The sequence below is a fragment of the Zeus faber genome (genome assembly GCF_960531495.2).
Source record: "Zeus faber genome assembly, chromosome: 6".
Taxonomy (NCBI): domain Eukaryota; kingdom Metazoa; phylum Chordata; class Actinopteri; order Zeiformes; family Zeidae; genus Zeus; species Zeus faber.
In genome coordinates this window covers 31,601,363-31,718,862 of record NC_137201.1, presented here as the reverse complement: position 1 = coordinate 31,718,862, position 117,500 = coordinate 31,601,363, and the positions used below count along the sequence as shown (strand labels likewise).

General features: G+C 45.9%; 3 protein-coding genes across 3 annotated transcripts; 2 read left to right on the top strand and 1 right to left on the bottom strand.

Annotated features, from left to right (window-relative positions):
* Positions 1-3,182: 3,182 nt before the first annotated feature.
* Positions 3,183-84,092, top strand: igf1ra (insulin-like growth factor 1a receptor; the record flags this gene model as incomplete). The annotated part of the gene is made up of 21 exons (XM_080002935.1): positions 3,183-3,282; positions 11,754-12,311; positions 59,272-59,572; positions 60,638-60,774; positions 61,790-61,934; positions 63,989-64,197; positions 64,309-64,435; positions 64,796-65,031; positions 65,954-66,121; positions 66,758-66,965; positions 70,183-70,496; positions 71,325-71,467; positions 72,244-72,409; positions 72,517-72,619; positions 73,094-73,164; positions 73,317-73,546; positions 74,114-74,218; positions 78,488-78,647; positions 78,899-79,028; positions 80,714-80,848; positions 83,501-84,092. 21 exons carry the CDS (start codon positions 3,183-3,185, stop codon positions 84,090-84,092), a joined length of 4,338 nt encoding a protein of 1,445 aa, XP_079859061.1.
* Positions 84,093-92,553: 8,461 nt separating this feature from the next.
* On the top strand, positions 92,554-103,417 carry synm (synemin, intermediate filament protein). The gene is made up of 4 exons (XM_080001675.1): positions 92,554-93,434; positions 95,021-95,145; positions 99,323-99,402; positions 99,556-103,417. Exons 1-4 carry the CDS (start codon positions 92,628-92,630, stop codon positions 101,613-101,615), a joined length of 3,072 nt encoding a protein of 1,023 aa, XP_079857801.1. The 5' UTR covers positions 92,554-92,627; the 3' UTR covers positions 101,616-103,417.
* Positions 103,418-103,556: 139 nt separating this feature from the next.
* On the bottom strand, positions 103,557-115,984 carry ttc23 (tetratricopeptide repeat domain 23). Its single transcript, XM_080001676.1, has 11 exons — positions 115,931-115,984; positions 114,851-115,076; positions 114,471-114,594; positions 113,455-113,611; positions 113,213-113,338; positions 109,646-109,817; positions 109,368-109,473; positions 108,904-109,031; positions 108,517-108,666; positions 105,819-105,901; positions 103,557-105,659 (listed from the first exon to the last, which is right to left on the bottom strand). Exons 2-11 carry the CDS (start codon positions 115,013-115,015, stop codon positions 105,554-105,556), a joined length of 1,317 nt encoding a protein of 438 aa, XP_079857802.1. The 5' UTR covers positions 115,016-115,076; positions 115,931-115,984; the 3' UTR covers positions 103,557-105,553.
* Between the last annotated feature and the right edge of the window lie 1,516 nt (positions 115,985-117,500).

Here is a 117,500-nt window from a genome sequence, read left to right as displayed (position 1 = left end):
AAGAAGACGAGAAAAAATATGAAAACATGAAGCAAAAGAAGAATAAGAAGCAACAAAATAATAATAATAATAATAATAATAATAATAATAATAATTATCATAAGCGTCTCCCATTTAACCCACACCTGGGTTTAAATCAAGACACGCAATCGCTCGTCATCTGGTCACTGTGCGTGGTTTTCCCAGCTCTGCTCAAGTTGCTTCGACGTTCACATGTTGAACATTCGCCCGCACCGCACCGCACCGCACCGCACCGCACAGGGGGAGCGGCGGGTCGCGTCCCCGGCGTGGGGCGGGGGGGGGGGGGCAGCCTCACGGGCGGCGTCAGCGCTGGACGTCGCTGTTTCGCGCGCGACCAGGTCGCTGGACGCAGCGGTTTAAACCTTTTAGTCGCGCGTCTGTCACGTGACTTCGGACGCCCAAGCTTGGCGCGTATAGCGCGAGGACTGCACGCTGCGCAGCCTTTCAATTTCAAAATAAAAGTTCCTGTATGTCCTAGTACTCGATCTAATTTGGGTGTACTCGGGTCACGTGACAAAAGAGCTGTTGGACGTTTGAAATTCATAAAAAAAACCATCTAAAAAGAGGAGCTTTTATTTTGAGAGTGAGGGGCTGTGCAACGTGCAGGGTCTGGGTCTTGCACTATACGTGACGCGACAGAAAAGTTATTGAGCCTCCAAATTGGTGCCTGTTATATTGTTCTTTCTTGCAAAGCTGTCCTTACATTTGGTTTAACGGTGCCATTTTGAACGGGCATGCACGGGCAGTTTCATCTTTTTGTTGAACTGTGCCATTAAAATGTCTTAGAAAGTCTTACATTTTGAATGGGCATGTACTAGTCCACCTATAAAGGCAGGAATCTCTATCCGTATGCATGTATGTCCTTTGTTTATCTCGACATCCCTCCATCCATCTACTTCACACTTTGCGAGTGTATTGCTGGGGACCCGAGGGCGTGCAGAGTTGAATTGAGTGAAATGTGGACACGCAACACGTGTGATATTAATAAACTTAGAATAAACAGCGAACCAGCGGGGGTCAGGGCTGTTCAGGGCTCTGCGCCCGAGTCACAAAGAGTGTCTTTCCCCGGTGTGTGACTTCAACCAGCAGCTTCATCTTCCATTTTGGAACACGGGAACGAATCCTTGACCTTTCGTCAAACCGTGCCATCGAAATGTCTTTCAAAGTCTTACATTTTGAACGGACACGCGCTCGTATGTACAAAACAGGAACTTTTTCTTTGAAATTGAAAGGCTGCGCAACATGCAGCGTGGGTGCTAGTACTATACAGACCTGCTTTGGGTGTCCCGCAGTGAAAAGCTGTTTAAAATAAATAATAATAATAATTGAAATTCAATCTTTTGGATCGGATGAGCGGTTGTCGAGATAATCAAAGGACAAACGGGCATACAGACAGACAAGAGATTCCTAGAATTATAGCGATAACAGATTAGAAGTTAGAGGATTTTCTAAATATCAAAGTCCAATAGCTTTTTATTGTCGTGCGACTAAGTACAGTCACACAAGGTCTAGTATAATGAATATATATATATATATATATATATTTAAAAATACAGGAACTTTTATTTTGAAATTGAAAGGCTGCGCAACATGCAGCCCGAGTCCCAACGCTACACGCGCCTAGTTTGGGCGTCTTACGTCACGTGACGGAACAGCGATCGAAATGTTTAAATCGAGCCCAGTAGCTCGCACCCACCTCCCGAATACGCCACCGAAACAGCGACTTCCAGCGCTGCCGCCCCGTGGAGCTGCGCTCCCCACGCCCCCACCCCCCGGTGAGGTCCGGACGCGCGTCCGTCGCAGACCCGCCAACCCAACCCAACCCGTCCTCCCCGGACTCCACGCCGCGTTTTCGCGGAGGCCCTCGGTCGTCCCCGTGCGTGCGCGTGCGTGCGTGCGCGCGTGCCTCCGTGGGAGAAGCCCCGCTCTTGTTTACAGCAGCGGTTCCACCGTGGACGCCGAGGGCGAGGCGGAGGACTCCTGCGTGTGCTCGTACGGGAGGAAGGCTTCGTGGGGGTTTTTGTTTTGTTTTTTCCTCCCCCTCCCTCCCTCCCTCCCTCCCTCCCTGTTCCCGGGGCTTAAAAAGAAGAAAGAGAAAGGAACAACACGGCTCCCCGGGCGGCGCACGTTGAGACGCTTCCCGATCCCACTCCGCATCCAGCTGGAGACCCGCTCTTCCTGCGTGGCACATTTCTCCCTCCCTCTCCCTCTCTCCCTCTCTCTCGCTCTCTCAGCCGCAGACCCGGTGGACGCGGGCGGGCGGGCGGGCGGAAAGGGGCTGAGACCGGGCTTAGGAACCAGTCCGTGCGCCGGTGGATTTGGGTTGACGATGGCGTGGGGTCGACCAACCTAAAGATTTTCATTCGTTTTTTTTTCCTCAATTATTTATTATTATTATTAATATTATTATTATCCCAGCCACCACCCTCTGCACCGCCGCCGCCGCCACCATCATCATCGTAATCTGGAGTGTGGACGTGTTTTTCTCTCTCTCTCTCTCTCTCAACCCCCTCCCTCCCTCCCTCCCTCCACGAGCGGACTATAACCTATTTTCCACGCACAGCCCCGTTCACACGGAAAACGTTGTGAGCGACATCGGAATTTACCCGGGTCCTGTATTAAAGAGCGGGGCCTTCTTCGCCCCCCTCTCCCTCCTCATCGTCTTGTTTTGTGTGTTTTTGTTGTTGTTTTTTTTTTTTTTTTTTTTTAAATCCGGCGTTTCCAGAGATGGAGCCTGAAGATGTGGATTATTACCCTCATCGATCGAGAGAAACCAGCGGCTTGCGTGACGTGAAATTAATGCGTGCCGGGCAAAAATAGCAAACTGATTCTAGATTATTTTTTATTGTTATTGTTATTATTATTATTATTGTTTTTTTATTATTATTATTATTATTATTATTTGTCTCTTTTTTTTCTCTCGCCCTTGAGGGATTCCTTCCACGCGCTGCCATCAGTTCGGAATCTCTCGCTGTTTTTTACATTTTATTATTGTTTTTTTGCGTGGACTGAATCTCGTGAAACGGACCACTTTCCACCAGCAGCAGCAGCAGCAGCAGAAGACCAGTTTTCCTCTTTTTCTTTTCTTTTATTTTTATTTATATATATTTTTTTATTTCCGAGTGGACAAAAAACCCCAAAAACAAACCAAAAACCCCCACATGGCAGAAGCAGCAGGAATGGGAGCCCACAGACGGAGCTTGTTTTGGGGTCTGACGCTGTCCATCCTGACTACCGTCATATGGTCCACTCGTGGAGAGAGTAAGTATGGAGGGATCGTGTCGTGCGCATGTGATTCTGATCCAAATTGTTGACTGTACACAAAAAAACCCCCCCAAAATACACCCACAGTGTATAATAATAATAATAATAATAATAATGATGATAATAAGAACCTCAAAGTAGAACGCTACAGTGTTCCGTGGAGACGTCGCAGGGAGCACGCCGACCTCCACTCCACCTTTTCGTTGGTGACTTCAGGGAGGGCTGAGCGTGGTCGTCGTTTTTGGGGTGGGATATTTGTCTCCAACGCCAGTGGCGGCAGGTCCCCGTGGACTGAAATGCTGACGGGGGAGGGAGTAAAGAGCCTTGTCAGTTAATGTGTCGGGCCTGCTTATTGTATCTCCGGGAAGAAACAAAAAAAAACCCAATGAAGTGGGGGCAGCTGTGTGGCTGGGGTAGGGTACAGACGTGCACATACGTTTTACTTTGAAACGTGTCGTCAAGGCGTGTGTATGTAGATGTCCTCAAGGAATAACTACCTCGTGTAGAGCTGGACCTCCTGCTGGACGTGGTAAAAGCAGGTTGAGGATCCACGGACCAGAGCTGAAGGTTACTACGACCATGTGGCCATTTTGCATTTCCCTAACCCACTGTGGAGATGGGAGAAATCTCCTCTTTTTTCCTTAAAAAAATAAATAAATCACTTTTTATAAAATTGGTGTTAAATACTGAAAACATGGGAAAAATATATATAGAGTATATCTTTTAATGTAATCATTTTGCTTTGCATATATTTTCCCCCTTCCTTCAAAAAAAATGTTAAACATATTGACTTATATATTGTAGTTAATAGCAATCAGGACTAAATATATCTATTGGGCCCAACTGGCTGAGCAACATGTTGGGTGTCAGTTGTACTTATGCAGGAGGTAGAGGATTATTGTTTTCACGTCACCAGTGGGACATCAACTCTGGGACTACCTTGAATACCATTGAATAAGAAGTAAGAACGCAAACAAAACAGCATAGTGAGTGAGAATATGCAAGCTGTGCTTTATTCCCAGTGTTTCAGAGTTATTTCCTATATGAATTGAATATAACATATGAAGTTATTTCCCAAAATGCTCAGTGAATATGCCCAAAACTCCTTAGCAGAACATCTCAGTCTTCGGTGTCTTTTCGTGAAAATCAGTAGGTCAATCAGACGTAATCAATTAACCTTAATGAAAGTATCTGCTCAGTATTATTTATTTTCCTTTTGAACACAGAAAAAAAATCCACAGGTAAGTTTCGAGTTAACACATTTGGGCAATTGCATTGCCGGCATTTAACAAATTTCCCTGGGGCTACCGGTGAATGAGGGAACTACAATCCGTCTTTCTATGGGTCTCCATTGTGCTTCAGCTGCTCGTTTATTTTTCTCTCCCATTGTCGTTTCCATTGTGATTTTTTATTTTTTTTTCTCTCGTGAACGTCGACCAAAGCAGTGTTTAGCCCCCCCCCCCCCCCCCCCACACACACACACACACACACACACACCCTGGACGCACTCGTTATAGTTCTGTTGCTGATCCAATAAAACATTGGTTCCTGGTGTGGAATGTGTTAAAAGCCTTTGCTTGTGTGCAGTTTAGTGTTTGTCACCACCGTACGCCGTATTAACGAGTCTGGATCTGCCTGGAGTTGGTGTGGGAGGGTGAAGGTACTTTGACATGGGAACGAGGCATGATCCTGACCTCTATTAGCATTCAAATGGGGGGTGGGCGCGTAATTCGGGCCTATTAACCATTGATCTCAGCAGAATTGTGTGCGCAGCATATCTGTGCACCACCACCCTGAGCGAGGCGGAGACCCTCCAACACAAGCGGTGGAGGTGGGGGTGGTGTTCTTCTGGTGTTTATATGTAAGGCTTTTTAAGGTAAAGGAAAAAAAGGGGGGGGGGGCTCCAGAGACAATGTACAATAGTAAAAAAAAGCAAACATGTAAAGGCTCCGCCCCCCCCCCCCCCCCCCCCCCCCACACACACACACACACACACTTTGATCTAGTCCAAAAACATCAGATATTGAGGACACGGTCGGAGCCGCCATTAGGGGTCGATTTGTTTTATCAGGTTTTTTTTCCTCTGTTTTAATAATCTTTCCACCAGTAAAATGTAATTAAGCGCCCTTTTAACCCTCACCACAGTAAACTTTCCAAGCTGTGGGTTTCAAGTACACAGCAAACAAGTCTCCAGGACTCCCAGAGAAAGAGAGGGAGAGAGAGATAGAGAGACTGACTCGGTGTTTGGAAATAGAACGTGCAAAAATACACTCGCCGGGGAAACAGGCATGGGTTTGTTGATTGGAAGACTAGTGAGTTTGTGAACTGTTTTATTGGCTTTTGCTGTTCGTATGGCCAGACGCTCGACCGCCTGGAAGGTTTTGGGCTGACGCTCCCCGATCGCACTTGGGGTCAACAATCGGCAGCATTACTGTTCAGGAGTGAGGTATAAATACGTCGTGGACAACTCTGGGGCCGGGGGACCAGCGCGGGCACACTCTGCGTCGCCTCATTTATGAGGGGACACGTTACTCCTGCAAAGCTAAATGGCAGCGGCACGGCCACAGCAGTGAAGGAAAGTCGAGTCGAGTATGGTCCAAGTGCGTGCGAGCGCGAGCGCGCGCGCGCACACACGCACATCCCTTGTACATTTCGTAAGCGGTCTAAATGCTGAACTACAGAAGTTAATGTGGAGGGCCAAGTGACACAGATGTGACTTTCTCCACTCCATCTTGTGACTAGATCAAGTTGTTTACAACCTCTCCCCACCCCATCGTGTCCAGTAAGTCTTCCTTTCCTGGCTGGACTGTGGTATCCTGGGGATGCTCACTATGGTATCCCAGTATCTGAGCTTGTTTCCCTAGTGTTAAGTGCCAGTGATCATCGTCCTATGGAGTGTGTGTGTGTGTGTGTGTGTGTGTGTGTGTGTGTGTGTGTGTGTGTGTGTGTGTGTGTGTGTGTGTGTGTGTGTGTGTGTGTGTGTGTGTGTGTGTGTGTGTGTGTGAGAGTGTCCGTGCGTGCTCCGGCAGGACCCGCCAAGGCTGTCTGAGTCAGTGGCGTGGCCCTGTGTGCGGATGTGAAAGTGTGTCACCCGGCTAGTTTGTGAGTGCACAGTCAAACGCTGTCCTATGGCCCCGCTGCACTGCCAGCTGAGGTTTACAATGCTTAATTAAACACTTTATTTCAAGTGGTCTGTCACTGGATCTGCTCATATGCAGCCTCTGGCCAACTGCACATACATCATCATATCGCTGTCGGCTTAATAGCCCGTGGGGTGTTGTACAATTTGATGATCAAAGATGATGGCAATTGTTAGCTCCTCAAATCGATGGCGGTAGCTCTGTCAGCGCGAAGCTGTTCATCAAGGATTGGATTCGGTCGCCTATTGAATGGACGTCCCCCGAAGTAAATAATAGTCTCTTACGTCAAGTGTTTTCAGATGTTTACATTTAGTAATTAGGACAATTCCAATCACAACCTTTGGCTATTTGTAACGGCCATCAGCGCAAGGTGCGTGCGGAGTGAAAATCTCTTAAGAAAGCCCAGGCGCTTAAAATATGACAGTAAACAAGTGCAAAAGATGGCAGGCATGTGTGTGTTTACGTACCCCCCTAATCTCCACGTGCAGGCGCACGCGCAAATGCGCACGCACACGCACACGCACACGCACACACACACACACACACACTGATGTATCTTCCTTTCTCAAAGTTGAGCGATAGAATGCGAGAGAGAGAAAGAGAGTCTTTGTCTGAGAGTTGTCATGGAGGGGAGTATAGTGTTACTGTTTGGGGTGTGATATCTGAGCCAGAGTGTTTGAAGTGAGGTCCGCTAAGGGGAAGTGTGCCACCAGATCGCTGGTCAGATGACTTCCAGTATGTGAGGGATTAGGGCCAGTGGAGTCGGCAGGTGTGAGGCGATGCAGCCCGGCTGCCACCGGCTCCTCTGCTCAGAGTTGCACGTGTTTTAATGCCGTTATAGGTGATACATGAATGGCAGGGCAGTGGATACATAGTGGTTTTTTTTTTGTTTTTAGTGGTACATCATTGTCGTAAAATATAACATTATTGTTGTGATACATTATTTCATAGTCTAATGATGAGGAGACGGTATGACCAAAACGCCTCCTGCACAAATCTGAGTGTTGTGAAACACTTGCAAACTGCTCCTTTTCAGTTCACTTCGATGGAGACGACACAAACCTTAACGTGTGTGAGATATGAAGTCAGAAGTATAAGTTATACGTCCTAAAACTTCAGTGATTTCAGCGTGTAATCAGATATTAGATCAGATAATCACCATATAGTTCAACGTGATAAACCACAGGCAGATTGTGTGACGTAAATTCACAGATTGTCATGATAATGACTTGAACTCCCCAGAAGTTCACAAATTCACCAGAACAGGACGTTCACAGAACACAGAATCCAATAATTCAGATGTAACAGTTTCAATTCGCTGTGATAAGTTTATGAGGTTTCGATGTGATTCATTCTCAAACGGTTCTTGAGGATTCCACATTGGACTTCCAGGCCCCCGTAAAACAAACATGTTTTGAAACGCATTGAACATCGTGCAGTCAAAATAATCTTTTTGTGATTCATAACATTGAACTAAATGATTATTCAATTTGACTTCACATCTAATATTTTGATAAACGTTAGGTCACATGTTTTCATCGCCATTAGATCGTGACACATCATGAGGAGATATCGTAACCTTATCAAGGTGCAACACACGTGAAATGATTTTAATGGGATTAAATGGTCTGTGTTAAAAGAGCCTGAAGGATGGGGACGAGTTGAACTAGTTTGTACAGTCAATAATCAAATTAATGTGAAGTTTAACCTTCAAATAAGCTAGTCCCAGCATGGAACTTTGACTGCGGACCGTTGCTTAATAATCACTTTTGACGCATGTTTAAATTGTGTTTTGGTGTGTGACGTTTTGGCAAGTTAGGCACAACCCAAATAGTCAACTCAAATTGTCGTTCGTAAGGATAAGTGTCAACTATTTACCTTCATTTCAATTTAGGTTTGAATAAGATTTGTCTTCATAGTTGATTAAAATAAGGCAGGTTACCGCAGTTGTGTGTTGTGTTTGAAATTGATGTAGGCTATTTAAAAAAATAATAATGTCATATAAATCTATTTGTTTATTTTGTGTGTTATTTTCAGTTTCCATCAACTATGTTTTTTTTTTTTTTGTATTCACCTTCGTATTGAGGCCTTTTGTTTTTACTGGGATCAGGCGCCAACTTGTCGGCCATTACAAAACAGACTTTTTCCGCATCCCTTGTAAATGTGTGTTTGTTTGATGGTTTAGCCACAGAGGAGCAGGGCAGGGGTTATCAATAGTAAACAGGAGCCATCCCATCATGCTCTGGAGATACGCCTGTTTACTCAGTAGTGAGAAGAGCAAAGAGGGACAGCAGGGTCTGGGGGGGGGGGGGGTGTTTCACTCTTTAACGACACTTGCTGAAAAACACATAATGCATCAGCCATTAATGTTGACATTGGCATCTTTTGGGCTCTCAAAAATTGTGTCTATGAAAAAGGTTTTGTATTTTATCTCCATTCAGACGCTATAGCTCCCACCAACGGCGCGTTCAACGGCTGGACGCAGACATGCTTGACGGCGTCGCTGGAGGCAAATGCCTTTTCGATCCCTCAAGGAAACGATTAGAATTCCTGCTACTTAACATACCTCATACGAACAAATGGGAATCACAATACAGAGTCTTTCTTTCCCTCCGACGAACAATGGGTTAATTATTTGACTGCAAAGTCTGTCCATGGTTGTTGTATTTCCATTTCATTTGTGTCTCATTGTGGTCTGTGACTCCACTGGGATGGCCTCAGATAGTGCCCCTCCCCCATTCAGCAGACAGAGCCACCTCCAGCTCCACCTCCACCTCATTTTATTATCAATGCCTCCACCAGGAAGTCAGGCCTGGAGTTTCTCTTCACTGAAGCCCCTTTTCCCACATGGAATCCACAACCTTGCTGGATAAAAAATATCCGGCAAAGGCAGAAGGTAGTCACACATTGGCCTCCTTGACGGAAAGTTCCGTATGGAGTCTTTTCCCACATAGATGACTGTTAGGGATGCGTCACGTAATGGGTTGGGGTCAGTGCGTTATGTCCGCTGGAGATGCGATGGTTTGGACAATCTGTCGGCGGCAAACGTACAATCTGAACCGGCTTTGTTTGTTTCCTGGCTCTCGCAGGCCCCGTCCCCCCGGCGCGGTAACGCTCGCCCGGCGCGATCATTTTCAACCTGTCCTCCGCGGGAACGTTCTCCACCCGTTCTCCGTCTCCCTGTCCACTCGCTCCCTCCCTGCAGCAAGCCGAGCGCTTGTGCCCGATGCCCCCGCACCCCGAGCTGTAAAAGACACGCCGAGGGTCCGAGTCAATCACGTTTCAGAATATAAAGACCTGTCTCCGCAGAGACTGGTAGCTTTTCGGTTTCTCAATTGGCGGCCGAGCGCCGCGGCTCGGATCAGACTCGGCATTTTTCCGAATGTTTTTTTTATCTTCTCGAAAAACAAATCCTTTAAAAAATATTTGTACGAAATAAATATGAGTAAAATCCCACTATTTGTGCTTTATTTGGACTCTGGGAAATTTGGATTAAGAGTGGGGAAATTTACAGAACCGCTTTCATGGAACATCGAAACCGGCTTCTTTTCCCACATGACGCCAATACGGAACATTGCCAATAGATTTACAGCTTTCAGTGCAAGTGGGAAAAGGGCTTAACAAACAAATTAGTCTTTGTATTTGAGTGGCTCCTCCCCCCTCCCTCTTGCTGGCTGCCGGAGAAGCTGGGAGAAAATTCTCAATGAAACAAAGAAGACATGCAGCTCTATGGCTAACAAGTGGTGCCCAGGGGCATTGGTGTCGATTGGAGAAAGCAAATACTATTTTCTACTGAAGTAATCGTTTCCTTTCTAAATTTGGAGCGGTGAAACACCCTGACAGGCCCATATGTGGCCCATTCATCCTGGTAAACAATGAGCCTACTATTTTTGGTCGACGGGTGTGAACAAAGAACTTCAAGAACGGCCTCTTTCTCAGATAGTCAAGTGGATGGTATTCACTTCCAGGGACGTTTTGAGTGTCCGTGCGCGTCCGGTCGACGCAGTTTTCCCGCGTGCAGCGGAGGTCACGTTTGACTCCATGTGACCTCCGCGGCCCTCTGCCGTGTTACAGCGCCAGTCTTTGCTTGTATTGTCATGGAGAGGGATGGTACGGTACGGTAGGGAGGGTGTAGGCGCTCGCGCCGTCCCTCAGACGTGGAAGGCGTTTGGACAAGGATCACGTGGTGTTGCGGGGAACATGGCCGCCCCCTGGGATGCCCCCGTGACGGTGGCGCTCGCGGCGAGGGCGTCCTAAGCCGCTGCTAAGAACATAACAGGTTTAGCCAAGGAGCTCATGTGTCAGGGCATCTCCTCAAGCGATCGCCGTAACCTCCCCGCTCGCGTTTCAAAACATTATGAGGCCAGTGTTTGTAATGACCTGGAGCTCTCTTTGTTTTATGAGTCGTTGACATGGTCCGCCATCACAGGATTTTGTTGTGGTTTACCCACCTGGCTCCCGCGCTATTTCATATCAGAACACTTTACCAACCTGACTGCACTCTCCGCTCCGCTACTTTAGAATACCGCTTCTAGTCTTTTACAGAGAGGATTAGAAGAAAATACAATTTCAAATGAATAATATTTGCGTGTTCATAAGAGGCCCTGAGCGCTGTGGCTCCCTGTATTGTTTTCTGCGTGCGGAGCACAAGCGAGTGGCTTCATTCAAACGCCGCATTCATCCAACGCGGCGATGGAAAAATCCTTGAAGGAAAGAGGCTTGGACTTCCAGAATAGAATAATATAGACGGTGGCTTAAATGTTTACCCTGGACTCAGAAACAATTTTTTCAAACTCTCTTCCGATTGAAAAAACATATTCAGCAGAATTTGCCCCAGCCTGTCTCCCCTTTTATTACAATGAGAAAGGACGCCTGACATGGTTGAGTTGCCTCAGTTGAGTCCATTAACCGAGCAGATGAAAACACGGGGACAAAAGAACGGTTATTGTGAAGCAAAAGCTGCCAAACTCTATCCACACATCACAGAGAGAAGCAAGCTTTGCCCAACGATCCTCAAGAATTAATTTGGAGTGCTGCTTGCTGTATGTTTGCATTCTGTCACAATACAAATAGTACTTTGTTTGCTTCTGTGATCATAGTAATTAGATTAATATCCTCAGGGTAAGCCATTTAGTGTACACGCAAATCTATGAGAAATGCACCCTCTGTCCTTAACTTATGTGTTTTTTTTGGGCAACAAGTTATAGTTATAAATAGTTCCTTATTTGAATTGCTTCATTGAATGATTTGTCAGGTTGAAAATTAAATTATAATTATGAAATTATCTCTCTCTCTCTCTCTCTCTCCCCCCCCCTCTCTCTCATTCAGTCTGTGGCCCCAGTATTGACATTCGTAATGACATCAGCGAGCTCAAGCGCCTGGAGAACTGCACGGTGGTGGAGGGCTACCTGCAGATCCTCCTCATTTCGGACAAGACCAACAGCCTGAACCAGGAGCTGCTGCGCTCCCTCAGCCTGCCCAAACTGACCGTCATCACCGACTTCCTGCTGCTGTTCCGCGTCGCCGGCCTGGACAGCCTCAGCACGCTCTTCCCCAACCTCAGTGTCATCCGCGGGCGCAACCTCTTCTACAACTACGCCCTTGTGATCTTCGAGATGACCAGCTTGAAGGACGTGGGCCTGTACAACCTGAGGAACATCACCCGGGGGGCCATCAGGATCGAGAAGAACCCCGAGCTCTGCTACCTGGACTCGGTGGACTGGTCGCTGATCATGGACGCCGAGTTCAATAACTTTGGGAATAAGCAGCCCAAGGAGTGCGGGGACGTGTGCCCGGGCATCATGGAGGACAACCCTCTCTGTCGGCGGACCATGTTCAAAGACAACTACGACTACCGCTGCTGGACGTCCAACCATTGTCAAAAAGGTAGGGTCCAATCTGTTACCAGGGCACAAGCACAGGGCCCTTTTTTTCCATTTTGCAAGGATATTCAATCGACTTTTTGCCGTTGTTCTCCATTTCATATCAATCTGCCGTTGAAAGCGATCCCCATGCACTGTCGAGGTATAAAAGCATGTGCCTCTGATCTGAGTAGGTGGCTTTCCACCTCGCAAACATTTCAAACTTGTTCTGGTTCTTTACAGATGAACTGCTCCCATCACCTCCGTGTAGTGTTGTTTTGTTTTTTTTCTTTCATTTCCGTCAGGCTAGTTAATTGTCCACGGGTCAGTGCAAACATTTCCTCGCGGTTTATTAGAGAGACCTTGTCCTTAGATCGGGCTATTTGTAGAGTGAGGGATGGCTGCAATATACAGCATGGAGTATTAGAAAAGCATACTCAGTTGAGTTGAAGTCTCTCTGCCAAGAAATGAGCTAGTCTACCTGTCTGGACCATGTCAGTTAAATATTTGCCTTAGGGACTGTTTGCAATTTATGGAAAGGGGTATATGGAGGAACTTTGGGGAGGGTCATTCTTGTTTAATTTGAGCACCGAGGCAGGGCCAGGCATTTTCAAAAACAGTTCAGGATAGGGCCTTGTAATTGCTACGTGCTGGGATATGGATATATCTTAATAGGCTTCTCGGCATTGAGCCCTGCGTAGTCCACCGTCGCTGTTGGGTTTATCATCGGTCATTAGTACAGCACTCACCATTTTAAGGTTCTCAGGAATGCGTCAGTAGAAGCGTTAGAAAGGGAGACAAGTAGGTCAGCCATTTTGGCCCGTGAATTAGGCGGTTTAGCTGGCCTGCGTAATATACCTAAGCCTGTTTATACACAGAGGTTTAAACAAATCAGAGAGCAACAGGGCGATGGTCTTGATGGTTTTTATACTATTTTAGTCCGGTAAAGCATCTATTTAATTACTTTTTGAAAATAATGAGCGCTTTCGTACCGGATGTAGGTCATGTGTGTAAGTTCACTTATTTTCTGTGAAAATGACATCAGAATAACATCGACAACATCCCAAAATCCCCTCACTGATTGTATTACATAACTTACATAACATTAATAAATGATGACATCTTACAAATTACAAAGAATACTGTAATTAGCCCGTTGTTCTCACGAAATACATCATCTTTGAGAACAGATTCAGAATTAAGGTGAACATTGTAAATCGTAGTAGAGACAAAACATATCAGGTTTATAAGCTTGTGATAACAAGATGCATTGTGGGAAAACAGGCCACGCTAGTGAGGTTTTCTTTATTTTCCTTCCTTTTGTATGCTATGGCGCTTGAAAGAGGCTTTCTTTCTTTCTTTCTTTCTTTCTTTCTTTCTTTCTTTCTTTCTTTCCATCAGCTTGGCTTTACTTTTGTTGTCTGAATTGAAAGAATACATGCGTATATTTGCCTGGTGAAGGAGACAAAGTTGACCTTGACTGGAAGGAGGCTACTACAACTTGGTTGTGTGTGTGTGTGTGTATGTGTGTGTATATATATATATATATATATATATATATATAAATGCATATTCGTTTTAACTCCACAATTTTTTTTGATGCATTAATGCACGTTCTGTTATGATGACATAGGGTTTTTTTTTTTTAGGGGGGGAGATCCTTGACACAAAATCTTCTATTTGTGGGTGCGTGTGTGTTCTTTATAATTGAAAAATACTACTGATGATTTCTAATATTGTTTCGTTTGCATGCTGCATTGACACGGACATGTCTTTACAAATATATCCATGACAATACTATACTGTACTTGTACAATAATACAACATACATTCTCTTCGTCTTTCTCACACACACAGGCACAGTAACACCCCCGGCCAAATACAAGACGCTCGTTGGCGGAGAGTACTCAAAATAAGCGGGAAAAATGTGGTCTATATGATAATCCGACTTTTACATATTTGCAAAATATAAGATAATAAGATATAACCTTTCATTCACTGGAGCCTTGAACTCGAACATGATTGACAAACATTTTAAAATGCCTCTTAAAAGTAGTCCTCCTAGCAGTCTACAGATGGATATGCCACGCCTTATGTACGTTGTGTTGTCGTGCCATGGTAGCCAACGCCAAATGTTGTAATAATCCATGAACGGTGCCATCATGCAAGTTTTTCATCCGCACTCTTTTGAAAGTTCGAAATAAGAGATTGGGTTTTTCTTATTTCTTCTTTTCTTTGGCTCAGAGACAGAGAAGGTGGGACATCCGGTGACGCATACTCTGTTCTCACACGCTATTGGTTAAACAGTACCACAGCAGCACCTTTGAGGATTTCTGGACAATGTTTGTCATTGTCATTTTGGTTTTCATTCAAGTCATTTCCTTTCTAATGAACACACATTTGCATAAAGCAAGCATATTTTTCCTCTCCCATGTTGAATATACAGTATATATGAAGGCCTGCAAGCCGAATACATTTACCCTTACACACACACACACACAGTACAACCAGAGGTCAGGGTAAATGCTTCAGGTCTCAAGGCTGAAGATGAAGGCTATGCCAGCCGCCAGGGGAAAAGATGAAGGGTAGCTGCAGTTATAGTGGGACAGATCAAGGGGTTGGTTATGGTTACTGTATATATAAAAGCAGATCAACCCTGTGTTGGATTCAGCAGTTTTTCAATAAATCATAATTCCATACATGTGTGAAATAGGAGATAGACGTGGGAGGAATTGCAATGGCGCTATGGCAACAAAGGTCTTCACTTCCCTTTAGATAACAAGGAATATTGACTGAATCAACTGAGTTGTTATTGTTTGTGAATGATCAAACTACAATTGAAACAGCAGCTTTTTTTTCTCTTACACTTTTAGAAAAGGTATAGTTATGACAGCCAGTGTGAGAGGACAAACAGATGGAAAATCTGAATGGACGATATTCATTTGAAGTATGGATTTCCCCAAGAAACACTGAACAGTAGACGGGCTGGAGGAAGACCACTTGTTTCGGAAGACTTGTAACGGACACGCGTGAGTCAAGTCACCTCTAATCTGCATTTACAGTAAATATTAAAAACGAATGAGGAATCCATTGAGTATACTAGCCAAGTTGTCAGTTCCTCTTGCTCAAAAATGGTTGGCCCTCTGGAATCGGCATTGATTAAAAGTCTCAATTCAGCGTTGTCATGGAAAAAACTAAAAACAAAAGAAAAACTTTGCATGAGTTGCTAAACCTTCTCCCCCGAGACAAACCAAATCCTAGGATGGATGGGGGTCTTCCCTTTTTAATGGCTGGATCCAAAGCTGCCGTTGGAAACGTCTGCATTTTTAGCTGAGGAAGCCAAAAACTCCACCGGTGGCCGGTGGTGACCACAGAAAATGTTCAATCTGGCCTGGATGTGGCTCCTGATTACTTAAGGATGGCACTTCAAATATCTAAAGAGTTGGGTTGGCAATCAAATCTTGGTGGTTATTTTCGTAAAAACTAAAACACCTTCTTACAAAACATCTTACTACACTTTTTTTTTTTTTTTTTTTTTTCTTTTTTTTTGTAAATGACCGAATCGTGATCTGGTCACCAATCGTGTAGATCTTCCTGAAGAGTGATAATGAATTGTAAAGACTCCTATCGCTGAACATTTTGGGCTTGTGGCAGGAAGAGAATTTCCCTTCTCTCCTTCTAGCGCCGTCTTTCTTTGAAGGCTAGATATGTCTACCTCCGACCCCACCCCCCGTTCCCCTCCACCCCTGTGCATAATTGCCTTGTTTTTCCTTCAGTGCAGATGTTCCTTCAAGGGCATGCAGTGGTTTTCTAGTCAATACGGACCAGTCTCCTCTTTAATTACAGCACAGGAGGAGGGAGTGCTGTCTGCCTCGTACACTACCCTCGCCTCTGGGCCTTCCCGGCCCCATGAAACACAACCAGGCTCCCTCCATGTTGTTGTTTGCTCACCAGATGCAGAGGCAGACACTACCATAAAACTTTAAACTCGGGGTCGAGATGAGGCAGATTTTTTCTCCCCTTCAAAGGTGGATATAAATACAATGGAAACTGTTGGTCAGGGTAAGCCAGGTTAATGCTGCACTTGTGGCTTGATGGAATTGAGTGGGAGGGACCGTGTGTGGGGGGTGGAGATTGGAGCAGAGGTCCTGGGTGCTTTTTAGTGGCAGGCAGCGATGCGTGTAGAGGCCCTAAATGAGTATCCATGCGGTAGGAGGGGCGCTGAGGGGAAATGTCAGAGAAATGTCAAGTATACGAGCTCAGTGGCGAGCTCTCGCTAACACACAGGCCCGAAGGGTCGAAAAACACCCCCACCCTTATTTGATTTTATTTTTCAATATCTCCCTATATGGTTTCTTTGTATTCTCCCGGATAGACGGTGTTTTCAGACATCTTTCCACGCTCTCTTTTGCGCCTCCCCTCCTTCCTTCTCCAATGTCCTATTTCATTGTTCTGATGGTGCGTTCTTGTCTCTTTATTCCTCCCTCGCGCTCCTCTGCTGGTCTTATCGGGGCTGTTAACAGCTCCAACCGCCAGCTATCTCCCGACTGTTTGCTTGTTGGAGGCGTTCTCTCATCACTCCGGCGGCCGCCAACCGGCGTGCTTGGCTCAGCCCCGTTCCTGTGACATTTTCCTGTTTGCTTTGAGCTTGTCGGACCCGTGACGGCGCGCTCTCTGGCCGGCTTCAAATAGGCCCCTCAGGTCTCTGGAAGTTCCAGACGTGTCTTCCGCGCCCGGAGCCGAGCCAAGGTCTGACTGGACGGAGGCCCTCGTGGGCAGGCGGGGAGGCAGGGAGGCACATTGTCCTCTCTAAAGCCGGTCTCGGTCTCGGTCTCAGGTTCTTTTACTCGGCGGAGAGGCACGCTCTCACACTCGCCTGTCCTCAGATAGCTTCTCTTTTATGTGGTAGAATATTAACTTACACTCAACCTCTCAGGGATTCTGGTTGAGTCCAGCTCCTTCACCAATATGTGCACGTGTGTTTTATTTTTGGAGCACTATGTTCCAAACGGAATGTTTTTGTTGATATTTCATTTGCATATGACAAAAGTCAACTCTCACCTGGGATAATTATTAAACAAAATGATTGCAGCAGCGGACACGTTCCTTACCGGGTTGACTTTGGCTTCCAAACAAGGTGACTGTAATGGTGGAACATCATTACAGGTTTGAAGAAGTGGGGTATCACCATCACCACTTAATCCGCACGTCTGAGTGAGTGGGGTGACGGTAAGCTGCGAGGTGACAGCTGGAGGAAGGAGACGTACCCTGCTTTGCCGTGCGGAACATGAACCCGGTGTGTCCCTGTACTGAACCCGGCAAAGCCCAAGTATTTAGGAGCCTTGGCAGTTGGCACCGCACTCCTCGGGCCTGGGAGAGCTTTTGCATTTGATAATATGTTTACTCCCTGCATGCCAGAGACTCACTTGATATTACTCCTCGGAGTGCTCTGCACTGAGCTCAGCGTAAGTTTCAGACGGCACCGTAGCAGGGTCAGGCAGGTTCAGAGCGTTGGGCTGTCTGAGCCAATCCTATACTGTAACCTCTCAAGAGGAAAAAGAACAAAACGCAGGAGTTTCAAGTATGGACGTGAACTCGTGTCGTTCGTCAGATCTAGCAGGAAAGCATTTGCTCATAACCTTGTAATTTGGCACAAGAGGGATTTTCTTTACAAAGCAATGCATTTGTCGAAGTACAAAATGGGTTCTACATTTGGTTGATGAGATCAGTGCAGTGACTGTTGTGATCATCTCACTGTATAAGAATTATTGTATGCTGGGGTGGTGGAAACTTTTGATTTATTAACACTTAAGGTACGTGCTGTATACAGTATGGTGAATCGGAATGGAATGAGTCTATCCCTTTAAGTGAGTGTGTATATAAGGTAGAAATTCCTGCTGGCTTAGTCATTGCAGTTCCGAGGGGATAAAGAGGGGGAAAATATGCAGTCCAGCCTGCGTGCTTCCTTGGTGTGTGTTGGGGACAGACAAAGACTGTTTGTGGGAAGTGAGCAGGAGCTACACCAACATTGGACGTTGGTTTGTGACGATATCAACATGGCCGAGGTGGACCCTCGTGTGTCTCCAGCGTTGCCACGGCAGGACTACATCACATAATCATTTGGTGGTTATTTTTCCTCCTTGTTTTTAACCAACTTCATCCTGACTCGTTTCAGGTCACACACGGTTGCTTTTTAATTCTTAATGGCTTCCTCAGGGCTTATCAAAGCGCTGTGGTGAGGCACAGGAAGCCGAGAGGGCTCCGTTTCCAGCGCTTGAAAAGCTAGGTGTTTTCCGGGAGGCAGTGGTCGGGTTGGAGGTGGGCCCAGCCTGCACGGTGACTCAATGCCCATACAGCCTCCTCTTTCACCCTGGGCCGGCACCGCTCTGTCGTGATCTGCTTCATTTTGTACAGGGCTCAGGCAGCGTGCCAGTGTTTGTGCCAAAGAGATGGCACCCGTGCTGATCAGACTTATTCACACATGCTCTCCCACAACCCCGCCAGTAAAGACGGAATAATCAGATCCATCACCTGCCTGGCTCTCTTCACCCTGCCGCATCCTCGAGGGCTGAACGCACTTGTGCAATAAAGGAGAAACTGGGCGTGACAAAACAACAATTGAATCAACCCTGGCCTTATTAAAATGTCGTTCCCCTCATTTATAACTGTTTACGTTCAGCAACCATGCTGAATGCTTTACGATTGAGAAAATGACCACTCATTCATGTTCATCCTCTCTGGCGTCAGATTTTTGGCATCTGTCGTGAGCGTGATAAAACATGCTCATGAGCACATTATATGACTTCACACTCGCAGATATGAACCGCCACTCGCAGGATATAAGTCCTCACGCACAAATTCAACAACCGAGAGTTGTACAGGCAGCTGCGAGCGCAAAACAAAAGCGAGAGGCAAAGAATGGCACCGGAGTTGACAGGACTTTTGACAATTTGGAGGCGGAAACCAGGGGAGGCGCCGGCCGTTTTATGATTGGTCACTTTCAAGGCGATCACGCCCACACGGACCTCCTTGTACCTTGATGACAGCTTCCATTACAGGAAGCCCGGACATTACTCTCAAAAATGGGCCAATATGAAGTGAATTCAATAACCCTCACAAAGTCGCCAATTCTTTTTAAATGTTTTATGTAATGTTTAAATCAAATTTGTTTACTAAACGATTTATAAACTTATAAACAATTTGTGCCAGTAGTCTAAAGTATATAAGTATATATACTTTAGATTCTAAAAAATGAACTTTAAAACTTAACTTTACTGTATTAGTATGGAGGTCCTGAAGGGTGATGATGATCACCGACCCACGATCTTTCCAACTGGAGAGAGTAAGACCAAAAAAAGAAAAATCTCCTTTTTGAAAATGGGAAGCTCATCATATTTTCATGCAATCTTTATGTGTTATACCCAAAGGGAATACCTGCAAAATGTGCATTTTATCAGATTTCAGGGTTTTATTGCCTTTTGCATTTCCACAAATCAGCTTGGCAACATCGCTGCTGGCATACGAGACTAGAAACTGGAAGTTGTGCTGCTTCCTAATCAACTGCTCCCACCAATATTATGCTTTGGACATACTGTACTGCGGCAATTACACTTATCTTTAAATAAATTGTGGTATTACTGTTACAAGAAAACATTCTCAAAAACATGTCCATTAAGACACATGGGATGTAATTAGGTATTCGATGTTTTTCTTTTTTACTTACTACGTCCCCTTGGAAAGCGTTTAATCACAGTAAAAAGCTCCAGCGGAGCGTTTCTCAATTCTAAAACATTCAGACAGCTTGTGCCGCGAACAGGTATAAATGGATGGGAAACAACATTTTAATAAGGCCTGGGTTGAAAATTAGTCAAAAGAAGGGGCCACCTGTGTGCTGGGTCTCCAGCATGCCGAGGCCTCGCTGTACACTGATCTGGCTTCCCTCACACAGGCCTGCTATGCATCACAGCACTAATGCCCGGGTATTAAATAGATTTTGGAGGTGAGTGTAGGGGAACGTAATCAACGTGAGACACAGTGATTCACTTTTGTTTAACCCCGGCTCCGCTGGCACTTGGGTGCGCTGTTAGATCACACTTGTCTTTGTTCTTTCCTTGGAGGAGGGCAGACTATTGATTCTCAAAGTTGCTTCTTCATGGCGCCTTTGAAATAAATAAATTAAAGAAGGTTAGACAAAGCCCCCTTTATGACAGCCCTGCGTGCACCCTCCCTCTTATGTCTTTTTAAACAGCGGTCTGGGGGGGGGAGCAACGTGACAACAGGCCATATAGTTCTATGTAAGCTGAAAGAACGACAGGCAGGATGGGGGTGGGGGTTGTGGAGAAGGGACAGGTTCTTTGCCCTCCCTTCACAGCTCTTCGATGCTTCACACCTCCCGTGAGAAACACTTTTGAGGTAATACCTCAAAAGTCTTATAACGTTGTAGTAACAAATGGTTGTCGAATTTGTTTTTGACCATCGTTTTTTTCTGTGTGTGTGGGCGGTGTTGGGGTGTGGGTGTGGGCGATGTTTGTGTGCATGTCTTTCATTTTGACGGTCTTGGTACATTCCTTCAACACACCTCCTCCTCCCTCCCTCCCACCTTCATTCTCTTTCCCTGTGTTGGCCTCTACCGCATTTTCTTCCCATGTAGGTCACATTCGTAAATGTCATTCTTGGGTAACTTTCAGTAGCCGGTTTTAATACGTTCACACTCCAAACACAGTCTTCTTCACCGGGTACCCAGATCCTGTGCCCTGGAGAAGCTGAGAGGAGGGGGGAAAAAAATCTGTTTGGTTACAAATACTTTTTATGCTCAATTGGTTTTATTGGTTGCCTTTGGAACTTTGCGAGTCATGGGGCACGGGTGGCGAGAGCGCGTTGGGCTGTAATGAAATTATTTTTAGCGCTCACCGTTTAATTTGTTTTGATTCCTTCCCGAAATATATATATATATAATTTTTTTTTTTTTCAAATATTCTGTTTGCATCGCTGAGCGAACGTAGCGCGGCGAGACTCATGAAAAGACATTCGGTGTCAGCTCTTTCTAATTTTCGACGCCTATCGGTGTCTTTCTCGGTTCAGTTGAAATTTGACTGCCAGTCAGCGATGTTCCTTTTTGATGACTTGGATATAGTGTGTTTTTGTCGGTGCACGAACAGCAGGACTTATTGTTTATTGATAGCTGGCCCTGTGAGTTTATCCGACTCCTGTCCTCCGTGGCCTACAAAGCACTCCTCTCAGGCGCTGACAGATTGGCCTCTTTTCCTAGGTTTCCTCTCATAGCCTTGATTGACCAAAATAGGACTTGTTTGACATACTGCAAGCCTTCAAACAGACTGTCTCTCTCTCTCCCTCACACATACACACATTCCATTACCTCTCTCACGTGCCATTTGACATCCCTCCACACTGACAAATTTTCCCCAACATGTGCCCAGTTTGTGTGCATGCCCACTGAGTACTGTGTGTGTGTGTGTGTGTGTGTGTGTGTGTGTGTGTGTGTGTGTGTGTGTGTGTGTGTGTGTGTGTGTGTGTGTGTGTGTGTGTGTGTGTGTGTGTGTGTGTGTGTGTGTGTGTGTGTGTGTGTGTGTCATACAGTAAGCGGCAGCACAGTGTGTGTGTAATGTGTAGCCAGCCTGTCTGATGCCTGTTCAAGCCACCCAGTGCCTCTGGTGATCGGAGGCCCTCTGCCTTCTGGCCGTGCAGCACGGAAGCTGTGACTCATCTTCTGCTCTCAGCACTCATTCATAAATCTGTGTGAATACTATAACTTCCTCTCGCTGCGCCGTGCCCCCTCCGCCCCCCGGCTCTGTGGTAGGTTCCGCTCAGTCCTGCCATAAATGGCAGGAAGGATGAGGCCTATCTCCGCCTGTTAGTGACGCTCTTCACAGAAGTCGGAGAGAGGAGCTTCCACGCACGCTGCCTGCGCATGTCCTTGGCGCCTGAACCGTGCCTCGAGCCGTCGACCCGACCGCCATCCCAGGGCCGACTCCTATACATAGTGCGCGGTATACAGGGATGACGCTACACATTTCCTGGCAGGGCTGGCACTGAGATAATACCAGAGAGATAAAGTGTCGTTCCTCATAAGCTCTCAGAGCACAGGCTAATTCCACAGTGGGGGGAAAAGGATTCCAGACAAAACGGCCCCTTCAAGGAAAAGATTATTTTTTTTTACCTAATCCTTATTTGAGATTATTGGGGGTCAATCTGAGCGATTGGCATCAGAATCATTTAAATTGATCAAGTGTGGAAAGAATTGCTTCAGCTGACTTCTGCGCACCAGGATAATCGTGTCCAAGTTCTGTGGACACTGAGATTGAGAAATAATCAAAAAATATGTCTTTGATTAAGAAATACCGGCATTCCCTTTAAGAAGGGAAGCTGAAAAATTGTTATTCCCTCTCAGTTCTGAATTTGTTTATTATACGTGTGTGTGTGTGTGTTCATCTTTTTCCCCTCTTCTGCGCATGGGTGAAACGTGTATTGTTTTTTTGGCTTGTCTTCTTCCTCGGGGCATGTCAGTATGTGTCAGAACATGATGTTTGAAATTGGAGAGCGTCCAGGCTGGTATATTGTCAATTAAGAAGCCCAGTGTCTGTGAGATGTTGTTTTAAGCTTCCTGGTAGCCGGGGAGGTTGAATGGGGGCAATTCAGCTATTCTTCACCATTTCTGTGACGTACAGCAGCCAAGCTTAAGTTGCGTCATTGTTCTAATGGCTGTGTTATGTGTCCTCACGTATACATGTGCTTGATCTTTTTATGTGAGTAATATCTATAAAATAGATATCAAGCAGGCCAAACTCGCCAGGAGCCCTTTTTACCATCTGTTCTTTGGAGAACAGATCTGCTCTGAGGAGATGAAAGGGAACCATAAAATTACAAAGGAAATCTTATGGTGTTACTCAGCTAATTGAAATGCCACCAATAAACCACAAACCTTGCCTCGGATGTTATCTGAAACATCCCCTGTTCCGCTGTTTGAGGATGCACAATACACGTCATCTAAAAATGTCTTGATCATTCCCCTTTCATTTCATACCAGCTCTCATATAACTGTCAACATCCAGGACCATGTTGGCTGGCCTTGCTTTTCAAATGACTGTCTGTCATTAGGCTGCGCTCCGTCAATGAATAAAGAATGACCTTGACCCTTTCTAGTACCGCCCCTTCCTCTTTTTCGCTCAGCTTGTTTGGGTGGGATCCCCAGGGCCCGGTGCAGTTGTCAGCACCCAGTCTAATGGGCACAGGTGGCCAAGGCTCCTCTGCCTCCTCCGGCCCCTTTGGCCGGATTCTCTTGGCAGCCTTGCAGCTCCTTGGCCAGCCGCCCCAACAGGCCACTCCAAAACAGCAGTCACCAGTTGCTGCTTTGTTAGCATCTGGGTGGCCCGGGACGATGTACGGCCCTCATCTAAAATATGGCCTCACCTATTGAGGAATCCATCAGCGTTGGAAGATGAAAGCACGCCGCACTGCTGAGCCACACTGACAGAATGTGCTGCATTCCTTGTTCTTTGAGCATGGTCGTGAACATGTCTCGCTGCGGATGACTCATGCACGATGACGCGCTGCCGGGGTCATCCTCGCCGCCCTCAGCCACAGCCAAGCGAAGTCAGCACCACGGGGGGTGGGGTGGTCGGGGGGGTCGCAGGACGGAAAGGAACAATAAAGCAGCGCTTGCCGTTTTGGCAAGCAGCAGTGAGACAGTGGCTTGTTACTGTGTCAGATAAATATAGAGGTCTCTGGAGCTCTCCCATCGCAGTTCCATCTCAGCCTGCCGCTCGGAGGGGAGGGAAAGGCCACGTCACCTGGGAGCCCCCACTACCCTCATTCATCCTCACTAAACTGGCTTTGGACTCACAGGAGATTTCAGATTATTGTGACTCTACTGTATAGTGGTATGAGTATACCCCCCCGTTTTCCCCCATCAAACTGCTAGAGGCAAATATGCAGATCCTTGTTGAGACCATTAAGAGATTCATCATCTAGTAGTTTGCCTGTGCGATCGGTCTTGCTCAGGGCTTCACTATTTAAAGATGGGGGTGACTTTTGGTAAGGAAGGACTCAATAACCCCTATCTGTGTGTGTGTGTGTGTGTGTGTGTGTGTGTGTGTGTGTGTGTGTGTGTGTGTGTGTGTGTGTGTGTGTGTGTGTGTGTGTGTGTGTGTGTGTGTGTGTGTGTGTGTCCCGCTCCCTGTTTCTTGCTACAGTGGTTTGGCTCCTCACATCTGCTGCTGATGGAGCAGGGAAGGCGGGTGGATGGGGATAGGGGGGGGGGGAGCAGAGGTGCATTAGCACACCCTTTCATCTGGCCTGTCCTCTCGCGTCTGATGAGAGCGTGTTCTGTTGATAAGCGTCGAGCAGGCCTTTGAAGTCCCAATCCGGGCGAGTCCATCTTCAGTCCGGTTCCACGCCACCCCCTCCCATTAGTGCGTCAATTACGGAGATGAAGCTCTCCGGGCTTGTTTGCACTCGCGCGTGTGTCAGCAGTGGCTTCTCTCTGCGCCCGTCTGATAAACATGACAGGCACTCGCCCACAGCCTGTGTGTCAACACTGCATGGTCTCACACACTTTTGATGAAGCCACACTCATTCACCCATCGTGGCCTTTCCTCCAGACCTCCACACTACGGCCGTTGGATTGTTTCAGCTACCAATCGCTTGTCTTTTGTTTCACCTCTTGAGTTTGCCGTGACGAGACCCTGAGGAAAAGGTACATTACTGAGTAGATCTGAATACTTGGATCGTATTCACTGGGATATAGATTAAAAAATGAAGGTAGAAAAGTTGTGTCTGCTGCACTGTGGTCCATGTTCAAGCCGTCTTCTGGAGGTGGACACAGTTGCAGTGTACACGTAGGTACTGTTGCTACCACTTATCCCCGGCCAGACATGCACTCGCTTGTAAAAGGCTTGTTTTCACATTCCACCCGCCTCCCTGCATGATATATGGTATTATCTTCCTTCCGTATTTGTTTCATTCTTCCCCTCTCTGCCTGTGTGTGGTAATAATACACCTGTGCCTGCTTAGGAGAGACTCCTGCAAGCTCACACCGCTCCGACTTCCTCTCTTTTGTTAAATCAGCTCTGGATGGAGATGCTAAAGGTGTTTATTTGCTGCTTTGCGGGGCCAAGGGGAAGGCCCTACATTGACTGCAGGGGCGTGTCTACGGGCAGGCTGGGGTGGGAGCTGCCCACCCAGAGGAATCATCTGCCTATACAGTGAAAACTCTTCCCTCCCGCTGTCCCCGCGTTTAAATATTTTCCTCTCGTATTTTTTACCTTCATAAAAACAGCAAAACAGATAAAACAGTATGTTTTATTGTGGATGTAGGTGTTGTAGATGAATTGAGTGAAACCAAAAAAGCCCAGTGCGTGACCGGGCGACTCTCTCAGTCACTCTCTTACCCTCCATTCTCAAAATCAAACCTTGTCCTTGTTTTACATCCTCGATTTAGGAAAAGCAACATTTTTGTCCACCCATATGATCCAAATGCAAAACCAGGGATGACGTCCTAGTAACACCTCTGGTTGACTGGTTGGAGGGTGTCCATTATTTCGGGATAACACCCTACAGCACACTGCTACGTGTTTTAGGTTAAACTTCCCAACACCCAAACCGAAGGCTCGTGAACATTTCTTACACAATGTGAGATGGCAAACCACCCCCAGCCCCCCATCCCTACTTATCACCCATTTCCATCCTCTCAAAAGAAAGCCAGCAGGTAGTAAATATATCGTTGCTAGGACCTATTCATTTTAGAAGGCAGCACTTATGCAGACAGTAATAGAGCCTCCTTACCCATGTGATCGGCCCATTTTTTCATATTTCATGTAATTGTGAATTGTGTGTATGTGTTTTTTTTAAATTGTGCAGAACAAATTATCTTTTATGGGTGTGGGGGTGGGGTAAGACAGACTGAATCCAAGTGGCTATTTTAAAGTCCTTAGTATGAGCCAAACATGCTTTTAGCTTTGTTGGACTTACGGCAGATATGTTTTGGCCTAAATGTATTTGAGTTAATTACTGAGTTTTGAAAGCTTGAGTCGAAAGACGTTGTGAATATGTTTTTAGCTCTTTCGCAGTTTTGTGATTAGCTGTTTATCCAGCAAAACAAGGACTGGTTTAACAACAAGTGATGTGTATCTATGCGTTCTGTATGTACACATGCATATTAAATGGGTTTATGTATTTTTGTTTGTGCCCGTGCCCCTTGCAGACACAACGTGGGCGATGAGGCTGTGGTGCATCAGGGAGATTACGGCATTGTGACACAGAGGCTTTTCAGACTGAACGCATCAATTATTCAGCTGCACTTCTGAATACCATCTCACATGTATATGTAGAGGGTGTTTTGTACGGTAGCATTTGTCAAATTTTGTTTATGTCTGAGTCATTGGGAGCGTGTTGAGCTTGCCAGCGAGCCAGTGACCCCTGAACCAAAGACCGCCGGCATTGTGCAAAACAAATGGCTCGTTGTATTCGGTGTTTATCAGTGAAAGTAAGCATGTAGCTGCCATTGCATTTCAGCATTTTCTTTTTTCTTAACTGCAGAATCATTCCATTTTTGCATCTTGGCTGGTTGGCTTTGAACTTTATCCCTTTTTTGGCCTATTATTTTGTATTAAATTAAATCATTTATGTTTATATCTTAGAATAGTCTTATGTTTTTCAATTCTGATTCTACAGTTGTAGGACATTTCTTAGAAATTTTGGGAATAGTCATTTGAAAAATGTGTGTGTGTGTGTGTGTGTGTGTGTGTGTGTGTGTGTGTATACACACACGTAAAGTTTTTATATATATATATATATATATATATATATATATATATAAACATTGCGTCTGTTTCTGTGATTTATTTTTTCATTTTATGTTGCATAGATGATGTATGATCTGCATTGCACAGTCAGATGTGAGCAAATAATAGATAATAATAATAGATAAATCATCAACATGACATTAAAACATCATACACACAATATTTGGACAGATATGTGCTGCTCATTCAACCTTTTTTTCTGAAGTTGCCATTCCAGAAATATAAGAGAAATGTTGGTAGACGGACATCAGAACTGAGTAGGAATAGCAATCAGAATGGATCCCTATAGTGTATCAGTCTCTCTGTGCACTTTGTCAGTCTCAACTTTATGATGAAAGTTAGTGTTTACAGATGGACAGCTTTACTGGAGTTGGATGGTATTACCATTAGACATTGTGAAAGGCCACCGAACCCAATGACCGGTCAGTACTAACCTCATTCTAACCATTTAAGTTTTTTGTGAGTTTTGCAGCACACCTTATAATGACATAAAAATACAATCTTAAAATCATTAAAATACTATATTCAGAATATCTACTGTGATACTATAGGTACAATTCTGTTCCTAGCATGGGTTTTATGCGATTGCCCTGATATTGTATCATAATCGTCATCATATTAACCACATTTATCAACCATTGCATGTTTTTTCCACACGGTGTGACCATGTTCATGGTCATAAAAAGAAATTATGATTTGGAATCACAGATGTGTAGTGCTATTGCATTTCACACACCATGTCATGCAGCCTTTTAATTTGGTTAAATCTTGAACTGGCCACCATAATTGCACGAAGGTTTTGGCCCATGTATAGGAAATATTTCAGACCACCGGGGATACTTTTGTGACTGACCTTTTCAAGTCACTGCCTTTCCTGCCACTTAAACAGGGATTAAGGTCCAATTTATAATCTCTTGGAATTTTTGCTTTTCCTTTATCATTTATTATTTTATCATACCCACGAATTAGGGAATGTTCTGTTTTAATGGGCGTCCTTATTTTATTCCGTTCCCTATTTCCTTCTTTTATTTGCATACATTTTTTTTTGATGGGTTTAATCATAAATCTATGGCTACAATTTTTCTTCGCCAAGGAGAAATCTCAAGTTCTGTTGGTCAAACGTGATATGGTATATTGAAAATATCAGTGATCTCCTATTTTTTTCGTCTTCAGGCTGAACAGCCGCACACTGGCCCGTTGTGCTTTTGCATCGTAGTGCATGTAAATATCAGAGGTGGTTGCCATTTCTCAGCATCTAAGTATGTGCTTGGGCGAGTGTGCTCTTTGGCTCTGCCATGGAGAAAAACACCTCTGCGTTGGGCGCGTCACTTTGTGCCCGCAGGTGTCAGAAATCGCTGCAAATAAGCGTGTGTTTAAACTCTTGGCTCCAGTGCAGTGGGAGGAAGCGGCCTCGTGGGGGCACAGCAAAAAACGATGCAGAGAGACAGAGAGAGAGAGAGAGAGAGAGAGAGAGGGAGAGAGAGAGAGAGAGGGAGAGAGAGGGAGAGAGAGAGCTCTTTGCCATGCTGCAATCCAGCTTGTGGGCTTGGTCACAACACCAGACCAGAAAACACCGTCAGTTCAGTGCTGCCCGTCAGAACGACTAACCAGTGTATTATTTAAAGGCCAAGTATAAACGCTTCCCTCTTATTTTACTAATCATCACCGACCAAACAAGGCTGCTGAAAAAGTTGGAGGAAAGGGAACCGAGCACGAGGAGTAATTACCCCCAAAAACCTTATAACCGTCTGTGGAGAATGGCGAGATATGTCCCTCTAAATTGGCTGTGTGTGTGTGTCTTATGGTCAGTGGTGGTGGGTGACTGCTGATTTGTGTGTGTGTGTGTGTGTGTGTGTGTGTGTGTGTGTGTGTGTGTGTGTGTGTGTGTGTGTGTGTGTGTCTGTCTTATGGTCAGTGGTGGTGGGTGACTGCTGATTGGAGTGTGTGTGTGTGTGTGTGTCTTATGGTCAGTGGTGGTGGGTGACTGCTGATTGGAGTGTGTGTGTGTGTGTGTGTGTCTTATGGTCAGTGGTGGTGGGTGACTGCTGATTGGAGTGTGTGTGTATGCGCCTGTGCCTGAACTATGAAATAAAGCTGCTGTGTGAGTGAGAGAAAGCCAAGCGGCAGAAAAGCATCCCTCTCTGCTCCGCCCCGTGTCTGTAATTGCACCAGAGCCATCGTGCTCGGAAGTGCATTTGTCTGTGACATTCCTTCCCTTTCTCTCTCTCTCTCTCTCTCTCTCTCTCACACCCCCAATCCTTTTCTCCCTCTCTTGTGTTTTTTTGTAAACTAACTGACACACCCATACCAGGAATCTCTGGTGGTTTTACTGACTTGAACGTTCTTGTGTAATTACTTCCCTTTTGACTGAAGCCAAATTAGGCTTTTGATGGATTGATTGAGGATATTGGCAATAGGCCACTGTGGGGACCGGGGAGGTCTGTAGCGATGCTTTTTCACTTTTCAAACAGAGGAGGTCTCGCATGTCTGCCCTTGTGGTCCGTGCTGTCTGTGTGCCTGTGTGTGTTGGGGTGGGGGTTAAAGGAAACAACAAGCGACTGCTCTTGAGTCTGTCGCCTGTTCCCTGCTTCTTGGCAGCAAACGTGATCAGCGAAGAAAAGTACACGCTCTGCCTTTACAATGCAGGCCTTTGTCTCCCGTCGGCATCGGGACCATCGACCGTTTTGGAAATAGTTTCCAGCTTATTAAAACGCTTCCAGACCCTGATTGTTGAACCAGTGAGTTTTGCAGTTAATTGCTTGGCATCCTTCCCCCATCCCTGTACTATATTGGGCACCCTGGGAGCGCAGAGGATTTTTTTTTTTTCCTGATTGGGACTGAAGACACTGGTGTTATCAGCTCTCCAGATGGAGGAGGACAGGGGGATGAAGGGAAAGACCCCCCGCCCCCCTCCCCCTCCCCCCATCTCCCCGTTCTCCGGCCCTTCTTGACTTTGAGGAACTGTAACGGCCACAGGTTAATTCAGCCGTGGCCTCGTTCCTCATCCCCGCACCGTGGCCCAGACTCTGTGTTACCCTGCGTCACTCCACAAAAATGAATCAGCCTTGTTGTGCCAACGGCGTCCTACAGCCGAGGATGAATGGTCTGTGAGCGTAGTTCAGAAGCCTTATCTAAGTCAATTAAATCATAGCATCTATTGGGGAGTGCAACGATTATTTCAGAGTTATTGTGCTCTCTATTAGTATTGGATGGCCAGCATCTGACAGTAGGAGAATGCCGCCCCGATGGCAGGCCTTACACAAACAACCTACGTCCGGTGACTCAGACTACGCCGCTTCACACACAAGTGAGTTGAAGGAGGAGTCAGTCGCGTTGTCTCCGCCTACCCTCTCTGGTGGCGAAAACACTGCTGGGCGATGGGAAACGCGTCACTAACTGCACCGCTTGGGTTTTTCGCAAGCCACCGACACCCGGTTGTTTCTTAGAGACATTTATTAAACAGACATTTATTTAAATGAAAATCTTAGAGAGGCGCACTTTAAGAGGTATGGTGTGTTATTGGATGCAGCACTGTTTATAATTTGTCTGAGCATGGCTTTTAACTGTGTGTCAATTCCATTTTAGAGTGTGTGTGTGTGTGTGTGTGTGTGTGTGTGTGTGTGTGTGTGTGTGTGTGTGTGTGTGTGTGTGTGTGTGTGTGTGTGTGTGTGTGTGTGTGTGTGTGTGTGTGTGTGTGTGTGTGTTATGGCGAGTCTCTCATGGTTTATACTGTACTGGCCACAAGCTTAAAGATCATAAATCTACTAATTGAGTTGTGTAGCGTGTGCCACTTTGTTTAGGCCACGGAATGAAGCGTCTTGACCAGGAACGAACATGAGTGTGTGAATGTTATTGAGACAGAAAAGTGTTTCCAGAGATTTCATTTGGATGTGATTTGGTCTCCGGCTTTTTTCCCCAGGGGAGTATATAGTAGCTCTGAAGACACAAGACATTAGGGGCCACCGTATCCTGGAACCTGGCTAGAGCACTAGGTTCTCTGCTGCTTTGTTAACTGAAAGTATTAGTTGTGTAATAGCTGACCATATTACTTTCTTGCTTAACAAATGAGTTAAAAGTCCCCTCGGCCAAAATACAATTCAACTCAAAATGAAGAAATAGAGGAATCCCTAGTTCAAAATGAAACCTATTATTTGGTTATTTGTATTTATTCATTCCTGCCCTTGTTTTCTAGTCAAGTGAAGTTTGAAGTCGTTATAGTAGCTGTCTGTTGGCTGCACAGACCAGCACAAATCTTTTAAAAGAAAGAGGAATTAATACCAACTGTAGATGTAGATGATGGAAATTTAAGTATTAAAAAAATAATTTTGCTGTTTCTTTCTAAAAAATATAAAAATAATGCTGTAAAACCAATATGGGAGACACCGCCCCTCTCCCAGAAGCTTGAAGCACGGCAATGAAAGTGGGAACATACTTTTAAACAAGGCCTTTGTAGATCTAATATGAGGGAAGATTCAGCAGCTGGACTGCTGATTTCAAATTTGTTCCGAAACTGTTTTTGGTGGACTGCTAAGGTGATATTAGTGAAAGTTTACGCACTTCATACAACGGAACCCTACAACTCATGCTCAAATCCCATTGTCTCACAGAACTGGGGCAAACAGTTCCATAGTGGGTGTGGGGAGCAGCAGCTGATTTTCATTTAAAGCGACACACACACTGAAACTGTTAGGGAGAGGAGGCGTTTTGAGGCATGTTAGAATGGCTAGAATGCATCATCTGAGTGGTATTTTCAGCAAAATACTTCAGGCATGTTTGCGGGACCTCAGAGACCTATATTAACCTGTTGAAGAGGAGTATAATATGGCTCCTTTAAGATTTGCTGAATCAGTGTCCTCACCTGCCTTCCATGATCAATTCTCTCTACACACACACTAATGACCCCATTCAGCCATTTACTTTTGTGGCTGGTTTCCCTGCTGGGCATTCTTGGTGCATTCAGGAGATTCCTTTCTCTATGAGGCAGATAAGGAGAGGGGACACAATGCTGCTGAGGGATGGGAGAAGCCAAATAGGGCTTGTTCAAACCAACAGTCAGACAAAGGGTAGATTTTCTATAAGGCAGGCTAAAAGGCCTGGTATTGACTCCGGCTTGCAGTGTCTACACATTGTCAAACTGTTAGTGTTAATCACTGGATGATGTCATGTCTGCCTCATGAAATTGTCTGTTGTGCTTAATGCCCGGTATACGCATTCGTTAAGGGTTGTGTAAGACGCAGACAGTGCCTTGCTATTAACGCTTTTGTAAGGCACTGTGTGTGTGTGTGTGTGTGTGTGTGTGTGTGTGTGTGTGTGTGTGTGTGTGTGTGTGTGTGTGTGTGTGTGTGTGTGTGTGTGTGTGTGTGTGTGTGTGTGTGTGTGTGTGTGTGAACGCGTGCAAGGGTCAGCTCATTTCGCTGGCTGACCCTCAGAGCGAGAATTCAAGGAATGCCTATTGTTTCTTCATAACTTGTCTTGGCGGATGAACTCTGTCATGAATGAAAGCTGATAAGCTCCCATCCTGTATGTACGTTCTCTTCATCCCAGAAACCTCAATCCATCTACTTCTTTCCAATTCGTCCGCATCCTCCTCCTCCTGACTGGCCTGCTCACCTTCCCAACAACAGCTGTGTTGTGCTGAAACCTCCACTCAGCCTGTGGGCAATGTTGGCCTGTTTACCCGGATAAAAAAGCCTGGATCTGGACAGGGATTATGTAAAAGGCTACTGCCATTGCTGTCGGGACAGTTTATTTCTACTGTTACAAAAGGATAACACCGCTGCCTTTATGTAATTTCACAGACAAAGAGGACACAACCTCTGTCCTCTAAAAACACCATTCCTCAATGCACCACCTCTCAGCTTGTTTAGGCCTGCAGAAGCTCATCTGCCCGGCTTATCCCAGCCTCCATCTGAATGGATTTGGTACATTTAAACAATGTAAACTGGCATACCTTTTAGGTGACTCATTGTTTTTCCATGTGTCATTTTGCCTGTGTGGAAAATTAGAACAAGATCTTTAAGGATTATAGTTAGTTGTTCTTTGACTTTTTTGTACACACCAGAGTGACTTTGTGACTTTGTGACTTTGTGACTTTGTGAATTTTTGACTTTTTGACTTTATGACTTTTTGACTTTGTGATCATGACTTGGTGAGTTTGTGACTTTGAGTTCGTGACTTTTTAATTGTGACTTTGACTTTGTGATTTTGTGACTTTAAGATTGTGACTTTGTTACTTTTTGATTGTGAATTTGACTTTGTGATTGTAAATTTGTGACTTTTTGATTGTGACTTTGTGATCCTGACTTTGTGACTTTGTGACTTTGTGATCCTGACTTTGTGATCCTGACTTTGTGGTTGTGACTTTGTGGTTGTGACTTTTTGATCCTGACTTTGTGGTCATGACTTTAAGATCGTGACTTTGTTACTTTTTGATTGTGACTGTGACTTTTTGATTGCAACTGTGACTTTTTGATTGTGACAGATTTTTTGATTGTGACTTTGACTTTGTGATTGTGAATTTGTGACTTTTTGATTGTGACTTTGTGATCCTGACTTTGTGACTTTGTGACTCTGTGATCCTGACTTTGTGGTTGTGACTTTGTGGTCATGACTTTAAGATCGTGACTTTGTTACTTTTTGATTGTGACTGTGACTTTTTGATTGTGACTGATTTTTTGATTGTGACTTTGACTTTGTGATTGTGAATTTGTGACTTTTTGATTGTGACTTTGTGATCCTGACTTTGTGACTTTGTGATCCTGACTTTGTGGTTGTGACTTTGTGATTGTGACTTTTTGATCGTGACTTTGTGGTCATGACTTTAAGATCGTGACTTTGTGACTTTTTGATTGTGACTGTGACTTTGTGACTTTTTGATCGTGACTTTGTGGTCGTGACTTTGTGAAGTCACACTTTAAAAAAAGTGGTCTGGGTTCACCCAGATTTCTCCATAGTACGTACCCTATATTCCTCAATGTGAAACGCATGGGGAATTTAACTGAGTCATTCGGGTAAGGGGGAAAAAAAGTCTGACGTTAAACAGTCCCCTGAAACATTACCTCTAGTTTGCACAGCTAAGACCTCTATATATCAGGGTATTTTTAGAACAATCTACTTCTACTTATTCCTTTTGAATCTCTCAATGGTAAAGAGCTGACCATGAAAAGTAACTGGTAATTCTGGTGTTTTACCCCAATTGAGAATCACGCAGCTCTGAATTGGAGCATTATGCTTCTTTATGTTCTCTCCTTGAAGCCCTTGTTTTCTGGCTTGTCCTCTAGCTAGGACTATCAGGCTTAGTGTGTAGGCTTGGCCCAAGCCTACATTTAGTGCCTATAGTTTCTATGCAAAGTAGTGTAGTGGGAATTGTTCCAGCTGTATTGCTGTTGTTGCCCTTGGCCTGGTCACCTACATTCTTTTCTAGCCCTAGAGATATACGATCATGTTCTTTGGACATCATGCCATTACAACTGCAACTACTACTCGTGCTCTGATTGGATCAATGCCATGTTGCCTGTCTGTCCACAATCACCCAAGACCACATAGCTTTCCATCCAAAGTAAATAGGAATAAATATAGATTTCACTAGCTCACATGCCACATTTTCCAATCAGAGTGCAAGTGTCTTGTTCTTTCAAAGCTTCGCCTAATGGAATGGAATTTACCCATGTGACGAATGCAATTAGGAATGTTTAATTTCTCCAAATTTTTTTTTTACAAATGTTTATACTATTTAAAACCTTTTGAAGTCTTTTCAGAGTTGACAAGAAGCCTTTCTGTTGTGCCTGTGATCAGAGAAAAACTAGGATGGATGCCTTGGAACCATTTCCCTTGTTTAAATCTTTAACTGGATTATTGGTACCTTCCAGAGAAAGGTCCCATAATGATACAGCACTTAACTGCATAACAAAGAGCACAGTAAGACCCTTCCAGCATAGCTCGCCCGTATTGTCTCAAGCATGTTTTCACGGCCCTTGTTCTTGCGGATGTTGGGGAATTGTTATTATGGCCATGTTGCACTGCCGGACACCTGCTGTGTCTTTGACACCGGTGTGTATTAAAATGCTTTCCTGACATAACCATGAATCTCTTTGAGTAACCTGTCCACGGTCTTCTTCCCTGTGCTGCTTGGGGCACAAGAGAAAGAGACAGAGAGCAAGTGGAAAAAAATGGGGGGACGGGGCGTCGTGTCCCTTCAGTGAGCTGGGAAAGGAGGCCAGGATCCTGTGGGCCCATCCTGACAGCTGCAGCAATCTGAGAGCTGGAGGGGGGAATGGTGTTCACCAGCCAGGGGCTCACCTCCGAGAAGATTGGCGCACACGAGACACACGGCCATGTGTCTGTCTTACAAAGTGGGGTTAAGTGCTTCTATGCCATGTTCCATTATGAGCTTCATTTAGAGCAGAAGACAGAGGGTGCACAGGGACATTTTGCCCATCAGGAGCAGCCATAGCAGTGTGAGCTGTTGCCACATGCGGGCAGATACACACACACAAACACACACACACACACACACACACACACACACACACACACACACACACACACACACACACACACACACACACACTATAATGACCCCTTTGCAATGCATAAATACACATTGGTCCTCCTTGTGCACAACACAGATCCCTGAGCTATCGAAGACAATTAATACAGTCATTCATCTCCAAACACAACCTGGTTAACAGCAGAGGAAATGTAGGCCGTGGAGGGCAAAGAGTGTACGGCGATGAGAGAGAGCTGACAGACTCCATCCCGCTGGGTGAACCTGCTCTCCGTTAACCCCTAATGAGATGAGTGTGGAAGGTGCACACACACTCTCCAGGATACACCGACACACGGCCCCCAGTGACGGCAGCCACAGAGCGTTATTGAAGCAGCGGTTTGCAGGGTGTGATGGGGATTAATTTAACTCTATTGATGTACCCTTGATTAGTATGTTACTCCTGCGCAGCCACAGGATGTTCAAAAATGTAGTCTACGTGTGTTGGTGGAGAACCCCCAGACCTCGGTGAAACTTGATTCAAACTCATATTTAAATCCAATACAACTTTATTTAATTCAATTTAGTTTGGCAAATCTGGGAAGACTACATTGCTTGTGGAAAGAGTAAACGATGCTTGCTTCATAGTCCAAGGTCTTAATGAGTGTTGGTTGGTGCTGCTTTTTTATGTTGTGATTTGAGGGGAATTTGGCCGTTTGTGGAGCGAATGGGGGTGGGAAGTGTTTGGGGAGGGAGTGATGGGGTGTGAGTGTAGCTGGAGTGCGTGTGTGTGTGGAGCTCCTCCCCTCAAGTGGGTGTGTGATGGAGGTGCTCTTCGGGTCTGTCTGTCTTTAGGCAGACAGACAGCTGGTCAAACAGGCTTAGGAGAACAGTGGGCTGGCTCTGACTTAAGCCCATTAGGCCCTTTGCGCTTCCCATGGGTCACCCGCCCGAAGATAAAAACTATTTTGGTGGAAAAAAACAACTGAAGACAACTCTGTGGCCTAGGATGTGTTGCGAGATTCATCTCTTACGTTCCTGTCACTGTAGGTCGTAAGGTTCGACCACTGTTCTCCCCTCACATCGTGGATGGAACACGTCTGCCCGACACGTCTTAAAGTGTCCGCCTGTGTGTGTGTGTGTGTGTGTGTGTGTGTGTGTGTGTGTGTGTGTGTGTTGTCGTGATGAAGTGTAATGGGGGGTACAGTGAGGCCGGGGGCCCCTCGCCCTGCCCCTCCGCCTGTGCTGTTGTGCGGATGTGTCACGTTGCACGTAGGCCTGAGGAATGTTGGGCCCTTCTCGCACCTCCCTCGCGGCAGTTGGCCTTAGAGGGGAGGAGCTGGTAGAAGGAGCCCCAGGAGGGCAAAAGGGCGACACGAGTCTATATGTGTGCGTATGCCTATACCCAGGCTATAGAATGACCCTTTAAAAAACCCCAACATATATTTCACACCGTTTCTCTTCTGCGCCATCCTCCCTCATTACTCTTGACCAAGCCGAATAAGTGACTACATTTGTTGAGTAGAAACAGGATGTCAGCTATTAGCTAATGTAATTCAACGCTTCTCTTAGTCCTTTGTCACCCTTCACCAGACGAAGACACTACACACCACCATGTATTTAGAAGAACAGAAGAAATTGCAGTCTATTCCAAGAAACCTGTTTATTTAATCCGAGGTAACGCCAGTGTATCCCTGACTGTGGAAAAACTTTACTTTTTATTACTGTCCCCTCTGCCATCCATATCACTTCTGGGTAAAAACAAGCCAGCAGCCAGTGGTCAACCAGACAGTGCTATTTTATTTGAACACTGGCTCTGCTGTGGGCACCAGGAATGCCTCAGAGTTATTTGAGAGAAGAGCAGACACATAATTATACCATTACTCTGACAGTCGTGCTTGCTATGAGATACTGGTGTTTCATTTTGCTTGCCCTAATCAAAGCTGATCTCACTTTCTGTTTTGGTGGGCCGCAGCGTGGCCATGACATCCGGGCGATGCTCTCCCCCACCCCCTCGATTAGAAACCAAGTCATTCAGGCATCTGGTCAGGGAGCAGATGTACTGACGTCACACAGGCTGCTTGCGGGCTGACGCTGCTGTTCAATCTTGGGCCATATCAGAAGAACGAGAGGGCCTCGGTTCATGTGGCTGCTTGGCAGCGTGTCCACAATGGCCTCTGTTCAGAACTCACACTCACGTCCCGCAACCACATACAGCACCCATGTTGACGTCTGTGTGTGCACATGTGCCCTGGCTGCTCACACTGTTTCTGACCAACCTGAGTGTCACAACAGTGGATATCTGAGAGTACCCTGTCATATCATCCACTTTAGAAGAGACCCAAGTATAAGATGTCAGATCACTGCAGCTTGATCAACCCTCTATAAACCATTTGGTTTTGCAGCACAGCTCAAAGAGCCTAATTGAGAGTGAATACCAGTAGCTATAAAAGGCTTGCATTCACAAAACCTTTCTTGTATTGTATTTACCTTTGTTATTGAGAAAAGAGCATACAAACAAAGATTCAAAGGGGATTCATGAAACATGCGTAGTCCCTTGATTTTGTGCATCCAATACCAGATGATGAATGCCAATTGTTTATGAGCTGAATGTGTGCTGGTTCATGTTGATATGGAGATACATGATATTTTTGACTGAGAGACAGACGGCCAGCCGCTGGAACTCAACTGTGAGAGGGATTTCAGTGAGGACCTGCCGCCCCCTTGTAGTCTCCATCTATATATCTCAATGATCTGGACCTGGGGATTGATGATGTGTCATTGGATCCTCCAGTGGATCAATGGGCTCCCAGCCCAGTAGATGACTGGCTATAGGCAATCCATCATCAGGGGTCACAACACATTTAGCCTTGTCTCAAAAGCACTCATTGTCATTCAAGTGCCATAGTTATGCAGAGGAGGAGGAGACGAACTGTTATCTATCTGGCCAGGAGCCGTGGGATTCCATCTTTGAGGACTACTGAGGGACGAGGACCTTCATGGCTTATCTTAGTTCCTTCAGCCACCTCCTGAGCTGGGGATGGTAGCTCAGGAGGTAGAGCTGGTGGTCTAGTAATCTAAAGGTTGCTGGTTCGATCCCAGGCTCCTCCTGCTAGCATGCTGTAGTGTCCTTGAGCAAGACACTTAACCCCTAATTGCTCCTGATGGCTGCGTCCGTTGGTGTTTGAATAATTGTAAGTCGCTTTGGATAAAAGCGTCTGCTAAATGACTAAATGTAAATGTAAATGTACTTCATCACAGCGCCCACCCGTGTGTCTTGACCTGAGCCAATCACAGATTTTAGTTAGCAGGAACCTGATGCACTCAGTTTTCTTTCATATTAAACACCTTTTTAATTCTGCTTAATGTGTTTATCCTTATTGATTTAAATGTTATGTAATTTAGACACTTGACAATAAACCTCTGCCATGCTCCATCCACGAGAACTCTACATATAGGTCCAAAATTAATTCCGTTATTACTCTTAACATGATGGCCAGTTGTGGTGCTGGAGCATGTACAGCCTTTTACAAGGTGAACGTGATGTGATATTTGCCCTTGTCATTGTGTGTTTAAGTATCTATCTCTTACACAGCCTCTGACAAGGTCACAATAACGGACTGTCCCTCAGTTAGAGGTTGGGGCCAGGCTGCCACCTTCCAGTACGACTGCTGCCTGTCCTTCTGCTCACATCTGGATCCAATAGGAGCGGCTTCCTCTTCTGAAGGAGGGACACATATAAATAGCCAGGCAGCAGTAACCACACTATGCAGCACAGCCTGTATGTTCGTTTGTTTGTTAGGCCAGCCCTCCTTCGCAATGGCGGCTCAGATATGGTCAAGCATCAAGCATTTGTGCCTTAACCCAACGGCTCAGATGGCAATGGCCTCCAGTCTTTGGAGCTGCGGTGTGGCTGGTGTGCACACACACACACACACACACACACACACACACACACACACACACACACACACACACACACACACACACACACACACACACACACACACACACACACACACACACACACACAAACACACTGAATGCTAAATGGACCCAGCCGTACGGCCCCGTGCACATTTGTGGAAAGTTTCAGTGGAGCAGGGCCAGGCTTGAAACATGGGCAGGTGGAGGGTGGGTGGTGGCGGGTGCATTGGAGATGGCCTGCATGGGCTGGCTGAGGAGGGGAAATGCAATATCCTGGTTACAGCCAAACAACTCTCATATAGGTGCAAATGTGCACCTATATGAGACGCAAAGTACGCCATCCTCACCACTTGCGTGACAATGGTCATATCTCTAGATCACGCTGCACCTTGTCTTTATAGATGAACGTATTTGTAGTTGTAAAAAAGTCAACGTTTAGACAGTGGGCCGCATTGTGTCACTCACATGATATAATGTTGACAGGGAGGGGATCGCTTCAAAGAATCCCGCAGCTCTACTTTTATGTCCTTATCGCAACGTCTTCTGGCGGTGAACGTGTTTTCTTTGTGAACACATGTCAGTCTTGTGTGACACATGTGAGTGTTCCATCACAGATGCTCTGCCCCTGCCCCACCTTCACAAAATTAAAACTCACTCGAGCAAGCGGTGGCTCTGTTGGGCTTGTCTCTACCCACCCAGCCCCCCTACCCGATCCTTCCTACTTCCCATTGCCCCCACTCCGTTTGGGGGCTGTGGCGGCAGGAGGGAGCTGGGGGGAGGGCGGGAGGGAGGGAGAATGGGGTGTTTGCATGGCGGAATAGGGAGGTGAGTGAAGTGGGGGTGGGCAGTCAAGCCTCTTGGTTGACTGAGTTTTAATTTGTCTGCTTACAGCAGAAGACGCTGCAGCGTAGTCGGGCAGAGGGAGGGCAGATGCAGTAGCGCTCATGCACTCATTCACCTCAGTCTAGACCCACACACACACACACACACACACACACAGCCAGTTACTCACACATACAATGACACTTATTGCTGCGCCCTGTGGCTTTGTCTAGCGGTTCTGTTGTCTTTGTTGTGTTTTCCCCCTCGGACCAGAGCCATGTGTGGAGCTCTGCTCTGATTGATCAGTTTATTAGATTCTGTGGCAGGTCGGAATGGAGCTGCTTAGGGACACACACCTTTGGCTTCTCCTTCCCTTCCTTCCGTCTGCCCGCGTCTTTAACGTGGACCAGCTGCTCTGAGCAAATATCACCTTGGAAAAATGTTTGTATATGAGAGAGAGAGAGAGAGAGAGAGAGAGAGAGAGAGAGAGAGAGAGAGAGAGAGAGAGAGAGAGAGAGAGAGAGAGAGAGAGAGAGAGAGAGAGAGAGAGAGAGAGAGAGAGAGGAGAGAGAGAGAGAGAGAGAGAGAGAGAGGAGAGAGAGAGAGAGAGAGAGAGAGAGAGAGAGAGAGTTTATCTTTGTGCTGCTTTGAGTGTGTGTGAAACTTCAGAAACACAGAGGTTGTGCTCCGGGGGATGGAACGTGAGAATGTCCCCGCTCCCCTCTCGCCGGCCTCTTAGGAGGAGCCACCGGCGCTTCGCTCTGCTCTCTGCCTTCCCCTAACCAACACATAGCTTCAGTTTCCCTCCCAGGCCATGAGGGTATCAGGTTTGTTTTGGAGGGAAGGGCGGGGGGGGGGGGTGTAGAGAATAGGAGGGGAGGGGAGGGGAGTAGTGGAGGGGAGGGGAGCTGGCATATGTGGAAAGGCGAATTAGGAGGGCAAATCTTGACTCGGTGCACGACGGAATAAACTGTTTGGGAGACAGAGGAGGGCATGGGAGGAGGAGGGTGAGGAGAGCAAAAAAAAAAAAAAAAGAAGAAAAGAACAAACAACTCCCTCCTGTCCCCTTCCTGTCCCTGAACCCCACATCCATAAATTCCATGCCAGCAGCTAAGAGTTGTGAAGCGGCCATTTTATGAATGAGGGCGGGAAGGAGTTGGGGAGAGACAGAACGGGAGGGAGGGGGAGAGAGGGAGAGAGGTCAGGTTGTGTGTTGTGCATGAGTGTGGGTGGGTGAGACGCGGCTCAGAGGCGCTTGTGGTGGAGTTGGTAATGTGTGTGTGTGTGTGTGTGTGTGTGTGTGTGTGTGTGTGTGTGTGTGTGTGTGTGTCTTTGTGTGTGTGTGTGTTTAGCTTGACTGTTGGGGCTGAGGAGGAGCCTGGGGTAAGCCCACACACATGCACACCGCCTCTTCTCAGGCTTTGTGTGTTTGTGTTTTGTTCGTGCCTCGTCCCGGGCACTGAGCAGTCTGGAACAAAAGCCCAATTTGGGTTGCGCTTCCGCCGATGGGCTGCTCGCTTTGCGGCCGGAGCCGACCGGCGCCGCTCACAGCGAGGCGTTCGGAGAAGCTCACCTCCGCTCAATTAGAGAGACGGAGCAAAGTTTAAGGAAGAGAGCGATCTCCCCTCATTGGATTTGCATTCCGTCCTTTTTTTATTTGTTTTAATTTTATGTCCCCATTGTCTGTTGGCGGTGGGATCGTGTGTTCTACGCCAGTGGTTCTCAAAGCGCCGTCCCGGGGGGGGCCTAAACAAATGCAAAATAGTTTATTTTCACCCAGTCCTACCAGGAAATACAACTCTTCTGTTTGCCTTCCAAGGGGTCCTGGCAGTAAAGTACGTTCACAAATCGTAGTTATGAAATCATTTTCATAAGCCCTATTCTGCGTATTATCAATCCCACATTTGTACGTTGTAGACATTTGGGGAAAGCTGCTTTGGCGCTGACTTGATTTTCCCTGCTCTGATGTCTTCCTTTGTCAATATGAATCCCTAATTATTCATAAAGAGAATGTGTGTGTTTGTCAGAAATGATTGTACATGGCGTTGTTTTCATTGTGTTTGATTTGTATTGCTAAGGAATGCATCCTTGAAAGAACACAGCATCCAAGCAAGTTGGGACAAAGTCTAGGAAGTGGTGTTCGCCGTGGGCTCTGTGTGGGAGCTCTTTGTTTGTCTCTCTTTGTCTGTTTGGGCTCCCTTTTTTTTTTTTTTTTTTTTTTCCATATTGCCAGCGTGAGGTCACAGGGAGTTGAGTCCGTGTTGCCGCTCAGCTGAGGTAGTATATTACACAGATGTCCATGACATGACGGTGTTACTGCCAAGACGTATTGATCCGCCCTCCCGTTGCCGGGCGGGATTCGCCTCCATCTTTGCACCGCCAACAATGGCGGCGTGGCCCTCTCCGAGGAGGCTCCGGGGCGTGCGGCGTGCATTTAATGCGTGATGGGGCCACGGGGCCCTGCGTCAGGGGAGAAGGGTTGAATCTTCATGCATCCTCCACCCACCATTTGTATTTTCCCCTGGCTGTATGGAGCTAACGCAGATAACTCATGGCTGTTGAATAAGCAGACAGATCCTTTCTGGAGATGGCTCCGAGGCTGTGTGTGTTGGAGGGCTTGCTACGTTTTTCACTAGATCTTTCTACATGCCGTTGTACATACATATCTTGTTCCGCGGGAAGGCAGCTCAGATCGCAATCATTTGAGGTGAGCATTTTGTATGATCTTTAAGGTTCACATGTTTGACAGTCATATGCTTCCGTCCAAATGCCAAGAGAATTTCAGGCCGAATTGTGAAAAGTCACACTGAATAGAAAGATTGGGTGCCTTTAAATTAGGTGGGTTGAGGAAAATTAAATGGTCCACCTGAATTTTGTGGTATTTTAACAAGGTATTACAATGTATTACCACACTATTATAGCTCTTACTATGATAGTGACATAGCATGAACTAAAAAGACGGTTCCGTTGTTAATCGCAATCGCAATATGACAAGGTGAAATGTCAGGGTGGTGACAGCCCGAACGTCAGTCCCACACACACACACACAACTCCCTCATGTACGTGCAGCGCCGGGTCGCAGGTGCCATCGACTGGTCAGTCCGTCTTTCAGTCGGCCCTGGTTGTACAATGCTGCAGGTAATGAGAGCTGACACAGAGTGCCGTGGCGGACATGGTACATGCTGTCACTGCAGCCCATGATGCGGGGACGTCCTAGAATGTTGTTTACTCCTCGCCGTGTGCATTCACTCCGTCCGCTCTGACTCCCTGGGAGTGCGGTGAATCAGCAACCGAAGACGCTTTGGTCTTGTGATGAACCCATGCAACTTTCTTTTTTTACTGCCACCGATCCATTAGTTTTTATTCAACAGCGTAGAATAGACCATTATTTTTAGCTGCCATGAGAATACATACAATACATGACATGTATAATACATTTTCCCAACTATATCCATCTAATTAGTTGAAAAATCTTAAATTCATGTCCGTTTTGTTTTATGTGTTTCGTCTGACACATCTGTTATGGCACTTCTATCAATATATCATCTGATGGACATAGCCTATTTTAATCTATTATTGGTGTGATATCCAATATCTGTTTTGGTGCTTCCCGAGTTTGGACCTCTATTTAAATCCATGACAGTATCTGTGTCCAAGTCAAACAAACAGCAACTGATAAGTGAGTACATGATTCTGCTATGAGCTCACCAGCTGTACAGATAATTTGAGGGTTTCTGTGCTGTGTGTTTTTGCCTTCTGGGGAAGGCAGGCAGTCATTAAATGGTTCAGGTGTGCCCGAAGATGCCTAGATGGGGCAGGAATGTCGATGTGGCCCTACGGGCAAAATTTGACTGGGGGGGATTGGTGGAACGTGTCTTCTAAGCAGAGCTGTGTGGCACTGCCGCCGACATTCTGTTGTGCTCGCTCACCCCCTGTCCCTCGCCCTATCATTCCTTCAGGTATCAAAGGGAGAACAGACAAATGTGCACTGTGTGTGATTACTCCCACTCCTTTTCCAGCCATTCCCCCACCCCTCGCCCTCTGAAAGCCCAGGAAAGTACTGCCAGGCCCCGGAGCGGTGGGCTAGTTAGCAGATAGCAGATAGCTGTTGTGGTGCACCAGACTGTACAGGACACACAGAACTCCTCTGAGAGGGGTCAGGGCATTTATAGTAGCTCTAATCAAATTTACCACAAGCCAAAGCAGAGCTTGGAAATTTGGCTCTGGAAAAAGGCCTGAAGTCAGAGCCAGCTCTTTGATGGCTTTCCTTTCAGAGTGCAAGTTAAAGGATATGGTCTCCTGTTTGCTCCGCCGTTTCTGTGTGTGTGTGTGTGTGTGTGTGTGTGTGTGTGTGTGTGTGTGTGTGTGTGTGTGTGTGTGTGTGTGTGTGTGTGTGTGTGTGTGTGTGTGTGTGTGTGTGTGTGTGTGTGTGTGTGTGTGTGTGTGCGCGCACGCGCATGCACATGTGTGTGTGCGCCTGTGTCTATGATTGATGGCTCATTGATTGAGCGGTGCTAGTCCTTCTCCCAGCCAGCTATCTGTCCCCTTGCCGTCTGCATCCACATGGCCCAGCGCCGGCTGTTAGGAAGTGTGTGTGTGTGTGTGTGTGCGCGCAGGAAAGAGGAAATCTCTCATCGAGCAGGTGGGAATCCTCCTTTCAGTCTGCCTCCTTGTTGTGGTCTCATTGTTCACTATTAATGTCTGGATAATATCTAACTCAGAGCAGCACCACATCCAGGCAATATTTAACTGCTTAATGACACTTAGTTAAGATAATATTGTAACGCACCCTGAATTCACATCGACAAAGAGGCCTTTGTGTTTTTGCCACAGCTTACGGTGCAGTAAGGAGCTACATACACTAATATCCCTTTATTATTAGAATCCAGCATGGTAATGTTCTCTGAATCTATTCCAGAGCTCCGGTAGCAGTAGTAGCAGCAGCATGGTGGAACAGTAAATATAGCCCCTGGCATTCCATTTGTTACAGTTTATGGTGTGCAATTTGGCGCCTTTCACACCAATAGCGGTTAGGACATCTATGAAATATTTCGACAAACAAATTACCGCATCTGGGGACGGAGATATTTCTCAAGCAAATACCGAATAGTCTCGTCTTGCGTTGCTGCCCGTGTTGGGTACAGTGCCCCCTTTTTTTCCCCGGTTTCCCACATGCATGTCAGTTCAGCAAAATACTGTCTCTGGATTGGAACAGAAGGACGGCCTGGGAACCTCGCTCCGATTGTTTTGGGTAAGCCAACTCGTTGAGCACGAGTTGGTAAAATAATAACAAGTCTCAAATGTTATGAGCAGCATTTAAAACTGAAAGAAATGTTTGATTTAATTTGGAGAGGAAATGTATTGTTATGACTAAAGTCTCTAGAAAAACAGATTATAAAATTACGCCCTATTCTTCTGCCATATTTTACCTGCAGATTGCTCAGTATCACAGACAAATCAATCACCCACTCCTTAAGAAATGCTATAGACACAGTGTCGCAGGAACAGAGTCAATATGAAACAGATCCAAGCCTCTCAGACATGTGTTTACATTCTCTGGTGAATGTACATAACGTGTCGGCAGTGCAGCCTGCCCCTCTCCAGGGCTGAGGCCCCCTGCTGGCCGGCCGGCGGAGGTGCAGCCCAGGTCCTCCGAGTTGTGTGAGGTCCGTGGCGACAGGAAAACAAAGGGCATATTTTTGGGAGCAGGGTTTTCTGAGTGGGCCACGGTCCAATGTCCCCGCTCCAAATGAGAGAGGGTCTGGGGAACAGAGGAAGAGAAAGAGGGGTGGGGGTGGAATATGGCCCAGCGCTTTTCAAACTGTGTCTTTATGTCTCCCCTGGCTGTGAGCGTGCCACAACATTCCACAATGGAGGCCATTGTTTGTTTGGGGGAGAAAGCGTGGGTATTTTGTTCCAATAATTTCTGGAAGTCTTGTGTTTGACATGGTGGGGGCTTAGCACTTCCTCTGGTCAGGATCGAGCCTTTTCCTCTATGTCACTTTGCTCCGTCGTCTATGCCTCTCCTCTGACATCTCACATTTCCAGCCAATAGCTTTGCAGCTTTGCCGTTTGAAAACATTGTCAGTAACTGCGTTCGTGTACACCTGTGGAAATTGGTAGTGATGGCTTTCCTCACACAAGTTTTCTTTTTCTGTTTTTCTCTGGGTTTTTTTTTCGGGGGGTTGTTTTTGGCTGTGCTGGGTTAATGGTGTGAGACAGTTTACAGACAGGCCTGGGTGGCGTTGGCCGCTGCTGTGCGAGCCAGTGTCCTGCGTTGCGATGCCCATGCCGGGCACAGCCTTGGCCATCTGCCTCCCGCCTCCCCCCTCCCGTCCCCACCCCAACCTGTGCTCCCCGACGGCAGCCCGGTTGATTCCTCCCACATGACATTTCACCTCTCCTACATGGGCCGACACTGACTCCTCCTTAATCCGACTTAGGGCTAATCTGTTGTGCTGCTGCTCGTGGTGGGGGAGGGAGGGATGGGCGCAAGGTTAAATTCTGTCTCAGATGGCCGCAGAGAGGAGGAGAACACACCTCCTTTCATCTGAGTCCCCCCCTGTTCAGACCGAGGCACGCCACTCAGGTGCAGGAATCCTTCCCAATGGTTTTGTGCTCCCAAACTCCAGACGTCTCATTTCATCCCGTTTTACTCCGGCGTGATGTGACATATACTAAATAGAAGAATATGTTTCTTCCGATTTTCCTCTCTCCCGGTGTCCCTGCATGTCTTTCGCTCGTTCTCTCACATTCTCTTGTTCATTTCTCTTTCCTCTCCCTCAATCCCCCTCCCTCCCTCACTCTCTCTCTTGCTTGGAGCATTCTTTCTTCATTATTGGAGACGGTTCACAGTATGTTTGTGAAGTCCAGCTGGTAATTGAGTAAGATGTCTGCTGGTGCAAATGTCAGACGTAGTGTGTCACAATAACGGTTTGTGAAATGTGATGCATAAACGAAACGACACTCCTTGCTTGATTTATGTAGAGCTTGAAAAGTGGAGGACGTGCAGTTTTGCACGTTTGCGCATACATGTGCACTTATTCTGCTTGGTCCGCGCCTGGCCTCCCGAAGACCACACGTTGGACATTAATAGTAGCTTAATGCGAAGGCGCTGGGGGAGTGGGGGGAGGACAGTGTCACATAGAGTGGGCTCTGCAGCCCCTTCGCACATGCCACGTTCTGTGAGTGTCATGCAGGCAGTGTGCACTTTCCACACCAGTGCAACAGGCCAAGTCACACTCCAGCCCAGCAGCCGAGCTCCACCAAGAGACACGGTAACACAACAAGGGTGAGAGACGGAAGAGAACGGAGGTATGACCTCTCAACGTTACACACTGTCATGGCTGTTATGTCCATCGTGGTACTTGTGACTTTGTCTCCTTCTTTCTTTCCTCACTCCTAAATTCTCTCTCTTCCTCTTGCTCTTGTACGAGGGTGGCCATGTGAGCTGCTGAGGTCCCTAAAAGGGGAAAAGAGGCACTGTGGGAGTCAGAGAGACAGGAAAGCAAAGGAGGGTGAGAAGAGGGAGAGACGGAGAGAGGGAGAGGAGCAGTGTAGTAAAGTGGACCGGAACTCTCCTCCCACTCTGAAAAGAGGAGGTGAAACATGGGGAAATAGCAGCATGATGTCACTGGCGGCCAATAGGAAGTGTGGGCTGGGGACTGTTTTAAGGCCTGTCAGCTGTCCTGCTCCATCCACATCATCTGCCTGTTCCTGCTGTTGGTACAGTAAAACCAGACCGGGCTCTTTACCCAGCGTCTGGCCAATGGTCTCCAGTGCCTGGCCCCCATAGCCTGAACGTTGGTCCCCACCCCCAAACCCCTCATTCAACAGTCTCCGTATATATTACATAGTGCTCTCCAAAGTGCCTACCTCTTCAGTATATCTCTCTACAGCGACGCGGTCGCGGAATGAAGTAAAGCAAAGACAAGATGGGGAATCACAGAATGTCAGGACCGCAGTGACTCCCCAGCTTGTCCTCAAACCAGGAATGCATGAGGGAATGTTTTTAATCGTAAAAATCAAATTAGAGTCAAATTCCCGTCAGAGCGTCAGGGTCGAGACTTGGGTGACATAATTCTCAATACCTTCTCAAAGTTGTAAACGGTGACATTTTTTACACTCCTCAGCATAGGCAGTGTGTAGCTGCAGAGCCTTATTTGGTTGCTGTTGTTGGCCAATCACTAATGAGGGTAAGCGGTCGTGAGTTCATTGTTTATTGCAGTGCAATGGCTGCAAAGTGTTAAACCACGGCTTTTTGAGCGCTTGGTAACACGCGCTGGCTGTTTGTCACCTTTCAGGGCCTCGAGGTAAAGGAGTGGCTTTTGGCTATATCGCCACTCCTTATAATGTGTGTTTGTATTCAAGAACACCCTTTGATGTAAACCGGATCACATAAAAACCACAAAGGCTTGAAGTGTCACCAAATATTTCCGGCCGTAAAGTACAGAGAGCGAATGGCAGGCCTATCTTAACGATGAGCAAACATGACTCGGACACCAGCGAGTGGCTTTATTTTCTGCTATTGTGCAACTGTGTAAACCACCTGTGCGCTATTCACCAGATAAGCATGTGCAAAAGCTCACAAAGCAAGCAGCAACTCTTTGTGTTTGTAATGAAATAACGCTGAATGGAAATGAAATTAGGCTTTATGTACAGCAACTCATTTGACACATTCCCCATGTGGTACAATGTGGAACTGCAGCATCTCCGAGACTATTCTCACAAAACCTAAATCCAGTTCAGTTCAGTTAGAGGTGTTTGAGTGGTTACCATATAGAAGGCAGACTGTTTATAAAGAAAGTTAATGAAATTGGTCTTAATTATGTAATAAGTCCTTGTTGTGGCATCTAACAACTGGACTTTTCCCTTGAGTCATACTTTATACTTGACCGCCATAAGTGATGTCAGAGTGCGTCCTTTGAGGCGCTCTGACATCACGGTGTGCCTTTCTGTGTTAAACCCATGTGCACAGGCATTCTCCTCCCTCTCTTTTATGTGTCTCCACGAGGTGCATTTTTCCGATTTGTATGCTGGGCGGAGACAGGGTGAAACTGGTGTGTTTAGAGAGTGTGAAGTTTATGTAATGGTTTGAGTGTGAAAACAATAGCAACACAAACACTCTTTAAGATAAACATGGTGAGGTGAGAGGCTGGTGATGAATTAATTAATAATTAATGGTTAGGGCTGCTCTGGTTGGGATTCCATCGGTCAGTAAAGTGGCAGCCAGGGAGAGACACAGAAACTGCTGATTATTTTCTCGATTAATCGATTATTCTTTTTGTCCATAAAATGTCAGAAAATGCCGAAAAATTTCGACCACTGTTTCCCAAAGCCCAAGGCGATGTCCTCAAATGTCTTGTTTTTGTCCACAACCCAAAGATATTCCATTTAACCATTAAAGGATCATCATAATAGTTGCCAATTAATTTAATAGTTGGCCACTAATCGATTAATTGACTAATCGTTGCATCTCTAGATTTGGAAGTCATGATAATCACAATAAACATTTACATAGGCTAAATATGAACCTTGTCAATTAAAGAAGCACGTTCATACCCACACATTGTGAATAGATGATATTAAGTATAATTTTAAGAGCCCTTCAGTCCAGTAGCTGTCTGCTAAAGTAATTGGAGAGGGCCTCATCTGTGTGAAGCTCTCCAGTTTTACCCTGGTATTAGGTGTCACATTGAGCACGAACCTTTCCAAACATTACAAATGTTGTCTGTGTAATCAATAGTAGGGCCCTTCTTGAAGTCAGTGTGAAATGCAGATGTGTCGTTTTCAGATGGAGACTATTGTGCAAGTAGTGAGAGCGTGCTGGGACGAGGTGCCAGGATGTAGTGTGTGGGCACCATGTGCCCGTGGGACGGAAGCCGGTCTGCTGCAAAACTGCAGATGGCTTTTAACAGAAACACGCCCTGGCTGGAAGAACCAGTACTGTGCCGCTGCTTCCACAGGATAAAACAGGTTTACTTGCAAACTGCAAAGTAAAAGCTGCTGTACAGGTGAAATAATAGTAGCTGTGTTTGTGGCTTCGCTGAGGAATAACAGAATCACTAAGTTTGGTCAGTACAGCTGGTCATTCCTTTCTGGGTAGATTCCTGTGTGGACGGGCCACAACTGGCAATATTAAAGATCCTGAAATCTATTTATAAATACGTTTTATAATTTTTTTTTTACACAAGAGCGGAATGTTTGAAGCAGTACATCACAGGGCTGCCACACATATCAGCAGGCTGTTCTGAGATATAGTTGCAGTACATCCCAAATGACCTTGTTTCAGTGGCGGTGAATTCATTATGGATGAGGAACCAGAAGGTAGTGGCGGAGCGTGTAGGAGGGGATCGCATACAAAGACTAAATGCTAAGAACTCCCCAAACTCCTAGCCAGTCACAGGACAGCCTGCAAGTCAAGCAACCAGCCAACCAGCAAGCTGGGCCGCCAATAAACACACTGAATTTAATGAAGCCGAACTGGGAGCCGAGATATTTTTAGAAGCCATTTTTAGGAGGAGGAAACCCTCGGAAAATAATGAAAAAGAAATATATGTCTTTGTTCCCCCGGAGTAGCCCTTCCCATACTAATGCCTGCTTCACTGCTTAGTTATCTGTGTCTGCAGGCTGAGGTGCACAATAAGTGTTATAGTCACGACCGACTATAACTGATCCCCTTTACTGTCATTTTCATGGTTGTACCGTAAAGACAACCGTATTTGCATTGTCCCCGTGCAAGTACGTTATAAACATTGCATTTGTTTTTCCCCCCAATAAAAATGATCTTTCAGGAATGTCGTATTTGATGTCCCCTCTCAGCACTGATTGTGTAATGGGAATCGCCTTTGCTGTAATAGTGCTTGACTCAGGACACCTCACGGAGTGGATTTGAAAGAAAGAAAGAAGAAACAGTCTTTAATTGTCACACGACACTCCACAACACATGCTTGCACACACACACACATGCACATGCTTGATGGTGGCCGGTGAAATGGCTCCTCTGCTTTTGACCCATCCTGGCTTGTCCTTCCTCCGGGGGCACAGCCAGGAGCAGTGGGCAGCATACGTGGACGCGCCCGGGGACCAGGTGATAAGTGTCCATCGCTGGTCAGACGATGATGGGTGCATGTTTTTGGTGGGGGTCCTTACTGACGTGAGGTGGAGGAAACCCCATGTGAACACGGGGAGAACATGCAAACTCCACACAGAAAGGCTCCTGTTTTTGGAAGATAACCCGCCGGAGCATCTTCCAAAAACAGGAGCCTTGATGAAATGATGCCGTGCCTCGAATTTTGAGGGGAGAGAGAGAGAGAGAGAGAGAGAGAGAGAGAGAGAGAGAGAGAGAGAGAGAGAGGAGAGAGAGAGAGAGAGAGAGAGAGAGAGAGAGAGAGAGAGAGAGAGAGAGAGAGAGAGAGAGAGAGAGAGAGAGAGAGAGAGAGAGAGAGAGAGAGAGAGAGAGCGAGAGCTGTTTTTTAACGAACGCGCCAAGTCATGACAGCCACATACAGCCCCGATGAGTGAGTCCTTTAAAACTCGGAGGGTTTTTTGCATTAATGAGGGAGAATGTCAAGAATGTCTGTCTTTGGGCTACAGATTGTGCTGCCGAGGTCTCTGTCTGGTCTCCCTGAAGAGACGAGGAGACACGCGCAGCTAAACATAGAAGCAAAACCGTTGTCAGCTCGCCTGTACATTTCCATATCCCCCATAACCCTCTACACAACAAAAAAGCGCTACAGTGGAAACCCAATTTGGAAAAGGACCTATACCCAATCCTACCTAGTAAAAGCAAATACTAATGACTAGACTTTACTGTCTCCATTTTGAACGGGTAGGAGGACAGCCTTACAGTGATGTTATAACGTCAGCGTCACATGTGTGCACATGAAAACGCATTGTTTCAAGTGGGAAAGACAAACATTTAGTGTTTTTTTTTGCATACCTGTGCTGTTAGCAGATGCAAAAAACAACAAAACAACAATAAAAGCAGCAGCAGCTGCAGTGTGAGCTCAGGCCTGGGGGTGGAAGGAAGGGGTGTGTGCGTGATGTGTTGTTGTGACTGAACACCGATGAGGGGAAATGCCACGCATGCCTGAACACACAGACCAGCACATAGTTGTGTGAAAAACACAGCACCGGTCTTTAGTGGGCACGGGAGTGGAAGAGACCCAGAAACACTGGGACGGGGAGGAATGGGTTCACACACACACCTTTGTCTGCGGCGCCGAACAGAGATTTAGCCGAGCCCCCCCCCCGAGCCAGGTGTCTGCACGGGAAAACGACATTGTGCTCGACTGCCATGAGAACACCCCCCACCCCCCCTTCCGAGGCAACCTCTTTAATCAGCACAACAGTTCATTTCCCCCAAAAAACATTCACACAGACACACTGTCTGAGAAGGTGAAACGTACAAGATGAAATCAGAAACCTTCCGCAGTTAGGGGGCTCCGCAGCCACGGCAGGACGGGCGGTGCAGGATTGTGTGATGATGCAGTTTGCCTTCGCCTGGGAGCGGAGGAAGCATCCTTCTCCCCCGCTGCCGGGGCTGATGCGTTCTAAACAAGTGTCTGGAGCGATCCACCGGAGGGCTGGCGGGAGGATCGGGTTTTCGGATGTGGACGTGGCACGATGGAACCCCTGAGAGGCGCTCTTGGTGGGGCCTGCTGCCCGCTACTGTACCCTTGTTCTCATACCCCTGGGTGTACTCACGTACCTCTGGGCCTCCTACTGTACCCGTGTTCTGCTGCCCCCGGGTCTGCTCCCGTTCACGGCTCCTGTAACCCGAGCTCTGACTCTGCATACAGAGCTGGACGCTTTGCATCCCCTACAGTGAAGCAGATTACGGAGGTGCAGAGTCCATACTCTTGACTAAATGGAGGTGATGTAGAGACAACCTTATGGAACAGAGGTCTGTTTTATGGAGCAAGCAGAGCCTGTGTGATTGACATATATACAACAGCCATACCCTTAGAAATGGTTCAGAGCACATTATGTATCATCATTATGAATCGCGTCTGTTAAATTCTATAGCATTCAAGGCATTAACTGGTAATATTTTTGGGGGGTGTATATATATATATATATATATATATATATATATATATATATATATATATACACTTGCACATATCAAATTCATTGATTTCATACGTTTAAATCTATACAACAATACTATTATTTTTAGAGCTGAACAACCTTTTTCCCCCCCGTAAGCATCAAGATTCAACGCTGTCAGCATTAGGAAATTCACCAGGGTTGGGTCTGCGGCGTCTTGTTTTGGGAAGCTCTGTCCCCTCAGGTTTTCCCTGAAGGTATGATTACTCAGAGTCTGGTAAAAAGGCATGCTTAATCACTATGGTTACGGCTCCCCCTCCCTACGCCGGCTCCACAGAGGACTTGTTTACCATCTTTGCTCCAGACTCAATAACATGTCAGTCACACTGATTAGAACCTCCTCCGCCCGGCCGTGATTGGCTGGGCAGGAATCTCCCAGTTTACCCCCTGCCACTAAGCCCTCACTCCCCCCCTCCTGGACCCAATGTGTAATGAATGATTTCCCAACTGTCTGTCGCACTTCATATCCATCCTGACGCGAAGAGAATGTAATTATTTATCAGTTTATTTTTTATTTCTACGTCGTTTCGTCGCATAATCGGCGACAGGCTGAGAGAGCACGTCAGCAAAATTCTGCAAATAACTGCATTATTTTGTCCTTTGGTCGCGTTGTGGTAGCGGCAGCGTCCTGGCTGTAAACATGTAACCAGCCTCCCAATGTAAACAGTGTAGTAGTCTACTACGCAGCATGCACTCTGGCTGGAGCGACACGGCACGCATTCAGATGAGGACGGCTGCTGCACTGCAATCCTCTTCCTCTCACGCACACGCCGTTGCCATCCAAAAAAAAAAAAAAAAAAAAAGCAAAAAAAAAAAAAAAGCATACTTGTTTTATTATCCCGCCGCGTGCAACCCCCCCCCCCCTCCCCAGCCGTCTCCCCCCGCCCCACCTCTGCGCAGACGCCGTTGAAATCTTTCCGTCTCCATCGGATCGGAGCTGCTTTTCTTTTTCTATTTTTTTATTTTCTTCCCGGTAGACAGGAGGCAGAGGGGGGAGAGAAGGGGGTGGCGGGGGTATGGGGGGAAGGGCACGGTTTGTTGGACTATGGGTCACATGACCCTGAAGCCCCCCCACGCCCCCACCCCACCCCCCGCAAGGTTGCACGCCCACTGCAAGAAAGGCAAGGCCCGCCTGGTGCACCCCTTTTATTTCCTCTCGTTCCCTCCACTACATCAGCCGACGTGGTGTTTTTCTCAGAGTGACGTCGGCATCCTCGCCCGGCTGTAGTTTTTGGCCTCTCTTTTCTCCTATTATTACTCAATAGTCAAGACTGTACTCCAAATTACCCCCATTTTATCTTATTCATTGATGCAGTAGCTCCTGGAGTAGTAGTAGTTGTTGTTGTTGATGTGCCGGTGCGGGGGTTTAACATTCGTCCCTCACTGATTCCCCTCCTCTGCTGCTTGGAACATTGTAGACATTCCCCACATAGTCTGCAGGACTACAGGACCTACTTTGACGTTTTAAAAGCATGCATCTCGTCTGGAATTGTGCTTTATTGTGTTTTTTTTTGTTTTTTTTTGTTTGTCTTGTTTTTTTTTTGCTTGTCTGGTTTCGTCAGGGGAGATGCACCAGCGGTGTCTTGGCAGGGACTTCTCCAGCGCTGACTATTGTCTGGCGCTGCTATTGATGAGCCGGAGCTCCTCGTGTCGCAGTGCTCCTGCGAGCAGCGGGGGCAGGCTGGGTGCTTGCAGTGTCTATAGCGTGTCTGACCTGGCTGTTTGCTCAGGGAAATAGCCGGCACGGGGTGGGGGGTGGAGGGGTGGGGGCGGTATTGTGTAACTACCGTAGGAGAGGAACGGCATCTCATCTCGGTTTGACTGGGTTGACTCTGCACGGGCCTGTGGGGCTGTAATCCGTGTTTTTATTTCTGTTTTTCTCAGTTCATCTTCTCTGGCGCGACCCCCCCATGCAGCTGCAGCATCGCCGACTCCGCCATTCTGCCGTGTTTACGTTCAGCTCCCCGTGTCGAGTTTGAGACCGTCGCATTTGTGCGCCGGTAGTGCATTTCCAACGCAGCTCATCCACGCAGGCCCGCAGAGGAGATTGTTGACGAGTCACATTCTCAGACTGGTCCCTGGCGAGGTGGTAGTCCCTCTCCCTTGAAGCGGTGGAAACCCACGATGCCACGCATAGCTGTGTGCAGAGTGCAGTCGTGTGAAAATAGGACTGCATTAGGAGCATCTATATATAGAGGATTGTATCCTTGATACCAAGGATTGTTTGGTCACACAGGGAAACCGGGTCGCCTTGTATGGATCGCTAAGGCGGCACTGACACACACAAACGCACACTATTTATCTCGCCGAACGCTTTGCCCTTTTGGAATTCATCTTTATTGAGGAATCTGTTAAAAGCACGCTAAGGGAAGGGACCGTCTTCAGTGAGGCTCGTTAGAGTTTGCTTTGGCTGCCCCCTTTTGGTGGGATTCCAAGGTTTATTATTTCTTTTTGTTTTGTTTTTCTTGCTTTGTTTTTGTTTTTTTAGTTTACTATAGAGCTCACCCTCTGATCTGACCGCTGCCAGCAAACTCATTTAGGTTTCATGTTCCTCATCTCACCGCTGCAGGGACATGACAAGTCACGAGCGCTTTGAGCCGGTTCCAGAATAGTCAGCTACGGTGTTCAGAAGGCGTTATATCCCAAACTTTCAGAATACAACCTGCTGTAGATGGGGAACCATCTCAGATACCATATCTATTTGAAGATTTTCTTATGAAAGAAATCTATCTACATTTAGAGCAGAAGTATATGGTTTTCATTTACTGCATTGGCTCAAAAATGAAAAAGAATGTATTGAGTCTTTTCATCTGTAAATGACTTCTCGGGGAAATGGCACAGACCTTTTCTCTTGCCTTCACCCTGAAGGAATTCAAGGGGGAGTTTCACCGTGATCGTGCTGATTGTGAGAAACAAAAGAAGGCATTTAAGAAACGGCCCAAAGGTGGAATGATCATTTCCCCTCCCCTGCGAGGTGAGGCGTGAGTTGGCACTGTGGGAATGTTAGTCTACTCCGCCGCGTTTCTCCAACTGCACACACGCACATTCTCAACCTACACAGATGTTTTGTTGAAGCGCCATAAAATATTAAAATGGAGATTAGCCCAGGAGCCAGCTACGTTTCCTTGACTGACTCAGAAAAGCAGAGTGACGGCGCTCCGACAACAGGATTGTATTGACAACCAGATGAGGCTCTTACTGCTCCTTTTTCCCTCTCTTTCTCTCCCTGGACCTGAAATATGAAATATGGTAAATTATTAATGAATGTGTTTATTTGGAACGATGATTGAATTACCATCACTTCCTCCGGCGGGCAGCGGCCCCACATAGAGGATTGAGGGATAGGTTGGATGTGCGTCCGTGGGTCTTTGGGGTCGAAAACAGTGAAACTACGTCACAGGTCAAAAGGCGGCAGGTCTCTTGAACACTGCGTGTGCATGGGTGTTGCGCAAAGCGGAATCAGGGCTGCAGCACTCAAGCGTTGCCATAATGGAATTTAATCAATTTTTATTGCACAAGGTATAAAGGAGTTCTTATCGATGGTGCTTTGCCCTCGAGGGACTCGGGCCGCCTGTGCGTTTCTACCCTACAAACTCTTCCTCCCATTATTATTATTATTTTTTAAATAAAAACCACTGTGTGACCACCAGCACTTGAGAGCCGCACACCCAGGTGTCTTTCTGTGGAGTGGGCAGGTATGAAACTAGAACACCGGGGCCTGCGGTGTCTCAGGGGGGGCGAGCGGAGGATGGTTCGCCGCATTAGCTCCCACCGTCCCCGATGTGCACCGCCTCCGCCCGTGTCACATCGGCCCCCTCTTCCATTCCCCAAATCAAAAACAGCCGCCGCTCCCCTGTCATAGCAGCGGTGGCACCGTGAACACTCTCCAAATCACACTGGATTATCATAATTGTAATACCAATTAGATCTAATGCATCTTACGTCTTAATACCTTGAGGAGGATTTGTTACAGACTATTACGGGGCAGATTAAGCGACTCATCAGGTTGTTTTTTTCATCATTAAAATGTCCATCGGGGGCGATCTCCATCAAAGGTGACATGAACTGATGAGCGTTTTGCTTATACTTCAGGATATATCGTGGATGTGGAGGCAGCTGTGGCAGAAAGTCAAGTATTTTTCCATAAACAGCTTGTCGGCCTCAGTGTTTTAACAAAAGGGTGCGTCACGGTCTGGCCCAAGCAGGGAGAATGTATTGTGTGTTATTGATAACACATTGCCATGAGGTTGGGTTCCTCACTGACACTCTGTAAACAAAGAGACAATTTAGTTATTCATGTTGCACAAGCTTAATTTGAAACACCCCGGTGTTCTCTACACAGTCGTTTTGCTGTTGATTTTCTCACGACCCAGACCGACTTAGATCTTTTGTAGAAGCTCCCGCAGCGGTTGAGCTGGTCTCCTCCTGTCTCTTCTTGTCTATCGTTAAAGCAGAATATTGGTAAATGTACAAAATGTTGTTAATATTGTGTGAACAGAACACTTAATTGAAAGTTGTCAATCTTGCTTAAAGACAAGAGATTAAACTGAATTTATCTAAATCCAAAGGTCCAGTCCAAATGTGATTGCTATTATTGTTGTGATTGTAGGGAACTTTGCTTTTTATGATAAAAAAAAAAAAAAAAAAAAAGAATGAATGGGTGTGGACATTAATATGCGATCTGAAATTAGTGACTTTCATTACGGTGAAAAACAATATAATATGCAATGATTTTTCGCAGGCCTTATGCCGTGGCCAGAGAAAATACTCCATGTATCTGTAAACTTCAAACGTAGTGTTGGTCAATAACATTCAAAGTCAAGTCAAGTCAAAGTCATGTTTTATTAAATTGCATGTAACCATAGCAACAATACTAATTAATACAAACACGTCATCTGGTAAGTGGCCATTTTATTCGGAGCATGAGGAAGTGTCCTGATATTGGAAAAAAATGGAAGTGGATGATAATGGAGTTGGAGGCAAAACATGGATGCAATGAGGATTTGAGTCTGTAGGTCCTGAGTGATATGATAACCTGATATATAGCAATGATGCATTACAACATAACATTACAACATAACCCTCTTTTTAAAATGCTCATCTGTAACAGTTCTTGCATAACGCTGCAGAACAAAGCTCCATATTATCAGCCGCAGTTATCTTTTATTATTCAACTGCACACACAGCCCTCCCCTTTCCTCAGTCAACAGCAGTCCATCTGCTGGCGACATACACTCCTTATATCCCCGCTCCTGCCATTCCCATCACAAAAAATGACCTCCTAAATAGTCCATGCATGTGCATGCATTTGTAGCGGGGCAAGCTCTCTGCAGCCTGTCGGGGAAAGCTGGGGCCACACTGGCACGCCACCCCCCCCCCACTGCGACGGAGCACTCTGGCTCCCCAGCCACGCTGGACGATTACCGTTTTACAGCTCGCTAATCCCAAAGCCCGTCTCCCCCTCACCTCCAGCCAACACGGCCCAGTCATGCACACAAACACGCACTTGGCTTTGCAAGCAGAATGTGCCCTCGTCAAGTCATGTATAATCATGAAAGATCTTGCACTTGTCGCCTTGTGTGGTGAAAAAATGTCTCAAATGTACACAAATGTGGTGCTGCATGTTTATACACCCACACACACACACACACACACACACACACACACACACACTGCCGCTGTGCATCATGTACTATGAGCTGCCCCCCCTTGATCATAACACCAGTCTTGTATCAAGGTGTCTTCTGTGTGACCTCTAGGACCGAGGTATTTCAAGGCCTTAAAATAACCTTTCCCCTCCACTTCCTCTCTGGTTGCAGTGTGCCCGGACAGCTGCAAGCACGCCTGCACGGACGGCGGGGAGTGCTGCCACGGCCAGTGCCTGGGAAGCTGCACGGAGCCCAACAATGACATGGCCTGCTCCGCCTGCCTCCACTACTACCACGAGGGCCGCTGTGTGCCCGAGTGCCCCCCGGACACGTACCGCTTCGAGGGCTGGCGCTGCATCACCATGGAGCTGTGTGCGCACCTGCACCTGCCCAGCGACAACGACTTTGTCATCCACGGGGGAGAGTGCATGCCCGACTGCCCCTCCGGCTTCACACGCAATGAGACTAATAGGTAAAGACCGCCCTTCACTTCTAGTTTAGGCGCCAATGGCTTAGAGGTGCCATGTGTAGTTGTGTTTGCAATGCCGTGTCGCCCCCCCCTCCCGTGCCTTAAAATCTCCAAGAATCTTCAATGTGTTTCTCCGCCTGTGAATCAATCTCCCCGTATTGATTCAGTGGGTAATGTCAATATGGGTCAGCCATGTTTTACCTTGATTCACCTTGTCGGTGTGTTTGATGGGAATGGCAGTAGGTGTCTTCTCTTTAATATTCATAGACGGTGCCGTGTTACGGACACTTTTTGGTTCAGTGTGTTCTTTTGCATAATGAGATTCATTTGCATAAAGACTCCTTTACCTGGAGCTTAACTTTACCTGCCCAGGCCATCCAAAGTTTCCTCGCTTTAAGATGGATCTCAGGGTTGACAGAGCCAGAGGCAAGGGGCCATGTTTGGTTATTAATGATCAATGCCAAGACTTTCCAAACTTATTAGGAGGAGTGGAAAGTGCAGCACCGAGTGCCCTGTGTTCACTCCCCACTGCTGGATTTCTTCAGATTAGCATAGCTGGGAGGCTTTCAGTAGGGATTCATCACAATAACAACTTAACCAGCAACCTTTCCTCCACTTGACATTTACCCCATTTGACATTAGCTCAGGATAAGAGAGTGTCTTTGTTTGTGACTCACAGCAACCTATCTCCTGTATTTTGATTTGTCATTTTCCCAATTTTTCCATGTCGAGTCTCGCTGCCGCCGTGCAATTCTTTGGCCACGTAACCCATGTTTTGTCTTGGAGGTCAATGCAGTGAGTCACTTTTCCTGAGAAAAACAGAGTTCAGGCGAGGGCCCATGAAAGATTCAGCTCCCCCGTCTGAAAAGGGACCTTGTATCGCACAGGAGAATGTAATTCCCTGAATCCTTTGGAATGCTCGGGTGTGGCCGGGACGTTTTGGGGTGAGGTGCTGCACGTTAGACTGCGAGGGTCAGATGAGGTCCACTCACTTGCTGAAAAGTTGTTCTTTCTCACGTCACCTCCACTCCCGCTCCCACCCTCCACCCTCCACCCTCCACCATACAGTATGTTATGCAGCGCCTGTCACGGCCTTTGCGACAAGACGTGTCCTTCCTCCACCATCGACTCTGTGGACACCGCTCAGGATCTGATGGGCTGCACCGTCATCAAAGGCAACCTGCACATCAACATCCGCCGTGGAAGTGAGTGGTTTCCTCACCGCGTTATTACCAATTAATGGATTACGTAATGCGTTGTTAAAAAAGATCACAGCAGACCGTGCTTTAACAACGCTGCTGATGACTAGTGTACCGTAGACCACCCAACACTCAGAAGACTGTGCTCAGCCCTTGTAGGCTTAGGTGTCCAAAAACTCAGCAGCATACTGTAGTGCTAGGCGATGCGGCCAAAAATGTTATCGGGATGAAATATTTCATACCTTTCGATGACGATATTTATCACAATATACCTAAAAATCCCAATTTCTGTTAAATGCTTTACCGTCTGCTTTGCGTCGGAACTTAAATATCCCAAAGAACGCCAAACTATGGATGTATGTTGCCCTCATTTGACACCGATACCATGGTCTGCCGCTCCAGCAAGGAGGGGGGGGTCTCCTTTCTGCATTGAGAGACGTAATTGGCTATGGGTGAAGGGTCAGCTTTAGATCTTCCAAATTGATGGGCTCACCTAAATAAATGAACAAATCTGTGTAACAAATGATCAAGCTTATTTTATATTTGGACATCTAGAAAACACAAGTTGTTGATGCGTTATTAGACGGCTGTACACAAACAGCATATAGCACATACGGTGGTATAGTGTATTAGTAACTGCACTGTATTTAACCTTGGTAGCCCACACGGCTCCACTCCACACTCGCTGCCCTCACTTCACAGCATTACGGTCTCTTGAGAAAGTGAAAGTGGAGAGGTCTGGGAGCCCGGACTCCTAGAAGAGCAGAATGGACATTACATCAACTTCTCGCGCTCAAACTCGATGATCACATTATGCCGTAATGATGCGCCTTCATGTGGACGACAGCACGCCTGACACGCCCACCCTCACGTGTGGCAACTTTTATGTGGCTTCAAACAACTATTACTGTAGCAGGGACGTTTTCAAACATCTGACACGAGGGTTCTGCAGAGCCATGTTTTATACTCACCGTGTGTGTGTGTGTGTGTGTGTGTTGTGTGTGTGTGTGTGTCTCTTCAGATAACATAGCGTCTGAGCTGGAGAACTTCATGGGACTGATCCAGACGGTGACGGGCTACGTGAGGATACGTCACTCCCACACGCTGGGCTCGCTCTCCTTCCTCAAGAGCCTGCGCTACATCAACGGGGAGGAGCTCATGGACGGGTGAGAGGGATTTGTGTTTGAGGCGATCTTCACTCATTTGTTCCCATTCATCTATGTCTTTCAGTGCTATTTTTTACCGTGTAGTTTTCTTTTTTTCCCATTTGCTTTGGGGATGGAATGTAGTCCATTGTGTATATATATATATATATATATATATATATATATATATATATATATATATATATATGTGAGTGAGTGAAACCAGTGTCTACCAGGGAAATACATACAAGTGAGGATTCCTGTTGTGTGATTGTTCCTTAACTGTAGGTATTTTTGTTGTCTTTGTAGACAATTCTATTAATAAGTGAAATATTTTTTGTTGTTAAATGACTTTTCTAGATCTTCCAATCCTAAAAGAGTGGAGACATAGGCGCAGTTATGTTGGGCGGTAGGTTTCTGGAAGTAATAAAGCCCCCCTCCAGACATTGAAAGAGTCCTGGTTTATGGAGTCCTCCTTAATACAGTCTTGTATCTTGTGACTTTTTTCAATTACCCAGGATGTTTGTGCTGATGATTCAACCGGGAGAGTTTCAAGTTGAATTTGGGTTTAAGTGTTAAAAAAGCTTGAACGGGGATGGGGTAATTGTATTGATGAAATTCTTTGTTTTCTTTTGCAGCCTTGAGTGTATGAGTTCATCACTCTCAGCTGTTGGCTTATCAGGCATCGCTGCACATGTCGGCGCACGTAGTATGGGGACATCTTACTTATAAAGGTTATGAGCCCAACCTTCACCCTGACCCCGAGGCGTGATTTAAGGGTTGGGGATGCTTTTTTTTTTTTTTTGCGCGAAATTTCCTCCTTAGTCCTATGTTTTCCAAATGGCTGGTTTAACAGTGAAAGCTACAGTATCAGTGTGAAATGCAGACATTTCTGTGGGGCACAAAAGTTGAGAAATATTCATTTGCATACTATAAATTCTTGGAGGTCACATTATCCCAAAGGTGTTTTTGAGATATTGTTGATTCTTTTGATATTTGTAAGGCGATATTTAACCACCACCTAGAGGTTTATTTAGTTCACCTTCGTCTGATAGCAAGTGAGGCCTGGGTGGAAAGTGGAACGTGTCAGGGCCCACTTGCCCCAATCTCTGCAGTGATATCGCTGCCAGTCTCAGAAGAGGGGAGTGCTCTCTGAGGTGATAGCCGAGAGGTCGTGGGAAAGTCCTCTAGGGTTGTCTAATCTCCCAGGGTTAGGGTTTCAATACAGTGGAGCGCTGTGCAGGAACCAACGGCATTTCCCTTGTTTTGGAGGTGTTCTAATGAGCTGCTGGGCATGTTGGGCATGCTGGGCCTGGGCCTGGGCCTGGGCCTGGGGCTGGGGCTGGGGCCGCGGCTGGGGCCGCGGCTGGGGCCGGGGCTGAGGCCGGGGCTGAGGCCGGGGCTGAGGCCGGGGCTGAGGCCGGGGCTGAGGCCGGGGCTGAGGCCGGGGCTGAGGCCGGGGCTGAGGCTGGGGCTGAGGCCCGGGCCGATGTGTTTCATGTCTGCCTCGGCAGCGATTCTCACGTTGGTTCTCAGCGTAAGACAGGCCCGATGAAACATTCACAGAAACCCAACCCTCCAATTCAAATGAGCCCTGCATATATATATATATATATATATATATATATCTATAGATCCATCTTGATCAAGTGGTGGGATTGAACATACTCTTCTCAGAGATGTTTCAGCGTGAGAGGCCCAAGCCAGTTAGCACATAGTAATAATTGATATTCATATTTTATACCCTCTATACCCATAACAGTAATAAAACCCAGTGCATAGTATCGCATCTTGTATATTTGTACATCTTTATACATCTAACTATTTCTGTTTTGTATTTTTCTGTATTTTCTGATGTTTACTTTTTTTTTCACTTTTTTATTTTATTATTATTTTTGTTCTCAATTTTTTCAGACTGTTAAGCTTTTTATTTTTATTTTTATGCTAATGGTCTGCAGCAGTCTTAACAAATTCCTAGTATATGTGTGGATGTATATATGTATGTAAACGTACCTGGCAGAACAAACAGATTCTGAACAGGCCGTAACCGGTGCCCCCTTTCTTTCCCCCGTAAGGATGTACGCCTTCTCGGCCATCGACAACCAGCACCTGCAGTTCCTGTGGGACTGGTCCCAGCACAACCTGACCATCCGAGCAGGGCGCCTCTTCTTCCGCCTCAACCCCAAACTCTGCATGTCCGAGATCCACAAGATGTGGGAGAAGACGGGCGTCACCGAGAAGCCGAAGGAGGGCGACTTCCGCAACAACGGCGACCGAGCGAGCTGTGGGTTTTATCACCGCGCCTTTCTTTTTGTCCTCGAGCCGTGAAATCACTGTCGCGCGGCGTGTTGTCGTTTGTTGCCGGCTGAACGAGGCTCTTTCTCCTACGTGGCAGGTGAAAGCCATATCTTGAAGTTCAAGATGAACAGCACCACCAGCAACTTGATCAAGTTGACCTGGGAGCGAAACCGTCCGCAGGACTACAGAGACCTGATCAGCTTCATCGTCTACTACAAGGAATCGTAAGTACCCGGAACACCCTCAGGGCATCCGCGTGATGGTGTGGTTTCATCCCAAAAATGCAACTTGAGTAGGAAAGATGAGCAGGAAAACTCAAAATTTCTCAACTCAAATGTCTTGTTCTATTGTAACGCCCTTGCCACCGGTTATAAAGAACTTACTATGGCCTCAAATGTATGAGCTTTTTACAGACGAAAACCTGATGGTATTTGTTTTTATGCTTGTGAAAATTTGAAAAATTTGTGTTTTTTTGTTTTTTTTTATGCGAAAAAGGGTTGAATGGACACCAAACAGATTACTGGAAAAAGCTTTACATCGACATGTTGTTTTTTTTTTTTTTTTTTTTTTCTTCCCACCTCCAGACCTTTCCAAAACATCACGGAGTTCGACGGTCAGGACGGCTGCGGTTCAAACAGCTGGAACCTGGTGGACGTGGATCTCCCGCAGGACAAAAGCACCGACCCCAGGGTGCTGCTCAAGCACCTCAAGCCCTGGACCCAGTACGCCATCTTCGTCCGAGCCATCATGCTGCAGGTGGAAGACAAACACATCATCGGCGCCAAGAGCGACGTGGTCTACATCCGCACCAGGCCTTCGCGTAAGAGCGTGACCGTATCACTGTGTTCCTGGCAGTGGCGGAAGAAGTACTCCGAGCTTTTACCTGAGTAAAAGTACAAATACCCTGATACAAAACTAGTGAAAGTGAAAGTACCACATTGACAATTAGTATAAAAGTACCTGCTCTTAAATGTCCGTAAAGGATTTCAAGCAAAAATTCTTGGCATATCCAGTGCCATGATAGAACAGACCATAATATGGCATAATGTGCTGCTACAGTGTTGCAAGATCAAAATCGCAAGGCAGTACTAATTTAACAATTCCAGCCATGAGACCAGCTCTGTGTTCCTCAAAACGAGATAATGGAAAGTGAGAACTATTAGTTGGCCATAGTTCTAATCAGCACAGTTGCACGTGTTGGTGAGATTTGAGTGTGTGCCGTGCTGTGGGGTTATTTCATCCTAAAAAAGTGTGCCGTGGGCGAAAAAAGGTCGGGAAACATGGCTCTTCTCTACTTTTCATGCATATCCTCCCCACAATTTACAATAAAGAAGTACAGATGGAGTCATCATAACGTCCGAGGGCATGAACCTGATGGAAAAACAGCAGCAGTGCTGAATCGCCACTTTGATAGATCCACTGCCTGACTTTGATATATAGAAATATAAATACAGTTTCATTTAATTTATTTTTACTTAAGTAACATGTTAGAAATATAGTAGAGTGAAGGGTATAGATATTTGCTTTGAAATGTAGTAGAGTAAAAGTCAAAAGTCTCCCAAACTGAATACACTGAAGTAAGTACAGATACTTGAAAATGCACATAACTAAGTATTTGTACTTGAGAACGCTCCACCACCGGTTCCCGGTGACAACAGGCCAACTGGAACGGTGGATTTTGAACTTCGTCTTTGTGCTTCAGTGTGCAAGGCTGACGTTGTTTTCCCTTTCCCGCACCGCAGAGCCGTCGATGCCGAAGGACGCCCGCGCCTACGCCAACTCCTCCACCAAGCTGGTGGTGAAGTGGTCGCCTCCTCTCTCTCCCAACGGCAACCTGACCTTCTACCTGGTCCGCTGGCAGCAGCAGGCGGAGGACCGGGAGCTGTACCAGCACAACTACTGCTCCAAAGGTCTGCATGCCCATGCCTCCTTTTAAATCCAGTGCACCGTCATCTTCCTATCTTTTTATTTGAAAACACGATGCTCCTAGAGGGAAAGGAAGCCTTTTGACAGCGATGCGTCACAACCAGAATCTGAATCAGTTTATTCGGCCACGTGCATTTTCATAGAACCGGAGTTTGTCGTTGTTATACAGATTATTCCCCGGAAAAAGCTTAATTGTCCGAAAAAATATAACAAATATAGCCAATGACAGAAATAGCCAAACATACAAAGAGAACGGCCAAATAAACAATGAAAATATAAAATATACTGAAATATACCAAATATACAAAAATAGATTCTATACACAGTATGAATGGTGAATAGTGTAGATTTACTAAGTTAAATGGCAATGTCTGGGGCAGTATGTTAATATGTATAAAATATAAATGTAGATGGTGATATGTGATATGAATGGAGTATGATATACTGTATGGGATACATGAAAATATATCCATAATAATAAAAGTGTGGATAACAATGAATGAGTAGAAATGAGTTATTACTATGTTCTTAATCAATTTTACAGTGTCTATTATGTAATTCTACACACCCACACACTGTGGGTTTTTTCTCATGACCGGTGGCTTCTTCTTCCAAAACAGAGCTGAAGATCCCCATCCGCATCTCGGCCACGCGCTTCTCGGACCTGGAGGAGCACACCAAGCCCACCAAGTCGGACCTGGCCGGGGCCGAGAAGGGCCCGTGCTGCGTCTGTCCCAAGACGCCCGAGGAGAAGGACCGCGAGAAGGATGACCGGGTCTTCCTGAAAGTCTTTGAGAACTTCCTTCACAACGCCATCTTCCTGCCCAGGTGCAGTGAGCCGCCGCGTTGTTCTGTTCTTAATCCGCCCTGGAAGTGGCCTTCGCTGTTCACAGCCCTGCTGCTGGCCGGGTCAAAGCGAGGAGTGAGGCGGCGGTCGCCGTGCGACGGCCCCTCTGCGGGGCTGAGGGGACCAGAGCAGGGGGTGTGGACAGAGGGGCTGGGGGCCGGGCAGGGACGGCCCCGCTGGGCTCGGTCCTTTGTCGGGGGCGGCGCTGACGAGGAGACACGCTGAGCGGCTGCCAAAGCCTTCTTACGCTCTTGCGGCTTTCGGTCTCCACGGCAACAGTGGCACGGGGGGATGTCAGGGCCCTAGCAGGCAGCAATTTAGGCAGCGCAAACAAACCCAGGAGAGAGATGTGATTAAGGAGTCTGAAGGGCCCGGTTTGGCTGCAACACTCTGAGCTGCTTAGGCCTTTGTTCCTCACAACGGGGACTGACATCTGTGTTGTGTTATGATTTTACCTTGCTCGTGGCTATGGATGTTTTACAATTTCAAAGACGAGCGAACCCTCCCTCTCCTCCACCGCACTCGTTGTTTTTCCCATGTATAAACTGCACAATCACACATGCATTCAGTCAGTGTGTGTGTGTGTGTGTGTGTGTGTGTGTGTGTGTGTGTGTGTGTGGGTGCGTGTGTGCGTTTGGTCGCGGTCTTGCGACACCGCACCCCGTTTAACCTTCCTCATCTTAAGTCCGATTTCCCCGGTGTTGACATACGCCTTGGTTTCCACTGGGAAGACTCAGCTGCTGGCGGCTGAATCCATATCTCTAAACGACACCCCGGGGGCCCGGCGGAGCTCATTCATTCACGCGGGGTGACGGTGTGCCCTTCTCATCGGCTGCGCAGCGTTCTCTTGAAGCCGGATCAATGTATCAAAAAAAAAAAAAAAAAAAAAGGAGAAGCTGCTTCATCCAGGCTTTCCATTTGATTTGTACTCGTATCTGGCCCTCCCCCCCTCCCTCCTTCTTCAGCCGTGTTGATTTGTGATAGTGTAGCTGTGGAGGAAGCAGGCGGGCGGCAGCTTCCCCAGCCTGTGTCTCTCTGTGTGTGTGTGTGTGTGTGTGTGTGTGTGTGTGTGTGTGTGTGTCTCTGTGTGTGCATAGCAACAGAGCCAGTATTATCACACACTCCACTCCGGAGGGAAAAAGACCTCGGCGCTGGGGAGTTTCTTTTTTATTTTTTTAGGTTTTTTTTTTTAAGTTCAGGGTTTAGAGAGCCGGGGAAGGGGGGGGGGGTGAAAACAGAACCAGAATGAGGAGGAAATGTTTTCCATTCTGTCCCCACTTGGCACTGCGCTCTCCTCCTCTTTTTACACGCTCCCTTTGTCCGCATCTTTTTTCTTTCTTTCTTTTCTTTTTTTTTTTTTCTTTCTTGCGGGGGGGAGACAGCTGCCAGGAAATGTACAGTGAAGCCATCTGGAATTTAAATGAATGAGGGAAGCGAGGGAAGATCCCTGTTGAGCGGGACCAGTCAGCAGAGAGAGAGAGAGAGAGAGAGGGAGGGAGAGAGAGGGAGAGAGAGGGAGAGAGGGCTACGTCGACCGTGTGTGTATGTGTGGGAAGCCGGGGGTGCTGTCAGTCTTTTCTTACAGCGCGCCTCGAAAACCTCCTGGCACATTCCATTACCCGTATCGGCTGATTGAAGCACGTCAACCCCATCACCTGCCCCTTCCTAATGCCCCTTCCTAATGCTCCTTCCTGCTGCCCCTTCCTGCTGCCCCTTCCTACTGCCCCTTCCTGCTGCCCCTTCCTAAATGTAATACGTAAGGGAGGGGGTGACATGAGGACAGTTCCTTTTACTCGATGGCTCTGAGTCAAAATGCTTGTGAGGACATTTCGGGGGGTTGGGTGTTTGGTGTTACCGTGAAGTCATCGCCCCCCAGATCCCCCCCCCCTCCCTGCCTTCCACTCCCTCCTCTCCGTCACGTCTGGTATCGTGCTGAGGGCGGTCGAGGCCCCGGCTGCGTCGCGGCCCTTCTCGCCGCATTCCACCACGTAAAGGTGTGAGGAAAATCAGCCGCTCCTTTTTTTAGGAGGGGACATCGCGGGACGCTAACCCCGGCCCCCGCGGGGGTTGTGAGCTCACGCTTTGGTCGCCTGCGGTTTGGACGGGGGAGGGCGTTCATTCTGAACCCGGGCCCTCCGATGGGGCCCCGTCGCTGGCAGCACGAGGGCGGCGATGTCACGTGGAGAAATCAGACCCCTGGAGGTTCTCCACGACACCGCCGAGTCGCCCGGCACCGCCCAGCACCGCCCTCCAGCCCTTTTTCCACTCCGGGGCGCTGGGGGGGGGTGTCAGCAGACCTGTCACAATTGGCCATAAAATGGTTTAGATTCTACAGTGTTATGTTTCCATCCAAATGTCAGTGGAGTTTTATAGCCAATATAGAACTTAAATGAAATGCCACAATAAATACAATATGAATTATGTGTTTCCATCGATTGGGCGGAGGCAAATGAACTACCCAGATTTTCTTTTATCGATTTTCCAATCTTCAGCGTCAATAAAACACTCTCCTTCCTCAGGTTGATGTGTTTTATTAGTCCTACTTTACTACACTATCATGGAGGCATAAAACCAGCAAAAAAGTCGATAAAACTCTTGATTGCAAGTGTTTGTCTGGCGGTTAATCGGCCCTCTCACCAGTCACAAAAAGCCGTTCTTTGTATTGTTTTCCATTTTTTTCCCTGGTCATCAGCTTTCGTGACAGCAAAGCCCTTGTTTGCTGCATCGCCAATAGTAACTGGTAGTTTTGGAAAGGTTGCCTTGGGGTGGTGCCGGCCCAGTTAACATGGTTGGAATGGAATGCCGACAGGGGTGTGCGACGGCTACTGCTCCGTCCCACAGAAACCGTCTCTGTCTGGATTTTTCCATTGCAAATGAACTCACTCGTCCCCGGTCGACGTGCGCTCGGGTCTTTATTCGACTTTTATCCCTTCGCTAAACGTTATCAGTCCTTATCACGGTGGCTCACTCTCTCTCCTGATGGTGTGTTAAAGACATGCAAAGCGTGTCATCACCCTCCCCCACTGGTCCACATTTTACCACTTTCTCTTTCCTCGCAAAATATTTCAATCACTACACTTGTGGGGCTGAGTATGTTTACGTTTCTCCCATATTGTTTGAATTTTCCGACCCGACCCCCCCCCCCAAAAAAAAAATAAAAAGCTGGAGCCATGAATTTCTCGCCCTCGTCTCCTGCAGGCCTCCGGATCGTCGCCGCAGGGACATTTTCGGCGCGGCTAACGGAACGCTGGGGCCCGACGCCAACGGCAGGGGTGGCAACGGCACAGCCTCCGTGGCCGCCACCCCCGCGCCCGGCCCAGATGCCAACGGCACGGACGGGGTCCCCCCTGTCCGGGACTTCGTCTTCTCCGAGGGCCGCAGCACCGCGGAGTACATGGAGATCCCCGAGCTGCAGCCCTTCACCGTCTACCGCATCGACATCCACGCCTGCAACCAGGAAGTGCGCAGCTGCAGCGCGGCCGCCTTCGTCTACTCCAGGACCAAACCCGCGGGTGAGGCTGTGAGGTCATCGCTTCGTGGAGCTACCGTGTCGGTGTTTCCCCATATAAATAAAATGAATGACGGAAATGAGTGTTGCAACGTCAAAATTGCAAGGCTCCACTAACTCGTCAGGTCCAGCTGGAGTCCCAGCGCTGTGTTCATCAGAACAAGCTCGAGTTTCACACTGAAAGTGAGAAATATCTGCAGGGATGTAACGTTCAACTCTTTTAGAGATTCTGTTCTTGATGAGTCACGCGTGGCATTTTCTGACTCTTTGTTCTCTTGATTGATTTGGTGCAACGCACGTTGAGAGAGGGAGGACTTGCTGAGTCAGAAGAGTCGGTTTCGGCTTTGAGTTGCGAATGGAATTCTCTCAAGAGTCATTTAATTCTGACAAAATGATTTATTTTGGTGGAATGCAAAGTTAATAATTAGACCAAATGCCTCGGCCTTCTTTTCCCTTGGACTTTAATTTAGTCCTCTCAGTAATAATCCACCCACCCACCCACCCACCCACTTTGACGGGCGCGTCCCGACTCCTGAGCCAGTTGAAAACGTGTTCGCTACGACCGAATATTTCCTGAGTCTTGCATCACTGACTATTAGTAGACCATAATAATAATAAGCACAGTTCTACACGTTCTGCATGACGTGTTGAGTCGTGAACAGGGTTGTGCTGTGGTGCCGTGGGATTATGTTGTTGTAAAAAACGCAGAAAAAGGGTCAGGAAATACTGATGTCATTGTCTGCTAAGCTAAGATTCATTTGATTTTACATCAACATTGTGTGTGTGTGTGCGTGCGTGTGCGTGTGTGTGTGTGTGTGTGTGTGTTCCACAGACAAGGCAGATGACATCCCAGGGAAGGTGATCTTCGAGCAGGATGACAAGCTGGAGGGCTGCGTGGTGCTTCACTGGCCCGAGCCCGTCAAGCCCAACGGCCTCATCCTCATGTACGAGATCAAGTTCCGCTTGGGCACCGAGGTGAGGAGTCCCCACTTCAAGTTCAGGACCGAGGATATCGCCCTTGTCGTATTGTGATACTGGTCATGAGATCTTAATTGCCATTTAATTGTATTTTATGTTTACTTTATGCCACTATTCCTATAACAGTTAATAATATACATCAACCTGAGGAAGAAAAAACTTAAAAAATTATTAGATAAAAAATGTCAAACTTTCAAAATCCAAACTGTTGAACATGTTCTGTTTGTTGCAACTTTTCTTGTATTACCTCAACATTCCCATGAGGTTTGTGATTGGAGAATATTAACAATTTTACGATATCATCGCAATCTGCTAATTGCAATCAGGCCATAATATAACAGTTGTGACGGCTCTAATGTTTACAGTTAGTTTAATAGAACTTGTATGATCTTTTTTTTATTTCTTTATTATTAATATTATTTATTTCAAATTTTTCGAGTGCCTACTTCCTCTCAGGAGGAGATACTTCTTGGTGTGTGTGTGTGTGTGTGTGTGTGTGTGTGTGTGTGTGTGTGTGTGTGTGTGTGTGTGTGTGTGTGTGTGTGTGTGTGTGTGTGTGTGTGTGTGTGTGTGTGTGTGTGTGTGTGTGTGGGTCTTCCTCTCCCTGTTGCCATATGTCCACTACGGCATCACCCGCATCGCCAGTATTGGGTTTCCGGGTGATAACCAACCTCCTCTTATTGTGGAATGCAGGGGAGTCGGGACATTTGATACTTGACCTTGAGCCCCGCTGCTCCTCCAACATTAACCTGAGCGTGTTTGTTTCCCCTTAGCCGGAGAAACATGAGTGTGTGTCGCGCCAGCAGTTCCGCGAGCACAGAGGAGTCCGTCTGACCAACCTGGGTCCCGGGAACTACTCCGCCCGGGTGCGAGCCACCTCCCTGGCGGGGAACGGCTCCTGGACCGAGACGGTGTCGTTCTACGTGGCCCCGCCCAAACGTAGGGAAACCACACCCATCGCCCATTTCCCTTTTGTCATCGCTTCTGATAAACGTGTGGATATAGATGTACTGTATCGCCATCTCCATATTCTGTCCGTCCAACAGGCGAGTACGATGTCACGTTCTACCTGGCCATCATCATCCCAATAATCGTGATACTCATCATCACCAGTCTCCTCGCGGCTCTCTTCTTCGTCAACAAAAAGAGGTGGGTAGGTCTGCAAACACCAAACTGGCTTTCCTTTATTGCATTGGGGGCAATTGTTGGTGTAATACCAACTAAACTCATCAACTAGTTTACCTATAGCATCACCTGTAGCAGTGGGTTCTCAACACGGCATCCAGGGACCCCCAGGGGTCCTATAAGAGGGTCCAGGGGGTCCCCAGTAGAATAAGACGTTAACACCATCAGAGAATGTACAATAATGACTGTTGGGTTCCCCGTTTCTTGGTTTAGAAAAGTGTTGAGGTTTTGACTAAATCATCTCGAACAAAGTCTTCTCAGATTGCGGTTCCAGGAACAGACGTCCTGTGGCCTAATGCGTGTCAAATTTGAGGGTTCTAGATACGGAAAAGGCTTGAGTATCACTGACCAATAGAATTTCCTTCCTATGGAATATGTCATTTTCTAAATCCTTTTATCACTTCTTGGATAACTGATCTCTCTATTTCTTTGTCTTAGGAACAATGACCGATTGGGGAATGGAGTCCTGTATGCGTCCGTCAACCCCGAGTACTTCAGTGCTGCTGAAAGTAGGAAACCATATCACCACCCTACACCACAAAGACCTCTTGTCTTGCCTTAGCTGCGGAACTCGACAATGTCTCTTAACAGGATTATACCGTGAGACGTGCTGTTGTACTGTGTGATGTGAGCAACGTGCTTATGCGCCGCGTGTTTGCAGTGTACGTCCCGGACGAGTGGGAGGTGGCCAGGGAGAAGATCACCATGAGCAGGGAGCTGGGCCAGGGCTCATTCGGCATGGTCTACGAAGGCATCGCCAAGGGGGTGGTCAAGGGCGAGCCGGAGACCCGGGTCGCCATCAAGACGGTCAACGAGTCGGCGAGCATGAGGGAGCGCATCGAGTTCCTGAACGAGGCGTCCGTCATGAAGGAGTTCAACTGTCATCACGTGGTAAGAAGAACAAGAAGACAAAAACAAGAAGACTAGTCTGGGACGTAACACAAGTGGCCAAATTATTGAGCTTAACATGGTTTATAAAGAAATAAAAACAATGTGAAGACCCTTTTTGGAGAGTCTAATAATTCAGTTTCCTGCAATTTCCCTCTCGGAATAAATAAAGTATTTATCTATCCATCCATCCATTCACCCACTTTCCTTATTGTCTTTTCTAATAATCACTTTCCCCTCTATGATAAGATGAAATGTTTCATAGATAATTATTTTTAGGTTTATCACGTGAAATAATCATCACATCATAAACGCTGTGGAGCAAATGGAGCCCAAGGCGGGGTTGAGTTTCACAAAGATCGTACTGTATACGTTCCCTCTTTAGCTTGATCCCAGCCCCTTTAATTAAGCTAAAGCGGATGTGTTTACATTTCCCCCACGGTTTAAGGCATTTATAGGTAAAGAGGAAAATTGTTTTTACGTCCTTCAAAAAAAAATCTCCAAATCCAGTTTGTTACGTAAGTAAATGAATAAGTTCTAAAATGTGATGATGCATTGTGATTGGTCTAGGTGCGGCTTCTGGGCGTGGTCTCTCAGGGTCAGCCCACCTTGGTCATCATGGAGCTGATGACCCGCGGAGATCTCAAGAGCCACCTGCGCTCGCTGAGAAAAGAGGTAAGAGGATGTTTTCCACCCCGCTCCACGTCCTCTTAATGTGCATCATATACAATCATGCTGTGTTTCATTCAGAATGTGTTTATTTGGCTAAGTACATTTTCATATACAAGGAATGTTTAATTGAAGATTGAAGATTTATGTGTTGCTGCTCAGGTCATTATCATAAAAAAAGCTTAACAGTCTGAAAACAAACAAAAACAACCCAAACAAAAGTAATAATAAACATAAATAGCCAAATATACAAATATTGCCAAATATACAAAGAATTATTCCATGCACGGGATAAAGGGAGTTGGGATATGTTAAGTTAGGATAAGTAAGGATATGTTAAGTAAGGATATGTTAAGTTATGATATGTTAAGTTAGGATATGTTAAGTTAGGATAAGTTAGGATACGTTAAGTAAGGATATGTTAAGTTAGGATAAGTAAGGATATGTTAAGTTATGATATGTTAAGTTACGATATGTTAAGTTATGATAAGTAAGGATATGTTAAGTTGTGATATGTTAGGATATGTTAAGTTATGATATGTTAAGTTATGATAAGTAAGTATATGTTAAGTTGTGATATGTTAGGATATGTTAAGTTATGATATGTTAAGTTATGATAAGTAAGTATATGTTAAGTTAGGATAAGTAAGGATATGTAAAGTTAGGATACGTTGAGTTAGGATAAGTAAGGATATGTTAAGTTAGGATATGTTAAGTTAGGATAAGTAAGGATATGTAAAGTTAGGATACGTTGAGTTAGGATAAGTAAGGATATGTTAAGTTAGGATATGTTAAGTTAGGATAAGTAAGGATATGTTAATTTAGGATATGTTAAGTTAGGATAAGTAAGGATATGTTAAGTTAGGATATGTTGAGTTAGGATAAGTAAGGATATGTTAAGTTAGGATATGTTAAGTTAGGATACGTTGAGTTAGGATAAGTAAGGATATGTTAAGTTAGGATATGTTAAGTTAGGATAAGTAAGGATATGTTAAGTTAGGATAAGTAAGGATATGTAAAGTTGGGATACGTTGAGTTAGGATAAGTAAGGATATGTTAAGTTAGGATATGTTAAGTTAGGATAAGTAAGGATATGTTAAGTTAGGATATGTTAAGTTAGGATAAGTAAGGATATGTTAAGTTAGGATAAGTAAGGATATGTTAAGTTAGGATATGTTGAGTTAGGATAAGTAAGGATATGTTAAGTTAGGATATGTTAAGTTAGGATACGTTGAGTTAGGATAAGTAAGGATATGTTAAGTTATGATAAGTAAGTATATGTTACGTTAGGATAAGTAAGGATATGTTAAGTTAGGATATGTTAAGTTAGGATAAGTAAGGATATGTTAAGTTAGGATACGTTGAGTTAGGATAAGTTAGGATATGTTAAGTTAGGATAAGTAAGGGTACGTTAAGTTATTCAAAGAAAGTTAGTCAAAGAAAATGCAGCACTGATCTGAAATAGCAACACCCATGACATAGAGTACAGTGATATTTAGTCCTTTTGATATGACTAAGTCCAGAGTATGCCCCTTATTGTAGGTGGGTCCAGAAATGTGCTGAGTGAGGTCAAATGCCTCTAATAGGCTAATGAAGTGTTGAGCATCTGTTTCTGTTTGATTGTCAACATGAATATTAAAATCACCTGAGATAATTACACAGTCATAATCAGTGGAGACCTTGGACAGTAGCTCAGATAATTCATCAAGAAAGCCACGTATAGATTTTGGTGGCCGATAGACAGCGATGATTAAGATGATGATAATGATCAGGGCACTGCAGTTTATAGCAAGGTGTTCAAAAGACGTGAATTCTCTGAGGAGGATTTCCTTGCAGGTATAGATATCAGAGAAGACAGCAGCTATTCCACCGCCTCTCTGGAGGTGCTGTCTCAATGAGTGCGACTGAGCCATTTCTATCCAGCCAGGTCTCAGTTAATAGAGCGAAATCCAAGTTATGAGAACTTATAAGCTCATTAACTAAAAATGACTGGTTAGTTAGGGACCTTACATTTAATAGAGACATTTTTATTGTTCTGGGTGCATGGCTTTGCGGGGTACAGAGAGTTTGAGTCCGAACCGGTAGTAAATTGTTTCGATTCCTGTATGTTACTGGGAAGTTACGTAATTTCGGTCTATGGTTTATAAGTACAGGAATTTGTAGAGCAGAGTGACAGTCATTAATGTCAGAGTGGATTGGACTCACCAAACATCAGCAGCGAACAGAAGATTTCAGCGTAAGGGCCATGTTTAAGGCGAGGAGGCGTGATCCGTGAAAGTTTGGATGAAATCCATCATGTCTGAAGACGTTTGGACAGTTCAAGAAGGTGATGTGTGTAGCTAAAGGACACGCGTGAATTTTACGTCTCCAAAGCTGGGACATGGCAGCGGGCCGGAGACAATGAACCGGTGGTCCGACTGTAGAAGACTGTAAATAAGCTTTGTAAAGTCTGCTTTAAGTGTCTCCGATTGTTTGTTCCTGAGATCGTTGGTTCCGGCGTGGATAAGAACAGTGGAGGCAGACGGGTTTTGACCTCCTCCCGGAGGCGGCACAGGCAGGCGGTCCAAGTCAGTGGCCGCGGGGCGGCCCCGACGAGCGGAGGTTGCGCTGCGGGAGCAGAGGCGGCACTCTGCGGTGTTGAAAACTGCGGGGCCCGCCGCGGCAGAGCACCCACCAACTGACTCGGGAGCGGAGGCCCGGGCAGGCGATGGATAGTCTGGCGGCAGTGGGAACGAGGCCGGCGGCAGGAGAGACCGTCTTGGTGCCCTCGATGCCACGGTGGACTGTGAGCCCCCCCAAAGGAGGGAATTCCCGCATATCTCTGGCATCAACTGTGGGCTCCAGGGCTTGGAATCTGTTTTCCAGCTGGAGAGTCTCCGGCATAGAGCGGCGCAAGGAGCGCACGCAACGCTGGCCACGGCTCGCTGCCAGGGTCCAAGGCTCTGGGGTGGAACAGGTCCGGGACTTGGGCCATGGCTCCTCTGTCACAGCCCGCGGAGCGTCAGATGGATCCGACTCACCCGCAGTGAGAATGGATCCGGGCCATGGGAGAGTGGAGTCTAAGTCCGGTCCGATCACAGCGGAGGACATGGAGCAGGAGATGTGCTTAGCCTGAGCGCTAGCGATGGAGGTCAGACGCACAAACAGTTGATCCTTCTTTTTCACGTCCACACGCTGGCTGTGGATGTCTTTGAAGACTACTTCTCGCGAGCCCTGAGTCTGTCGACCAGGCTCAAACAGTTCCCACAATCCGTGGAGGTAGGCATCGATGCCGGCATAGTTAGCAATATGCTAGGCTAACAGGCTAGCTAGCGTTAGCCAAACGCTAGCCAACTGCTAGCCAAGCCAGAGTCCACGTTCCAAAATCCGAAAACACAGTTCAGGCGAGGGTCAAAGCCAGGAAAGAGTAGGGATATCACAGTGTAAATAATCCGAGATCCATAATCGAAAATCTGGTAGTTTGGGAAGCAATTCAAAGAAGTAGCACAAACACAAAAGACGTTACCGGAACCAGAAGTGGTAGCTCTCACCGGAACTGGATCCCCTGTTCCTCCTGGCAGCACGTCGAAGTGTCCTTGAGCAAGACACTGAACCCTAAAGTGCTCTCGATGAGCTGGTGTGCACCTTGCATGGTTGTCGCTGCCATCGACGTATGAATGTATGTGTGAATGGGTGAATGTGTTGTTAAGTATGTTAAGTTAGGATAAGTGAGGATAAGGTTAAGTTAGGATATGCTAAGTGAGGATAAGTAAGGGTACGTTAAGTTATGATAAGTAAGGATATGTTAAGTAAGGATATGTTTGCATTATATGTTAAGTTAGGATAAGTAAGGATATGTTAAGTTAGGATAAGTAAGGATAGGTTAAGTTAGGATAAGTAAGGATAGGTAAAGTTAGGCTAAGTAAGGATATGTTAAGTAAGGATAAGTAAGGATACAGTGAGTTAGGATATGGATAAGTTAGGATAAATTAAGTTAGGATAAGTAAGGATATGTTAAGTTAGGTCAAGTGGTCATAGTAACCCATAAACTCCGAGGCAAAGCGACTTAAGTCACCAACAATCACAAAAGTAAGCCAATTAGAGAATCATTTCCTCTCTCTCTCTCACACACACACACAAGCTCTAACAACATCAGACCGTACAGCGCGTTGTTCTTTTTTATGGTCTGAACCGAGGCCCTGCTCCAGTTCTAGACGTGGCATTGGACAGATCATCGAGGTCTTGTTTGGTGTTGGGAGAACTGAATAGGGGCTTGTGTCTCTTGTTCTGTCACAGAACTCCACCAGCCAGGTCCTGCCCCCGCTGAAAAAGATGATCCAGATGGCGGGGGAGATTGCTGATGGCATGGCGTACCTCAACGCCAACAAGTTCGTCCACAGGGATCTGGCCGCCAGGAACTGCATGGTGGCGGAGGACTTCACTGTCAAGATCGGAGGTAAAGAGAGTCGTGCCGATACAATGCCTTCAGTCTGTGCCTCAGCGCCGAACCTGCTGCGCCGGCTTCCAAAATAACTATTTGGGTTTTAGGGAGAGCCCGAGGCGGAGAACAGCCTCCTAATGTAGATGGACAGATATGAGGTAGAGGTGAGGGAACGGGTCAGTATTCAGCACCCTCCTCCCCCTGTGCATGGACAGAATGTTGAGTGGATGCTCCAGCTTCTCTTCTCTTCTCTTCTCCTCCTCCAGATTTTGGCATGACCAGAGATATTTATGAGACGGATTACTATCGTAAAGGAGGGAAAGGCCTGCTGCCAGTCCGCTGGATGTCTCCAGAGTCGCTTAAAGACGGTGTTTTCACTACCATGTCTGATGTCTGGTATGAATGCACCTTCTTATACACAATTCATGACTGTGTGAACAGTGTTGCCTTTGCAGGTGGTTGTGTGTTAATACAATCAAATGACAAATCACTTAATACATTTTATCGCATTATATTTCATTACATTAAAGTGCCAATCCATAAGATTGTCTGTGTTAGGTGTATTACAGATGAGATTTATCGCAGATATTTTTTTTACTCCGGGGCGCCCTCCTTCTTGTGAATCTTCATCCATATCGACGGTTTACTGACCACAACTAGCTATGCCGGCGGGGTGGTGGACCCTGCCACCAACAATGGGGAAACAGCATATAGAGGAGTACATACATAACACAAAACATTGAATGGCTGTTTCTTATGAAGTGACGGCTATATAAAGTATCAAATATGGGATTTTCTTTTAAAAACAAAATAATCTCACGGATTACCACTTTAAATATATATTTTTTCCACGAACAGTCTTCTCAAAAACACGACTTTTAGTCTTTTAGGTCTCCAGGGATTTCAGGATTCTCTAGTTCTGTTCGATGGCGAATCCTAGATGTTCCGCACCTTTTTGTGAGGCCTAGAAAATGGCTGGAGCGTAGCTGTTTACTATGCTCTTTGCAAGTTTTTGTTTCCGTGCTGAAATTGTCCCACGGGTCGGTCCCTACGAGCGGGCGTAAACTGCTCCAGATGTTCCCAAATGAGAGGTTGTAGTGCCAGAGCAGACCCACCTCCACACTGCTGCTCTATATCTTCCTCTTTGATGTTGCAAAGATCAAGTCCAGTATAACAGGAACCCCTTCTGGGCTGCCACAGAACCTACCAGTAGGTGACTTTTCATTTTGTTGATCAAGAAAAGATGTCTGAATGTGGCTTTGTCTTTTAACACAAGACAGTTCTGGCCAATTATGTACGAGTTGGTGTCGTAAAAAGTTTTGTTTTTTTTGTATGTTTTTTAGGGGGTGCCGGGAGTCAGGTTCTCAGATCTGTTGCCAGTAGAGAAAACAAGACAAGAGCTAACAAGTCAAGACAAGCACTGCTTTCGATACCGCGCTCGTACTATGTGTTCTAAAGTAAAGTTATACAAGATGTAGGCTAATTTAATTTAACGCCCCCATCACAGTATAAGCCTATAATAGTGTAATAACACACCCATCTTTGTTTAAACAGACTTCTATTGACATTGCAATATAGAAAATTAGCAAAGGCATTTCATTCATTTAATCCACCGATTTTCATCAAACTCATAATAGTGTAATAATACAAGTCTTACCTGTTGCAGAAGAGCCATTGATTGGCATTGGGCATCATTTATTTTTATACACCTAAATGCACCTTATTCACCTTCAATGCATTTAACATTTCTGACATTGGCTTAAAATTCCCCTTAGATTTGGAGGAAAACGTATTGTAGACGATTTTACAAAATGATCGCGTTCACTCAAATAGTTGCAGATGATATGTGACAAGAATGAATTCTGGATAATAACATGACTGGTACGTTGCTGCTTACACCGGCCTTTCAGCCCTTGCTTTTTATATTTTTATATAATATTTCAAAATATAAAAGCAAGAGCTGAAAGGCCGGAAAACGCCCGAAAAGACATCGTCGTGATTGTGATGATGTATTTTCAGGTGTTTTCCTCCTCCGGTGTTTTCATTCTTAACCCGGCTGATCTCCTGTCCGGCCGCTGCAGGTCGTTCGGTGTGGTTCTCTGGGAGATCGCCACCTTAGCGGAGCAGCCGTACCAGGGCATGTCCAACGAGCAAGTGCTGCGCTTCGTCATGGAAGGAGGACTCCTGGACAAACCCGACAACTGCCCTGACATGCTGTGAGTCGCTCGCTCCGCTGGCTGTGGTTTGGGGAATGGCTCTTAACGACTAAAGCCTTTGTCATGTTTCATTAAGTTTATATTTTCTGTAATCGCCTGCACATGTTGAGAGGATGCATCCTCAATTACAGTCACTGTGCAGGAATCTGTCCCCTGAATGTGTTGAACCCCCCCCCCCTCCGGCTAACCCCCCGTCGAACCCCCGGCTTCCATTTCACCGTGCGGCTGTAACTGCTTCAGGATGTGTCATCATGTGATGCCTGAGGGCCAAGGTTCCTCGCAGGTGGCATTTACGTCACGGGTTAAAAGCGGTTCCCTGACGACACGGCTCAAGTGAGAGCCGCCTCGTCGGCCGCGAGCCCGGGCCCATAGAAGGGATGAGGTGCCTGTGTGTGGGAGATGCCCCTCGTTCCTGCCACCGGGGGAGAGGGAGGGAGGGAGGGAGGGAGGAAGGGAGGGAGGGAGGGAGGGAGGGGGAGATTCAGCAGTACCTCCATGAAAAGGGATCAGAATCAGAGTATATCAAAAATATATATACCAAAAATAGGCAATATACAGAAATAGCCAATTTTAAAAGTAAATCCACCGAATATTCAAAGTGCAATTCTATGCACAGGATAAATTATTGGTATGAACATATAGAGTCTAAATGATTCCTTTGTAATTAACTAAATGATTCCAGTGTCTACGGTGTTATTATAACAGCGTTCTGTCCCCCCCCTCCCACCCCTCCCTCCCTCTTTCCTAAACTCAACGGTTGACTTCATGAGAAGGAGACGGAGGGAGGGAGGGAGGGATGTGTGTTATGCAGACACAAACCTCTGGCTTCCATGGCAGCGTGACTTGTTTTGTCCCGGTCACAGGACTGTGTGGATTGTGTTACGGTGGAGGTTGGGGTGGGGGCGATGGCGGGTGGTGGGGCACAGACCCACTTGTCACCTCTTGCCACAACGACTCTGTGGAGACTTCCACAGAGTCCAAATAACTCTTCACGGTACTTTACAATCACTGGATCGAGGGGGAGAAAGTAGGAGAGGACACAGGGAGGCGGGATGAGTCATTTTTGGAACGCTTTCACCCCCACCCCCACCCCCACCCTCCCACTTGAAGGTCTTTCCCATGGTCAGGTAGCTTGGGGTCAGGGATTGGGTTTCCCATGTTCCTGTGCCTTGGGTTTCATGGGGACAAAGTGCTCCCTCTCTCACAGGGATGAACCCAAATAAAAGGCACAAGGCTCCGCGCCCATATTGTAAACATCAGGACTGACGGAGGAACGCGGCGGTGTCGCTTACGGTGTCGCTTACGGTGTAGCTCGGCGCCGACGTCAGGGTGGCGGCGGACGCTGGGTGTGCTGGGGCCACGGAGGACCGTTCCCCTCCGGCCGTTCTCATGACCTCACCTTTTCGCCGCGTGGGCTTGGCCTCCTCGTATTCCCCTGGACGATCCCCCTTACTCCGCCCGGCGCGACGTGAGCACCTCCACCCCCCTTTCGGGGACGCTTGCCGCGACCGTCCAGTTCATCGCCGACGCGCCTGCGCTCATGCGGCGTGCACGCAGGATTTATGCGAGGGTTTCCCTGTAAATTCCCTGTTCTTTCCCTGTAAATCGGCAAAGTGTTACGCACAGCAACAGAAGGCGGCGCAAATATTTCGCGGGCCGACGCCGAGCGCGCCGAGGGGCTTGAACATCTGAAAGTCAACTTCAACCTCGCTGCACAGCTGAAAAACAAGGCCCCCTCCGCCCCCCTCCACCCTTCCACCCCACCCCCCCGCTGCTGCCGCCGCCGCGGGGCGCACGCGAAGGAAAGCTCTTCTACCCACAATGCCTCAGTGTGGCGGCGGGGGCCGTGCCGGGGCGGCCGCGGGGCGGCCGCGGAGCGGCGGCTCTCAGACGGGGAAAGGGCGGAGAGGGGGAAGAATGGGACAAGAGAGAAAAAGAGATTATGGTGATTGAGGTGTTTATGTCACGAGGCCTGAGAGGGTATTCTTAGCTTGTTTGCGTGTGATTCAAGATGCGGTGTGCGGCGCGACACCTCGCCGCACTGTAATAATTCTCTCTTTTATGATGTTGTTTTGACGTTCCCTCAGCTCCGCTGCCGGTTCTTTCCAATATATATGCGCCGCATTATCGAAGGTGTACGGACATGGAGCCTTACGGGGCATCTCAGTCCGTCCCCATCTGGGCGGTTGGAGCGGTGGACCCTGCTGAAAATGTTCTTACATTGGAGGTTTCACCTGAAATAAATGTGACTGGGTGTTGGAATATGTTTTGTTTGTGCTCAGCGATGGAAGAGGGTTTTGCCAAAACAAGATCACAGGGGACGACGTGCGGTTCTGCCCTGTGTCAAGGCGCTGGTTTTGGGGCAAAGCTTTCAAGGTGCTGCACCATGGAGAGTTCTGGAACTCTGGTGGCACAGACAGAGGGAAGTCGTGCGACGGGCTTAGCTTTGGTGTGTGCTGCCACCTGCTGGTGTGTCGGGACACCACACCCATACAGGGCTTGGGGGGTTTCCTTGTGGGTTTTTTTTGTTTTGTTTTGGGTTTTTTTTCTAAAATGAAAAGATGTGGCTTGAATTAGAATTCTCAGAAACTCTAAGCAGCGGGAAAGCCATGATTTCTATTGCGTTCTGGATCTTTTCCTCGTCGCCGGCAGGTTTGAGCTGATGCGGATGTGCTGGCAGTACAACCCAAAGATGCGTCCGGCGTTCCTGGAGATCATCAACAGCATCAAGGAGGAGCTGGAGCCGCCCTTCAGGGAGATGAGCTTCTTCTACAGCGAGGAGAACAAGCCGCCGGACACCGAGGAGCTGGACATGGAGATGGAGAACATGAAGAATATTCCCCTGGACCCGGCGTCCACCCGGCAGCCCTCCTCGGCGCCTGCCGCCGCCCCTCCTCCCGCGTCCGGCCAGGGGGGCACGCCGCCTCCCCCTGCCCCCGCCGCCGCCGCCGCCGCCCAGCAGCAGTTGTCCCCCATGCAGGGCCCCGCCACCCCTCTGCTGGGGCCGGCCTCGCCCTCCGGCTCGGCGCCGGCCGCCTCGGCCTCGGCGGCGGCCTCGGCCTCGGCCTCGGCCTCGGCGGCGTCCCCGGGCCACGGCTTGGACAAGCACTCAGGACAGGTGTCGGCCAACGGGCCGGTGGTGGTGCTGCGGCCCAACTTCGACGAGATGCAGCCCTACGCGCACATGAACGGCGGGCGGAAGAACGAGCGCGCCCTGCCGCTGCCCCAGTCGTCAGCCTGCTGATATCGGCCCCTCCCTTATCTCACACAGGGTAACACACACCTCACCCCCCTCCCCCGCCTCCCCCTCACAGTCATGATGAAGGGATGGATGAGGTAAGGAACAGAAGACTTTCTTCTACTGTCGCGGCGGTGGATGCTCTCTCTCTCTCTCTCCCTCTCTCTCTCTCTCTCTCTCTCTCTTTTTTCTTTTGTTTTTTGTTCTTGTTTCTATCGAGATGAATGAGAAACTCTAAAAAGACTGAACTGAGGCGCAGACGCAGACGCAGACGCAGACGCCGACGCCGACGCCGACGCCCGCTGAAGCATTTAGAGTCGACACTGGGGAACCGGGCGCTCCCTCCTGTGCAGCCTGTATTGTACAGCGTTTATTACATAAGTCCTTTTTAAAACGAGGAGGAAAAAGACAAAAAAGAAAAAAACAAACAACAAAACAAACAAAACAAAACAAAAAAAAACAAAAAACGAAATACAGGCATTTATCCTGTTTTGCAGATTATTGTAAGACACGAACACGGGAGAATAATTTCATAGCATATCTGCCAGCAAATCCAACAGAAGAGCACTTTTTTCTGACGATTTTAGAAAGGATGTTGTGGATATTTGAGTGTATTTATACAAACACGTGATTCTATTATATGGTATATCTCCATTTTTAAAGTGACTTTCCATTATTATAACTTTGTTTTTGTACTGAGCGTTCTGAGGATGCCTCAGCGTATCAACCCTGGACTCTGATCACCGTCTCCTCCTCCCGTCTCTCTTTCTATGGGTGTGTCGGCTCCGTCTGTGAAAATGGGTCAGAACCGGACGAGGAGGAGCCGTTATTATGCCAAACTTTTGCCAAATCAGCTCTTTTCCTTCAAAACACGATGGAAGTTCTTTCCCTCCCACGTCACAATCTTTTAAGGCGGCGATTCAGAGTTGGCGACGGTCGACCGGGAAACGGTACCGGTTCACTTTGCTGGTTTTCATATCCTATGAATATGAATTCATATCCTTTATTTTGGTACTGACTGATCCCTGAGTTACTGTGTGTGTGTGTGTGTGTGTGTGTGTGTGTGTGTGTGTGCGTGTGCGTGTGTGTGCGTGTGTGTACGTGTGGAATGAGGCTGATTAAAAAATAAAAATAAAAAAATGCTAATTATAATTCAGAGAATTTGCTGGTGAGGTCAAAATGGAATTTTCTAATTTGTTTATATTTCCAATTTTGTTACTATTTCTCCCATTCATTGATATTATCACAATATCATTATTTATATGAATATCTAGATGCCTGGTGATATCATAACTGGATATTGATCAATTGGATATGATACTCAAAATACAAATACTGTGTGAAATGGAGGCATATAAAACCAAATATAAGGACAATTCATATGATCCTGGTTTGTCGATGTGTGGAAGACGTCGTCCTACGTCGTTAACACCTGACATTACATTACGATACCTGTTCTCCACCCAAATCTAAAATGTGCCCAAAAGATGCAGCTTGTTTGTAGTTTTTCCCCCCACACGACACACTGGTTGGGACTTGAGTCAACTCTCAATCGGAGCCTTTTTCTGTCCTGGTTTTAACTTAAATCCGACATAATTCTTTAATTCTTACACACACACACACACAAAAAAAAAAAAAAAAAAAAAAAAAAATTCTGCCTGTTTTGTTCAAATCACTGTCATCATCTTTGCATTGTTTTTTTTGTTTTTTTTATTGTTTCATTTTCTGAAAATTAATGTCACTCCTTGAAACAGTTTGGTTGGATATGGCACCAAATTGATTTTCAACGAATTTGGATGAAGACCTGGAGCAGAAAGGTCAAAGTAAGATTTCAAAGTAGTCATCGGTCTCTACATTTCATACATATATACAGTGTATATATACATATAAACATATATACTGTACATACACACACAGTATATATGTATATATACAGTATATATACAGTATATATATATATATATATAAATAAACATATATATACGTCTTACGGCTGTATGTTAGACTGCAGGATCAATTTTATACACATAATCGGTCACTTTTTTAACCTTTTTACAGTTGTTCAGATGTTGCCGTCTATGTCTGTACAGAACAAAGCTGCTATTTTATTCTTTTTCTCTTTTTGGATGTTCTGTAGAAAGAAAATCCTTCAGGTTTGATATTTTATGGTCTCCACTACAGTCCATTTCTTTTTAACTCTCACACTGTCTGAAAAAGTAGAAAATCGAAAAGCAAAGAAAAAAGAAAAAACAAAATGGGTCCTTTAGTTGAAACTTGCTTTTTTTTTTTCCTCCCCAAAATTTGTTTTCCTCGATCACTTTGTTTTCATTGATTGCCTTTTATTTCCTAAAAAAATGCTTTTGTTTTCTTTTTTTTGTAGAATTATTTTATTATTATTTTACTATTATTATTATTATTATTATTATTATTATTATTTTTATTTGGAATGGACACCTTGGCTCCATGTGTGAGCGTGTACTTTCTGCCCTTTTTTACTTTTTTTTGGGACTTTTTGTCCAGCACTGCGCCTGGACTTCAAGGTGCGACTCAATCTCAGGTCAAAGTTTAAAAAAAAAAAAAAAAAAAAAAAAAAGACTTTGCTTTCTCCACACATTCTCATGATTGTCCTCTGACTGTCTCACCTCTCTGACTGTCTCACCTCTCAGCACCCCCCCCCCGTGTTCCTGCCCCCCCCAGTGCCTCCTTTTCAGTCAGGATCAGTTCCAGTAAACAGGATGTTTTTTTGTTTTGCTCTTTCTCTTTGTACCAGATCTGGTGTTTTAACCCATCCGTTTCCTGCCTGCTCTCCATTGATGGGGCTAATTGGGTTGTATCTTCTTTGCCTTAATCACCCCCCCCCCCCTCCCCCCCGACCATTTTTTTGCCACCGAAACTCATTGAAAACCCCCTTTTCTTTTTTTCCTTTTTCCATCCAAGAGCTCAATCGCAATATTTATGCCACTTCCACATCCTGCGTCGACGTTTTAATTTAATTTTATTGTTTCTTTGTTTTTTGAGCGGAAAAAAAATAAACAGGTCTTATTATTTTTTTACCTTCATAATCATTGCTTATGTAAACCAAATAAAGGATGGGTTAAAGTCCAGGGAAGGAATCACATTTCATTGTCATGAATGGAAACAGTCTTATTCTGAGGCTGACCAGTAAAAAGTGTATTGAAGGATTTCTCCTTATCTTTTGAAATGTCGCTTGGTAATTTTTAATTTTCCTTTTAAGTTTTTTTCTTCTTCTGTAGTGTTATTTATTTATTTTTTTAATTTTCCTTTTTTTGTGATATCAGTTTAAATCACTGTATAAATGCCCCATGATTCAGTATAAAGTTGGATTTTTTTTTTTTGTATGTATTTTCTTTGGTGTCATGACTGGGGGACTTAAAACCTTTTTTCCCTTCGAGTATATATATATATCTACCTCACTCTTTTAAAATACATGTATGCGTATGGAAAAAAAAAAAAAAGGTACATCTCACTCTTTCTCATTAGTTTGTACGAAATAACCTCTGGATCTGGAAAGTCTCTCGAACAAACCTCATATTCTGGATACACCCACTAGGATCAGAATAAACCTCAAACCCTACAAATAGAACTGGAGATGGAAGCTCTGTGGCGCTTTGACCGCAGTTCCGTCTCCCACCGGGAGAGGGCGCCGTTCAGCGTCAACTCCCGTCTGAGGTTCCGTCTCCTTTATTTTTGTGACGCAAAACAAAATCAATATGGGGAATACTTCAAAAGGGAACCATTTTATTGACAACCATAAATAGGCATATTTTTCACAAGAAGTTAAAACTGAAGCCCGTGCAGTAAATACAAAAATAAAAAGTTTCAACTTTCGAAAATTATCCCAAACTTTTAAGAGGTCGTCCATTCGCTCGTTGGAATGTGTTTCAAAGGATCTACGTCATCTAATTGTGGATGAAGATCTGCAGGTAAATCAAGTAACGGCTCCAGATTCCCTGTAGTAGCATCGGTGGCATTTTTCCGACAAGACGTCGGCCCAAGAGTTTTTCCGAAAAACCAAAAGAAAAAGGAAGGCCCTGTCCTATGTTACGAGGATTAATGGAATGAAAGAGTTTTTTTTTTTTTTTTTTTTTGGTTTTTTTTTTTTTTTTTTAATCGCTAAAACCAACAGTGCTTATATTTTCTGTTCCATCTTCTCTCCCGTCTCCATTGTGTGTGTGCACCTGCTGATTTCCATGGTTCTCTCTCTCCGTGTCTCGTGCTGGGGATGTTGTTGCTGATGTTCCTTCACCGCTGTAATCCCACGCAAACACCTCTTCTTTTTTTTTTTTTTTTAATTTTGACCATTGTGAAATCATGCAATCATAACCTTTTCTCAATTTGAAGATACTCTCCACGTCCATCCCTGCCTGTCGTGACGCTGCTGGTCAAAAGGTGGTGTAGTGCGGGAGGCGGGCGCGCCACGGGCGATGGGCGGTCAAATACGGTGAAATTCCAACCGCGGGGGGGGAAGCAATACGGACATGAGAAGGGCGGACGGGACTCCAGCGAGCGGCTGGTGAGACGGGACATTTGGGAGACGTGGGGCCGCCTCAGCGGCTCGGTCTTTAAACGTCGAGAGGGCGGAGGCGACGGAGGAGTTAAAAGATTTTTTTGTGGAAGAAGAAGATATAAGTTGTTGGTTGTATCACGCCAAAGGCCAATTGTGCTTGTGTTTGTCATTTGTATGGTATCTTTAGTTTTGAATCTATGTAATAATGAAACAGATTTTTATATATATATATATATATATATATATATATATATATATATATATATATATATACTGTATATATATACTGTATATATATATATATATCTATATTTCTGCTATTTCAACTGTGGGAAGACACTAATTTGGCCAGTTGAGTGGAGGACTGCCAGCTTCTTCTCTGTTCCGACTACAATGGAAATGCACACGTGGACATTTGTAGGGCAGAGATGTCTTGTAGAATACGGGTAGTCATGGTGACGAGGAACTCTCATGACTAGGGTGATGCGTAGGTCTACGTTTACCGTAGACGCGATAGTTGCTTTTTGGCATCGCCAGTTTGCAAGCAGAGGATAAATCAAAAAGTTGAAAACATCTTTTTTCGTCATTTTCTTCACAATACTCTTCATGCAAACCTCAGGTTTATGGAGGATGCACCCGTGCATTCAAATTGCAATAATGAGTTTGAGGTTTATCATGATATCACCTTTTCTTTTTTTCTTTATTTTTATGATTTGCATTCCTATAACGTCAGAGAGGGCATTGATCGACTTATTATTTAATCGGCTTTCACGGAAGCTCAGTGTGTGTGTTCATTCGATGATCGGAAGAAGAATAAAAGGAGAAAAAAAAATAAAAATCCAAAAGCTTCGCAGGACTGTCTTCTTTCCATTTCTGTATCTGAGGCCTCAAAATGTTCACACCTACAGTTGAGATGGTGTATTTTTGACATGCATCTCTAAATGTGTATCTCGAGAGTTTCTTGTATTTCTTTTTTTTTCTTTTTTTTTTTTTCTGAAATTTTGAATAAAAAAGTGAATGAAGAATACGACCCTTGGCCATGACTTTCATTATGACAACAGTCCTGTGTCTTATGAAGTTATTCTTATAGGAACAAAACACCTCCCTCACGCATAGTTGAATTGGTTGTAATTTCCTGTTGTTTCAAGAGCAAATGTGGACTTTTGCAGATGCAGGGAGCAGTGAAACGCAAAATCACAGCGGAACCTACGGGGGAAGAAAGTATATTCGCTCTGATCCTGCCAACCACCTGCCTCCTAAAGGTGCAGTGCGTAGAATTTAGGGAACGGACTCGGCAGAAATAATATGTATATATATATATAATATGTATTTTTTAATTAGTGTACAATCCCATGGAAATAAGAATCGTTGTGTTTGTGTTACCTTAGAATGAGCTCTATTTACCTACATAGGTAGCGGGTACACTTCACGGAGGCCGCCATGTTGCACCGTCATATTTGTACAGTAACCCAGAAGGGACAAACCAAACACCGACTCTAGAGAGGGCCTTTCAAAAGTTTCGCGGCCACCGTGTCTCCCACGGAGGCCGCCATGTTGCGCCGCCACGGGGGGGGGTGTTCAGCTGGTTGCGACCTGCAGCCTCGCCGCCAGACGCCACTGGGCTCTACACGCTGCGCCTTTGAAAGCCTTCCTCACCCGCCGGCGTCCCTGGAACAAACCGCGTCCAGCCCCCTCTTTCTGCGGCGCTTCAGTCCCTGGAGCTAAGAAGAACGAAAAAAAACCCAAAACAACAACATGGAATGTGTAAAGTCACGGTGGAATAAGGGCAGCGTGGACACCTGCACTGCCCTCCAGCTGGGATTCACAAGGTCGTTTCTGAAAGGCCCAAACCATGCAAGCGGATAGACAGGTAGCACGTTGGTTTTATTTTTATTTATCTATCTGTCTGTCTGTCTATTTATCTGTCTGTCTATTTATCTATCTATCTATCTGTCTATTTATCTATTTATCTGTCTGTCTGTCTATTTATCTGTCTGTCTGTCTGTCTATTTATCTATCTATCTGTCTGTCTATTTATCTGTCTATCGATCTATCTATCTATCTGTCTGTCTGTCTGTCTATCTATCTATCCATCTATCTATCTATCTGTCTGTCTGTGTGTGTGTCTGTCTGTCTGTCTGTCTATCTATCTGTCTGTCTGTCTGCCTATTTATCTATCTATCTATCTGTCTATCTATCTATCTGTCTGTCTGCCTATGTATCTATCTATCTGTCTGTCTATTTATCTATCTATCTATCTGTCTGTCTGCCTATTTATCTATCTATCTATCTATCTGTCTGTCTGTCTATTTATCTATCTATCTATCTATCTGTCTGTCTGTCTTTATCTGTCTATCGATCTATCTATCTGTCTGTCTATCTATCTATCTATCTATCTATCTGTCTGTCTGTCTGTCTGTCTGTGTGTCTGTCTGTCTGTCTGTCTATCTATCTGTCTGTCTGCCTATTTATCTATCTATCTATCTGTCTGTCTGTCTGCCTATTTATCTATCTATCTATCTGTCTGTCTGTCTGCCTATTTATCTATCTATCTATCTGTCTGTCTGTCTGCCTATGTATCTATCTATCTATCTATCTGTCTGTCTATCTGTCTGTCTATGTATCTGTCTGTCTGTCTATTTATCTGTCTGTCTGTGTGTGTGTTTATTTATTCATCTATATATATTTCATTGTAACCCAACAATCACCGTTTACCACTTTCAAGTCATTTCCTCGTTGGATTTCTTCTCATCAGCCGGTGACATTAACGAGCTCTTTTCCCTGCGCGGCTTCCGTCCGTCCACCAGGGGGCGCTGCCGCCGCGCGCCCTGCTCCGCCGCCGCCCACCTCCACGCGCAGGGGGCGGGGACGCCGTGGCCCCGCCCCCTGCGCCTGGAGCCCCCGTACGAGCAGCGCTGAAAGCTTCGACTCTTCTGACTGATTCGGTCCTTTACTCCGAGCCACTCGGTAAAAAGAGCCGTTCAATTGTCCAACTCACAAGCTGCCATTTAAGCCATTTTATATATTTTATATATATATATAATTATTATTTTTTTGTTTTTATTAAAATGACCGGTCTTTCTTAGTAGCCAAGCGCCCTCTTATTCTGTTCAATAGCCACATTTATTGAATTTATTCTTTTTTGTTTTAGTCTTTTTTTTTGGGGGGGGGGGCGCTTGTTTTTGTTCCTTACATTTAAAATAAACATTTGAAGGAAAATGCAGCATCTGTCTCATTTATGTGCATTCGGGTGATGTTATAATGCAGATTCTGTCAATCCTGTCGCTTTCAGGAGTTTCTTGATGTCGGGGAGCCCCAGTGTTTCCCATTTATTATACTTTTCTGTCGGTTTGAATTGCTGGGGCCAACTTGAGATGTTTGATTTGAATTTGAGAGGAAAAAAAGATGCCAAGAGGTGGTTGTGTTCTTGCCTTGCATTCTTGCTCTTCTTGATCTTGCCTCTTTTCCTCTTAAAGTGCACCAAATTGATGCATTTAAATGTGACATGCATGTCCCCGGACCACCTCAGAGGGTTTGGAATCCCCCCACCACAGTTTCATAAAATAGGAGCCCCCAACATTATGCATAGGATCCCCAAAAAGTTAGAAACGGCCACAGTGACTCCCCCCCAATTTTTCTATTTACTTCCTGCAAAAATACTTTGGGCAATTTACTTTGATGGAATGGGAAAGTGCAAACCCATGACATTCATTATCAATATGCCTTGGCGTCATTTCTTTCCCCTTGGACTTGAACTGAGTTCTCAGAAATAGTTTTCAGTTTGTGAGTCGAATATTCACTCTGTTGCCGAAGTGACTCCCCAAGCCCGAGTCATTTGGAATGTCTGTTCGCCACGGGCGGATCGTTTGCGCGTCGCGCACCACTAGGTGGGGAGCATCCCGGCGCAGCCTGCGGACTCACAGCACCGTCACACCTCCACAGCACCGTCACACCTCCACACCACGCACAACTTTGGGCTTGTCACGTTGTTTTCACATTTTTTCCCCCCAAAAATGCTGCGATTCGGGAGAGCGTTGGAGGACGAGAAGCACCAGCTCCAGGGCCTCAACAGCAAACTGGCCCAGTACCTGTCCAGAACCAAGCAGCTGGAGGATGAAAACTCCTGCTTGATGGGTGAGATAAACAAGATGAGGCAGGCCAAGGCGGCCGAATGGGACAAGCGCTACAAGCCGGAGCTGCGGGAGCTGCGGAGGGCGGTGGACCGGCTGTCCCTGGAGAAGTCCCGGGTCGAGGTGGAGCGGGAGCGGCTGCGGAGGGAGCTGGAGACGTTCCGGGCCGTGACCCGCCAGGAGACCGAGGTGTGCAGGGGGATCGGGGAGGCGCTGCGGGGCTGCGAGGGGGAGCTGCACCACGCCCACGAAGCCAACATGGCTCTGGAGCAGCGGTTGCTCCAGCTGGAGGACGAGCGGAGGAGACTGGAGGAAGACCACATGCATGAGATTGTCCATCTCCGCCGCCAGCTCGACGCCCGGGCGGCGGTACCCGTGGTTTCAGCAGCATCCCACCTGCACCACCCCGGGGCTGCCTCCGTGGAGGACGTGCAGCGGTACGCCCACAGCGTGTCCGACGCGTGGATGGAGACCGTGGAGATGTACCGGCAGGACGTGGAGGAGATGGAGAGGTCCATCCGCCTGGACCAGGAGAGGCTGGGGGAGCTGCAGAGGGAGAGGGCGCTCTGCGCCGCCGAGTTCGACAAACTGTGCGCCGAGGCGGAGAAGCAAGGTCGGATCCAGGTCCAGCTGGAGGAGCGGCTGGAGCACATGCACGGACAGTTCCACCAGGAATTGAATCAATACCAGGTAAAAAAAATAAAAAAGTATAATAATAATAGTAATAATTATAAAAATAATAAGTTATTTTATTCTTCTTCTTCTTACATTTTACATTACATTTAGTCATTTAGCAGACGCTTTTATCCAAAGCGTTCAAGTGTTCTTATTATTACTATTTTGTTATTTTATTACTATTATTGCTTTTTTGGTTGGTATTTTTATAATTATTGAACGACTCCCACCGCTTACACAATTGCGTTTGCATGAGTGTTCGTCAGCTTTTAACTGATATTTGTAAATAAGTTGGTTCCATGTTTGTGGCTCTTCTTCCGGGAAACGTTCAATCACGACGAGCTCGACGCGGAGACTTTGGCTCCGCCCCCTCGCATTTCTTTCCCTTTGGACCAATAACGTTCACCTCGTCGGCCCCGCCCCCTCGGGGTTTCGAACTTCCGCTTGCGGACGGTCAGCGCGTGAGTGCGCCAGCCGTCAACCGGAAGTGACAAGACAAACCGGAGCAGCTGACTGGGCAGGTGGAGCGGCTGACGTCAGGTGGAGCGGCTGGCGTCAGGTGGAGCGGCCGACATCGACCGGACGTTTTCTCTGTGCGCACCGATTTATTACAAAGACATAAATAAACACATCACCTCCAGATGGTCGGTCAGATGTGACCCGTCGAGCCCGGTGTGACCGTTTGCTCACCAGCCACCTAAACCAATTAGTACAAATCCTTATTACCTTTCTAAAGATGGCGCAGGCTGGTCAGTGGCAGTTCACAACAAAACCCACATATAAACCTGCCGTTTGTTGTTGCGTTGCACTTGTCATTTTGAGGGTTAACTCTCGGCACAAGCACAGCCTTCCCTGATTCAGACTGCTAGCCCCATCTGTTTGAGATGATAGCTGATCAAAAATAGGAAGTGCTGAGTCAAAATGGTTTTGCCTCAGAGTATATCGATTAATAGCAGGAACACAGATATACAGGCAAAGGTTCAATCTTTAAAAATTACTTTGGCCCACAGCCAGTGCCGATACCGATGTTTTCCGAGTCCCCATGAACGCAGCATCGCTTACAGTTTTCACGGTTTCCGTGAACGCAGCATCACTTCCTGCTCGGAGCGCTGCGGAGAGCCGCGGCCGCGTCTTCCAAACTCGAACGCGGATGGCTTCGTCCTCTCAGACGGATAAAAATAAAATAAAAAATTCTAAAAGGGGTCGCCAAACATACTTTGGCTGCCATTAATATACCTGGGCGCCCCGCCCAAGTAAAGTCTCTGTGTGGGAAACACCGGAGAAACATCGGCCACTGCCATCTCATTTGCCGATGGCAGCCAACGGTGAAACGGTGCGTCCCTATTATTGTGTATTGCTTAGGTTATTGTTTATTGTCTATTGCCATTTAATGTGATTTCCTACTTGTTTTGATGCGTGCTTCTCCACATTAATCTCTATATACAGTATCTGTCTGTCTAGAAGTTTTCATTGATAGTAAAAGAGTATTTTAAGCTAAATGTCACTGTGATAAACAAACATTGTTAATATCCTCATGGTGGGAATGATACAGTCTGTATTATGGCTCCACGCCTCCATCTTTTGTTGTTTTTTTTTTTTAGAGGGTGATTGAAGAGCTGGAGCATGAGAGGAACGTGTTGGAGGACAGCATTGCTGGAAAGCTGCAGGAGCACCAGCATCTCCTCCAGATCAAGATGGATCTGGGCATGGAGGTCGCCGCCTACAGGTGGGCCCCTGTCGTTTATACTGTTTTATCAACACAAAATCATTCAACCTGCCGCATTCCAATAACAAATACTGCCACATATTCAAAAGAAGACTGTTGCCAGTTAAATTATAAAAATACCTGATCTTCATCTCACTAGAGACTGAGCCTCTCATTTTTTTCATGGACCTTTAGTTTAAAAAGGAAGTGGTGAATATGGCGATAATTGGCTCCAAGGGACGGAAGACATTTTGTAATAATGCTGAAACATAACTCCAATGAATTTGAAGTCACAGTTTTCTTTACGGCTGAGTAACTTGGAATTAGAATTAAAAATTTAGAAGTATAACTGTCAGTCAATTATTGACATTGAGCGGAAATCAAAATGCTCTGCTTTCAAGTGACTGTTTGAAATGGCTTTTCTAAAGGTAAGCGTTGACTCGTCATTTAGTCGTGTAGTTGCATGTTGTTCCCAAAGGGGGGCGCACTACACTGTCTGCGCGTCTAGATGGCGGAGGGCGCTACGTGAGGTCATCATTTCATTTCCACCTCCACTGGAGGTCTCTTCCTGTAAACGTGCCGCGAACCGACTCAACAATTGTTGATAGAATCTGGAGGATTCTGTGCGGGTCCAGTGAGACTGGGCGGTCGTGGAAGCGGTGTGGCCTGCCGTAGATTGGATTAGATTCAACTAATTGTCATTGCACAGAGTACAAGTACTGAGGCAACGAAATGCATTTCTCTGCATTTCACCATCCTAGTAGCTGAGGTATCTAGGAGCAGTGGGCTGCCATATAGCGGCGCCCGGGGAGCAGTTAGGGGGTTAAGTGTCTTGCTAATGGACACACTACCAGGAGGAGCCGGGGATCGAACCGAGAAGACGTCTGGCGAGCTCGATACCAGATAACAAGTACACACTAGCAGCTCTACCCGGGTAGAATTAGTCATAGTAGTATATCCAATACACACACAAGGACAAGCAACGAAACTCTTGGATCGCAAACGCCTTCATTTCAAGCAGCTCGATGTAACTGTTTTTACCTTAAAATAACAGCTTCAGGATCATTTTGACGCTACACTGACTTGTAATATGGAGACTGGCTCCTCTTTCGTCTCCACCCACCCCAGAACCCCTGTCCTTGCACTGTGTAACTACTGTGTCCAGGTACGAAACTGTGAGAAAATGGCGCTATGCTATACAGCACTAAGGAGATAAGAAGAAGAAGATAAATTATTTGGCACACACACCACAACACATGCACTCATGTGGCGACGGCGACACACACACACACACACACACACACACACACGCGCGCTTCAAATGGTGGCCGGTGAAATGAATTGTCTGCTTTTAACCCATCCTGGCTTGTCCTTCCTCCGGGGGGCAGCCAGGAGCAGTGGGCAGCGTACAGCGATGCCTTGGGGACCATTTACAAGTGTCCATCGCTCGTCAGATGATGTTGTGCGTGTTTTTGGTGTTTTTGGTGGCCCTCACTTTCATGGTGCCACGGGGTTTGTTTCACCCTCTGACCCAGGCATGCGAGCTGATCTGCCAGGCCGAGCACAAATGGTACCTACACCGGTGGCAAGGGGCCGATCCCCACAGGCCCTCTCTCCGGGGAGCCGTGGACTGAGTGCTCGCTAAGGCGGCGAGGTCTATGCGAGGAGCGCTGTACATCATACAAGTACTCCTCACTTAACGACCGAGTTCCGTTCCTTGGACCTGTGTTATTTCACAGTTAGGGGGCGTGGCTGGTATATATAGTGTATAGAGTATATATAGTGTATAGAGTATAGTGTATATAGTGTTATTTCTTGGTAAGGGGGTGTGGCGATTGCGACGCTCCTGCAGTGAATACTGACAGACTAACGGGAATGAGACTGTGAACGGTGATGAGAGGAGATGTATATAGTGTATACAGTGTAAATAGTGTATATACTATATAAAGTGTATATAATATATAAAGGGTGATGAGATGCTTGGTGCCACAATACAGACTGGTCAGAGAGCTGGGCGTAAGTCCAAACAGTCGTTAAACAGGGAGGTCGTTTAGTGAGGAGTACCTGTATTTGCGTTTGTTAAATAGGCTGTTATTGAAATGTGACCGATAAGGTTCAAATTTGTCCGGTAAAAGAAATTATTTTCGGACACCGGACCGAGTTTTTAGTGTTTTATAAAAGTGCAATTGCACTCAATAACTGTAGGGGCGCCAAATACCACCAGTTACACAGTGCTGCTTTAAAGGAGCGTTCTTTGAGTGATTAGTTTCAACTGGAATAAGACTCGTTCTTTATTTATCCTGTTTTATTTGTTATTTTAAAGAGCTCTATTTTTTATTATTATTGCTATTTCTTTATATACAAATTTCACAGTTGTAGATGTTGTGATATTAATGTAAGGCAATACAATTATCAGCTCTTCAACTTAACACCAAGCCCTCCCATGAGTCATTCAAGTCATACCACTCTCTGAACCTAGGTAGATGTTAGTGTCTATCTATTAGGTGCTATCATTGGTTTGGACTGGAGGTGCTACGTTTACAACGATTGATATGGAAAGTAGGAGCCACATGGCCATTCTAGTGGCTGTGATCGCTATTGATATTTAAAAATAAATTGTACGAAAGGGGACCTATTATGCTCCTTTTTAAACTGGTCTCTGAGGTCCAAAACATGTTTTTGAAGTTCTTTGCTGAAAATACCACTGAGATTATGCTTTATAGCCATTCTGACATGCCTCTATACCATCCCGCTCCCCCCGAGTTCCATCAGCCAATGGGGTTTGAGGACAAGTTATGGATTCTGTCGGCCAATGGCGTTTGGGCATTAGCGTTATTTTTTAAATACTTACATTTCCATTGTCTTCAGTTTCTTCACGGACAGTTGGTATTAATTGCTCTTTCTCTGAAATGACTTGTTTGTTGAGTTGCTGGCCACAGAGCTGAACGACTTCAGGACATGTTTTTTGAAACAGATAGCGCACAAAAGAACTGACTGGGTTTTCTTATTTCCCAGTGTGTGTGTGTGTGTGTGTGTGTTAGTCGGCCCATCAGAGACCCTCGTGTTTGTGCACAAGTGAGTTTTTCATAGTAGGTCCTCCTTAAATAAGATAGCTGCTTGGTCTTCTTGTTGGCGGTAGCATGGTGGTAAGCTTCCCTATCGTTGTGCACAACTTTTTATCTAACTTAACTTTTTGTTTTAGCTCCTGCAGTTTCTGTTATTGTTTTGTTTCTTCTTTGGGGGTTTCATTTCCTGTAACGGCATTAGTTGAGCAGTGGAGTATATCTGGTTTTACCTCTTTTATCCCACCGAGTTGATAAACACCCGACCGTGTGTCTTTACATGAAGACATTTTCTGGACCCATTTTCGTTGCTGTTCATGTCAAGCAGAGAGGAACAGTGCGATGTGTTTTCTTGTTTTCCAGAAGACTACGTGTCAAATCCCAATGACAAGACTCAAGAGCTGCAGTGCATGTGTGAGAGCAGACGTTAAAGACATTTATTGTAGTTGTTTAAGGGGAAACCTTTTACTCTAACTCTCAGTATTTTAAGCCCTTCTTCTCTCTATTCCAAGGTATCCATGCGTTGAATTAGATGCTTCAGTTTGCCCCTACATGGCGACTGCCCCAGCGCGGTATCGGGTCTTTGTTTTGAATAGTTGAAATAGGCAGAGTGTTTTCTTACGGACGTAGCGGCGATTTGTGTCTTTTTATGCCTGTGTCACGGGACTGCTTGTAAATTTGGGTTCACAGCAGAGAGAGCGACGGACCACAGCGATGGCAACAGTTATTTTTAGGTCAGTCCTTTGGGAAGCACACTCTGGAGAGAGAGAGGTAATTCGTTTTTGGAAGGGCTTGGTCTTGTCTGTATCTTTTGTTGGACTATGGCCTAAAAGTAAGGTGAGCTGATTTTCCGGTCACGATGAGGTGACATTTTGTTTCCTTCGCTTTGACTTGATGATATTTCGGGTGCTTGTCTCTTTATCGGCTTGTTACGTCTGTTTAAAGGCTTGTGGTTCGAGATGGCAGAGCAGAGTGATTTTCAACATCTAGTAAGGTATCAAATCTTGACCCTGTTATGACTATGAGTGCAAAGTATAACTTCATCACAGAATGGAGGAAAACCTCAAACTGCACTAAACGATTTGCCCTTGAATTAAGTTATATATTTTTGTTCCGCTTGGTTCCTGTTTGTTCAGGGCTCTTCTGGAAGGCGAGCGGGTAGATCTTCACGAGGCTCTCAAAAGACAAAATCAACATCAAAGAGAAAGAATAATAGGTACTGGACAGTATCATTATTTTTGTGATATATTGATCAAACTTGACCATTTTGGGATGACCATTGTAAAGCATGTATTACTGTGAATAAGATCATCCCAGACAATTACTTGAAACATGACATGAAATTACATGAGATTTCTTTCTGTCTCAGACATCAAGTTGCCTTCCCAGCCCTATACTCCAATAAGCCACACCTCCAACAGACAACACGTGGATGTCAGGTATCTGGAGCCCACCTCACACCAGAGAAGATTCCCTGTATCTGGCCGCGGCTCCGGATCCGTGAGTCCCTCCAGGGTCATTCCCATCTCTGCCGCACGCCGGGCTCAGCATCAGAGTCCCGATTCAAGGAGGGACATGGTTTCATTCAGCAAAGCCCAGGCTGCAGCCACGGCTTCCCTTGCAACCGCCGAAAAAGCCAACCACGGTCGTGGGGATGTCCAGAAGCAGGCAGAGGAAGAAAGGCTTGTGAAAGTCAAAGCGCTTTCACAGCCACCAGACAACAAATTAAAACCCGTACTCTTACCCGCCGCAGACCCCAAACCAACGAAAGTGGTATCACCGCCAATGATGAGCCTTGACGGTGAGAAAGAGGGCAGTGGCAAAATCGAAGTCACAGAGGAAAGACAGGAGAGAGGAGTCAATGTGTATGAGACGGATGTGAAATGGAGGAGCGGCGCCGAAAATCTAGGCCCGAGTGAGAAAAAGATATTGGAATCGGTGACTGTGGAGCACATTATGGAAAAAGCGATGAACCCCGGAGGTTTGGAAGGTGTCGCGGGCTCGGCCGGAGGATCGAAAATCACCTACCACGTGGAGAAAACCGAGCAGGAGGACGGCACCACAAAGACACAGATCGTGTTGGAGTCCAAGGTGCAGGAGGAGCTGGACGTTTCAGAGGACTCCGCCCTGGACGAGCTCTTCAGCAGAGGGGTGAAGAAGGTGACGCTGGAGGACATCAAGGGCACGGCGACTGGAAACATGATCCAGAGTCTGCTGAGTGGCCTGCAGAGCGAAGAGGACCTGGCAAACAAGTCAGTCAACGTGGAGATCATCGAGGAGCCCCTGGTCTCCCACAGCGACGAGGAGTATGAGCTGGAGCAGGAGTCCATGTCCAGTTACTTTCAGCCCACGTCGACATATTTTCAGATTGAGGAGCTTGAGAATCTTTCTCACGACCCCAAAGACCAAAGAGGTGATGATGACGATGGCTCCTTGAAAGCCTCCAGGACGGATGTGGAACATATCAAAGTTGATTCGGTGCATGTCCAGGATGTCCGTAAGGAAACCCAATCTCCGTTCTTGGATGCCGATTGTGACCCACAGTCTCAAGAATACTTTGTTTCCACGCCTGATGATAATCTGTCAGAACCCGAAGAGGGCGGGGGCATAGCCTCGTATGGCCATTATGGAGTTGTGGATGACCTGTCAGATGAGAGGTACTATCAAGACGAGGGCCTCCCACTGAGAAAGCCTGCGGATGAATCAGACAAATACCATTTCATGTCAAGTGATAAATCCTTTGTCAGGGAGAGTTTCCCAGAGTGCATCATTGAAGAGGAGGTACACGTCTCCCCGACGGTGCAAGAGTCAGTGCTTGGATTCCTCAAAGAGGACTCTTTGGACCCGAGGGAGCAGCTTAAGGGAGCCCTGGAGAAACTGCAAGGCTCTGTGTCAGGTCCGCTGAAGGAGGAATTGGCCTTCCTCACAAGAGTTAGCAGCGAAAGCCCACAGAACCTGGCTGTGGATGTGAAGACCGTACAGCAGTCTAGTGACAATGGAACCATGACGATTGTTGCGGAGCTGAACGTCTCTCAGACGCTGGAGGATTCAGGGCTGCTGGAGGAAGAAGATGAAGAAGAAGGCGATTTATCTGAGGGGCAGATCCTGGCTGCTCTTCAATCCTCTAATCCTGGGCTGGATAAAGCCCTTCAGGGGGGATCAGGAGGGTGCAGCATTAAAGTGTCAAGAGATCTGGATGCTGCGCCGGGTGGAGGACTAGAAGACTTGTCTGCCGAAGACATCACAGAGAAGTACATCAAGCTGGGGCCGTCGGAGAAGTCCTTCAGCTTCCAGATGGATGTGAATAACGGTCAAGCTCAAACCAGCTCAGAGCAGGAGCTGCAATCTCCTTTGTTGGATTCCTCCATCAAGGTCTCGCATGAAAAAAGAGTTGCGACGGTTTACCTTGAAAGCCCCGCAGATGGCTAATCAGAAATATGCACCGAAATATGTGTCTCTTTGAAACACCATTTTTACATTTAAACTTCCACAAATTCTCCAGTGAATTATTAAACGTTGAGTTATAAACGTGTTTAACTTTTACTACACATTTATAACTTTTCAGAACGTTTAATTTGTTCACATACACACACCTTTAAGATCTCTTGAATTATTAACAAGATAACCACATATCTTTGTGATTGCAGCAATAATAATAATTCTTACCTTATTTTCAGCTCCTGTAGGCGAGGCTTGTCGTTTATCAAGCAACATCTTTGTAGCATTATTTTTATGGATTTTAATGTAATTAGCTGCAGGTTTGTTTAGCTTATGTCTTTTGAAAAGTCTTCAAATTGCTCCTCCAGATGTATCTATTTTTGTACTAACCTATGCAACGTTGTTTTTCTTTGTTCTTTTTGCTTTAAGCAGAGATGCTAGTATATACCCAGGAAATCATTTATTTCAAAATGGAGTTGGCTGATTTACAGAACACATGATAGCGGTGATGTGTAGTGTAGAAAACACCATAACAATCTGAAAAGTGAAGAACTAGTGCTTTGCCTCACATAACACCTTAATTATAGAGTATTGGGATAGAGGAATTGTGCAAAGAAGAGCGGGATCTGAATGTGCTTCTAATGGAAATTAATTGGAATGGAAAATCGGAACTGATATATTTTTTTAAAGTTCAAACTTTTCAATTTTGTCAAGACGGTTTATTGAGAAAACTCAATATGGTGAGGTTGCAAACTGACCTAAAGATGATACGTATAGATGATGCTTTTTTTGTTTCGCTGTTCAAATGCATTTGGAGAGCAGAACGTATCGGGCCATCTTGGAGTTGAAAGAAAAGTGATATCAATTCAGGGAGCTAGAGGTAGAGTTACAGTTAAAAGGAAAGAGGATCGGAACAGAAAATGAAAGCGCTGATAATTAGGGATTCGGCGTTAATGGTGAGAGACGAAAAAACTGCAATTAAAATCCCTTCCTTTCTGATTTACAGCATCGCTTACTTTAACACATTTAGTTAGCGAGTGTCGGCGTGCAGGATCCCAACACTTTTTGTTCTATCATGAGTGTGTTCACTACTGTGGTGTATTTTGGGATATCTAGCTTAGTGCTGCTTACAGGGGTGTGTTGTGCACTAGTTTTAGACGTGCTTCAAAATAGTCATAGACCACATTTGATTTGCACGTGTAACCTCCACAACACTTCTAACACACTTTCACTTTTGCTTAACGATAACCACTTTCTTTCACAGAATGCCTATCATACAGTATCTTAGTTTAAGAAGGTGGATGTGCAAAGATGCAACTGTGTGTTGATTCGAGTCAAATTGACGAAGAAACAAAACTGCTGTTAAAAAGGTTTTTTTTTTTTGTTTTTTTTACTTGAATGCCCAGATACAATCGATAACATGTAGTTTTATTTTTACATTCGACAAAATGCAAAAAATCCTATGCAATTGTAAAATTATGATTGCGTTAATATATCAGAAATGTGACATGACATTTAATTTTGGCTTCAAAGGTTCCCCTGTTACAGTCCTATATCAACTGCACGTGATGCCACTATTGATATGTGAACTAGTATAAAACACAACAACTGAATGTACGGTGCAGTAAGAGTTTGCATTAAGAAACTTGCTTTTTCAATCAATTTATTATATCTATCATTTCTATTTAACAAATTGGCATTTGAATTTGTTAAAGTTGATATGGATTGCGGCAATGATTTGAACACCTATCCCTGCTGTACCTTAAAATAAATAAAAATGTGTATACATGTAGCGCATGTTTTTGAGTTTGTCTATCTTACGCATTCCACCGAATATACAAAGTATCACAAGTTAAAAAATGTTTTGCCATCACCACCACAAGTCAATTGAATCAGTCCTGCTGGCTGCATACACTGAATTGTCACTGTCAGACATGTGACCAAGTCCCTCTTATCCAAATCACAAGTAAGTCAAGTCACTTTTCCTTGGTCAAGTCAAGTCACAGGTAATGAATGTCAAGTCGAGTCCTTAGTTAAGAAAAGTCACGTCCCAAATCAAGTATTTTTTTCCCCCAAGATACTGCAGTCTTACCTGCAGTATCCACTCTCGATAAAGGGAAAGACAATGTATAAGTACCTGTCTAATAATACTATTCTATCTATATAACCTGTTCAAAAAGTATGACAATGAGTAGAATTTGCAATATAATTATTGATATTCTGGGATATAAATGTAATCAAATAACTTTATAAAAGCCCATTTCTTAATTTCTTCTCAATCAAAAAAATATTCCTTCCCCATGACTTTTTAACAGTGAAATACTGACAGCCAGACTACATCGTCAAACATTGTTACATTCCGCCCCCGTCCGTCCGTCTGCCTGTTTGCAGGATATCTCAAAAAGTTATGAATAGATTTGCACAAATTGATTTGATTGAATTAAAATGATTGAATTAAATCTTTTGATCCGAAAGTGATGGCTCTTGGCACAGTCGTGGCTGCCGTGATGTGATCGTACTGCGTGTGTGTGTAACGAGTGCTTCTCGTTGAAACAAACATCAGGTATCGAGGAGCTTGACTGACAGGGTCGTCATCCAATCCGGACGTTGTCCAGTGTGCGCTCGCATACCAGGTAACATTACACTGACACTTGTAATGTGAACATTGACAGTATTGAACATTTTAATATATTTAATAACAGGGCTGTGTGCTATGACGATATATATCGTAAGGCGATAGAAAGCTGCGATAGACCGATGCCACATTTTTAGGCCCGATCCCGATTATGGAGTCCGAACGCACCAAGTACCGATGTTTTGACCAATATTTTGTCAAAAAGTGCAGAATTTTTAAATCAATTTGAAAAACTTAGATTTTATTCAAGATTCTATATTTGAGAACATTTAACTTATAACCAAACAAATATATAAAAAATAAACACACAAAGAACTTTTTGATGGATAAAAAAATAAATGTAAAAGATGATGTTAAATACATTATTTTTTCCGAGTTCCAGTTCCATCACTTCCGAAACGAATACGTTTTCCGAGTTCCTATGAACGCAGCATCCCCTTATTGCTTGGAGAGCCGTGTCTGTGTCTAAACGCGAGTGTCAACAAACATGGGTGGATTTATAATGCCTCGTTGGGACTTCTGCGCTAATTTTGGCGGGTAACTTAAAGTAGTCTAAAACAAATAAGACAAGTGTTTTCTTTTGTTTATTAGACGAAAAATCACGACATCGGCTGCATAACTGCCCATCCCGATGTGGTCAACAAAGTCAAATAACGACCACTTTCGGTCTGGCTTTCAAACCGTTTCTATCACTCTGTCGCAAATCAGTGGCAGAGCTGCTTTACGGCAAATATGTGACATCATTTGGAGTCACCGTGCTTTACGTTATCTGCACATGGGAGCGAATGTTAGCAACACGGAGGGGCGTGGCGCTCCGCAGACCAATCACGGCGCCAGGAGCTTAACACGCTAGAGAAAATAAACAACTTACAACTTTGTAAACATCAACGTGCGTTTGATAAGGAAACCTCAAATGGCACGACGGCACCATCCATGGATCGCTACAACATGTTGCCGCCTGCTACCGAGCCGCGACAGCATGAGGTGAGGGGGGGGGGACCGAGCCCGAACAAAGTTCCTTTTTGTTTGCCGATGGCGTTTAGAGTTCGAGGTTTCAGCGAATGAAAGTGAAAACCAACAAGTCACTCGAGTCGTCGTGTCTCCAGTCAAGTCACGAGTCTTTAACTTCCAAGTCCAAGTCGAGTCTCAAGTCATTTCTTTCCTGTCAAGTCGAGTCGCAAGTTGTAAATACAAAAACAAAAAAATATCCCAGCGTTGCTTAATATAAAATCTGGCTAGTTCAAATGTTATTGTGAAAAAAAAAAAATCATCCATTCTAGCGAGGGAAATATGTCTATGGTGCATAACCATATTTTTTAAAGTCAGGGGTGATGGAACTGCAGGGAACAGATGTTTCCCCACTGCGTTGTCTCAATTGGCCCTTAGCAATATCTGGTGCCCTAAAAAAGGAAAAAGAGCAGATACACGATGACATCATCAGGAAAAAAAAGTTCCACTGCAGTTTTTTTTTCTGGTCAATTAATAACAGGAAAGGTCCGACTTCATTATCATGTGTACAGAGTAACAGTCAGTGTGAAATAAAAAAACGAGGGTTTTACCGGGCCAGCATGTCCACCGTCTTCTGTGTCGCTATCGTCTTCTTGTGCTTCGGGCCGTACAGGATGTTCTGAATCTCCAGGCACTGAAACCAAACAAACCAAAGAAAAACAAAAAGAAAAACAAAAAAATGACAAGACACTTTTATCCCATACAAATACACAAGAAGGAAAACACAGCCAAAGAAAGCGCTCAGCTGCCGAAAATAACCCCTGAACTGTAGTGAGGGTTTCGGATAACACCTTGTGGACCTCAGCTCTTGCTTGGAGATCTTCTGGTGAGCGCCGGTTCAAACACCGAGTTAAACAAGCCTCCACTGTGACCTTCCCTTCCAAAAGGAGTTCTCATTTGTTTATGGAGGAAAGCTCAAGGACAGGTTCACTTTCCCTCAACCCAGGCTTCATTAAAACGCTGCTTCCCGTCATTTATAACTGTTCAGGGCACAAGAACCGACTGGGTGCTTTACTATTGAGAAACTTACCACTCTGCTGCATCTTTTCGCGCGGTCCAACGGGGTAAGCTTTTCAGCCTCTAAAGCCGATAAGGATGAATGGATGAATTAATCTCCTTTTTTCATGTTTTCCCCGTTGGACTGCATTCAAGTAAGTTTCTTAATAGCAGAGTGGTAAGTTCTCTCAATAGTAAAGGTTTCACCCAAGGCTGTGCCATGACCACTTATGAATGATGGGACCCAACATTTTAACAAGGCCTGGGCTACAACAACTTGAGATTAAGAACGTTGAAACCCTTCAGAAAACATCGGCCGGCAAACACACAGTGATGTAACACCCACGCTAAAGGAATTCCCACCGTTTCTACACTTCGCCATAAATTACAGGATGTCAACAGAAGTTTCCAAAGCAGAGAAAAAAGCCAGCTCAAAGTTTCCCTCTCGATCTGGGTGGAATTGGAACACATCCATCGGAGCGGCTGCATGTTTTCTCTGTTGCTAGGGGTTGATGTCATGGAATGAAAAATGGCCCCTTTTTTTTTTTTTTTCCAACAACACAACTTGGGGAGAAGAAAATGTCAAGTGTGCGTGTGTGTGTGTCGCCATTGTTCTCTCATTCCTCCCCTCCTTCCTCCCCTCCTTCCTCCCCTCCTTCCTCCCCGCCGCACATGTATGAACCAGGCTTCCTTTCAGCTTCTTCTGAGCGCAGCTGGCGTTGACGGCGCTACATGCGTCCCTCAAAAAGTCCCGTCGTCCAAGATAAGCAGAGAAAACATGACCCGACACATCTGCTCCGTGTCAGGGAGACTTCAGAGGGGCTGGGGGTGACGGAGGCCGTCCTCCCTCCATGCGTGGATACGGCAACAAGGTAACTTAGCAACAAGGCTCCTTATCTTACTGGCGTGTTCTTACTGGTGTGAAGCAATATCCCCTAAAGTGGGGGCTTCAGCGTGGTGTGGATCCAGTTTGATCAGCCCCAGGAGCAGAGGCCGTGGAGGGAGACACATGTTAGGGATCATGTGCCTCCTCGATTATATAAGATCACTGAGGAAAAAGACCCTACTAAACACTAAAAGATGTAGATGAGGAGCATGAACGCTCACATCTGATATCATTTTATGTGGCCTATTATATATATATATATATATATATATATATATATATATATATATATATATATATATATGTGTGTGTGCGCCGTGATGTACAGGTGAATTAAAGTGAAATTTATAATAATTTATCAAATTATTTTCATTTATTTGAGATGAAAAAAGACAAAGCCAGCAGTTTCCTAGTATTCGTTAAAACCTAGGGCCTGTTTCCATACTTTAAAACACATAATTAAAATAAAAAAGACAAAAGCAAACTTTAACGGCTTGAGAGGCAAACCCTCCCCCCCAGCAATTTCCAAGTACTTATTGAAAAGGGCCAATGTCTACACTTCAAAAACACATAGCTAAAATTCAAACCGAACCAAGGTAAACTTTAACGACTTGAGATGAAAATAATCGAACAAAAAAATTTAAGAAAACAAGTTTCCCAGTGTTTTCTCTACTTTAACACTCTTTAAAAAAAATGATTTTACCCAACTAAAGTAAACTTCCAAGACTTTTGTGTGAGGCCATGCATTGGGAGCCGTTTCCCTCTGATGGACAACAGCGAGGGCAGAGTTGCGCTCCCTCCAAAGCATGTGCTGCCCATTTGTCTGGCTCCATCCAAAGCGAGAGAAAGCCCAGAGTCATGGTGCGTGACATGTTACACCGGGGAGCGTGGCTCCACCCGCCGCGTCTTTCCAAGATTAGCGAGCTGCTCTGATAGCGCCGAGCCTCGGAGACGACGGTGGAAATAGCTCATCTCGCTGTGACGGGGGCTCTCTCTTTGTGTATATTTATATTTAAGCGGGTCTCTCTCCCTATCACTGGTGTATCTTGGTGTAACAGGGGGGAACACTCATCGACTCTTGGCGTCGCTAATAAGAGCCTCCAAAATAGTTTGGCAGCGCTAAAGGTCAATACACTTTCTCTGTGTGAGTGTAGAGTAAAGTCTGTTGAGCACAGGAACAGATTACTCTGGATTTCCAAAACGCTGTTTTTCTGGCCTGTTCAACGGACTTGCAGCCTGTTACCGTTGAACTATTCAAACCATCCTTTAAACGTGGGCCTGCGGTTCTATGAGCTCATTAAATAAATACACGCCACTTGAAACAGCCTTAAAAGTTGTACATACGTGAGAAAATGAGCATTGTGTACCTTGCTCATGGTCCTGTAGGCCGCTTTGATGGCCCCCAGGGTCATCTCCACCCCTCCGATCAGCTGGAGGCCGTCCACCACCTCAGCACTGACGCCCCCAAACGTAGACCTCTTCAGAGCCAGGGACGACTTCTGGATCTCCACACATCTCTGTGTTGGTACAAACAGATCCACAACAACACCTGTTGCCCCCAGTGGAAGTATATCTACTTCCCCATGAGCAGGTGGACACCCTCTCTCCTGACACTTAGAACTTGCTGCCTGCTGACCTGCATGCTAGCAGGGGGTGTGCGGTTGGACGTTCCAACAACCAGTTCCTATTGGGCTCAACTTTCTTTAATGACCTGCTTGTTTATATCAGCGTGTGTGTGTGCGTGTGAGATAGACCTCTTTTTGTCCGTTCAGCAGCAGAAAGTGACAGAAGTTGTCCTGAGCGGTGAGAAAGGCTGGATCCTGTGGACCGAGGGCGTCTCTGTAGGCGACGAGACTCTCCTCAAAATACTGAGCTGCAGAGTCTGCCGGAAGGAGGGAGGGACATGTCGGCAATCCAACCTTAAATAACACCGACACACTTCACGTACGGCGGTGTGGAGTTTCTGATTAAACAAACCCGAACCCCTATGACTCATATCGTACGCTTCAATTTGCCTTGGCCATAGTTTAAGAGCAAAAGTGACCTAAACACTGGAGTTGAATTTCCAGCCTTGGGCAGCCGTCCAGCAGCCGTTAATTCAATGAGGCTTTTGTATATGGATTCCATCAAAAAACATGATCCGTACAGTCTTGACGTGACGTAACAGAATGGGAGATTCAATCCTAATTAACCCTTGGCTGTCTGTGAATAGACTCACCATTGTGGCGGGGCTGTTGCGCAGCAGAGAGAGCCATGGCCAGGCTGTGGGAGATGCGAGCCCTCTCCAGATCCCCCAGGCTCTGACTCACTGCCTTGGCATGGGCCTATAGCACATACAGTATACTCTCCCATGACATGTCTTCATCCAGGAACGACACAAACTTTACCCCCGAAAAACAGGTTTCTGCAGCTCCCACCGGAGCCCTGTGTATACTCTACACTACATTTGTGCTCATGACTGTTGTGTTGTGCATGGGCTGTTGCTATGTTCCTTGCCTTGGAAAGCAGCTTTATGGCTTGGTCCAGGCAGCCTCGGGCTTGTTCTATGGCGGCCATGTCCCTATAGACACAGCAGGTCTCCTCCACCTTACCCAGCTCCTCCAGCAGACGCAGAGACCTCTCACACTGAACCAGGGCCTCCGCCGGCTTACCCTGTCCCTGGTGCACCCTGGACAGCAGAGAGGGATAAAGGGGCTGATCAGAAACCGAGAGACTGCGATAAGTGATGTGGCGTGACCACTGACTGTATGTGATATCAGGGAGAGGGAAAGTGAGTCTGTTCAGCCAAGTTGTCATAGGAATTCTCCCTATTTTACAGCCAGTACACAGCTAGAGCCACGGCTATCTGTGTTTCTAACGCTGTGTTAGCAGCTTCTTCTTCTTGAGTGATGGAGCTACTTTTTTGATGTCCGGCCAAACATCAGCCCTTTAAAGGAGTGAAGGCTTTGGCAGATTTGCTTCCTTTTAAATCTACTATGGTGCACACGACTATAATAGGGAATGCGTCCGCTCACATGTCTTAACAGTCTCCGCTGTTGCTCTCAGAGTGCTGGTCCCGATCACAAATTGTAGAAGTGAAAAACTCCTGGACTTGTGTCTCTTGGACGCACCCCACCAACACAAGGATCAGAGTCCTGTTACAGTTTCGAAATGAGGTCCGCCTTTATCACAAATCTGCCGAACAGAGAATCCTGCACCCACCCATCGGTATAATATAATATCTCCCATGCAGACAGAGAGTTGGGAGGAGAGAAGAAGGGAATAGAATAAAGGAAAAAGAGGAAATGGGCATCAGCTGCATTATCCTCCGCAAAAAGACCCGAATCCATCACGCGAGTGCGCTAACAGCTTTGAGTCCCGGAAGGATTCAAGACATCTAATGGAGTCTAAATTCACCGCGGCACTTCCACTCGAGGGGCAGCCTTTTCCAGCCGGCCCACATCAATAACACCGCTCGTTACCGTGCTGTCACAGCGGGGGTGGGGGGGGGGCGGCATTGTATCAACACATCTCTCAACGTGGAAACTGAGGAGGCAGGTTGACACAGTTTGGATGGATCGCAATGAATACAATTGTATTCATGTTTATACCACTGCAAAATCCCCTAATGTGCCCTTTATAGAAAAATGCTTTCCAAAGACATAACGGTCGGCTTTGGGAGTGCCCCCGCTCTTGGCTGCCCAGCGGAGGTTCTGTGGGACGGGTGTTCCAGAGCCTTTTAGGGCAGCGAGCAGCAGAGCAGGGTGGACCTGGGGACAAAGCTCCTCTATACTCCTGTTGACTACCTTCACTTTCTCCTTCACTGGCACTGCAGCTCAAATGCAATCCAGGGTCCACGGGGCAAGGGAACTCATATCATTTAGGATTTATATATAACAGGCAAGGAAGGCTTCGAGAGGCTATTTAGCGAATGATACCGCACCGTTGTTGCTTTTGCCTTTTTGTTTTTTTGCCTCGTGCCCAAGGAATAGTTATGAAATAGCTTTAAGAAATAAAAATAAACACAAAGGACAATGGGCAAGTCATTGGACAATCGTCTAATCTGCGCAAAACAATATTTAACAATGGCTTTACACATGGCCACATCACCCACATCCTTTAAAACAGCCTGTGAGCTACATGGAGAACAATAGTAAGAGAAGGGAATTTGGGCCAAAAATCCAAGAGTCCAAAAAGACGAATGTTCATTCAATTCTAACCTTCATGATAAATCTTTAAGACCACACTTACTTTACACCCCAGTTCGTAAACACAAGACACAAGCCTCTAAAGCTGAATGTAACTTTTGGAGCAGGATCCATGACCTTGCTTTATTGTGTTAGTGCTTTGGTCGGGGAACATTCTCCCCCGACCACAACAGTGTTGACGGACGGGGCTATAGACGCATGCCAAACTCTTAGTCATCACCTAACAAAAAGAGATTTAGCAAGCTCACACACCACCCAGACTCTGCACATTTTTCTAATTACAAAATAATCGCGTCAACAGACTCTGCGATTGAAACTGACCAAGATGCTGTCGTGCACGAATTCCTCTAAGAGTACCTCACCTCTAGGTAGGCTACTGGATGAGGCTTGGGGTGTTGCTCGTACTCAACATGTTTTTGAAACATACAGTATACGGTACTTAAGCTTCCACTCTCAGGCATAAAAAATGTAATACCCAATGCTTAACTGTCCCTGTGCAGGCTTTACAGTATTTATAGAAAGCTCCAAAAGGAGACGTGACAGCACTGGAGTAGAATGGCATTTTTAAATACAATGTTTTGTTTTTTTTACTCTAGTGTCGGTGCTCCTGCTTGGTCAGTCCATCTTGAATCTCTACTATAAAATAAATAAACAAACAAAAAAACAACCAAACAAATAAATAACCAAATAAACAAATAAAAAAAAAAAAAAAAATGCCATGCTCATCTGTTCCTAAGCCACTTTGACGCTTCAGACATCCCTCAATTGACAAAATTGCAAGAAGATTACAAACTTAAAACGGTTAGGGGTAGAAACACATCAAGAAGATATTAAGCTGCGTTGCATGAGCATCAATGTAAACACTGAGTCAAGCTCTATTCGTGGTGTATTATTTAAAGCTTCACTGGGGGAGAGGTGGAGGGTATGGAGGCGGTGGCTACAGTAACTCTTGGACTGGAGGGATGGAGGGGTTGAATGGGGTAAAGACATTTTAAAACCAGATAAAATAAAGATGAACAGAATAAACAGGCAGAGAGCAGATAAACAAACAGAAGGGGGGATGGAAAGCCTCCATCCATGTGTGTCTCTGCCGCCATGCTGGCCGAACAACCCCACCTACTGCACCCAGCAGATCTGCAGCTGGGACAGCGCCCTGATGATACAGCAGAGAGAACGGGAGAGAAGCCACACATTTACTGGTTTCGTTATCCTGCGATGTAAATGACATGTTATAACATTATGACAATGTTTTTAATGAACAACACAACACTGACTATAACCAATGGTAATATATGATGCACGGCCAATGATTCTTAGCGGAATATGTTTTTTTTAATTGAAATTGTTTTAATTGGTTGAAAATGTCGCCACCTTGAGTTCAAACCCAACACCAACACCTCTGAGGCACCTCGTAAAATCGAAATGAGTTCACGCAACAAAGCTTTTAAATGTAAGATAAACAAACAAACAAACAAACAAACAAACAAATAAATAAATAGACATAAAATTAGACATAAATACATAAATAAATTAGAAAAACAATGTGTGTGTGTGTGTGTGTGTGTGTGTGTGTGTATGTGTGTATGGGTGAGTACTAGGCTATTTTTCTCTCAACCTGAACATGATAGCCCTACTGCAAAGATTCTCGGGAAATAAATAGAGCCGCATGTGATTTCCACACTGCACCAACAAATATCAAAGTTCTATCTGTGTAACATAAAATAAACAGCAATTTGCAAAAAGAATAATAATAATCTGTCGCAATAAATAGCTGCAAACAGAACTTCAGGGCAACAAATTTGAGAAATATATTTACAATATGTTAAAAAGTACTACCTTCACTACCAAATTTCTATTTTCCACTTTCTTACTGTACCTGGAAAGAGATGTTGATATTTTGAGCTCGGTTTTGATCTTCTCCTCCTGGACGACACCATCTTTCAGATGAAGCTCCTCCAGGATTTTCTCTGCGTTCAGAAAAGACAACTCTGCCTCCTTGAGAGTCAGAAAAGTCAAGGGAAATCTGCACTTTGTAATTCTGATATTTTTAATTCATATATGATTGATGTACAAATTTACTGGCATCCCTTTTGAGACGCCATGTTCCTCAAAGGATATTTGTCTGTGAGCAGCGCAGCCCCTCCCGCCGTGAGGTGGACGCTGAGGAGACACGTCAGCACCTGCAGGCGATCGTCTCTGCCGGTGGAGAGCAGCGAGTGTAAGGGAAGCAGATCCCTGGCCGTGGACGAGTGTTCCTGGGCCTGCACCCCAAAACCTGGAGCCAAAACATTAAAAAAATCAACTAATTCAGTTCCACTTCTTCAGCACAGCAGATCAGCAATGCACTGATTGCACTAAAACTAGGCTTCATGGGGCGGCTTCGCGGACACAGATTAGGCCTGATTTTAGAATAAATCACGTTTTTAATCCGGACAAACTGAAATGGCCCTTCTCAGTCACGGTTTAAAACAGTCTCAGACTTGCCCTAGTTTTTATAAAAAAAATAAATAAATAAAAAATCTGCTTTCCAGAAGGAAGATTTTAGCTAATCTAGGCCTAATTGGCAAAAGGAGCTGACTGGTTCTTCATGACCTTAGTCTAGGACTTCCTAGTCTAGACCTAATTCATTTTATGTTAATGGTGCAGTGTGTAGAATTTACAGAACAAAATCGGCAGAAATGGAAGATAATATTCACAAGTATGTGTTAAATACTGTATAATCCCATGAAAATAAGAATCTTTTCTTTTTTTTTTGAATTACCTTTAGTGTAATCTACCTTTTTAGATTACACTTCACGGAGGCTGCCATGTTGCACCGCCATGTTTCTTCTACAGTAGCCCGGAATGGACAAACCAAGCGCTGGCTCTACAGAGGGCCTTTCGCGAGTTTCGCAGCCACCGTCTCTCCCACAGAGGCCGCAATGTTGCACCGCCACGTGGAGGGGTTGCGATCTGCAACCTCACCCTTGGATGCCACGAAATTCGACACACGGCACCTCTGGATTCATTTAAGTAGGGTTATTTTACTCCCGGTGGAGATTGAACCCTGTCTGCGAAACAGCCCCTACGGTATATCTCTAATAACATTTCTATGATCACAAAATGCTTGCATGGCTTTGAGAAAGTACTTTTACCTTTATACTGCAGATATCCATCGGCCAGCCTGGCGTGGGCCTGGGCTACTTTGAAATGTCTCTTTCCGTACACCAGCCGAGCGAGGGCCACGCAGCGGACCAGGTCCTGGATGCACGCATCAAACTGGGGCGAGAACAAAAGAACTATGCTCAAGGAAAAACAGCGGCTAAAAGTACATCCTGAGCCCAGGTTGAACATGCGGCGTGTTGCACGCCTGTGGGAGGTTAGGAAAGCAGGGAAAAATACATTTTACGGTTTTGGCTCGGGCCCGTCTTCTAGTCTCCCAACGACTGGATAGAGAAGCAGGATTTCGGGATGAGCCCGAAACAACAACAATTCCAGCGCACGGACGGAGCACGGCGTGCAGGACGGGGCTCACCTGCTGCTTTCCCGCCAGGGTTTGGGATCTGCCGTGGTAATAGTTGAGCTTTTCCTCCGGAGGCATCATGGACGTTCTCATTGCGGAGGCCGTTTGGGAGGCACTGTCTGCCCCCACGTCCACATCCACATCCACAACCACGTCTACGTCTACGTCTACCTCCATGTCTACCTCCACGTCGATCCAGGAGGAGACATCACGGCTGCTCCCTGTGCTTTCACTGGATCTACAGCAGTAAAGTTCAAGTTCAAATTCAAGAGATCATTTGTCACATACATATACACAGGGTCATACATATATGCAGTGAAATGTCATGACACCCGGTGATTACGCACAATAAGCTCTATAAGCTGTAAACATACTAAAAAAATACCAAAATGTGCGTAATCGACACAAGGTGCGCAGGCAGCCGCAAGGGAGGCGCCACAATCGCGATTCTGGCTTCTATAATTATATCATAGAATTAATTGACTGTGTTGTATAAAATATACATTTAAATGCTCCTAAATGAAACTAACCTGAACTTAAGTACCTCCAGCACTTACCTCACAGAGTAGAAGTCCTGGCTATTAAAATTATTAGAAGATATTAAAACTTGGTAAATGTATGCATAATAGTGAGCTTTCACTAACCTTTTCTAACCGACCTGTAGTGGAGATGTCAAGGTCAAAATACCTTGGTATTTGTAGCAAATCAGTCACCTTATCCACATCCACACAGTACTGAGTACAGAGACTCGTTTCAAAACCATTTCTCAGGTATTGAATAGTAAATAAAAGCACTAGTGCAAAAAGTAAGGTTGAAGTACTTCCTGTTCCTGCTGTTATAATGAATGCTTTCGGAGACAACTCAGAGAGCGTCTCTGTGCAGTGTCAGTGTCAGTGCGTTGACGTCGGGACTTTTTTTTTTTTAACATTTTGAACTGAATATTAAACATAGAAGTCCACGAGGGGCGATCAATACTCCCACGTCTCTGGATTGAAAAGGGGGAAAAGTCCATTTGACTGACTGCTACACACACACACACACACACGTTTACACACGCATTTGAGTTTTTGATTTACATTGTTTTTCTCATACGTTTCGCTCGTCGTTCACGCTTTTTCTCGTTCGGATGACGTTGTTTTCTCTTTCTCTACCCACTTGGTTCGGCACGGGCTGTGGAGTTGTCCTCCAGGCATTTCACGGCGCCGTGCTCGTATGACGTAACGGATCTTGGCGTTTCCCCTCCCTTCTCTTTTTTGGTACTTTTGGTACGAACTTCGGCCAAAGGCGCAACCACCCGGAGACGGACGCAGGACGCAGCCGCCACCGTCCACCTGTGACGCGCGCGCCGCGCCGCGATCGACGCGAAGAGCGGCGGCGGCGGCGCGAGGCGGAGCTCGTCGTCAAGGAGCCGCGTCCGTAACAACGCAAACGAAAAAGGGAAAACGCTGCAACGTGTGGCGCGTTCAACGTCCGCACTGTTGCCAAACAGGCAGCGCCGCGGCGCCTCGAGCATGGCGGCGTGTTTGTTTGTGGAGGGAGCGCGTCTGCTACTGGTTAAAAACGGCGACACGGCGAACGTCATTACGAAAGTGTTTGTGCGATTTAAAATGTTGAGAAAACAACATCTCAGGTACGAGACCATGGCATCTGAAATGAACATGGGTGACTTTCATCACTTTTTTCCTACGGAGGAAACACGAACGCAACGCGGTTTATTTTAAGACGGAACGCAGCCGAATAAAACTGTTCGATCGGCTCGATGCTCTCCGTGATGGCACATGATCTAATACAGGTAGAGAAATCCATGTCTTTGGGATCTTAATTCCTCTCATTTTCTCTATTTTGTTTTCGTGTTTCGAACCGTCTCAATCATCACCTGGATAAACAACAACAGCGCTTGAGCTCAACAGGGAAGAGTATGGTTGTAATTCTCCTTTACCGCCAGCAGATGTCAGTATCATAACGTTAAAAATAATCGCGTAGAGCGTTCACATGGACGGCATGAGGCCAATGGGAGAGTCGCTAAAATGGACATATTACACAAATTGACTTGTTTCTTTCTTCCTCAGGTTCACTTCCTCTTTTAATCCCCCCCAATCACTTTGTTTTATCCCTTGATGATCGAAGTATCTGTCGGTTTTCGTTTTGGAGAAGGGTTTTGTCTTTTGGGCCATCCAAAATCATTGAATATGGAAGGCCGGTTTCTTATTAGAGGAGATGGGAGGATGACACTGGACCTTACCGAGGTCCTATGAAATACGAACCCCCTCCAGGCAGATAAGGGACTAAACATGTGTTGACCAATAGATTCAGTGTAATGAGTTTTTAAATGTTGACTTACTCCCACATGGCATGGTAATGATAGAGATAAGATGAGATATAATGAGATAAGATACGAATCGATGACACAAGATTTAATGTCTCATGTTCCGGATGTAGAAACACATCTGTAAAATCAAACACTGACGAAATAGTATTAGATATCACTGAAGATATCATATCATATTTAATTGTCTAAATTAGAAAAAAGGGATCCAAGAACCCCTTAAAACCATTTTCATTTCTAATGTCAACGCTTCAGTGAGGTTTTTTTTACAAAGATATAAATTGAAATAAAAACAACAATAAAAAGAAAGAAAACCTGTGTTCCATCTATCGGCTG

Bases quoted from the DNA above. Each gene is read 5' to 3' on its own strand.
- synm (XM_080001675.1), top strand. From the start codon at position 92,628: ATGCTGCGATTCGGGAGAGCGTTGGAGGACGAGAAGCACCAGCTCCAG. The intron at 93,435-95,020 runs GTAAAAAAAATA...TTTTTTTTTTAG, and splicing joins AGGAATTGAATCAATACCAG to AGGGTGATTGAAGAGCTGGA. The intron at 99,403-99,555 runs GTACTGGACAGT...TTTCTGTCTCAG, and splicing joins TCAAAGAGAAAGAATAATAG to ACATCAAGTTGCCTTCCCAG.
- ttc23 (XM_080001676.1), bottom strand. From the start codon at position 115,015: ATGGAGGTAGACGTAGACGTAGACGTGGTTGTGGATGTGGATGTGGAC. The intron at 113,339-113,454 runs ATATCCTTTGAG...GACTTTTCTGAC, and splicing joins GCTGCGCTGCTCACAGACAA to TCTCAAGGAGGCAGAGTTGT. The intron at 108,667-108,903 runs GTCTATCTCACA...GTACCAACACAG, and splicing joins TGCTGAACGGACAAAAAGAG to AGATGTGTGGAGATCCAGAA.